Below are 106,373 nucleotides of genomic sequence, written 5' to 3'. Positions count from 1 at the left end.
CTTCTTTTCAATGGTTGTAACTTGTACTTGTACTTGTACCAAAAGAAGCCTTGAACTGAGGTCTACATGTGAAAAAAATACAACATTCTAACCACGAATTTTTTACGAGAAATAGAATGCTCGAAATATTCACAAAAAAAGGAAATTAATTTGTATTAATTTGATATTATTGAATTGTCTTATAAATCTAAGATATTTTTTTGTTTAGTTAATTTATTACATATAAAGATTATGTACCTAACTACATATAATAATATATTGAAATATCGACTATAACTAACGACTAAAACATAAACAAAAACTTGGTAATAGATAGATGATATATATAATTTTGTTTACTAGGGACAACCCTGACATTCTTTGAAAATCTATATCTCGTAATAACTTCGTGGCTAGAATGTGGTAGGTATTTTTGTCACATGTAGAACTCAGTTCAAGGTTTCTTTTGGTACTAAACAGAGCTTCTACTAACGCCTGCATATAATATAAAAAAATAAAAACGAAAATCAGTAAAAATTACAATACTTTCGCCTCTATCGACAATATCGAAAATTTCAAAAAAGGGATAATTTGCGCCTTTAATCACTTCATATATTAGCAACGTAATAAATTATCTAGTCTAGTGACTATTTTTTTATACGAATTTATTTGGCTCAGTGTAATTTTAAATTATCGTGCAAAGATTTTTATACATTCACTTTAGAAAATGAAGAGCTATTAAAAGCTGTTTCTTCCAAAAGCAAATATAAATGCCAAAAATAAATTTTCTCTATTTAACATTGCTGTTTTAATTATCTCCCGTAAAAAATAACTAAAACTCGTATTTTTGATGCTGTTAACCCTTAAATCAAATACTGGCAGCCCTAGGTGCGGTGCGGTCGTGTGGCGAGTCGATCGCACCGCACGAGTACGGTGGTCCGGTCGCACCAGTTCGAACGTCTGTTTATAATTTTACAGCTGTCCCTGTCAATATAGAGAACGCAAAGAGAACGAGAACAATAACACAGCTGTTAATTGTTAACCTTAAATAAAAGGTTTTAACCTTTTTAATTATATAAGAACCACATAAGAACCATTTAATAATAAAACAATGATATCAAAGCGACTTCTACATATAGCGCAATTAAGCGCAGTAGGATTAGCTGGTTATTTTGTGGGATATAAAGGAAAAAATAAAAACGATGAATCCCTAGATGTAAATGGAAAAACATTACGAAGTTTACCTGCATTACCAATATTTGGGACTGTATCTGCTGCAGTACCGTATACAGAAGGAGGTGGAGCGAAAGATAGGGTATGTTTAATTCATTATACAGTTTTAATCATTCCATTAACGTAACTTACTGCATGGTCCACCTAGTAACATCGAATTAATAATTACATTATATTATATTACTCAAACAAAACAGGAGTTCCGCTTTATGAAACATTATTCATGTCTCTATACCTTTCCATTTATATAATGGTAACATTCATAGATTAAAATCATCATTACTATACAAACAGTTAGGTATAGTCAATATTCACCTTTTCAGATATCAGAAATAATGAAATATGGGTTCCCGGGTCTGGACAATGTGCGCTCGTATGATGATTTTGTGTTGTCCTATGATCGTCGCACGAGGGTTCCTCATTGGGTGTTTGAGCACATAACCAAGGATCATGTGAGCAAGAATGATGCTGTGGATAGAAGCAAATGTGACTTTAAGCCAGATGAAAGCATTCATCCCTTCTTTAGGTACTTATTATATGTAGGTCTGCAAAAAATTTGGTGATGTATCATTTTAATTTAATACAGAAATAAATGATAAATACTATGTTAACAATGGTAGGTATAAAAGGGTAAAGACGGAAACAGTGTAGACTGCAAAAATACATAATAACAAGTCAATTAAAGAACAGAAAAAAAATAACTTATGTGTGGCCTGTATAAAAATTTTGGTTTTGAAACAGGAAGAAACATGTTTCATGTCATATTTCTATAAGCTTACATGTTTAAATTCCATATGCATTTGGCAAAAATTTTGTCAATTGTTATGTAATTTTTATGAATTATTCTTCAGGTCACAGAACAGTGACTACAAAGGTTCAGGGTTTGACCGTGGCCACATGGCTGCAGCTGGTAACCATCGTCTAGCACAGAGGCATGTTGACCAGACATTCTTCTTGACTAATATGGCCCCACAGGTATCTATGACTCTGTTACTACACGCTTTATATTAGCTTCACTTGTATGTTTGTTTTAACCGACTTCTTTGGGCGCGATTTTGACCCACTTCAAACGGCCAGATTTCGTTCAAACTTTGTAGATTTATTGAGGACCGATGACTAACACTAATTGGATAAAATTTTCTATTTTTTAGTTCGGTTTTCTATAAAAAGCGTGTTTTTTAGTTTTTTTTAACTATTATTATATTATTTTTTCTGAGACATTGCATTGTAAGTTTGTGGTGCGTCAATATAAAACCGATTCATCAGAAGATTTAATTCTTCTGAATTATTCTTCAAGATATTTGCTTGTAATTATGTATTTGTTTTCAACTGTACTAATCCATACTAATACATATTATAAATGTGAAAGTAACTCTGTCTGTCTGTTACTCAATCACGCCTAAACTACTGAACCAATTTGCATGAAATTTGGTATAGAAATATTTTGATATTCGAGAAAGGACATAGGCTACTTTTTACCCTGGGATAGGATAGGTTTTATCCCGGAAATCCCACGGGAACTATGCGGGTTTTTCTTTGACTGCGCGGGCGAAACCGCGGGTGGAAAGCTAGTATAGTTATATATTCTAAAATTTGCAACAAATTAAGAATGTAAAATGTTCTACTCAATAAGAATTGATTAAGTACATAAAAACTAAAGAAATGATATTTCATTTCAGGTGGGTCAAGGTTTCAATAGAGATTCATGGAATAGACTAGAAAAACATGTGAGGAAGCTGACAAAAGTGTATGATAATGTTTATTGCTGTACTGGTCCATTATACTTACCCAGGTAATATGATTTTTACACAATATATGTTTATTATTCATTGTTCCTGAATAACTTAAGGGCCCTTAGTAGGTGAAAACGGCAAAATGGACTGTTATCTATGAGCTATAATTGAAAATAAATAAGTTTTTTCGCACTGAAATTTCTAATACTATGTATTACAGAACGTATGTGTGATGGGATGACTGTTTCCAAAACACGATTGGAAAATTTTTATTTTATTGTACCGTATTTTACGATAATAATTCGTATAAAATCACAAATACTTTATAAGTTCTTTAACTTCTCGATTTCGTGACTGTTTTCGATTTAGAAAATACTAAATATTTTCATTCACTTTTTGATAAAAATGTGAATGGCGCTTACGATTTTTAGTTTCGAGCACGTTGATTCCATACTAAACGCGGACCCCCTCACCCCTCACCTAAGGCGCGAATAGCTGAATTTTCGCTGACCGCCTAACCGATCTTAATAATGTACTTCTTCTTTTACAATACAATAAATTTAGTAAAAACTTATGGTTTTATAAACATAAATACAACTTTTAATAATAATTGTTTAAAAGCACTTTTATGAGTCTTATCATTTACCATTTCTTATTTTATTATTAGTAACTTATCTTTGCCATTCAATCTATCTATAATTATATCTATAATTACATATAGGAAAGAAGCTGACGGCAAGTCATATGTAAAGTATCAAGTGATAGGTGCAAACACAGTAGCCGTTCCCACACATTTTTACAAAGTTGTAGTGTGTGAGGCTCCAGATGGCAGCTTGCATATGGAGTCCTATGTTATGCCTAATCAGAAGCTATCTGATGAAACTCCTGTGTCTTCTTATATGGTGAATATTATTATTTTTCTGTATGAATATTGTTAATTTCTGAAACTGAAGACTTAATTAATGTTTGACTTTGGTATATTTTAATGATGTTTTTTATTTAAATATCGCCATTATATTTCGATAAGTAAGAAAACAAAGGAAGTAATGTTTGAATTTAATAGTTGATCACAAGGCACAAACAATTCATAAGTCTTTGATTAGAATATCTTAAATTAAAGTTCTAAATTAAACCTTTTTTCTCTAAAAAATTAAAATGGCTCATTTTTCATTTATTTTACAGGTGCCACCAGAGACAATAGAAAAAGCTGCCGGACTTTTGTTCTTTGACAAAATACATAGAAGTAAATTGACGACGATTAACGGGAAAAAAGTTTAAAATTTAAGACATAGTGCAATTTTATTATTTTAACTAGTTTTAATAGTGTAAATAGATTTTATTATTGATTATTTGTATTGTGAATTATATGATGTTGAATTTTTTTTAAATACATATCAAATGAAAATGCCTGTTTTTTATTTAAAACACCTGTTAGATTTAATATCACCCACAATTACAAATCGATTGAAATAAATATAAAATGCTATCAAATCCAGTTCAAAAAAAATTTAAAGATTTATGAGAGGTTAGGTTATTCTTATAATTGTATTAGTACTCTATAAGTAAGTACTTGAATTTGAGGCAAATTTAAGAAAAGCATCATCGCTTTCGCTCTTTTTTACAATTAAAAACAAAGGCCTTTAAAAAAATGTAGTATAGGATGATACTTTTAATTTAATAAGGTCTACGTTCAAATTACCATTTATCTAAATTAAAAGTATCATCCTTATGTTCATCGTTTAGTTACCTACGTATAATTAAAGGTATTATTGATGATGGATTCGGTCAATTTGAGGTTCCAGGCGATGGAATGGACCCTTGCATCTGTGCTTGCATCAAATCATATAAAATACAATAAAAAAAATATCGAACTGAAACATCATTTGTAATTTGATTTAATTTAATTTTATTTTTTGTAATATAATTTATGTATTTTTTTATAATTAATGTAATTGGTGCAATACCGTTTTTAATTATAATAATAATAAATAAATAAATCATGATGTGGTAGGAAGATTATCGTGTTGGTTTTCAATATTTGAAAAATCAATAGAAAGTTACGCATGCCGTGCTAATTGAATCATCAAATAAACCTTTGAATATTGTCTACGCAAATTTTATTTTTAATTCAATTCAAATCAAATTTTATTCCTCAATTGCCTTGTATTCTATAGAGCTGAAATGACATTATTAAGAGTTGCAACTTCCATTAATTGTCACTAATCAGTTAATCACTTGTCAATTGTCAGTTTTGGAAGGCTCAACGTGAACAAAATAGTTTCATCAGATTTTACAAAGTTAAATTACTAAAAAACTACACACGAAAGTTTGTGAAGGTTTGTTTACTCAAAAGCAATCGATCGCTCCCATTATTCTGCATTCTAACAAATATCAATTTCATTCTAAAGAGGTTATAATTCCCCCAATTTTCAGATGCCTCTGTCGTGTAGGTTTTACCAGGAGAAATATCCTGAAGTGGAAGATGTAGTGATGGTAAATGTGCGTTCCATCGCCGAGATGGGCGCATACGTACATTTGCTCGAATACAATAATATCGAGGGCATGATATTGCTCTCTGAGTTGTCCAGACGTCGTATTCGTTCTATCAACAAATTGATTCGTGTTGGCAAGACTGAGCCGGTTGTGGTCATCAGAGTGGACAAAGAAAAGGGTAATTGATATAACTAACTATATTGTTACTAGTTTTTGATATGGTTCATAGTGTAAAATAAGTTCTATAAGATATAAGATTCTAGTTGTCTCATGGCATTTTTACGTTATATTTTTGAAAGACGTGTAAAGATAATAAGAAATCGAATATAATTGTGTTTTGATTAAAAGAAAATGAAGAAAAGTGAATTTCTGGCATGACTAAATTTTGATTCACAGTATAAAGGTAGAACTTGTGTCTTGTTCGACTAAAAATAAACTACAACGTAACAAACTATTAAATTGTTACGGCAAGTTTATTCCATAAGAAAGTACTATACCAATTAAATTTCCTTAACAATTCACAGAATATAAAATTGACCGAAAAGGAAATAATACTGTTCCACTATTCTTCATTCCAGGTTACATAGACTTGTCAAAACGTCGTGTTTCCGCGGAGGACATTGACAAGTGCACAGAGAGGTACGCCAAGGCGAAAGCAGTGAACTCGATCCTGCGGCACGTAGCGGAACTGCTGCATTACGAGAACTCAGATCAATTGGAAGAGCTGTACAAGAGAACGGCTTGGCATTTCGAAGAGAAGTATAAGAAGAAGGCGTCAGCATATGACTTCTTTAAACAGGCTGCTGTGTAAGTGAACAAATATAGCAAAAAATATACTTTCTAAAATGCTGTAAATGTTTTCATGGAAACAATTAATAAACATAAAAACTCAAACAGTTATTTATTCAACTTGACTTTGTTTAAAATAGAAATAGAAATAGAAAGCGTTTTATTTGCCACCATGTAACTCTTAGTAATTAATACACAAAACAGAAAAAAAAAGATAGTAATGGAGGCAAAAAGGACTCCCCGTCAGCAAAGCAGCAACCATTACTTAAAATGTATTGCTGCACTGATTTTCAGAGGAGACCATGTGACTGTACAGATGCAATGATTCAGTATTAAATGATACATATAATTATGAAAGTGTGTTTATGTAGCGTAGGTAGAGAAAAAATATAATGTGCTTGTAAAAGTACTTGTAAATCATCAAAATACAGAAATATGATAATTTACCACCGGTTCAGAAATCAGTTTCCATAAAGGAGAAACCAACTGCTTTATTAACTGCAGGGCGTAGATTTTAATTGATAATCTAACGAAAAACCTAAAATACTTATTTATAAGACAATAACTTTTATATCATCATTTTTACAGAGACCCCTCAGTATTGAACGAATGTGGTCTAGACGAGAAGACAAAAGAAGTGCTCTTAGCGAACATCAAGAGGAAACTCACATCGCAAGCTGTTAAGATTCGTGCGGACATTGAATGTGCGTGCTATGGATATGAGGGCATTGACGCAGTGAAGGCTGCATTGAAAGCTGGCCTTTCATTGTCGACACCAGAGATGCCTATCAAAATCAATCTCATTGCACCACCTTTGTATGGTAAGGTTATTTTAACTCTATTTAGTGTGTGATTTTGAATTTCATGATGCTTTTTTTACTGCTTGCCCATTTTTGTTTTTATTTATATAATTATTTATCTTATTTAAAAATATTATCTTAATTTAAGGTAATTTAAAATTCGAAATATGTCCAGTAGTGTCTTTAGATTTTTGTTCCCACTCGCAACATAAAAATTTACCTTTTTACCTCTTCCTCAAGGTGTTCTCAATTTATGCCATTAAAATTATTTATAATAATATGTTTTTTTATTTCAATTTGTGGCAGAAATGCTTTATTTACTATAAAATTCCAGTCATGACCACATCAACGCCCGAGAAAACGGACGGTCTCAAAGCGCTACAGGACGCGATCGACAAGATCAATGAAACAATCACAGAAGCTGGTGGCGTGTTTAATGTGCAAATGGCGGTAAGAATGCATTTATTTATGTCTACTAATTGAAAAACACAACTTTCATCAGCAAAGAGCAATAAAAATTAAAATATCATCCTTAGATTGTTCAAAAATTTTTTTGTTGTTTCGTTTAGAGAACGGAAGACAACAAACTTAAATTATATTGTTTCAATTTTCCAATCAACAATGTACCTTTAATTCATTCAACTAGACTTCTATAATGAACAATTTTTATTTTGAATTGTCAAAATTCATCTTAACATTTCCAACTTTTTCAAAACACAATCCATTACACAATAAATTAGAGTAATAATTTTTCAATCATTTTCAACTGACTTCAAACAAGGAGAAGTTTTCAAATTAACTGTATTTTTTGAAGTGAAAACTTCTTTAGCGGCGTTGGGTATAAAATCTCAAACTCGCGTCAGGACACGTGGCCTGATCGAAAAAGCGTAAGACGGTTTTTTTTTTAGCCCTTATATTCCATGCGTAAGACGGATACCATTCCAAAATATCAAACATGCTGAACGTTAATAATCAAGTTTTCACTTCTGCCGGCACTCCCGGAGTGCAACCCGTCTTTTTTTTTGATTGTGGGTTTGATGTTATGAAAATTCGGTGAACCGATTTTGATGATACTTTTTTTTTTCATATGACACATAAAATTTATAAATTTGCAGCCTAAAGTGGTCACAGCGACCGACGAGGCGGAACTCGCGCGGCAAATGGAGCGCGCGGAGGCGGAGAACGCGGAAGTCGCCGGAGACTCCGCGGAGGAGGACGAGGACCAAGGTGGGGGTTCAAATTCAAATTCAAATTAATTTATTTGCCAAAGAACATGGTATACATAGATGTTAACAATTGAGTTCCAGCATGTTCAGCTGTTATTTACAGCATGCAAATGTCACTTAATTATAAATCAAAATTTCATTTATTATTTTCATTATCATTACATCTATTGAGATGATTAACAACCATTTCAATTATATTGCATAGCTTCTATTGCGGGCCTTGAGCGCGGGGACCGAATCCAGAAATTCCGTAACGAAAAATACCTCACGCTCCCCACTCCGACGGGCACGGAGGTGTGGCTTGAAGGCATGCTATATCGCGGCAGACCACAAGTGCCACAGCCCACACGTCTTTTGAAGTGAAACTTCTTTATCGGGGTTGGACAAAAATTTAGTGTAACATTTTTGCGTTACGCCGTACGCGTGACATTTTTGCGTTACGCCGTACGCGTGACATTTTTGCGTTACGCCATACTCGTAACATTTTTAAGGTCATAAAGAAGTTTCACTTCTTACGTGTGTACTCTAGTACACGCATACATTTTTTTTTCTGTGATCCGCCGTCATTGTAGATATTTATTGAGAGAACGCGGAATTCGCTGAGCACACCTCGGGGGAGTGAGTGAAGGCTTTCTTGTCAGTGTCAAGTTTTTTTTTTTGTAGAGGTTATTTTTTTATATTGATTCTGTTGTGCCAGCCCAAGTTATAATTTAAAATGAGAGTTTTTTAAACATACATGTTGAGTATATTTTGCTGCTGAAATTGTAAGATTTTGGTTTAAGCAGTGACATGCGTGCTAATGATAGAAATGCAACCCAAAATAGAATATCATATTTTTAGTACTAAAAAATCTAAGCTTTCACGTCTATAGGCAATTCTTAGTTCGTACTACTGCTTGCTACTTGTTTAATGTTGTAGAACTAATATATCATCTTTTTATCCCCGATTTCGATGAAATTTAGTAAAGACGTAAGTATAATAAGTAAATGTGAGCAAAGCCCTGGGCACACCCCGGACACTCCATACAAAATTATCGTTTTGACAGTCACACTGTAGAGACTGCAAATGTGTGTGTTAATGCTTTATGGTTGGCACATTTGTGACTAGCGTAAAAAAAAAATTCGCGTTTTTCTGATGAAATACATTACAGCACAATATCTAACCATTTTCTACGAAAAACGATAAATCAACACACACAAATCCAAAATAATAAAATTACTAAGTCAATTTGATTAATGTTGTCAATCTTCGTTGCGTATCGTCCTTGCAGAAAAATGTGGCCCATTTTAATCATGATCGTGCGGGGTGAGGTAAGTGTTTAATTTTGGCGGGAGGCGGAGAGTGTCCGTTCTGTAGCGTTTAGCTACTATTATGTATTCTGTGCCCCGGGCCCAAAACTAGTATTAATATATTTATTTTATTAATTATTTTTATTATTTGTACTAGGTATGGGTGATGCTGGTGCTGACGATGAGCCACAACAAAATGGAGCGTCTGAAGAGGAAGAGGATTGAACTGTTTCAAATATACTGTATACATACATTGTAATACATATTAAATATACTACATTTTTTTAAAAGGCCTTTGTTTTTAATTGTAAAAAAGAGCGAAAGCGATGATGCTTTTCTTAAATTTGCCTCAAATTCAAGTACTTACTTATAGAGTACTAATAGGTACAATTATAAGAATAACCTAACCGCTCATAAATCTTTAAATTTTTTTTGGATGGCACATTTGATAGCATTTTATATTTATTTCAATCGATTTGTAATTGTGGGTGATATTAAATCTAACAGGTGTTTTAAATAAAAAACAGGCATTTTCATTTGATATGTATTTAAAAACAAATAATTTCAACATCATATAATATTCACAATAAAGATAATCCATACTTATATTATAAATGCGAAAGTAACTCTGTCTGTCTGTCTGTTACTCAATCACGCCCAAACTACTGAACCAATTTTCATGAAATTTGGTATGGAGATATTTTGATACCCGAGAAAGGACATAGGCTACTATTTATACCGGGAAAATGACGCAATCCCGGAAATCCCACGGGAACGGGAACTAACCGAAAGAACCGCGGGTTTTTCTTTGACTGTGCGGGCGAAGCCGCGGGCGGAAACCTAGTCAATTATAAAATCTATTTACACTATTATAACTAGTTAAAATAATAAAATTGCACTATGTCTTAAATTTTACACTTTTTTCCGTTAATCGTCGTCAATTTACTTCTGTGTATTTTGTCAAAGAATAAAAGTCCGGCAGCTTTTTCTATTGTCTCTGGTGGCACCTGTAAAATAAAAATAAAATATTAGCCATTTATTTTAAACAAGCTTTTATTGTATATAAAATCAAAACTGTTTCTATTATTCAATCATGAGACAGAAATGGCGATCGCGATCGCCTATTTAACTCAATATAAATCATACATTACTTCTCAAAGATACCTACAGTTGCAGTGTTCCGTCCACTTATTGCCAAAATTATAATTTCTTTATAATACTTACTTTAATACTTATCGAATTACTAGCGGTCCGCCCCGGCTTCGCCCGTAGCACCTACATGGTTAAACTATCCTATCGCTCAAGTTGGATCGAACTGCACATGGTGTGCGAATTTTATTATAATCGGTTAAGTGGTTTAGGAGTCCATTGAGGACAAACATTGTGACACGAGATTTAATATATTAAGATAATGACACAATTTAAAGTAAAAAACACATAGAAATCTAAATAACAAGACACGTAGAAGTGCTATAATGTCATAATTCGTATGAAAACCGCTGTCGCCAAAATCAACACATTTAAACCGATAGCTAAACAATACACACAAGTAAACTATGCCTTTTATTGGACAACTTGATTTTAGTGAAAACTAACTTAAATATTAAATTAAGCTTTTTAATATGTATCCTAACGCACGAATTTACGGTTTATTTTAGAATAATATCCCTAAGTATATGAGACGTTTTGTTTCTTTTTGCTCCAATAAGGTTGAAACTGTGTCATTCATTGTTATTTCGATTACTATGGTGACACTCGTAATACTTGTAAATATTCTATAATTTTAAGGAAAAACGGCATTATTTAAAAAAAAAAATATTTACCGATGAAATATTATTCCTTTATTAGTATAATTACAACTTGTGGAAGAATTTCCGCAATGGGAAATGCTGAAACATACCATGTTTACACACATACGTCTCCATAGCAACTGAACTGTGACGAACACACTGGTGATATGAAAGTCACCTGAGTGGCGACAAGGTCACGCGCGCTTACGACTTCTAGTGTCTTGTTATTTAGATTTCTATGAAAAAACATCATTAAAATAGGCCAAACTGAAACATTTATATGACAATAATATTTACCATATATGAAGACACAGGAGTTTCATCAGATAGCTTCTGATTAGGCATAACATAGGACCATAGAAATCTAAATAACAAGACACGTAGAAGTGCTATAATGTCATAATTCGTATGAAAACCGCTGTCGCCAAAATCAACACATTTAAACCGATAGCTAAACAATACACACAAGTAAACTATGCCTTTTATTGGACAACTTGATTTTAGTGAAAACTAACTTAAATATTAAATTAAGCTTTTTAATATGTATCCTAACGCACGAATTTACGGTTTATTTTAGAATAATATCCCTAAGTATATGAGACGTTTTGTTTCTTTTTGCTCCAATAAGGTTGAAACTGTGTCATTCATTGTTATTTCGATTACTATGGTGACACTCGTAATACTTGTAAATATTCTATAATTTTAAGGAAAAACGGCATTATTTAAAAAAAAAAATATTTACCGATGAAATATTATTCCTTTATTAGTATAATTACAACTTGTGGAAGAATTTCCGCAATGGGAAATGCTGAAACCGTAGACAGAGAAACCAATAGACAAATTGATATCTTATGTCGCATTCACACAAGAAAAAGAGCAACTTATGCCGGTGTTGTGTAAAGAAATGAGAGAGAACGATAAAATTTTTTGTTTCACCCAGCGTGCCACTTTTTTCAAGAAAAGAAACCTACTTTGCTAAACAAAGTTTGACAGCTAACTATCGTCTTCCCTAAAAATATAGTTTTTACATGTTATAAGTTAGAAGTAATTCATTGTGTTTGGTTTTGCATAATTTAAACTTACCGTTAATACCTTATAAAATAATACCATGGTGCGGTGTAGCGTTAAAGGGTGTAAAAGTGATAGTGGAACGAAAATGCCTGGATTGTCTTTTCACTCGTAAGTATACAACTCTTTATCATTTAATAGGCCTTCATGATACTTTAGCGTGTTAATATATTGTGTATCACGTGCTTTTGACTTGAATACATTGTTTAAAATCCACAAAAATAACAATTATAAATTTTAACCTAAAAAATTTTGTGTTGCCAACTTTTCTACAAATTGTTACCCACTACTATGGGAAATCTTAATATATATAAATCTCGTGTCACAATGTTTGTCCTGAATGGACTCCTAAACCACTTAACCGATTATAATAAAATTCGCACACCATGTGCAGTTCGATCCAACTTGAGAGATAGGATAGTTAAAAACATGTAGGTACCACGGGCGAAGCCGGGGCGGACCGCTAGTAATAATATATATTCTGCAGTGTGTATTTAATTAAATATCTGAAATATTCAATGGCTTTTTCCAGTTTTCCTGGACCGGATAATTTACGAAAAATTTGGATTGTAGCTACAGGACGAACAGCTTGGAAACCAAAACCGTCATCAAAAATTTGCAGCAACCATTTTGAGAAAAAATGTTGATCCAAAAGAAAAAACTTACAATGCTATATCCTTATGCTGTACCTATTCTGGTAAATATTTAGTGGCATATTAATCTTATCAATTAAAGTCTCAACTTTTATATTATGTTTTATGTTTTTAAAATTTAATCACCTGTAGAAAAACATTATTTTGTGCATTTTATTACTTTTATAGACATTTTATTATTATATTATTTTATTATATATATATTATTTTACATTTATAGACAAATGTTAACTAACGAAATTTTTTTGAACTTCCGTCCTTATTGCACATTAAAAAAAATGTTTAAATAATTGTCGGTAAAATATTTCACTTTTTGGAGCCCTTCATATAAATATACTTAACAAGATCGCGCCATAAAAGTTTAAAAAATGTTAATACTTTGTTTATAATATTTTTTTCAAGTTAAGTAACTTGAACAAAAAACTAGAAATTTCTAGTGTTTTGTTAACTTGAAAAAATTTTTTCTTAGAAATATCTAGTTTTTTGTTAACTTTTTGTTAGGTACATATAACACGCATTGATTATAGGAAGATGCATAAGGCCACCCAGTAAGGACTTGTACCCAGTAACGATTGCGACATCGCGCACACCTGCGGTTCCAGAAAGTATTACGGCAATCACCACCACCGCAACGCTGCCCCGCCGAAGTCAATGGACGCTCTTGGTTCCAACATTGAACCGGAGGGACGTAGTTAATTAAGTTAGAGATAATTTAAATGTAATTTTTTTATTACAATAAATTATTATTAAGTAAATTTCGTTTTTTTGCGCCTTCGCGGGTTGGTCAATATAATTAAAGTGTGTATCTGTTAATTTACGAAAATAAACATTATTTTATTTATTTTATTTTATAAAAAATAATAAACAATCGAGTTTTCATCTGCATTATCATTACATACACATTTTCATATGGGATTATGATAATGATATATGTACATATTATATAATACATAGGTATGTGTAAATACATAATATGTATTACCCATCTAAAAGTAATATGTTTATTATATACTAGCTGCGCTCCGCGGTTTCACCCGCGTGTCTCCACTCCTGTTGGTCTTAGTGTTACGGTACAATATAGCCTTCCTCGATCAATGGGCTATCTAACACTGAAAGAATTTTTCAAATCGGAATCAAAGTAGTTCCTGCGAATATCCCTTCCCTACTCACCTTCACCCCGTCCCGTACTACGCCTCCTCATTGAATTATACAGTATACCTACTATTTTCTGTAAATTGACACTTTTAAAAATTCGTTATATCTTTTGAATGGAATATCGCGGACTTTCTTGTAGATATTGATCCATTCTATAATACCGTAGAACATTTTTTTGTTCTATCTTCAATAGATTCCGCAGCGCACGCGATGACAGAATTTTTATTAAGGATACATTATTGCATTTTTGGTAAGGATCTCTAATTTTTTTGAAAATGCAATATAGCCTATGTTGCTCAGTGAAGATGCAGCTTTCTAATGGTGAAAGAGTTTTTGAAATCGGTCCAGTAGTTTATGCGTGAAAACCATACATACATACATAATTACAAACCTTTCCTCTTTATAATATTAAGTATAGAAATGTAAGTATGTATCTACATAATATCATTATGTGGATATCTCATTATTATCCACTTATGTGAATAATGATATTGAGAGATTTGTATCTTACAAATTGTGGGGTAAATTTTCCCTCATACGGTAACCCTAAATATTGTGACGTAATCTTTTCTATCCCTTTCTGCGACACGCATTGCCGGTGTCTATTGGATTCTCCGTCTACGGCTGAAACATACCATGTTTACACACATACGTCTCCATAGCAACTGAACTGTGACGAACACACTGGTGATATGAAAGTCACCTGAGTGGCGACAAGGTCACGCGCGCTTACGACTTCTAGTGTCTTGTTATTTAGATTTCTATGCATAGGACATATGCAAGCTGCCATCTGGAGCCTCACACACTACAACTTTGTAAAAATGTGTGGGAACGGCTACTGTATTTGCACCTATCACTTGATACTTTACATATATGACTTGCCGTCAGCTTCTTTCCTAAAATTTGAAATTACATTATTTTTTAATTTTGTAAATTATAAGTATTATTAATAATTTATTGTAAAAAAATTACATTATAAATTATTCCTAACTTAAACTACGTCCCTCCCGTTCGATGTTGGAACAAAGAGTGCTCGTCGTCCTCGGCGGAGCAGCTACAGCGTCGCGGTGGCGATGATTGCCGCAACACTCTCTGGAATCGCAGGTGTGCGCGATGTCGCAATTGCTAACAGGTGCAAGTCCTTCTTGGGTGGCCCCATGCATCCTCTAATAGTTAAGGCGTGTTATATGTAGATACATAACAAGAGAATATTTTATTTTATTTATTTAAAGGCAAAGAGAATAAATAATAATAAAGTAAGAAATAGTAAATTAAAAGAGTGTTAAAAGAATTTACTTTCAATTAATTTTTTTAAGTTATATTCATACTAAGACCAAGTAGATTTATTAAATCAATGATATTGTAATAGAAGTAAAATTATAATAGATTGTAAAAAAATATTACCTGGGTAAGTATAATGGACCAGTACAGCAATAAACATTATCATAAACTTTTGTCAGCTTCCTCACATGTTTTTCCAGTCTATTCCATGAATCCCTATTGAAACCTTGACCCACCTGAAATGAAATATCTTCTTTAGTTTTTATGTACTTAATCAATTCTTATTGAGTACAACATTTTACATTCTTAATTTGTTTCTAAATTTTAGAATATATAACTATATTAGTACAGTTGAAAACAAAAAATTACAAGCAAATATCTTGAAGAATAATTCAGAAGAATTAAATCTTCTGATGAATCGGTTTTATATTGACGCACCACAAACTTACAATGCAATGTCAATGACATTATCCACGGAAGATGATTCACTCGAATCTCGATAAGTTAGTTAGGAATTTCTGGGAATAAGAAGAACAATCCGCGCCTAGCAATAAATTACAGCAATTATCGAGCGAAGATACTGCTTGTGAGGAACATTTTATTCGCACAACACGTCGACTTTCCGATGGTCGTTTCTGTGTTTCAATTCCGTTGAAACAATCACCCGAGTTATTAGGTAATACACGCGCACAAGCTGAACGTCCTTTTTACGCGTTAAAGAAACGTCTTCAGCAAAATACTAATTATAAAAAGATGTATTCTGATTTTAAACAGGAATATATTAATTTAGGTCATATGAGTCTCGTCAATACGTATGGGAATCCGCACTATTTCCTACCGCATCATGGTGTGTTTAGGGAGCACGCCACCACAACTAAATTACGCGTAGTTTTTGATGCGAGTATGAAGTCTAGTTCCGGCGTATCATTAAACGACATACAAATGATTGGACCTGCTATTCAAGGTGACTTAATTTCGATTTTATTACGTTTTCGCGAGAATAGATATGTTGCATGCGCTGACATTGAAAAATTTTACAGGCAAATGAATATTGCTGAAGATCAGCGTGACCTGCAGCTGATCTTGTGGCGGGATGATCCCTCAGAGCCGCTGAGGGTGTACCGACTCAATACCGTGACGTACGGAACGGCATAAGCACCGTATCTAAGTAGGAATTAGCCAAAAACTCGAATATTCCGTATGTAGCCGATACTATCAATAATTGTTTTTACGTTGACGATCTCATAGTTTCATCGAATTCTATATCCAAATTAGAAAATATTTGTAAAGAAACTAGTCTTTTAGATTCAGCATGTATTAAATTACGAAAATGGATTTTTAGTCATAATTTAAATTTAATTACGCCTAGCGTTAATGAATCGCAAACGCACAATCTATGTTTACTTAATAAAACTTGTAACAATAAAACTTTAGGTATCGGATGGAATAGTCTCGATGATTACATTTATGCAAGGATAATCCAGTCGATTTAATCTCACGCGGGCAAGGTCTAGAAGCGCTCCTCATCTGTATGGTGGGAGGGTCCGTTATTTTTACATAATGTACATTTTGAATTGCCCGACTTAAAACATTCCAAATTAATTAATTCAGATTTACCGGAAATTAAATCTACAAATATTTGTTGTCACATATGTAATAATTTAAACGATAATTTAATTATTTTTTCTCGATTTTCAGAATATAATAGACTTAAACGCGCAGCTGCTTATAGACCGGGAGATACTGACACAAAATTTCGAGTCATTTGTAACAGGATGGCGGTTCTACAGGGTTCTTAGTACGCAATGATAATAATATATAATATATGAATCACAACCAAACAGTACGACCTCTCGAGTCATAATACCATTCCAAATAAAACACTTTAAATTCATTAATTACCGTCAAATTATTTACAATATATCTGCTGTAAAACACATATCTCTTAAACCTAAGGTGCTTAGTTGCTATATAAAAGCTATCACGAATTATCTAAAACAAAAACTGTATACTTCAACTGGTTATGGATAACTATTTACAAACAATAAATGACATCGACAAAACTAATATAACACTTTCGGTCAAATGCGATATGCATGAATTAGAAAATCATTTTCAAATTAATAAAAAGGACGTGACAATAATTTCACAAAATATTCGAAGTATTTATTCTAATTTCGACGATTTACTAGTTAACCTATCTAATCTCAATTTTAATGCTGATATTTTGGTATTGACTGAATGCCGCTTAAATATTCACAAGAACATTCCACAACTAAATCAGTACACCTGTTTCGAATCCACTAATCACCTTAATCAAAATGACGGAGTCGTGGTCTATGTTAAAGACAATCTTAAGCCTATCATCCAGGAAATTAAATTAATTCATGCATCATGTATCCAAATCAACATTTTAAATACTACTATTTTAGGTATATATCGATCACCCTCCAAAACAAATGCATCTGATTTCATAAACTCATTAGACTCTTACTTAGACACGATTACATCCGAGAATATAATTATAACTGGAGACATAAATATAAATTTGATATCCAAGCAAAATGAAATCTCATATGATACTAATAATAGAGAAAAATATTTGAATATGCTTGCAATGCATGGTATAGTACCTGGTCATAATCTCCCGACTAGAGAAAATAGTTGCTTGGATCACTTTATGATTAAGTTTAATAACAAGAAGTACACTGCTAACATTGCTATTTTTACAACTACTATAACCGACCACTGTTGTACATTTCTAGCACTACGTTCCCTAAAATCAAATAATTGTAATAATAAGTCTAATCGAGCAACTTTCGAGTTTACTGATTACGATACGGCATATACAAAATTATTAGAAAAAAATCTATCTGTACTTTTGTTAAGCGAAAATCCGGACAATATTATAGAAAAACTAACTACGCAGATAAGGCATTCACTGACTGAGAGTAAAATAATTAAACATGTACCAAGATCAAAGCGCTGCATCAAACCCTGGATAACACCTGGAATTCTGCGATGTATTAAGAACAGAAATAAATTGCAAGCTAAATCAAAATCGGCTCCTTATGATGAAATTTTAAAAATTTCGTATATTAGATATCGCAATTTCTGTAACAAGTTAATTAAAAAACTAAAACGTAAATATGACATAAAACAGCTGTCTCTGAACAAAAATAATCCTAAAGCACTTTGGAACACAATAAAAAATATAACTTACATTAAAAATAATAAATCTACTAACGATCACTTACTTAAAATTAAACCAACCGCAAATGAAGCAGTCGAATACATCAATGACTATTTTGCGACCATAGGGAAAAATCTAGCAAACAATATAATTAATAATGAGCCACAGATTATGCTACATAACAATAGCCCCGTTCAAAATCGTCACTCGTCTTCCTTTGTACTATTAGATACAAACCCAGCGGAAGTTGAGAGTATCATCTCGAGATTAAAGTCGGAGAGTGCGCCTGGTTGGGACAATATTCCAACAAAATTTCTAAAAATTTCCAAAAATATAATTTCACCTATAATTAGTCATCTTGCAAACCTTTGTTTTAAAACTGGCTCATTTCCCGACATGCTTAAAAGATCTTTAGTAACACCTATTTATAAGGGTGGTGCGAGAGACGATGTCAACAATTATAGGCCCATTTCTGTTTTATCTGCAATCTCAAAAGTAATTGAAAAATTAATAAACACTCGTCTAATAAATTATCTCACTAAATTCAAACTTTTATCACCTAGACAATTTGGTTTCAGGAAAGGGGTCTCAACCGAAAATGCCATTGATTCACTTACAACATTAGTCTCTAAACAACTTGATCATGGTAAAAAGTGTTTATCTGTCTTTTTAGACCTTAAAAAGGCATTTGATACCGTCTCTTTACCCACCCTTATAAACAAACTTGAAAATATAGGTATCAGAGGGACTCCACTTAAACTTTTTAAGAGCTACCTACTAGGCCGTAGCCAAAGTGTTAAAATTCAAAATCTAACAAGTAATTATTCAGACATAACATTTGGAGTTCCACAAGGAAGCGTATTGGGTCCAACGCTGTTTTTAATTTATATTGATAGTTTATTAAATCTAGATATTGAAGGAGGTCAAGTCTTCTCATATGCTGACGATACTGCCATAGTTTTTACAGGTTCATGTTGGGAGACAGTTTTTAATTCTGCTGAAAAAGGACTTTTGGTAGTAGCCAAATGGTTAAAAACAAATCTCTTGACATTGAATGTTAAAAAGACCAATTACGTATGTTTTTCATTAAATAAGAGATCTCAACCAAAAAGTAGCCTAACTTTAAAAATACACCAGGAATGTACAGGAAACTCAACGAGCTGCAAATGCGATATCCTTGAGCGATTACGTTCCGTTAAGTATCTGGGAGTCGTTATCGACGACAGGCTTTCGTGGCATGATCAAATTGATTTTGTTAACGGAAGGCTCCGCAAACTTATATGGGTTTTTAAATTACTGCGTGATGTGGCTACAGTAAAACTATTAAATCAAGTATATTTTGCTCTGGCTCAATCTATACTCACCTATTGTATTTCAATATGGGGTGGTGCCAATAAATCTAAAATAATATCTCTTGAGAGGGGCCAGCGATGCTTATTGAAGGTCATGTTCCATAAACCAACTAGATTTCCTACAGAAGATTTATATAAACATTGCGGTCTCTTGTCTGTTAGAAAATTGTATATTTTAAACTCTGTCTTAAAAACTCACAAAAAGGGGTTTGAAACTTTTTGTATGGACGCTGGCATATCGACCCGCCGCCATTTTGATTTTTTTTCAAAATCGCGGCGCACGATTAAAGTGATATGTATGGATAGAGGACACATAGACGAACAAAAAATGTCTAATAACATAGTATCCTAAAGCGTCACATTACCGAGATATTTGGAGGTAAATATTCACTTATGAGTACAACGACAAACATTAAAAATTGACTTATTACGTGTCTATATGCATAATATTATCTCCAAATAATCACTCCCAGGTAGATTATTATTATTAACAGTTTATTGGAAGAAAGTAGGTAGATTCATTACATAAAAACATACATACATTACATAAAAATGTAAGTAATGTAATGAATACCTACTTTCTTCCTGTAATAATAATAATCTACCTGGGAGTGATTATTTGGAGATAATATTATGCATATAGACACGTAATAAGTCAATTTTTAATGTTTGTCGTTGTACTCATAAGTGAATATTTACCTCCAAATATCTCGGTAATGTGACGCTTTAGGGTACTATGTTATTAGACATTTTTTGTTCGTCTATGTGTCCTCTATCCATACATACCACTTTAATCGTGCGCCGCGATTTTGAAAAAAAATCAAAATGGCGGCGGGTTTGATATGCCAGAAAGTTTCAATGCCCTTTGCTATTTAATCCTTCGCTAGATTTTGATAGAAGAAATGATATTATTAAAATTCCGCATACTAAAACATCCTTTGCTAAATCACAATTCGCTGCTCAATCTTCAAACTTGTACAATAAAATAAATAAAAAATTAAATGTAGGTAAATTGCTCAATAAAAAATGTAAAAAAGTATTAACGGAATGGTTGAAACCTTTAAGCTACTCAGATACCGAAGCTTTGCTCCAATATAAAAAATAAACGTGCTGTCACACACACACACACACACACACACACACACACACACACACACACACGTACACATACACACACACATACACATACATACACACACAGAGATTTTATTGAATTCTTTCTTTTCTTTTATGTTTTTGCATTGTATTCATTCATATTGTATTATTTCTGTTTCTGTAATCTAGTGTTAAGGAAGAGCGGAACCTCCTGACACAAGCACTTTATTTGCTTACTAGGAGTGTTCCAATCACAAATTTGTTTAAGACGAATGTAAAGGAAACGAAATAAATAATTTTGAATTTTTTTGAATTTTTGAATGACAAAAAGAAAAACGATGGTGTGAACGCTGGTACCGGCGGCTTAGTCGCGTGGGCGTTAGTCGAACTCGTCGGAAAAATAGCGAAAGTCAAACGATTTGTAACACAAAAATTTTAGAATTTACCGATAGCCCATAAAAAAGAAGTAGGCGGTAGTGTCATGCCATACTTTTCCGGTGTGACTTACAGCCCGCCATACCGACGCGAATGTGTTGATTTAAATAAAACAATTATTCAACCATTTGTATCAGGCTAACTTTTGCACAGGTAACCATCGTCGTGCAGCCATTTACGAAAATCGCCATGCCATACTTTTCGGACGATTCCAAATGGTCGCCATACCGCCGAAAATCTGCAAAAAAATTTTATTTCGCCAAACTTTTTGTACCAGTATTGCATTTGGATTTTTGGAGAGTATTTGATAAAATGTGACCATTATTATATTTGCCATACTTCTAGTAGGGGGAAAAAGTGCTGTCATACTTGAAAAATTAATTTAGTATTAATTTATATAAGTGAAGATTTCTAACACCTAGATCTTTGAATTTTTGTATTTATATTCGTTGATCCTCAAACTTACAGGAAAAATAAGTGCCATACTGTTACAAATCGTTTGACTTTCGCTATTTTCCGACGAGTTCGACTAACGCCCACGCGACTAAGCCGCCGGTACCAGCGTTCACACCATCATTTTTCTTTTTGTCATTGCGTACTAAGAACCCTGTAGAACCGCCATCCTGTTACAAATGACTCGAAATTTTGTGTCAATATCTCCCGGTCTATTATGTATTACGTTTTATTAATAACGCGCGAAATAAAACTAATAGGTAAGTGGACAGGTTTATTATCAGTCGAGGAATTAAATCGTGCTGAATTAACGTTAGCAAAGTTGAGTCAACAGAAATCGTTTCCCGATATTTATTCCACACTCTATTGTCGAATATACAGTACTAGCGACCCGCCCCGGCTTCGCACGGGTGCAATGCTGATACTAAATACACTACAGAAAAACTTTTAACGTTGTATATAAAAACATAGCGGCCCGGCCGAGGTACGTAAAGCTGGCGATGAAAAATTAGCGAAATTAAAAAAAAACAACACCAGAATTTGTTGCTTATTTGTTGCTAATTAGTTGCTATAATGACGATTTTGTTGCTCAACCCGTTTGCTGAAAATCAGCAACAGTTCTAGCTTAACGTTAAGGTAGCGTGAAGAAATCGGAAAAAGGGATGGATCGTTGCAAAAATGCAGGTGAATATGTTGCTAATTTGTTGCTGCATAAAAACAGTGAAAATTTTGAATTTTTTTCATTGGCGCCAAAAATAACACTGGCCACGTCAACTTAATTGTCGATTTTCGGTAGTGAAACATAAAAAAAAATTTGTTGCTCCTCACATCGTTCACTGGCACAGTGTACAAAGCCAGCAACAAAATAGAAACCGGAAGTAGAGTTAATTTTGAAACCGGTTTGCTAGAAATTCGTCCACGCCAGCTTAACTGTCGATTTTCGGTAGTGAAACATAAAAAAAAAATGTTGCTCCTCACATCGTTCACTGGCACAGTGTACAGAGCCAGCAACAAAATAGAAACCGGAAGTAGAGTTAATTTTGAAACCGGTTTGCTAGAAAATCGTCCACGCCAGCTTAACTGTCAATTTTCGGTAGTTAAACATAAAAAAAAATTTGTTGCTCCTCACATCGTTCACTGGCACAGTGTACAGAGCCAGCAACAAAATAGAAACCGGAAGTAGAGTTAATTTTGAAACCGGTTTGCTAGAAATTCGTTCACGCCAGCTTAACTGTCAATTTTTGGTAGTGAAACATAAAAAAAATTTGTTGCTCCTCACATCGTTCACTGGCACAGTGTACAGAGCCAGCAACAAAATAGAAACCGGAAGTAGAGTTAATTTTGAAACCGGTTTGCTAGAAAATCGTCCACGACGGCTTAACTGTCGATTTTCGGTAGTGAAACATAAAAAAAAATTTGTTGCTCCTCACATCGTTCACTGGCACAGTGTACAAAGCCAGCAACAAAATAAAAACCGGAATTAGAGTGAATAAATTGACGAATTTCTAGCAAACCGGTTTAAAAATTAACTCTACTTCCGGTTTCTATTTTGTTGCTGGCTCTGTACACTGTGCCAGTGAACGATGTGAGGAGCAACAAATTTTTTTTTTATGTTTCACTACCGAAAATCGACAGTTAAGCTGGCGTGGACGATTTTCTAGCAAACCGGTTTCAAAATTAACTCTACTTCCTTTTTCTATTTTGTTGCTGGCTCTGTACACTGTGCCAGTGAACGATGTGAGGAGCAACAAATTTTTTTTTTATGTTTCACTACCGAAAATCGACAGTTAAGCTGGCGTGGACGAATTTCTAGCAAACCGGTTTCAAAATTAACTCTACTTCCGGTTTCTATTTTGTTGCTGGCTCTGTACACTGTGCCAGTGAACGATGTGAGGAGCAACAAATTTTTTTTTATGTTTCACTACCGAAAATCGACAGTTAAGCTGGCGTGGACGAATTTCTAGCAAACCGGTTTCAAAATTAACTCTACTTCCGGTTTCTATTTTGTTGCTGGCTCTGTACACTGTGCCAGTGAACGATGTGAGGAGCAACATTTTTTTTTTTATGTTTCACTACCGAAAATCGACAGTTAAGCTGGCGTGGACGAATTTCTAGCAAACCGGTTTCAAAATTAACTCTACTTCCGGTTTCTATTTTGTTGCTGGCTTTGTACACTGTGCCAGTGAACGATGTGAGGAGCAACAAATTTTTTTTTATGTTTCACTACCGAAAATCGACAATTAAGTTGACGTGGCCAGTGTTATTTTTGGCGCCAATGAAAAAAATTCAAAATTTTCACTGTTTTTATGCAGCAACAAATTAGCAACAAATTCACCTGCATTTTTGCAACGATCCATCCCTTTTTCCGATTTCTTCACGCTACCTTAACGTTAAGCTAGAACTGTTGCTGATTTTCAGCGAACGGGTTGAGCAACAAAATCGTCATTATAGCAACTAATTAGCAACAAATAAGCAACAAATTCTGGTGTTGTTTTTTTTTAATTTCGCTAATTTTTCATCGTCAGCTTTACGTACCTGCCCGGCCGGCCGGTACCGCTGCAAACGGTACGTCCCGCAATTTTTAAATCTGTAATATCTTCGAAAATATTCACTTAAATCATACGGTGTAAAGGGCCATATAGATCTATATTAAATGAACAATGTATTCAAGGTATTTAATTGGTTATGGATTAATGCTGTATTGGTTTAAATCGCTTCGAAAATTAGCCATTATTTGACGTAAAAAGTAAATGACAAAAAAAAGTTATTGTGGGTTATCCATAAGAGATAGACATATGCCATCGCGGACTTTTCTGTAGACCTTTTCAATGTGTACAATACTTAGTACATTATTTTGATAAAACTCATAGGGTTCAGCCTGCGTTTGCAATGTAAGCGGAAAAAATGTAATTATTTACGACATCACATTAGAAACCTCAAAAATAACAGTACTTCTCCACTATTTAATGGATGTTATTATCAAGCGCGGATCCAGGGGGGGGGTCACGGGGTCATGACCCCCCCCTGGGCTAGGTCCACGACCTAAGTGGACCACTAATTTAATATTAACTTTTTTAAATGAACAAATTAATACTGTTCAATATGATGTTTTTATTGAATTTTGAGACATAAAAGTAATATAGAACAATGAAATCAATTACAAACGGTTACGGAAGACAATATAACAAAAATTATAGAAAAAGTTTATTAGGGTCGACCTATGGTCGTAATTTAAGGACAAATAACAGGTTTTTCGATTAAAAAAAAAACTATAACTGCGGTATAAAGTGTAATGGTAAAGTTGTATGTAATTAATTTTTTTTCTATAACTTTTGCTGTTACACTTTTCACACAAAACCTCAAATATCGAAATATCCTAGTTCGTGGATAAGACATAAAATAGCAATTTTTTTTTTCAAATGAACACTATAAAATACAGTCAAATAACAACAAAAAATCGGCCAAGTGCGCGTCGGACTTGCGCACCGAGGACTCCGAGCAAACATATTTTTTCATTATGTTGTATCTTACAATTTTGTTTAAAGGATTTTTTTCTTTATCTGTGCTTGTAAGTGCTTAAGTCGTTGCTTTTAACCAAATTTCGAGACTGTGTTCACGGGAAGTACCTTGTAGGTTTTGATTGATGATTCCCTTGCAAGTAGTTGCGAATTACAGAATATGCGGCTCTAATTGCTTTTTCTTCAGATTGCGTTGACATAGAATTTGAATTAAATAACAGATTTAAGTTATTATAGAACTGAGTTCTGATGTGAATATCAATTAAATACATGTAGACGTTCATGAGTAAAGGGATTGTAAGTTTAAAATTATTTAAAAATATATTTTTATTTAATTTAATTAAATAATTAGGGTTTTCGCAGTTGTTACTACATCTGTGCTATAACACGATACTTTTTACTCAATATCAAGACTGTGTTTACGAGACAGGGTTCTGCCAGCACACATGGAGGAAAAATTGCTAAAACATACATTTCATGCTTATCAACATTCGCAAGTGTTGCCAGGAATCAAAACCTACAGGGTACTTCCCGTGAACACAGAATCTTGATATTTAATCTTTATTTAATAGAAACTTACGTCTTATAGCACAGATAAAGGAAAAATTGCAAAAAGCATAAATTTAATATTAAAACATATAAAAATGTTGTGTGGTTTTATGAAACCACGGTAAAAGTGAAACTTTCCGAACAATGCTTTATACCTACTCGGTAGCCGACCGTCACGCGACATGCGCTACACAGACCAAAAAGTTTGAGACGATGTAATAAAAGTTTCACTTTAAAAATGTTTCAAGTACGGAACTCTTGGTTCGCCAATCCGACTCGCACTTGACCATTTTTTTTAAATCTACGTATCAATTAAATTACCAAAATATAGCTTTTGAAAATTGACCACGTGACACGTCTATGTGACCCCCCCCTGGCACTAAAGCTGGATCCGCCCTTGGTTATTATATATATAAACCTTCCTCTTGAATCACTCTATCTATTAAAAAAAACCGCATCAAAATCCGTTGTGTAGTTTCAAAGATTTAAGCGTACAAAGGGACATAGGGACATAGGGAAATAGGGACAGAGAATGCGACTTTGTTTTATACTATGTAGTGATGTTATATGATGGTTTTCTATGGAAGATTAAACGATAAAAATAAAATGTATGAGGATTCAGGATAAAGATTAAATATAAAACCAGATAATACATATACAAACATTTATTTCAAAATAAGGAACAGAATTACATGAATATCTATTAACTATAAACTTAAAAATTATTTAATTTTTAAATAATTTAATTAATATTACTAAACTTAAAAATACTTATGAGATATCCTTAAGAATAACATACGGAAATTATATACATGTATAAGTTATTTTTTTTCGTGTTTATGTTTGACTTAAAGTCAAAGAATTATGAATTTCTTTATACATTTAATGCAAATACAGTGCAACCTTAATATAACGTACCTCAATATAACGATTTCCTCGATTTAACAAATTCTTCGTAATCCCCTTGAATTGTCAATAAGAGTCAATGTAAAATATCCCTTTACTACACTGTAGTTGCTGGGTAGGTACTAGAAGTCTACTTTACTTCAATAAATACATAATAAGTTTACTTTGTAAAATGTAATATCACAGACAACAAATCTTACAAAATTGTAAATTAGATTTAAATTAAGTATGACAATTGAGATTGTGATGTTTTAAAATAGTTAGGAACATTAGCAGTGGTTTAACTGCTTTTTAGTTCGACCAACCGTTGAGTTTGTAACCATACCCTGTTATATTTAGCGATTTTCCCTAAATTGTAGAGTTTTGTACTAAAACTGTTAATAAAATTAAAATGGTCATCTCTCACAGCACCGTTTTGATTACGGCACTTTGTATCATAAAGTTACTTAGTTACATAGGTACATGATTATTATTATGCAGTCAATTTCAAGCAATGACGAGGTATTAGGTAACAATCCAAAAAATATACTTAAGAGATCATTAAGGGCTATAGGTACCTACGACCTTTAGGTGTTTAGCTTAAAAATATGATACTGGTTAAAATTAAACCATTCTAGTTTAACAAAGAAAAAAAATGTCAATTTAAATTATTATTCATGATTTTACTCACAAAAAAAAGAAATTATCACATCCAATTTAAATAATTTATACACCTAAAATACAATCTTCTTCAGAATCATTTTCACACGCCTCAAGCTCAGGTTGTTCATCTAATTCCTCATCCATCAACATATCATTTGGCATTTCTAATAAAGTCATATTTTCTTCAGATTGAGATTTTTCATTGTCATTTGCTTCATCGTTATTCGTGCTTGGAACACTGTAAGCTGCAATCTCAGATTGTCGTTTGGCTTTCTTTGCTAAAGGTTCTTCATCAGATTCATCGGAATAATCATCTGTATTTTTCAATTGCGTTTTTTCGTGACCTTCAGGCTTATTTTTTTCTAATTTTCCGTCCTCATCTGAATCTGATATTTCTAAACGGACGGGTTGATTTAATTGTTGCTTTCTTTGATTTCCGTTAACAATTTTCAATATCTTATTTGCATCCACTCTCTTTAAAATTCTACCGCTGCGGATACCCTTGAATGTTTTAAGAACAGAAAATCCTTTACTATCGTTTCTTAATATAGAAGGATGTATTGCTCGGAACAGTTTTACTGGTTTAGCTACACTTTCAGTTTCAATATTTAAAGTTTCTCCTTTCTCAGTATCTTCAATTTCGGTGTTGGAAGGTTGTCCATCATTTTCGGTATCCTCTGTTAAATCAACCACAATGTCAGAGTTTAAAAGGCCATGTTTAGTTTTTAACAACGGTTCACGCTTCTTAATACATACGTTCACCGAGGTCATCTCACCAGTTATAATATCTAATTTAAAGAAATTACTATTAATATCGAACGATGATTTCAGATCGTTGTATGTAGTCACTATTTTAAGATCCGGCCGAGCAGCTAACGCGGCAAGAGCTGGCGGTGATTGTATGAAATCAGTAACAACCAATTCTTGCTCTAGTGAAGTGGCAGGCAAAGGCGTTTGTACAGTTCCGTCCATTGGCAAAGGATTAATGGTCATTAAAAGATTTCGAGTAGGGGTCTCCGGCATTTTAGCGTCTTCCTCAGATATGCCAGACATTTCCATCAAGTCTGATAATATCGTTTTTCGGCTAGTCGTCGTTGCATCAGTGCTTGGGTTTCCTTCTAAAGATACTTCATCAGCAGCCTTTTCTTGTTTATCAGAATTTTGTTCATCTTCATTTTTACCGTCCAGTAAATTATTCGTTTGTGAATTGTTAACATTGTCTATTGGTAAATCAGATATAATTTGTGTTTGGTTTATATTAGGCAAATTACTTGCGTCGCTCTGTTGCAGATCATCAACTATATTCTCATTTTCATGCATAGCATTTTCATTAATTTCACTGTTTTCGTTATCTTCTTGATGATTATTGTCATCCGTTCCGCAGTCTGGCAGATTATTCGTCGTTGCGTTATTGAATAATGAAAATGTGTCAATATGTTTCTGAATATTATTTTTGATAGACTGCAATTCCTGTAGTTCATTTTGATCAAGTTCAACACCAGGTTCGATAGATACAGCCAGTTCTTTATTTGGCAACAACACAAAGTGAACGCCGTTTGGTAACAATATTTGAGGAGCTTCAAGAGGTAAGTCTGGGGGTCTATAATAAGGCCGACTAGATAGTAAAATTTTATTGACACCAATAAAAATTGGTGATGGTTTTGGTACCTCGTTTCCTTTAAGTTTTACTTGAACTTTTCCTTGATGTAATTTGTTGTAGCTATAAACAGTTTTAGGTATTTCTTGACCTTTTCTTCTATCAGTAGGTATAGTTGTTAACCTACCTCTGACGGTTGATGTTGAATGCTTGACTGAAAAGTTTGCAGAAGGCCGAGTTTCTGTTACCTCTGACTTAGCTTGTAATTGTGATGACTGAGGTTGTGGTATGGGTAAATTTGTGTCCGTCCTCGCGAAGTCAAATTGTGATTGGGTTATCGGAGGTTGTGGTAGGGATGACACTAATTTAGGTTGTTGAGATAAATCAGATATATTTGACATTTGTAATGTTTGGCTGTCTTCATGTTCCGATATATTTGAAATATCTTGAATATCCATCGAATTATCGATATTTACAGATTCAGGAACGAGGGAAGATATTTCCGGAGTATTCAATGTCGTGTTATCTTCCATTGAATTGGTATCTATATTACTTTTTACTACGTCACTATCATCATCAGATAAAACAATTGGCTCAACAAATTGCTTGTCCGTTTTGGGCTTCCAAACTCCCCGTTTCAAAATTTTAGCAAGAATATTACTACAACAACACACACAGTGAGTCTTGCATGCGTGAAAATCTTCATTAACTCCCTTTTGAGCAATTTTTTTACGAGCCCAACAACAATATTTAAATACGTTATTTACATCATCAGAATTTTGTTTTAATGGCATTAAAACTGGCTTTTTCCCTCTTTTTTTCCCTTTATACGTACGGACATCAAAATCAACATTTTGTTTATTGGCACTAGTTTGAGCTACTGGCGTTGAATTTGTTTGCAGGGACGCAACATCTAATGTTTCTTTTACTATTTCACTCGATGACGCACCAGTAGAAGATGATATCATTTTATGATTTGAATTAGATTTCTTTTTCCGATAACAAATTTCACCAGTGAAAAGCATCAACATTTTATCCACCGTATCAGACGCCAACAAAGCATCTTCACACAGGTAATTCGAAAAGGTCCTCGAAAGCCAAGGTATCTTAGGACGTTGCAATCGTGCAGTTTTATAAATGGGTTTTTCTACAAGTTTTGTAGTTTTATTCAATCTTGTATCAGGACAGATAGCTGATAGTCTACTTAAACGATTCATAAGTTTATCTTGCTTTGACTTTAATTTAACCGTTTTAGATGCATTTGAATTAATGTTGATGGAGGTCAGTTCGGCGTTATTTATATCAGGAATAGTGTGTGGGGTTTGTACAACATCTACGCCGAGATTACTTATTTCAACCTCATCTGTGATATCTCTGTTAACGATTTCCATGTCTTGACTGCCAGTTTTACCGGTTGAATTTTCAATGACTGTATCATTTTCTACCATTTCCACCTCCTTGTTAGAAGAATGTGGACTAGTGTTAAGTTTTACTGGCGGACTGTTGCTTTGAATGGGTGCAACTTCAGCACACAATAGATTTTGATTAATACGACGCACTTCATTAATATCTGGCAAATTGACCACTTTATTCCTTTGAGATGACACGGTTTGTAACATTGGAGTTGCCGTTTGGCTGCTAGTATCGGGAAGTTCATTTGGTCGATCAACATTAGATATCCTAGCTGCAGATAGCTCGGAACTAGATGTTCGTGGAGTTGGAGCTATCGGTCCTGGAATACTTATTGCCTGTGTATATTCGTCTTTCAAATAAAGTGTCTTATCTATAAGTTTTGATTCGAAAGTTTTATGCAGGTCGATGGTGACCGGTTGACATCTCTTTAAATACCGACGGTTTCGCTCGTAGCTTAGGAATCCAGAGGTCAAGCGTTTCAATCTTGTATTAAAATCAGGATTTTTACAAAGCTGTATCGGATTGTAGTTTTTAATGCGAGGTTTTTGCAAAAGCCAGCTTGATAATTTTATTCTATGTTTTTGAAAATCTACGGATTCCTCATCGCTAGAAGTGGCTAAGTCATTGTCAAAATTGTCTACATCGATTTCTTCTTCTGGTTCTTCTTTTGGTACTATTTTTGGTTCTTCTTTTACTTGTATATTTTGTTCTTGTCCTGGTTCTTCTTTTGGTTGTTTAAGTTCTTCCTTTGATTCTATTTTTTGTTCTTTTGGGTATTCTTCTGTTTTAACGGCTTTGTCATCAACTGGTTTGCTTTCGAAGATCGCGCAATCTATGATCCTTTTGTCGCGTATTTGATCGTATTCCAAAAATTTAAAAACATCCATATGATCTAATTTTTTTGTATAAACAGTTGGAAATAATAAAAGTTTTAAGTCAACATTGCCACTTTCATTTTCTCCATTTGTATCTGTTACTTGTGCGTCTTCAATTTTAATTTCAATTTTGTCTGAAAAATAAAATAAAAAATTAGCAAATAACTACTTAATTCGCTTTTGAAAAAATCCAAACAAATTCTTGAAATACATACCTTTAACATCGTCATCATCTTCATCATCAATCACAATACCATCATCAACAAACTGTATATCACTCGGCAGTACTTCAAAATTGTCTAAAAAATCTTTGTGCTGAAAGAACGCCAAACTGTTTGCTTTTTCCGCTTCACTTTGTTCAATAATAGCTTCAGGCTTTATGGATTTTGGCAAACTGTTTGCTTTCTCTGCTAAAATTTGATCATAAGAAACTTCGAGCTCGATAGATTTTGGCAAGCTGTTTGCTTTTTCTGCTAAAATTTGATCATAAGAAGCTTCGGGATTCATAGATTTTGGCAAGCTGTTTGCTTTATCTGCTAAAATTTGATCGTAAGAAGCTACGGGCTCGATAGATTTTGGCAAGCTGTTTGCTTTCTCTGCTAAAATTTGATCATAAGAAGCTTCGGGATTCATAGATGTTGGCAAGCTATTTACTTTTTCTGCTAAAATTTGGTCATAAGACGCCTCGGGCTTCATGGATGTTGGCAAACTGTTTGCTTTTTCTGCTAAAATTTGATCATAAGAAGCTTCGGGCTTCATATACGTTGGCAAGCTATTTGCTTTCTCTGCTAAAATTTGATCATCAATGGCTTCGAGCCTCGTCAATGTTGGCATAGCAACACTTGTGACACTTGTTATTTTAGGAAGCACGTCCTCCGTTGCTTCTTCTTCCATCTCTTCATCATCGTCTAATATATTTATGGCACTTTCCATTTCCTTGGTAATCACTGAATTATTTACGAATTCATTTGTTTCAGTACTATTATGCACCGGCAAATTCTTTGAATTAAATATTTCTGTGCTATCCGAATTTCCACTACCTTCATTAGAAGCATCTATTTCGGTTTTTGTTTTAACTATTGCGATGCCACTTTCATCGTCTTCAGTTATATCGTCGGTAACCTGGGACGGGCTTCCTTCTGAGCTTTTAGTGTTTTTGATTTCGAAATTTTCATTGTTGTCCTTTTCGTTTTCATTTTGATCAAAATCAGAATCATCATCATCACAGGGCCTTGGTTCATCCATATCATCGTCATCATCTGTTTCGTTTTCTACATCGTCTTTGGGAATATCATTCAGTGAAGTAGGAATTGTTTCGCTTGCACTATTTTCATCAGCGGGAAGAGAGTCATCATCAATTTGTCCAAAAGGTGTTTCGCATGGGATATTTATTGCCTCTAGTAATTTAAGACTGTCAGTTTCCTCAATGTCAATTGAGTCAATAGGTTCTTTTTTAATCTTAGCAGCAAATTTAGTCGTGTCACTATTTTCTTGATCTTTTTCACCCTCGCTATCAGAGTCAGAGTCACCTTCAAGACTTATAGTTTCCACATTTTGTTCCACAAGTTCAACTTCAGGTTGATCATCTGAAACGAGACACGTTTTAATATATTTTTTGTTTTTGATGATTCATTGGTATAATTTTCAGTATTTATAAGCAGCTTGTATTACCTTGTAGTTGTAGCGGATTCTTCCGAGATGCCGCTATCCTTTCATCCTAAAATTAATAATACGGTTAATGGTTTAGACATGTTTAACTTAAAACATCTGATAAACTTGCTCTTTTTTTTAAATAAGTCATTATATGTATGAAATTCATTAAATGAAAATGACAACTATTACGTTAATATTTATATATAAAAAAAGACGGGTTGCACTCCGGGAGTGCCGGCAGAAGTGAAAACTTGATTATTAACGTTGAGCATGTTTGATATCCATCCGTCTTACGCTTTTTCGATCAGGTCACGTGTCCTGACGCGAGTTTAAGATTTTATACCCAACGCCGCTAAAGAAGTTTTCACTTCGAAAACATATAAGTACTTACAAATTCCTGAGCTAATATGACCTTCCGTTCGGCTATCAATTCCTCCCAATCCGGGAATTTTTTTATAATTATTGTTCTGTATCTGAAAAAATACAAATTCTATTTAAAAAGTTAAAGTTTGAACATTATTAACTCTATCCCACACAGATGTAAATTAAATTGATAGCTATTATTATTTAGGCATATCACAGCAGCAGCATCATAATTTTTAAGTGACATAGATTATCTTTTAGTTAATAATAACCCGGGATAACCCGAAACTTGTCACTCGACGACACTAGCTAAAAATTGACGATTATAGTAGAGCCATTTTAATAGGCAACATTTGACAGTTCAACAAAATTCAACAACGTAACCTAGTAACGACGACATAGAATAACATGATATTTCGTTTTGTTAGAACTGCACATTTGCTTAACTTTTTTCAATTACGATTACATATTTATAATAATAATGACCGATGCAACTAATTTTATGATTTGATTTTACTGATAAACCATTCTAAACATAATAAACATTTTCTTATTTAAAGAACTGACGTCGCTACAATTTTGTGTCAATAAACCTTTTTTCTTTATAAATACCAGAGACGTTACTCTAAAAATCGAAATCTGACATCTAGAATCGAATGCATTGGTTACTTGGGAATAAAAATCATCATAAATTATTGACATGTGTTTCAAGTTCGATTGACAATTGTTTCAAGTCCGTATCGATTAATTCGCTTTAATCGATGTTTTTAAGCAGGTTACCACCCTATGAAGATAAAATTGATAGACGTCAAATGTTGCCCATTAAATTGGCTCAACTATAATATTTAAATTCTTTGTTTCTATATATGCAACATTCACAACCTAATTTTTCATAAATTTCATTAAAAAAAATATTAATGTTATTAATAGGTAAACTACTGACTACTGAACTATGGAGTTTCTTGCCGATTCTTCTCCATAGATACTGCTTTCCGAATCGGTGGTAAATGTTAAAAATACTTATGAACGAAAGTGCTACTAAATAGTAGTCTAATTGAATAAATGAATGTTTGAGTTTGAGTTTGACTTAACCTGACTTAGTTATAGAATGCTTACTTTCTAACTATATCCACTTGCAGGTTTGTCGGTTTATGCTCTTTTGCCCGCTCCAAATAATTAATATTGCCTCTGTAACTGCCCCAAAACTTGTAAAACCTTCCCCTAGCGCACTCTTTCATTTGGTACCACCGTCGTTGTAACATCATCGGCGAACATTTACGATCACTGTAAAAAAAAGGTTTTTTTACATTTAGAAATCTCAAGTACAATTAAGTTTTCATTTTACGTCATACAGAAATAGACTGGGGTACTTAGATCCCTTTAAAAATAATAAAAAGTGCAAAAAATCGCAGTCGGATGAAACCCATTAGAAAAGGAGCGGAATATGATGAAAATAAAAGGAAAAATAAATTACGGTCAATCCGAGTTCGGGAAGTGGGAGGGGGGAGCTTATAAGAGAAAAAAATGATTTCTCTCGATTTCCGACAAAACTACAAGTCCTACGGAAAAAAGTTCAATGGCAAAGTTGAAGGTAATAAAAAGATCTACAACTTTTGTATTGACAATTTTTTCACATAACCTCAAAATTTAGGTGAAAAATTCAAAAAACCAAGTTTTTGGTTTTTTATTTTTATCTACTTTCTAAATTTATTTTTTTTCTACGAAATTTGGTGGAAACTTGCTTTATTATGTCCCAAATACACTGTAATTTATTTGATTGAAAATATTTATTTTTTCCCGTCAAAATATCAGCTTTTTTCAAAAACTTGGGGAGCCTTTTATTCATTGAAATCTCTTCTTTCCAAGAAGCTTATATCTAGTACACTGGAGATTTCAGTATGAACATTAACTTGACACCTAAATTTTGAGGTTATGTGAAAAAATTGTCAATACAAAAGTTGTAGATCTTTTAATTACCTACAACATACGTAGTATATTATTATTAGTCTGTGCCTACAACTTTGCCATTGAACTTTTTTCCGTAGGACTTGTAGTTTTGTTGGAAATCGAGAGAAACCATTTTTTTCTCTTAAAAGCTCCCCCCTCCCACTTCCCGAACTCGGATTGACCGTAATTTATTTTTCCTTTTATTTTCATCATATTCCCCTCCTTTTCTAATGGGTTTCATCCGACTGCGATTTTTTTTGTTTCAAAAATTATCTACTCTAGTCTAAAAGTGATATAATTTAATCTATATCTATATAGCATTTAATTTTGAGTTACTTTACTACTTACTAGATGGCGCTGTACTTAATTCACACAAAAAATATTACAATCTGAAATTTCGTTGAAAGCATTCAAATGATTTTTAGTGAGAAACTTTTAAAGAATAGAAAATTAATCGAACTTGAGGCAGAACTCGATTTTTTTCTATTTAAAAATTTCTCAAATTTAGGAAAGAAATTCTCAAAAATAAGTACATACCCTTCATTATACTCCCGAGTAAGGCTCAGCCACGCATCTACAAGAGCTGTTCCACTCAATTTCTCCACCTCATACTCTTGGACGAGGAAAAACAACTCGTACAGCACTTCTGGCTCCTCGCCAGTTCTTTCCCATAGATCCTGAACATTTTTTAAGGATAAATATTATAAAGATGAAGAGTTTGTTTATTTGAACGCGCTAATATCAGGAACTACTGGACCGATTTGAAAAATTCTTTCGGAGGAGCGGTGCAATGCGGGTAAAACCGCGAGGCACAGCTAGTTAAGGATAAACTACTCTAAATATTTAACTAACGAATGTTATTTTTTATACATACCTATGTTTAAAATTAAGTTTCTCATGTAAGTGACTTATTGTCTTAATGGGAATAAATGTCTTTAAACCTTAAACGATTGAATGTACATTTAAGTAGTGTTACAACCGAGATTCGAAAGATATATATTTACATTGAACAATAAGATTGGTGTGTAAAATTGAGATATCACAAAAACTTTTTCACTCATATTCTTTTCACTTCACAATACGTGATAAAAAATGCTTTAATGCAAATTAAAATTAGGTTATTTTAGCTTATTATATGCATCACTCATCAGTTGAAAAATTGTCACAAGCAGATGGCACACACACAAAAAATATAAGTCAATTTTTTTTTACTTTTTTGTCTGCTCTATTATTGTTTAAGCTGTTATCAATTGTTTTTTTTCTGTAGTTTTCAATTTGTGTGGTGGAATAAACTAGTTTTCTTTCTTTCTTTCATACTAGATTTATCTACACAAAAGGTGTTACAACAAAACAGCATAAGTTTCCCTGAATTTGATATTTTTTGGAATAAAGAATAGAAACTCCGCCTCGGATTGGCGCGGGCATGAAGAACGCGGTTTCGAATCCCGTCTCGTCGAATCGACTTTTTCCATTATTTATAAATTTATAACGTTTCCCTGACTAAAGCTTACTTGTTCATCACTATAATCACGATAATTTTTATAGTTTTAAAAATAAAATAGTAAATTTTATTCAGTGACTGTGTTGTATTTTTGATGTATTTGATGTATTTGACATATATTTTATTTTATGTGTTTTATGTGTTTTTATTAATTTGTATTGTATTTCATGTGTTAATTGAATTGCCATGTTTTAATTGAATTTTATATATTTTTTTTATTTCATGGATGTTTAAAATTACAAAATTTTAATCATGTTATCATTGTAGTATTAATTTGATGTATTTTTGATAAATTTTTAATTAGGTGATGAATTTTATGTTTTATATTTATTTTTTTCGTCAATGGATGATAAATTTGATTATGTATTTTTAGACTTTTAAAACTGAAAAATTTTAAGACATTTTTTTTATAATTGTTGTATACGCCTGCTTTATGGCCAATTCAGTTTATGAAATAATTAATAATGTATTTCTGTAAATTGTATTAATTGAGTCATTATTGGTGTGTCTAATAAATAAATAAATAAATAAATAAATAAAGCTTGACACTAGCAAAAAGTTTTAACAAAACCTGCTTCTTTTCGGAAAAGCACCCACCTGCCCAATGACGTCAATCTTCTCGTGAACCAGCACCAGATCGAATAACAGCCAGTCGGTGGCGGAGAGCCGGGCTATGCTAGTGATCGTGTCGTTCCTGTCATCCGCAGGCAACAAGCGCTTGAGCTTTTTCAGGGTTAGGGTGCGCATTCTTTCCCTGGAGAATGGGGTCAAAGTAAAATATCTCGAAATAGAAAGAGTGGCCAGTCTACATGGATGCATTTAGTCGGGTGATATGATATGGTAATTGGTATGGTAGGAATGTTGTGAATACAATTGCATGATTCAGAAATGTATCACAACAATTCGATTTATTTTTGATCCCTTAGGACACATATTTAAACCACAAAACTGACGTAGAAACGGTCTATGCGAACAAATTAGCAGTTAAAGCCGTTCCGCGTTATCCACATAAACATTCTACGAATGAGATAATCTCAGGAACTAATTGTTCAAATTGAAAAGTCACATTTGTGTTGACCAGATTATTGATCGCAGAATATTTTATAGTATAAACTATACATATAAATCACCTTACGAGTTACGACCAATAGGAGTAAAGTTTGCGAACGAAGACGTTAGGATCAGCTAAATATATGTATTTAGCTGATATAGATTTTTTGTGAAACAAACTTACCATAACAATTTGCAGTCACACCTCGTCTCCTTCTTCATCACCTCCCACATTTTTTCCAGCTCCTCCTCATCATTGTGCTCCCTGATTTGTCTCGACACCGCGCGTACGATTCTCCTTTTGAACTTCTCTACTTCACTCGACTTCCTCTCCCTCATATCGTTAAATTTATTATCTTTCACGGTCGGCACTGGCTGAGTAACTTGCTGAACCACTGGCCTTGCCACTGGCTCAAATCCCGACTGTACCTCTGGTTGCTGAATTACAAGTACTTGCTCTATTTGCTGAGATTCCACTTCATCTAGAGCTTTCTCCGCGCCTGGTACCGTCAAGTTCTAAAAAAATAACTCTTATTTACTTTATTATGATTTATTGAAAGCTACATCTACATTTAGCGAAAAAGTAATTGGAAATACACATTAAAATAAAGTTGGTACAAAAGCAAAACGGCTGGACATTCCTGCTGGACCTTAGCTCTTGTTGGGACTTGGGCAGAAGATGGCGTTTTTTCGATTTATACATGCATTAAGATTCCAATTTCCGTGCAAAATCTAGCTACTAGACCGGGAGATACTGACACAAAATTTCGAGTCATTTGTAACAGGATGGCGGTTCTACAGGGTTCTTAGTACGCAATGACAAAAAGAAAAATGATGGTGTGAACGCTGGTACCGGCGGCATAAGTCGCGTGGGCGTTAGTCGAACTCATCGGAAAATAGCAAAAGTCAAACGATTTGTAACAGTATGGCACTTATTTTTCCTGTAAGTTTGAGGATCAACGAATATAAATACAAAATTTCAAAGATCTAGGTGTTGGAAATCTTCACTTATATAAATTAATAATAAATTTATTTTTCAAGTATGACAGCACTTTTTCCCCCTACTAGAAGTATGGCAAATATAATAATGGTCACATTTTATCAAATACTCTCCAAAAAGCCAAATGCAATACTGGTACAAAAAGATAGGCGAAATAAAAAAATTTTGCAGATTTTCGGCGGTATGGCGACCATTTGGAATCGTCCGAAAAGTATGGCATGGCGATTTTCGTAAATGGCTGCACGACGATGGTTACCTGTGCAAAAGTTAGCTTGGTACAAATGGTTGAATAATTGTTTTTTTTAAATCAACACATTCGCGTCGGTATGGCGGGCTGTAAGTCATACCGGAAAAGTATGGCATGACACTGGTAAATTCTAAAATTTTTGTGTTACAAATCGTTTGACTTTCGCTATTTTTCCGACGAGTTCGACTAACGCCCACGCGACTAACCCACCGGTACCAGCGTTCACACCATCATTTTTCTTTTTGTCATTGCGTACTAAGACCCCTGTAGAACCGCCATCCTGTTACAAATGACTCGAAATTTTGTGTCAGTATCTCCCGGTCTATACCTACTAGCTACTACTATAAATAATTGTAGAATGTAGAATTATAATATCGACAACGACATATAATCAACATAACTCCTTTGTGCGAAATCAAGTATGAGTTTGTTAGTTCAACATCAATAATCTACGACAAAAATACCTTAGTTGGAAATGCGTGTGGTTTTAATCGTACACGACCCTTCGGAGTGACATAAATGTCTGATTCTTCGAAATGTGTGCTGCATATTATGGAATTCTTAAATGGTTCCCATGAAGGTTGTTTTAAAATTTTCCTGAATAGTTGAATCCAAGCCTCTCGCCTTTTTTCGCCGTTCGGAAATCTAAAAAATATTCAGATGTAGGTACTAATACAGATGATGTATTTGACAAAGATGAATTTTAGAAACCAAAAAAAAAATGTGCTTGCCGATTTTTGCGGTCCTGAATTCATAGACAGTTTTATAAATACGTCGGTCGTCCTTTATTAAGGAATATAGTTCTGCAAAACTATTTTTACTTTTGCACAAAATGAAGAATATAATAATTGAATGAAGAATATACTCGTACCCGTAGAAAGATATTTTATTTGATTTCGATTGAAGAGTCCCGCGTCTATTGTCGCACCAACTCACGACGCAAGCCATGGAGTTATTTTATGTTCCGTGTCTGGAAAAAAACTGTTAAGTTTATTTATCTATACTTTTAATATTATAATGCTGAAGAGTTTGTTTGTTTGAAAGCACTAATCTCGGGAACTACTTGTCCGATTTGAAAAATTATTTCGGTGTTAGATAGCCCATTTGTCGAGGAAGGCTATAAAATAAAATCTCGCTAAGACCAACAGGAGCGGAGTACTGCGGGTAAAACCCTGCTATTATAACGATAATCCCTATAAACTTTCAAAGACTGAACATGTTATATAGTTACCTACAAAAACAAAAAAAAAGACTCAAATGATTTTGTAAACTTAGACGCTATGAAGAACCATGGAGAAGGAAAGAATACTTCATATAAAGAATAGGTGCAAATCGCAGATAATAATATAATAGGTACTATACTAGTAATAGTCTCAATTCATATTGCTCGCGAGAATAGCAAGAACAGTGCATGTTATCGAATCCATAAGAATGAAATGCCGTACCCGGTACCTATGCATGGTAAACATGTACCTACCTAATGACGTTTTAAAAGTGCTTCTAGAAGAAGTCTAATTGAATAAATAGGTAAATGGTTGATTTTGAAAAACATTTATAAGTAAATTTTGAGTGGAGTTGCTACTTGCTATCAACATGTTGCTGACAACATCTATTACAGCTACATGTGGGAAATTTTTGTCAGGAAAAACCCATTACCATCGAGAAGCCATCGAGCCTCAAAAGTTTTCACAAAACTACCGAAACTCATCTAATTTCGAGAAAAATAACTCTCATACAATAAGTAATAATAAATTATTCATTATACATAGTTATTTTCTGCATTATTTTGATTCGTAGAGGACTTTTGGATTTAATTGAATGGGATTTTAATTTACTTTGTATTACATTTATAAAATCGAAAATGTAGAGCCGATTAGGATTAAGCGCTACATTATTATGAGTAATTTTTTTTTCTCAAATGTAAATACATAATACCACAGACTAATAATAATATACTACGTATACAAATAATACTTAGTTATAACTATAAGTATATATATATATTCTTTTTTTATTATATTCCTTGAAGATTAGTACGAGGATGGTTCTTATGGAAAGAAAACATAAACATATGTACCACGGGCGAAGCCGGGACGGACCGCTAGTTGTTATTACGTACATTGTCATTTTTTTGTCTTTATTTTTTATCTCTAAGTAACTATCTATATTTTTGCTATTACTTACATATTTTTAATTAATTGGAAAAAATATTTTTATCCTTTAAAACAAATCTACATCTGCTCTTATTGTATCATTATACATTCAATTATAAAATTAACCTACTGTAATGATAAAATCGATGATAGGTATCTATATTCTACAAATAATAATAATTAAAAAAAACTAAAAAACACGCTTTTTATAGAAAACCGAACTAAAAAATAGAAAATTTTATCAAATTAGTGTATTGTCATCGGTCCTCAATAAATCTACAAAGTTTGAACGAAATCTGGCAGTTTAAAGTGGATCAAAATCGCGCCCAAAGAAGTCGGTTACAAACATATAGGTGAAGCTAATATAAAGCGTGTAATAAAATGGGCGTTATTACATAAGAACTAACGAATTTTTATTAGGTACGTTTTTGTTAAATCTGTGTGGTAAATGTACGCTATGTTTTGAATCTTCCCTGCTGTCTTTCTTTCAAACCACTTTTTTCGAGCGATCGAAACTGTACTATTTTTTGTAAGTAGGTATGGTCCGGGAGCCAGCAGCAGATTTTATGACCAAGTTCCTCTCAAGCGGTAATTAGTAAAATGCATCAAAGTATAGTATTATGAAGCCTCGTGAACGTCAGCTGGAGCTCGGTTGGGGGGAAGAGCGGTTGTAGCCTCCCGTATCAGCTGACGGTTTTTCCACCAAGATACAGCCAGCTGACATATATATTTATCCACAGTTACATATAAGCTATCATCAGGTAAATTTTTGTTTGAGAGGAAATAACGACGGAAAATAAATTTTTCTTTAAATTTAACTTTCATGTTCGAGACACCAGCTGACGTATAATACACCATGTTGTAACCAGCTGACTATTTTTTTTCGTTGAGATATTGGGTTAGCTACAATTTGACAAATTTTTAGCTGAGAGGAAATGAATGAATGAATGTATTTTTTTTCCTATGTGCGTGGGAGGCTACAACCGCTCACCCCCCCAACCGAGCGCCAGCTGACGTTCACGAGGCTTTATAATACTATACTCTCATGCGTCTGACGAATTATCTCTTGAGAGGAAATAGTTAACCAAATTTGCACCTGGCTCCCTAACCAGTAGGTACATGCAAAAAATAAAAATACACTGCCAAGTTATTATCAAAATTGGAGCTGATAATATTAGATAGGTATTTAATGATGTTAAATTCCATGTTTACAATAATCGCATTGTTGTAATTATCATTCTCTAATCTTCATAATATAAAAAATATCAAAAACTGGAAATCTTCTTTAAGCTTAAGTACCTACTTATATAAAAAAAAATATTAATGTCATGCCCATGGACGTATAAAAAAAGACGGACGGTATATCGCATAAACATGTAGTGAAGCCTAGTAATGGCGGCGACCACACCTCGGACACTCCATACAAAATTATCGTTTTGACAGTCACACTTGAAACTTGAAAATATACTCGCCATCTTTGAATGCTCCCCCCACTCCCCCATGCAACTATTTCACTGTACGAACTATTGAATCGTAAACAATGGACTATTGTTAATTATTTAAAATAATAATTTAAAAAATATATTCATGAGTTTTCAATCTATAGTGGTTTAAAGTTAACTCAAAAATGGACCATTTTCGTAAATTTTCTAAAAAATCTTAGAGAAAGTGTAGTGTAAGAAATGTTATAGTATGCTATATATTCGTGATCTACTCAATAAGCTCTTTCATTTGATACCCCACGCGGCATGTTTTGGAAATGTTTATTTTTTTCTTTGTATGCCATATTTAATTACCGGGGTGCGGGGAAGGGGACCACTAAACTGGTTGGCAACATCTGTCTATAGGATGTCTGGGATCTATACAATATATATCAGAAGTCAGATTTAGGTCCGCTATTTATGCAAACGAACATCTCCTTGGAGCCTGCTCTATATGTTCTAGAAAACTTTAATACACTCATTTGAATGCTGCCTCAAAAAATGCGGCTGACAGTATACTGGATTGCGTTCCGTTTTAAATCGTAACCAGTATAACTGGCTATAAAGGAACGGCTTCACAGTATACTGAATTGACGTCACACCTTACAGTGGTCGCTGAGGTGGTCGCAGTGCATAACGGAATACACCCTATGTATTCTGTGGCGGCGACAGTCGACACATCCAGGTTGATTGCCAGATGCAATAAAATTACCCCACACTTTAGTATATTTATTTTTCAATTTGTTATACTTTTTATGTGTACTCTAACTATTAGAACCTATGTATAAATACAATTACTATTTAGCTTTGACGAATCAACCACTGGACGCAAAACCAAAGGAAAATGTATGAAAACTTGTTCAACCAATATTGGGGGGAGGGGAGGTAATGTCTCCTTAATTATTATTTAAAATAAATAAAATGTCAGTTTATAACCAAACAAATAGGAAACATGCTTCATACGATTTCAGTATACTTGAAATTTTCAAATTAAATGTCTTTTATCAGATGTCATAGACAGTATTAATTATTGGCTGTGATATTTTTTTTTAAATATGGTTGTTATACATATAAGGATTAGCATATTATACATGTTTTTGTGAGAAGAAAATGCAAAAACAAATTGCACGCCTCATAAGCGAAGCGTTGAGGTGGGTACTACTGTCACTTCGCGCAAAACATCTGATTTTTCAAACTTAAAATGTCTTTATGTATCATACATTGCACTTGTAAGATAATACATACAGTGGCGTAGCTATCATAGGGCCAGGTGGTGCAGTGCACCAGGGCCCCGGAGCTCAGGGGCCCTCAAACCTCAGCTTTGAAAAAAAAATATTTTTTTTTAATTAAAAAAAAAATTTTTACGACACACTAAATTCATCAATGTTTCCAGTAAAAGTGTTCAACTGTCAAAATTAGATGACATCACTGATTTTCATACTGTACCTACGCAGCAGCAACGGTTACAGTGTTACTAATAATAAATAATTAAATAATGTCCTATAATATTTATTTTATTTATTTAGTATTGACTACCCTCTCAAACACCGAACGACCCGATCGGGCCGCGCTATGACGAATTACGCCATTCTGTTAAACATCGTGCGGCCCGATCGCGCCGCGCTTCCTCATTCGACTTTCGACGAAACAACGGATAAATTGAAAAAGTATAGAAATGACTTCAAGTCCTTCAAATCCAAGGCCACCGAAACCGCGAGAAAATACGATATCGATACTACCTTTCCAGAAAAGCGACGAAGAAAAACTAAAAAGCATTTCGATGAATTGGCTTCTGATCACCGATTCGAAAACCAGGAAGAAGTCTTTAGAGTAACTATTTTCAACAATGTACTCGACAATTCGACATAATAATCAATCAGTTAGATGCGCGTTTTATTGGTATGAGTGCAGTTTGTAAATCGTTCGACTTCCTGATGCCAAAAAACTTGCTTAGCTGGAATGAAACGATTTTACTCGAGAAATGTGATCAGTTTCAGAAGAAATATTGCGATATAATTGGACCCAATTTCTCGCTCCAATTTCTTAATGTATATCATCTGATTCTCCCTCAATTGATGGAGACGTGGTCTATTCGCCAGCTTTGCCAAGAAATTATAACAAAATTTGGCGTGCTCGAATGTGACCTTACGGAAGTGTATACAGCGATGCTACTGTTTCATACAATTCCTGTTACTTCCGCAGCAGCAGAAAGATCTTTCAGTAAACTGAAGATTATAAAAAAATATTTAAGAAACAGCATTCGACAAGATCGCCTCCGACATTTATCGTTAACTAGCTTTCCACCCGCAGCTTCGCCCGCGCAGGCAAAGAAAAACCCGCATAGTTCCCGTTCCCGTGGGATTTCCGGGATAAAACCTATCCTATTTCCCGGGATAAAAAGTAGCCTATGTACTTTCTCGGGTATCAAAATATCTCTATACCAAATTTCATGCAAATTGGTTCAGTAGTTAAGGCGTGATTGAGTAACAGACAGACAGACAGAGTTACTTTCGTATTTATAATATTAGTATGGATTGCAATAGAAAATGAGGCGGCATCAAACTTGGATTTGAGTGAAATTATAGACGAATTCGCAAAAATTAAAGCGCGCAAGAGATTGTGAATTGGGCGGGGAATTCTGTTAAAAATCGTTTTTTCCATTTAATTAATCTCATGTGTATAATAAATATTCTATATTGTCATGTGCGTCGTTGTTTATTTATTCCCTTTTTCTTCTATTAAACACATGGAGATTCTAATCGAGACGACGACGTATGGATTTAGCCTACTAGGGATAAGTTCACTTACTGTTTTCTATTCTTATTCTTATCAATAATTTTGAACGCAAATATAAGTTCAAACTACGCGGAAAGAGGGGAGGAGGAGGGCCCGATTCTTTCCCTATGCACCAGGGCCCTTGTCCCCCTAGCTACGCCACTGAATACATACACACACATATTAAGAAAAAACACTATTTTTAACGTTCATGATATTTTTGATGTCATTTTTGTTATTTAAACTAGTTAAAAAACAGTTTAAAAAAGTTCTGTCTTGGACGTCCGTGTGTCTGTATGTGCGGATCCTTTTTCTTGTTAACACGATAGCGACCGAAATACTTTACTAATCGAGTCTTTTTTTTTCTCTTACGCTTGAGTATGCTCAGGAATAGAACCCTTTCATTTTTCAGGGTCTGATTCGATGTGGTTTAATTGTTATTAAATAAACAAAAATAATAATTAATAAATATTTATTAAAAAAAAATTATGAGGCGTGCACTTTTGGATTTTCCAAATTATATATTTGAATTTTATCGTAATTTTAAAATTGATTAACTTTACATCAACTCCCCGACTTTCGGGTGAATGAAATTTTGAAATAATGGCAACACTATGGCAACAGCTGTCCTGATGACAATGGCGGCTGTATTTTTTTTTTCTAATTTTGCCGTAATAATTTTGTAATTAAAACATAAAAGAAATAACTTGCTTCCCTGTGGAATGTAATCCCTTGTGTTTTGTTATTTAAAATTGTACTGTTGCGAGTTGCGACACCATTTAACCACACAAGACGGCATTTTAAATATTTTTTGTGAAACAGTGACGCAGTTAATCAGTCGGTAGTTCACGACGTAATGGCGGCCGACTAGCTTACTATGGTGAGAACTGAGAGTGTGTGCGTGTTCATTGTCTTTATAAGATCGCTAGCTTAGGGGCTGTCCAGTGTCCATTAATCACGTGAGGCTTGAAAGGGGAGGGGGGGAGGGGTCCATAAAAAATCACGAAATATCATCAGGGGGAGGGAGGGTAAAGTCAAGTATCACGTGTACTTATTATTTCGGCAAGCGCGCGATACTCAACCGAAAAGCGGCGTTACATGTATGCGTTACTCAGTTTTTTTTAACCCAATAAAAATATAATTAATGTAAAACATAAGCTTGTGATACGTTTGTACTTCGCAATTCTACCCAGAATGAAAACAAATCAATACAAGGACGTACTTTTTGTAAGTGTTTATTACTTACTAGCAGTCCGCTCCGGCTTCGTCTGTGGGCCATGTGACAGTATGTTTACGTTTTCTCTCAATAAGAACCCTCCTCGTATCAAGGCATATTATAAAAAAAGAGTTAACAAAATCGTATTAGCCGTTCTCGAGTTTTGCGCTTAGCAACACATTTGGCGATTCATTTTTATTATTTAGAAGACTAGCAGTCCGCGCCGGCTTCGCCTGTGGTACCTACATGTTTACGTTTTCTCTCCATAAGAATAAAGAACCATCCTCGTACTTCAAGGAATAAAAAAAAAAAAATATCGAAATCGGTTAATTTGTTCTCGAATTTTGCGCTAATCAGCAGATTTGGCGATTCATTTTTATAATATAGAAGATTTTTTATACCTGAATATAAAAATAGCACAATATACCTTTATATTAAATTGTATTTTTAAAGTGAAACTTTTATTACATCGTCTCAAACTGTTTGGTCTGTGTAGCGCATGTCGCGTGTATCGCGGCTGCTGAGTAGGTATACCTACTCGGCAGCCGACCGTCACGCGACATGCGCTACACAAAGCAGTGTTCAGAACCGTTCGAACAGTTTCACTTTTACCGTGGTTTCATAAAACCACACATTACATTTTATTATACATACAACTAAGTAGGTACGCGAAATGGGATGAACAGAAATTGATGAAATTTGATACGTGGATAGATTATAAATATTTATCAGACGTTAATTTCTCAACCCATCCGTAGTAATATATTTTTGTGACGTAAGCGTCCGTCGTCGTACTTGTGTGATGACTTTGATTTTTATAAGGAATCTCATTCAAAAATCAAATTGATTAAGAATCTTATTCATAACTAGCTTTCCGCCCTCGGCTTCGCCCGCGCAGTCAAAGAAAAACCAGCATAGTTCCCGTTCCCGTGGGGTTTCCGGGATAAAACCTATCCTATGTCCCGGGGTAAAAAGTAGCCAATGCCCTTTCTCGGGTATCAAAATATCTCTATACCAAATTTCATGCAAATTGGTTCAGTAGTTAAGGCGTGATTGAGTAACAGACAGACAGACAGAGTTACTTTCGCATTTATAATATTAGTAGGTATGAATTCTCGATAAGAAACACGCGAACACCTACAAATAGGTATGTATAATCAAATGAAAAAAACATACATAATATTATACCGTATAACTGTAATACATATATACATACATATTATGTATTCTTCAGATATTTTTGGTATATTTCATGTTGACAATATTAAGTTTATAATTATTTAATAACATAATTTTATTACAATTTGTTTGAATAGGTTATGTATCTCGATGACTTTATTTCTAGACAGATTTCACAATATCACTGCAAAATACGAAACACGAAGAAAATTAACACTAATTTCATTTTCATTCCAGTGCTTTTTATAACTTATCTAATAGTAACATACCCATTAATTATTATGAATTATTGAATAACAACATAAATTACATAAAGTTACCTAGTATTTAATAAATTATTTCTTCATAATAATTAATATAACACCATATTCAGAAAATAATAATATAATGTATTAGATCATTAAATCCGTTAATGAAAAATTTACAAAAAATCAATAACAAATATGTAATAACAAAACTCTATTTTACCATGTAGGTAAAACGCAAAGTAAAACGGCACCAGCACAGAGCGATGTAGCATGTCGACCAAGGCGGACGCTTACGTCACAAAAATATAATTATTTAGAAACCCGTTGGCCGTTTCGTTGCCTAGTGCCTACGCTGCACGTACTTCATTATCATCACAGCAACGTTCGAGAACGCCTGTCTTTTGTATATAACCTCATTTCCGAAACATTGTCATCATAATATTTGATGATTTTAACACGCCGCACTCTGAATGTCCAGATGCCAATGCAGCTTGTTCAATTTACTATATTTACTTACTTACGAGACTTCGAGCCGATGAAATGTCGCTAACACGGTCACAATTATATACACAAATACTATAACATATGTAATTTAGCGTTACACTCTCTGATAAAGTCCAAATACATTTTTTTACCTACATTCACGCGGAGTCATGAACACGTCGAAGTTTGAAAACAAAATGGCGAAATTCCACCTTTCTAGTGTCGTGGGGGCATGCGCGAACGGCCGTCATGAGCAAGTGAGGGACAGATGCATGTTTCTGTACTCTTTTTACCTATAGATAAAATGGATAAAATTCAAGCGTTGAAGGGGCAGATTGAAGCCACTGTTTCATTCGATTTTACTTCATTTCAACAATAGCTTCCGAATGAATATGTACCATAAAATATAGTTTTCGTTATTATTTTCCGCGTCAGAATTTGATAACAGAAACATACAACTCTACATCTTTTCTTTTTTGCAGTTGAAATTAATAATATTATGATTGTTGAACTATTTCCTTAGTAATATTGAATAATAACGTCACCATATTTACCGTCCTAATTCTTCATCATGAACTCAATAAGGATCTTAATCAAATTATTTGAAGAATCTAGAGGAATAATTTATAATAGAACATTAAAACCAACGAGACTGCTCGTTATTTTTTTCGAAATAGGTATAATTTAAAGTCTTTCTTCAATGCGACTATTTTTAGCAGTGGAATTCATCTAAAAATATATTCCTATCATAGACGTACTTTGAGTGTATTTCAACTGCGAAACTTAGAATGATGTCTTATTTACTTAATAAGATAGCATTTTAATTTTTATAATTAATGCAATCATTTTTATCAGCGGAATTGGCATGTACAGCTTGGTGTTGTAGTCAGTTTTGTTGTAGTAGTTGTACAACTAGGTAGTTTACGTTTAGTTTGCAAGTCAAAACTTTTAAAAGAGGTTTTGTTAATTGTATTAGACAGTATTTCGATTTTAATTATCTAATAAATTATAAAGGTCGGCGGAATATTCAAGATTTTTATGTAATAGGCCGTAAAAGGTCAGGCAACAGTCTATTGGTTTTAGTCTTCAATTACATCAATTATACGTATCTAGTTACTCTAAATTTCAGAATGAAGCAATAATATACCATCAATAGGTGATATTCAATATTAAATGTAACTACCTACTTACTTATATTTTCTTTTATCTTAAATTAAAAACCATAGGTATCTAGTATCTACCTACCTATCGGTAACATAGGTTGGTACTTTAAAATATTACATATACCTACCTATAATTACATAACATCTATTCATATCTGCATTATCTTTGCTACGATTATTATAGTACCTATAGCGAATAAACCAATTTATTACGTTGTTCATATAACAACGGAATGTATAAATTAAAAACGAATTGGGTGTGGATTGAGGCGAACGACGACGACGAGCAAGCCGATATAAAAGTGGTTTGACCAATAAGCGTGCAAGTTATGTCTTACGTCATGAACTGTTTAGTGTTCGCGACGTTCCTACTATTATAAGGCTATTTATACGCAAAGCGTTAAGCGTAGTAGTAATAATACCTAATCAAATAAACATTCCACTGTAATTTCGTAACGAGATTGTTTTAAAATTAAAGAGAAATAGTTATAAATGTAGTAACAGTAGTTTTTGAAGTGAAACTTCTTTATCGGGGTTGGAAACAAATTTAGTGTAACATTTTTTCGTTACGCGTGACATTTTTCCGTTACGCGCCATCTTTTTCTTAACCCTACCACGCGTGATTGGACGTATTTCTGTAAAATTGCATATAGTAAATTATTATTGAAGTGAAAACTTCTTTAGCGGCGTTGGGTATAAAATCTTAAACTCGCGTCAGGACACGTGGCCTGATCGAAAAAGCGTAAGCCGGATTTTTTTTTAGCCCTTATATTCCATGCGTAAGACGGATACCATTCCAAAATATCAAACATGCTGAACGTTATTATATTAATAATCAAGTTTTCACTTCTGCCGGCACTCCCGGAGTGCAACCGTCTTTTTTTGACGTGACAACGTCTTAAATTAGGTTGCGACTGGGAGTCACTTATGAAAAAGTGTAACGCTCGGTAACGTTACGATGAGTCACCGAACGAGAGAGAGGCCCGCCGAATGCCTTGCGTCTCTCTCCCACTCAACTATGATCGAGAAAAAGACGTTGTCACGTAAAATCTTCGCCCGTAAAACCGACTTTACAGGCAACCATTTTTTTGAAAAATATGGTCATAAAGAAGTTTCACTTCTTACGTGTGTACACTAGTACACGCACACATTTTTTTTTTATTATCTAACACACATCCATTCGATTATAAAAATACCATTATGTTTCTGGTTTAGGGATCTACCGTTTTATGACCGACATTAAATATATTTGTCAAAGTCAACCTTTATAATAATTTCTAAAAGGAATAAGCTACCTGCAAAAATGTATATAAGTGTTCTTGAGAAATACAAAAAATAATAAAATATATAAACATTGCAAAACAATGAGAAATTTGAAATTTTTTAAGTTCAATAAGATAAAGTTACTTGTTAAGTTATATTTATACAGCAACGACCGTCGCCGCAGCCGACGCGCTATGTCCAGCTGCAATCGCGACGCTATTGACTCCTCGTTAGTAAGAAGCCTAACATTACAATCGTGCGGTATCACAAAATAACCTTCAAACCTTCGGCTACGTAGTATAATAACACAGTATGATATTATTTACTTTGCGTATTCGACGGAACCATGAGAACAAATTTCAATGTTAAATAATTTACAAATGTACGGTCTAGTTACTATTCCTATCATACATTTTAAATTTTGTTTTCTCGATAAATAGTAAATACCTATAACGTGAATGCTACGTCCTTATTATTTCTTAAATAATAATTATGGTCAAATTACTGTTATAAAATAAAGAACTCTGGGTTCAAGAGATATATAATGCCTAGGTACATCTAGAAAACTCGTTTGTCAAAAGAATCAAATCCCTTTACCATTCGTTTATTATAACAAGTCTATATAACTGCGTTAAAAACATTAAACAACCGACTTCCAACTTGCACTTGCAACATTTACAAATACAGTAGCACCTCTATAAGTCGAAAATCAAGGGAGAACCCAAAAAATTCGAGTTATAGAGTTTTCAACTTATGGAGGATTTCGACTTAGGCGGATTTTGATTCGACATACAGAGTTTGAGGTTTATTCTTATAAATTTTGAGTCAAAGAGGTAAAATAAATTAAAATTCAACTTGCAGAGGTGACAAACTTGTTCTTATTTATTACAAATCAACATTATTTCAAATAATTTTAAAATAAAAAATAAAAATAAAATAAAAAATGTTTTCTAAGAAACAATATTGTACTTGCACTGTCGGCAAGTTGTTAAAAACGGTAACTTATTTTTGTTCGAACAATAAAGGTAATAAATTCCAAATGATCAAGTTATAAAGGTTGTAAAATAAAACGTTGCTATGTTCGAGATACAGAGGTCAAATTTAATTTTTCGACTTATAGAGTGAAAATATGTACCATAATGGCTTGGAGGGACTCGGTGATAATTTTGACTAACAGAGGGTCAAGATTTCAAGTAACGGAGGTTTTCGGGTTTGAAGGGAAGGGAACAGAACATTTTTTCGAGATTTGGAGGTTTTTGACTTATCGAGGTTCGACTTAACGAGGTGCTACTGTACAGACAAAAATGCTCATAAAATAAAAACTACTGGGCCTATCCGAATAAAATTTTTATGGGACCAATTCGACACCATCCCGCATCGAACAAAAAAAGAATCACGTAAATCGGTTCAGAAACCTCGGAGTAATCGGTGTACATACATAAAAAAAAAACATACCGGCCGAATTGATAACCTCCTCCTTTTTTTGAAGTCGGTTAAAAATAAAATTTTTATTGCTTCTCAATTCTCATACCACATATGACAGAACATCAGATTACACAGTACCTACCTACATTACAGTTATATTTGGTTCAGATCACCTTACCAAAAAAAAAATAAAAGGCTGCATCTCAGTAATTACTTGTGGTCATTACTCATTACTGTCACAAACAGCACTGTTTTTCAGTTGCAATAATTCGTTGGAATTATTATATTTTATGCGATCTAGGTAGTACATATTATTAACTCAATGTATGCGATTTCCATAACTTAACTATGTTGAACATCACTGCCAACTATCATCAAAATCCGTTTAGCAGTTTTTGCTTGAAATACATAGTAACAAACAAGCATGCAAACAAGTATGTCGCAGACAAACTGAAACTACTTATTGAAGGTATATCAGACCAACATATAGGTACACCAGGGCAGGCATATACAACAGAAGAAAGCTAATACGTTTGATAGGAAAAATAAAACAACATAAAATGTGAGAATGTTTTTTATTGTTATTTCTGTACATTTCTTTATACACATATTTAAAAATTAAGCAAATATATTTGGAACTTAGCACAGCGCCTTTTGATATTTTTTCGCCAATCTATTATCAAATGTACAAACTTAGAACAGATGTATTGTAGACTTAGATCATTACTTAATGATCTAAGATTGTAGACTTATAATGAGATAAAAAACTCCATGCATCCGAAGAGAAAAACTACCTACCACTCTTCAATAATTAAAAGATATTTGAAAAATGAAAATGAAAAATTATTTATTTTTTGCTGAAATAATTTTTCATTTTCAGTTAAACCTTAGAAAAATAAAACAATATTTTAAAATTAATAAAATAAACAATTTTTTACTCAATATGAGTATTTTCATGTACCTACTACAAATTCTTGTTCATAGTAATTTTAACTTGTGTTCTAAATAAATGAGTTTGAGTTTGAGTTAAATAAAAATAGTATATTTTCTTAATGTTTTTTTTTTTTATTGTGTGATAGGGAAGCGCTTGACCACGATCTCGCCTGATGGTAAGCTGAGATGTGGCCTATGATGGAGCGCGCTTCCCTAGAAGGTACCCGTTCACTCTTCGCTTGAAGACCCCCATGTTGTACTCGTCGGGGAACACATACTCAGGAAGCATGTTCCAGTCCCTCGCGGTTCGGATGAAGAATGTCGATCCGAACCGCTTTGTCCGGGTACATGGAACATCCACCATATGGCGATGCCTAGAGTCTGTACGCCTCGACGATCGATGGAAAAAAGGGGATGGCGGAATTAAATCGTGCAATTCCGCAACGCACTCACCAAAGTGTATCCGATAAAATACCGATAAACTTGCCACTCTGCGACGGTGGGCGAGGCTCTGGAGTTTTTTGCCTACTAACTCATCGTCGTTTATTAGCCTCTTGGCACGCCTCTCTATCGCCTCAAGCGCCTCCAGCTGGTACTTGGCGGAACCATCCCAGAGGTGAGAGCAGTACTCCATGTATTCTGTAAGTAAAGAATGTTACTCATACAATAAAATAAAAATGTATGCCTATTAGACTAATGAATTAGTCAAAAGAAAGATATATTTTCGCGACATAAAAGTAGCCAATCAAAGCACATTATTCACTTGGTACTTATATTTTTTTTTATGTTTACATAAATTGAAACATTTTCATAGGGAATTTAAATAAACATACATTGTATATCCATGAAAATTTATAACAAATAATGAAAACTTAACAAACACTTATGTTATGAATTTGAATCTACTGATTTTCTCTTTACCCTTTTCTTCTATGTATAAGTTTCAATACTATTATTTTTACACGAAACGGAATCGGAATCTCTATTTTCATCACCATCATTTTCGTTTTCATTAGTGAATTTATTGCTTTAAACCTTTGATGAGTCATTTTCTAAATCCGAAACCGAGGGTCTCAAAATCCAAGAAAACGAGATTTCCTCCTCCAAATCTAATGGATTTGAATTATTTTTTCCTTTGTCAACTTTCCCTCCATCATCAGTTTGTGTAAATGAATCAGATTGTGATGTATTGGTTTCATTCAAAGAAAATACGTTACTGATCTTTGGTAGCATGTTGTCATCCTTCCTAAAGTCAAACTGTTGCTTGTAATATTGAAAATCTTCGGTGTAAGCATCACAATCATCATCATAATATGTTACAAATTAGTTATGCAACAATATACATAATGTATGTTATAGCTGTCAATCATAGATGCTTGTTTTAGTTATTTATTTATTTATTTATTTTTTACCTTACAGCTATTTGTATTACAATATTTATAATTAACTTTAACAAAACAATACGCCAATAAAAAGTTATAAAAATTATTGATTTTCATAGACAAAGAAATAAACTCATTATGCAAACAAATATATATAAAAATGAATGCCTAATTCCCATGGTCATGGCATGCTTGAAAAATTTACCGATTTCGGTAATTCTTTCTTTAATGTGTTCTTTATTGTCAGGCAAAGGATCTTAAGAAAATTTAACGAATTTTACACTTCACTAAAGTTAATGTTAATTGCGTCGACGCGCAAAAAAAAAAAAATTCACTTTGGATCAAAAAATTTACCCTTTTCTTTGTCCAGTTTCGTGCTGCAGGATCGAGTTCACTGCTTTCGCCTTGGCGTACCTCTCTGTGCACTTGTCAATGTCCTCCGCGGAAACACGACGTTTTGACAAGTCTATGTAACCTAGAATGAAGAATAGTGGAACAGTATTATTTCCTTTTCGGTCAATTTTATATTCCGTGAATTGTTTTACGTTTTGCAGGTCGTTGTTACTATTGCGATAGGAAAAAGAACCGCAAAACAAAGTATAGTTGTTTCAAATGTGGAAAACACATGTGTCTAGAACATGTGATTGTTATATGCCGAGAATGTTCATTTACAGTAGATATAATGGACACTAATGACAAATAGTTTATTATAGTTATTCTAAACAAAAATTAGTAGTTTTTAGGTATGTTTTCTTTATTTCATTTTATTATAATTTAGATTATTCTAGAACTTTACGTAAAATGATCTCAAAAATAGATGTCATTTTAGAGTTCCTATTACACAGTGCCAATTGATGATGAATGTGATTTATTTCTAAGATAATTGTAGTCAAGTTTATAAGTTGTTATGTAGTTGTAAAAAAGAAAATTCCATTTTGTTATGTTTAATGTTGATTTATAACGGTGATTTCCACCCAGAGTCAAAAATTTTGAGTTTTTATAGACCTTTGACTTAGAAGTAATGAGTAATTAAGTTGTTTTTATTTTATTTCACATGTTTAAGACCTCTTTTTAATCATGTGCTATACAATAAGTCGAAATATTCATTTGTTTTCCCAAACGAGACACCTAAATTTGCGGAATCACAGACCGCGCGACTGCTTGTGTTCGGCGCAAGGGTGCGACCGCTGGAAGGTTAAGAGCGTATACGCACTATACGGGTAGCCGTCCGGCTGACCGCAATCACAATTATGTACGTAATATTCATTTCTATGCGCACTGCGATGCGGCTACCGCAGACCGCACAGTGCGCATAGAAATGAATATTACGTACTAAATTGTGATTGCGGTCAGCCGGACGGCTACCCGCAATGCGGCTACCCGCATAGTGCGTCTACGCTCTAAGGAAATTTAATTGGTATAGTACTTTCTTATGGAATAAACTTATGCTGTAACAATTTAATAGTTTGTTACGTTGTAGTTTAAATTTAGTCGAACAAGACACAAGTTCTACCTTTATACTGTGAATCAAAATTTAGTCATGCCAGAAATTCACTTTTCTTTTAATCAAAACATAATTATATTCGATTTCTTATTATTATTTTTTTTTTTTTTATGATATAGGATAGCAAACGAGCAGACGCGTCGCCTGGTGTTAAGCGATACACGCCGCCCATAAGCATCCACTCCACTGGGAAGTGGATGTGTTGCTGTCCTCAAAGGGATTTGGAAGCAGTTAGGTAGAAGGGGCGAGGATGGGAGGGAATGAGGATAGGGAAGGAGAGGATGGGTAGGGGATGGGAAGGGATGTGGGCCTCCTATCTTTACACGTCTTTCAAAAACATATCGTAAAAATGCCATGAGACAAATTAATAGAATCTTATATCTTATAGAACTTATTTTACACTATGAACCATATCAAAACTAGTAACAATATTATAGTTAGTTATATCAATTACCCTTTTCTTTGTCCACTCTGATGACCACAACCGGCTCAGTCTTGCCAACACGAATGAGTTTGTTGATAGAACGAATACGACGTCTGGATAACTCAGAGAGCAATATCATGCCCTCGATATTATTTTATTCGAGCAAATGTACGTATGCGCCCATCTCAGCGATGGAACGCACATTTACCATCACTACATCTTCCACTTCAGGATATTTCTCCTGGTAAAACCTACACGACAGAGGCATCTGAAAATTGGGGAAATTATAACCTCTTTAGAATCAATTTCATATTAGTTTGTGAAGACCAAATTGAAGGTAGTAATTGTGTTTAAATAAAACAGACCTTTAAAAACATTCTTGTGTAGTTTTTTTAGTAATTTAACTTTGAAAAATCTGATGAAACTATTTTGTTCACGTTGAGCCTTGCAAAACTGACAACTGACAAGTGACAATTAATGGATAGTCTTATATCTTAATAATGTCATTTCAGCTCTATAGAATACAAGGCAATTGAGAAATAGAATAAGATTTGTATGGAATTACAAATAAATTTGCGTAGACATTATTATATTGAAAATAAAAATTAAAGGTTTATTCAATTCGGCATGTGTCACTTTCTATTTATTTTTAAAATATTGAAAATCGACACTATAACCTTCCTACAAGTCCGTCATGGTCCGTCACCGTCCGCGTCATGGTGTTTCAGTTAGGGCGTATTCAGAAAGAAAGCTTGAAACTTATAAGCGCTTATCGGCGCTTGTCATGTTCATATATTTTCCTGCGCGGGTTACCAGCACTGACAGGAAAATATATGAACATGACAAGCGCCGATAAGCGCTTATAAGTTTCAAGCTTTCTTTCTGAATACGCCCTTAGATTATATTTTGTATGATTTGATGAAAGGGTTGATTAAGGTTCTTGTTGGGTTCCATCGGTTCCATCGTCTGGAACCTCAAACTGACCGAATCCATCATCGATCATGCTTTTAATTAATTAACACCTACCTAATAAGTTGTTCTTTTGAAAAAGAAGATTAAAAAGCTATAATTTAAGTGCACTTAAGAAGATTGGTATCTACTTATGAAAATAAATCATGGATGAAAGTTAACAAAACTATGTTCTAAAAATATTACGATTCATTATTATTAGTCCAATCTTGATAGAGACATTGACCTAGGATCAATGAACAAATCCATTTATTAGGTAGTTAGATGTAAGGTCAAATTGTTCGCATACCGAGAATGTAATGTTAATTGATATTTATGCGTGTTATATTTTAATTGATTTCTTCGAAAACCGCGCACTTAAAAGTTTTGTAAGCGCTTTTGTACCAATACCTAATGAGGATGAAAATGTCATTTTTCCTCTTCCGGTTCCATATAGGAAAATAAAGACCATGATTACAATGAATTAACTAACTAGGTACCCTTACGCCATAACAATGAATTATCTAACTACCCACGCCATATGATATTATAACTAAACACCAATTGCATATGTGAGTGAAAAAGCGAAAACTGATATAAAATGTGGCTAATTAGCCACGTTTCAACGTGTCACTTCCGGAGTGCTAATACTACTCTTTTTACTTAGATATAAATTATTATATCTCCTTCCACTTAAAAGTAGTTTTGAAGATCATAACAGACTTTTGCTATAATGGTACATTTTGAAATAAGCTGAAATTTTCAATTGGATATTTTTCTAATTCGTTTAGTATTTGTTATTTCGCAAAGGGTTTTAGTTTGCAAAAATTATACATTTCTTCTTTAATCAGGATAATATTGCTGTATTAATTTGGATCACCCAAAACATGAAACAACTGGATACCAACAGGATCACTAACGTCAGGATTAATAGCCTAAAAGCCAGCAACAGAGCTATGCTCCTCAACCCTGACCCGCTTGCGGTTAGAACATATTATGACAATACGAAGAATTAATTGATGTATATTGTCGTATCGTTTAACAGAGAAATCACGTTTATTAGCCTTTCAGACAGAGTGTACTGCGAATCGTCTTGACGACAACAACGCATAATGATCGGCTCTTAGCTAGTGTGGATATAGTTATATAATTGTATCACAATATGGGTGTTTGGTAAGTTTTTGGATAATTTATTATATGGAATTGGAAATGTAGGTTGATTGCTAATTATTGTAAGTAAGTAGGGCAGCGTTTTATTATTTCCTGGATTTTCAATGTTGCGCTTTCTGGATCATTATTATATTTCTATTCGGAGACTTTTCGACGAAAGTAGTAGAAGAAATAAATTAAGTAGAAACAAATGATTAAACAAAGTATAACTTTAATTAAACATGTGTTACATTATTCAAACTCATTGTGTACAAATTGACTTACAGTAGTTTTAATAATTATGAACGTACGTAAAATGTTTTATTGTAAAGCTAAACTAAATGGTAATTCCTGAAAACGAAGTTTACTTTAAGCGAAGGTTAAATTTATTATACAGGGTGTAATCGTTAAGTGTGCACAGGCGATTATTCCGTAGGTAAGTATTTCAGATATCAAAAAACTATAAACTGATAAAGCCCTGTATCTAATGAGTAAAATGACGAAAATAACTTTAACGGGAAATATCCAAAAATTTTACATCAAACACGCCCATATATTTAATTTCCCATACATTTTGTATTCAAAGCAAATGTTCGAAGTGACATACTCGTTTTGTAATACCATTGTATTCCACGTCGAGCTCTATTTACAGTTTCTAAATGAATTTTCATTAAAATTTGCGAAGTAATTTGCACAAAACCAAAAAAAGAACCAAAACCATTCATATTACATGTTGGGGATAGTCATATCTCATGCAAAAGTTAAGGGCTTTCGATATCAGTTAAAAGTTTTTTGATATATGTATGTAATCAGTAATAGTTACGGAATAATCGCCTGTGCACACTTAACGATTACACCCGGTTATAACATGGATTTACACACAGCATAATTTTAATCTGGCTCTAGCTTGAATCGAGTTTTGTAACAAATGTTTTGTACGTTACAAAACTCGTTAAAACTTTATCAATAAAAGAACAATAGGTAAGCCATAACCAAAACAATCGCTAAATTAATTGAAGAATCGTAAATCATTTTGACAATTTTATGGTCTTATCATGAGTGTGAGTTATGATAGGATGAGTAACGACATGGTAACGACCTATGGTAACGACAGTGTCCCCGAATTTGAATGCGTTTATTGTTACTAGCTGCCCCCGCTCTCTGAAATTCTAAATTTTAACGCTTGTTTAATACTAAACAAAGCAGCGCTAAGTACCTACAACGACCAAAAAAAGTTTCCGTTTACTTAGCCCTTTTTGAGTTGTGAGTGGTGTAAAAACATGATTTTTAAAGTGAAACTTTTATTACATCGTCTCAAACTTTTTGGTCTGTGTAGCGCATGTCGCGTGTATCGCGGCTGCCGAGTAGGTATACCTACTCGGCAGCCGACCGTCACGCGACATGCGCTACACAAAGCAGTGTTCGGAACCGTTCGAACAGTTTCACTTTTACCGTGGTTTCATAAAACGACACAACATTTTTCTTTTAATTATTTAAGTAATTAAATTTTTAATTAAGTAATAGTAGTTATAACTTTGCCGTAGCACTGGGGCATGGCACCGACTGAGAACAGAGACATGGATCAGACGGAAGTTGGAAACGTCGCGAAATATCCTTCTTAATTATTATTTATTTGCTTTATGTATCTAAAAATAATTGCACAAAAGAATTCTTTGGAATCCTAGATCCCTGAATTTCATGTCACAGTTTTATATACAGTATGGAACATGGTTTTCCTTTCATTTGATTGACCAAGTTTGTTGGAAAGATAATATCATCCTTATTATTATTGACCCTCGATCGATTCAATAACTACTATAATAAAATACGGAAAGTAATTTAAAATTTTAACAGATTTTAGTGACAGTCAGTTCGATTCCCGGCTGTTGTAAGGGAAATCAGGAAATCTTTGAATGTAGTTTTCTAACATTTCAAAAGTAATGGCCTTTGAGTAAAATATTTCTATCTGCAGTATTTAAAGTACTTTCACTTCGGTGGCATTACCAAAAAACCACCCTCTATTAAAAAAAAAAAAAAAAATCTTTCATATAAGTAGTTTTCTTTTCGCCAATCTATACAATATCTTCAGGACCCATTATAGTTCATTGAAATGTTACATTTTTTAGGCCTAACCTCGCATTTTTTAGAGGACGCAATTTTGTTTTTTTGATATGTAGGGGCAGTGTGAAGCTAAAACCAAGTTTGTGGGGTCGCCACCCTTGTCCCACGGCCGCCATCTTGAAAATAGCGGTTGGAATGGTTTGAACTATAAATAAAAAAGTTATAAGCGAAAATGTTCAGAAATTAGAGATGTTTATATTTTTCAATAAAACTTTTTTTTATAATTTTACGAAGAAATGATATTAGACCATTTTTGTAGATTGTTTTTCGAGGAACAACTTTTATATACAACATTTTTTCATTACGTCAATAGCTAAGGTTTTACAGCGCTCAGAAGTGAGTACTATTTTTCAGTAGTAACTATACATAATATATTGGCTATTGGCTCTTTTCCCAGACTCCACAACAATGGAAGCACACTGCAGAACATTTCAGCCCAGCTTTACGACGTAAAAAAACGCGCTTCCAGACTTTAACTCCTGGGTGGTGGGGAAAAGATTCAATAATTAATTATTAATAATATTGCAAAATTAATTATTGAAAATATTATATGTAATAACAAAAAAAAAACAATTACTGATGACAAATTATTATTTACACACATAATATAAGTATACTGTATAGATCAGAGTACTGAAAATTAGTACTCACTTCGGAGCGCTGTAAAACCTTAGCTATTTACTTAATGACAAAATGTTGTATATAAAAGTTGTTCCTCGAAAAACAATCTACAAAAATGGTCTGATATCATTTCTTCGTAAAATTATAAAAAAAAGTTTTATTGAAAAATATAAATATCTCTAATTTCTGAACATTTTCAATTATAACTTTTTTATTTTTAGTTCTACGACAAAAAGTTACTGGACCAAAGTTGTAGAGAATTTAATTTGCAACAAATAATGTTACCCAATGTTTTTCATCAAATAAATAGTTTAAGAGATATATCGTAAAAACCATATCAACCGCTATTTTTAAGATGGCGGCCGTGGGACAAGGGTGGCGACCCCACAAACTTGGTGATAGCTTCATACTGACCCCCCCTACACATCAAAAAAATAAAATTGCGTCCTCTAAAAAATGCAACCCCAAATGTAACTTTTCAATGGAGTATTATTCTTATGCAAAAGACGTCAAAACCGCAATTCTATATTGTCTATTGAAGGTTGAAATAGATCAATTAGCTGTTGACCCGATCGAGATTCTATACGAAAGTGGGCCATGATCATTTTTATTGTTTTATTGGCTGGATTGATTTATTTTCGTCCAACGACACTAGCTTATTAGTGGCACATTATGATAAACGGTTCTCCGTGTATCCCTTTGTATGTATTTCAATTAGAAGTAGAAACTATTGGCAATAGATTTGTTTTAATAAAAATGTCTGCGTGTACTTACTAGTGTACACACTTATTAAAAAAAAAAATGTATGCGTGTACTAGAGTACACACGTAAGAAGTGAAACTTCTTTATGACCTTAAAAATGTCACGAGTATGGCGTAACGCAAAAATGTCACGCGTACGGCGTAACGCAAAAATGTCACGCGTACGGCGTAACGCAAAAATGTTACACTAAATTTTTGTCCAACCTCGATAAAGAAGTTTCACTTCAAAAAACAAAATAATTTACTATATATGCAACTTTACAGAAACACGTCGAATCACACGTGGTAGGGATAAGAACAAGATGGCGCGTAACGGAAAAATGTCACGCGTAACGAAAAAATGTTACACTAAATTTTTTCCAACCCTGATAAATAAGTTTCACTTCAATGATATTGGCAATAGAACAGCTAAATAAATGGGATGAATCTTGATGGAAGTATTTCTTTTGTTAAATGGGATAAACAATTTTTCTGACTCAGACAGACAGACAGAATCGCATACCTAGATAATTCAGTAATGTTCGCATTGTATGTGCTAATCCTCTTTCATTATATTTTTGACGGTATCCAACCCTACTGATAATTATTATACTATGTATAATTATGTATAAAATTAAAAATATATCGTTTCATTTTTTTTTCAGAGGTATTATCATGAATTATATTTTTATTTAAACCACATAGGTATTATTAAAACCACAATATTTTGTTCCAAATAAACACGATGCTCACAGTTAATTATTTGCGTGTATCATGTTTAATTGAGGTTTGGTTAATGAGCAATATTCAGAGCGAAGCTCTTTTATAACATACTAGCGGTCCGCCCCGGCTTCGCCCGTGGTACATATTTACGTTTTCTCTACATAAGAACCATCCTCGTACTTCAAGGAATATAATAAAAAAAGAATTATCAAAATCGGTCCACCCGTTCACGCGTGATGCCGTGACCAAGGAAAACGGGTTTCATTTTTATATATATAAGTAACATATTGTAATTTGACTTTTTATTTCAGGTTTATTTGCCTGAGCATTGTTCTAACAGCCCATTTGGCAGGATGTTTAGAAGACACTACGGATGGTACGATACATGATAAGAATATGATAATTTTTTAAAAGTCTTAAAGAACCAATGAAAAAATATTGTACATACTTATGCCTAGTACTTATATCTAAATTAAAATCGTATTAGGTATTAAATTATATATAAATAAAACCGTCTGCAACACATACCTTTGTCTACGGTTAAACACATACCTAAACAGACGCGATATGTCCTATTATATAATCAACTAGAGGTCCGCCCCGGCTTCGCCCGTGGTACATATTTCGCAATAAAAGGTAGCCTATGTCCTTTCTCTGGTACCAAATTTCATGCAAATTGGTTCAGTAGTTTAGGCGTGATTGAGTAACAGACAGACAGACAGAGTTACTTTCGCATTTATAATATTAGTGTGGATTGATATTAAAATCATCATATATAAATTCTTTTGCAGTTACAGACACTACCATACCACCACCAGACCCGTTTCTCTGTTCTGGCGTTCTGCCAGGCGACATAGACTTCCAGACCGTCGACCTCATCGCTGTGTACCGTCTGGACCGGCCAGAAACCACGGGGATAACACTGGTACAAGGGTCGCAGGATTTACAGAGAGCGTATAGAATTGGAGATGGAGCTAACCTTACACTGCCTATACGGTATGTTTTTTAACCAAATTTAGAGCTTTTTAAGGTAGTTAGAGCTTTTTGCCCGCGGCTTCACTTACGCTGTATGAAATTATATACTAAAACCTTCCTTGAGCACCAAGCTATGCCTTGGTGAAGAGATTATCTATACGAATATTATAAAGCTGAAGAGTTTGTTTGTTTGTTTGAACGCGCTAATCTCAGGAACTACTGGTCCGACTTGAAAAATTATTTCGGTGTTAGGTAGCCCATTTATCGAGGAAGGCTATAGGCTATAATATATCATCACGCGATCAACAGGAGCGGAGCAATGCGGGTGAAACCGCGGGGCACAGCTAGTATTTTATAATTTATAAGATAAGATACCTACTAATGTTCAGTTTATGATTCTGTTTTATAGTGACACGATTTCAATCATACTTTATGATATGATTGAACTACAGTTGATTCAAATCACAGAAAGTACAAATGTCCATTTTCATCAAGCGAAGTGACGTGTATGGTCACTTTAATTAGCTGTGTAATTAATAATTACCACCAGTTTACATTTATTTACATACGAGCTTTATTCAATATGATAGCTACAATTATAGTATATAAATCTAATGAAGGCATTTCATTAATAAAGATATTATTCGTAAAACGAGTTATTGGTAATTCTAAAATCAATATCGATATCAAATAACAGACTCAGCTTACCGACTTAAACCTTATTTTTTATCATTTTTGACCCCATGCAACAAGTGCCTCATTAAACTTACCTATAAATTTTTAAAGAATAGAAAAAAATAGATATTTCTATTCTTTAAAAATGAATATTTATAAAGCACTTGAAAACAGCCTAGTTTAGATTTTCACGTAATAATTAGCGTTTTCAAAAATTTATTACATTACAGGAAGGTCTTCCCAAACGGTCTACCAGAAAGGTTCAGTATAACAGCCACATTCAACGCGAGATACCAGCAAAGACCATGGAGTCTGATCAGAGTCAGAGCTCAGAGTCTGATCTTCTCTCTTACTGTGCTACCCCATGTGAAGAAGTTGGCGGTCTTCGCGCAACATAGTAGAGTCATCTTCTCTTGTCCTGAGGTTGGTAATTATACATTTGAGTAATGTTAATTGTACGATGAACATAGTATGTATGATAATGTACTTTTATAAAAAAAATTTTTGTAATTTTAAAGTACGTTAGTGAATTTTCATAGACGTGCAGTGCGATTTATAAATCTCTTATTGTGTTCTTTTTTTAATTCTAAATGAAATATAGGTACATAAAATAAATAGAAATGTGTGTGAATGTGACGCTAATATTCGTTTAAAATTGCGATATTATTTTTGTTATTTACAGTTAAAAATGTTGTATTTCAGTTATTTAGACCAGGCTGGCATAAAATTCACGTGGGAATAACCAATGATACTGTGTACGCTGCTGTTGATTGTGTGGAGGTAAAATGCTTTCATGGTTTTATTATGACATAAGATAAGTATTACATGTTGTATTACCACACCTAAGAAGTTTAAAAACACCTATATCTGTTATTATATCGGTCTCTTTTCATCCCGATCTTTCTTTATTAATTATCTAATAATATATTTTTAATCATATAAACACGAATGACTGAATGATTTTTGTTATTTATTCTTTAAAACTAAAACTAAGTACTTAGGTACTTATTAATTGAAAAAAAAAACAAATTGAAATTGTGAGAGCTGCTTGAATTTTTATTTTTAATACTTTTTATTCGCCTGTAAATTGTTAACGTTTGTTTAAGGGCTGATTTTTCAATCCTTGGTTATAACTTATTCGTCGAATAATGTATAAAACTACCATTTTAAAAACGTATTCTAATTGCCCGTATTTGACAGATTACGTTTATTAGACGGATAAGTTTTATCCAATATCTTCTCTTATTTACAGTTGGTACCAGAAGAGATAAATAAACACAACTTCAGTAACGCTACTAGCGTCAGTATCGTGTCCAATGATGACGGAACACCGGCTCCTGTAAGTTATGGTTTTTTTGTTGTTCCAATTATATCGATAAATAATTTCTGAACTAGTGTAGGTATACATTTTTTTACTAAGCTTTAGTTGTTTGACTCATTGTGAAATTAACTTAATGTGTTAGTTAGAAGTAGAAAATATTTTTAACAAGTTAATTTGTAATTTGATCAAACGACTCAAATCGTAAAGTCTGCCAAACTACGTAAACTTGTCTAGACTAACTCCCTGAATAAAAAAAAATGTGTGCGTGTACTAGTGTACACACGTAAGAAGTGAAACTTCTTCATGACCTTATTTTTCAAAAAATAATATATCTACTACATATATTATGCAATTTTACAGAAATACGTCGAAGATGGCGCGTAACGGAAAAATGTCACGCATAACGATAAAATGTTACACTAATTTTTTTTCCAACCCCGATAATTATTGATAATACTTCTTGTATTAGCAATAATTATCAAGGGACTATAAAATATGTATGATCAATATTATTACAAGCGATTATAAATACTATAAAATATATGACGTTAATTTTTAGGTAGATCTTCAATGGTTATCAATAAGCTGCAATGTGTTCAACCTAACTGAGGAGAGCTGTGAAGAAATTGTAAGTAAAACTTTTTTGATATGAGCCTTGGGGGTCATAAATGTAGTTTTTTAATACTGATTAAAGTTAAAAATATTTGATGAAAGAATATTTGAATTGAATCTCATCTCTTTGTGATAGAACCTTAGAACCTCCTAATTATTGCAAAAACCTGTGAAATGTTTCAAAGGTTTTTTGGTTTTTTGTATTTTATTTTTTATAAAGAGATGTACCTATCTCTTAATAAAAAATACGCGTTATAAAAATGTGTTGTGCTAATTTCTGGTAATTTTTTTTTACGAAATGTTAAAAACGGTAATGGTAAAATTGCCCTAAGATCTGCATTTTATGAAAATTTTTAGTATTTTTTTTATTCAAATAAATATCTTTAACGTTTAAAAAAATCCATCGTACCGAGTTGTAACTCGCCAGCAACTGATTGAACTGATTTTCTTTCAATTAAGTAATTTATTTTCCATCAGGTAGGTACAGGTATTTTTTTAATAATTTCACACAAAATGTGATAAATAATATTATTTTTTGTTTTACATAGGAAATAGCAGAACCATTAATAGACGCTCCTGAAATGGTAAATATTTTTAATCAGTTACAATATAGATGTAAGTAAAAAATAAATTAATGAAATTTATTACGAATTATTTTACCTGCTCAAAGAAACTAAATTAACAGTACTTAATACTGTTAATTTAGTTTCTTTGAGTATTGGAAGAATATATTTTAATGTTAATCCCTACTAATATTATAAATGCAGAAAGTAACTCTATCTGTCTGTCTGTCTGTTACGCTTTCCCGCTTAAACCTCTCAACCGATTTTGATGAAATTTGGCACAGACAATTTTAGACCCTAAGGGCGCTTGTGCACTACAAGGAATTTTACTGTCCGGCATTCCGATTTTTTACGGTCCGGTGTGGCATGAAAAAACCGATGAATTGCTTGTGCACCTGTCCGTCTTTACTCGGATCAGTGCGGTACAGTTCAAGGAAGTTTGGCGGTATAATGCTATCATAAATGATTGTTTTTGCATTTTACAAGAAACGAGTAAAAAATATAGAAGGTGAAATATTATATTACTTCGTTATAATAAAAAGTAAAGTTCCGTAAGAGATTTAAAATGCGTGTTTCACTTATGTATTTTAATCGGTGACGAGGAGCTAAAGCTATTCCCACTTGAACTTTAACTTACCAACACTTACTTAGATAATAATTATAGGTTAATGCTTGGTCAATGTATATAAAATAACAATACCGACTTCTCAAATCTCATTGCCAACTAAAAGAAATTAAAACAAGAGCTTCAAGTGGGTATTCGAAAACAATTATACCTACAGCGACTCGTAGACACAAAAAACCATCCGGAATAGGGAAAAGTAAAATGTCGGACAGTAAAATTACGTATAGTGCACAAGCTAGTATATAGATTAATGGCGTGCCATACCGGACCGTAAAAAATCGGAATGCCGGACCGTAAAATTCCTTGTAGTGGACAAACGCCCTAAGAAAGAACATAGGCTACCTTTTATCATAACACCACGCGGGCGAAGCCGCGGGCGGAAGCTAGTGAATAATAATCTGTTCTGATTAACGCATTATGTCCTGTTTATTCATTTTTCAGTGGTCTGGTTCACAAAATTCGTCGAGTAATCCATTTCTTCTACCCGTATGTAATGCTACGTGTCCACCGGTAAGTTCAACATTCACAATTATTATAAAAACCTATTTGTACTTACTAATAATTTAAACAAAACTTTATGATTCCACAATTATGAAGAATTTATATGTATTTATGTGTATAACAATAATATGCTATAGGGACCGCAAGGACTACCAGGTTTAAAAGGGGACCGGGGCCCGCCAGGTTATACAGGATTGCCTGTAAGTGTTGCTTAAGATTACTATACCTACTAATATTTTAGAAAATTCAATGAATTTGAAACTAAATCTTTTATTTTTCAAGTACATATAAATAAAATTATAACTAAACTTCATTCAACTCACTCCTCTTATTTATTCTTATTTTTGAAGTCTAATAAACCAACTAAATAATCTTAAGTAATGATAAATTCATTCTTATTTCAGGGTGTTCGAGGTCTGCAAGGCCCTCCGGGTATAATCGGCCCACCGGGACTTAAAGGAGCTAAAGGAGAGCAGGGATTACCAGGGCTAAGTAGCAATGTATGATTATTATAATTATGTTTTTTGGACGTTGTATAGAAATAGCGAGTACATTTTGATTTCTTTATTTATCTTGTCAGTGTATCGACCAATCATTTTTTATGTGAAATTAATGAATGATTGAATAAAGTCTCTAATAGTCTAAGTTAAATTTAAGATAAATATTTTTTACGTCACAGGTAGCCGTGGTGCCAGGGCCACCCGGTCTTCCGGGAGAACCGGGGCGTAGGGGTAGTAAAGGAGAAAGAGGAGAACCGGGTCAAAAGGGTACCTATATAAAAATTAAACCTCAGTTTAATATAATTAAAGATTCAATAAACATAAAAAAAAAATAAAAAAACACAAACCCAGGCATTATTAATAAATAATAACTGATAAATAGACTATAATAGCTATCATATGATTTGAGAGATTTATTCTATAATAATAATGATAAAAATCTTTATTTATCCATACCTTCAATTACACTGTGTATGTCACTCATTTTATATAAGCACAATACTTAAAACTATGGACATTATCGTCTAAACTAGGCCGAGCCTGTATCTTAGACGATAATATCTTCCCACTATGTAATATAAACTAATTATTCAAAAATTATACTCAAGCGTTCACAAAGTTACAAAAATAATCATATCATCTACAAAATCAATGCACAAAGCACGGTAATGTTCCGAGTATTCTATACATATAATAAATCTGTAGAAGGGTCAATTCTGTACATTGAAAATATTGAAAAAATAAATAGCAGGGGGTGTTACTGGATCGATACCAAACCCAAATATGTGATTAAAAAAATTTTTGTCTGTCTGTCTGTCTGTCTGTATGTTCAGGCATCACGTAAAAACTAACGGTTCGATTTCGATGAAACTTGGTATAATTATACCTTATTATCCTGGGCGTAAAATAGGATACTTTTTATCCTGGAAAAATACGTAAAAAAAAATTAATCTTAATTTTTCAGTTTTATCCATAGACGTTGTTCTGTAGAACCGCGAACACACGTTGCGTATTATTATAGGCCTAGCCGTATTTGGGTCCAATAGATAAGATAGATAAGATGTCATTAGATAAGATGTCATTGTCAGAGTTACTTAAAATGGAGAAATAAACCATCCACGCGAAGACCGACATCCGCGCGGACGGAGTCGCGGGCGGAAGCTAGTATCTACATAAAAGGACACGTGGGAGCCAAAAGAAATATTTTTAGACTATCCATTTGACCTTTTTTAATTTATTTAAGTTTTTGTTTATTCAGAACTTACCATTAGTCTCTTATAAAAAATGATATTCAATAATTTTAGGGGAACCAGGTGAAGCCGGTTTAGTGGGCTTGTCTGGTCTGCCTGGAGTTGATGGAAAGGATGTACGTAATATATTCCAACTATTTTCTAATAATATTAATCAATAATGTAATCAATTTATTTTCATAATATGAAATTATTTTCAACATTTCTTGATACTCTATCTCTTATGAGTTGGAGTAAGTCTTTTACGTGAAGCCATATTTTAAAACGAATTTTACTTGTTCTCTAATTGTTATTACTATGTCAGGGACAACCAGGTCCTCCAGGGCCAATAGGACCGCGTGGTGAAATCGGTCCTCCGGGCCCTCCCGGGTCAATTGCACATATGAATATGTCTGTGATTCACGGTAAGCGACAAAACGACAGTATTTCTATTGTAGTAATTCCACACAGTAACTAGAGTTATTTGTAAAAAAAGTTTGTAACAAGCACAGATGAATAAATTATTCAAAATGCAGTAATTTGTTTATAATTCTAACTTTTTACTAACTAAATGTAATTATTTTATTGTGTGTACGTTCATAATAAAATTTATGCATAGAATTAGAATTACATATTTCAGGTAGTAAAGGAGAGAAAGGTTTTTCGGGGAGACCGGGGCGGGATGGTGAGCCGGGGCCTCGGGGCATTCCTGGATTAATCGGGCCAATTGTACGTACTACATTCTCAATGTCATGTTTGAAGTTATTTTGAATTTATTTTTATATCCCATAATGAATTAAATCATTTTCTACATAAATAAAGGGTCTACCGGGTCCACAAGGTTTTCCTGGTATCGCAGGGCCTCAAGGCGAAAGGGGCTCACCGGGATTACCGGGCCCTGAAGGAAAAACAGGGCCTGAAGGACCACAGGTATGTTATTTTTATACGCAAATCTGAGTTAAGTTGTTACCATTACTATATGTAAGTAAAATAATATAGAGCATTTGTTATATTTTACATTGAACATTAAAATTTATTTGCTAGTAAGAATTAATAAGTATTTTATTAAATCCATAATTTTCTACTTTTTTGTTTGTAACTTATTAAGTGGACGATGTGATAACAGTAAGTTTATTTATATTAACTTAGTAGTTTATTAAAATTGTAGGAAGGTATTCAAATCGCACAGTATAGCTGTAAGATTTGTGTGTGTGTGTGTGTCATATTATGTAGAAGATTGCTTTGAAAATAATCAATTACTTTTTCTTCAATCGAGTAGTCGAATATTCTTATTAAGTTTAAAACGATTAATATTATATAGGGCCCAGAAGGTCGACCAGGACCGGCTGGTCCTCCAGGGCCTCCGGGCTTGTCTGTGCCACCGTTATCTACCACCAGTGTTCCAGGACCACCAGGACCGCCAGGAGAAAGAGGACAGGTAAATTTTATAGGAGTGTCAAGAATAGGAATAATTTTGACTCAATTTTATACTATTATCTTACGTTTACGCTACTCACGCTTATTATAAATATTGGAATTAATGTATAAAGCAAAAGGACACGTTATTGACATCCTATTTATCACAAATGATAATGAAATTAAGCGTTATTATATGTATAAAAAGTATTACAATTCTTCTTATTATTTTCGCATAGAAAGGTGAAGCAGGGCTTGCAGGTATACCAGGTAGAGATGGATTGGATGGTATACCAGGGGCACCAGGCCCGCGGGGGCCGCCGGGCCTTGCTGCTCCTAGAGATATTATTGTCGAGGTAAGATTTAAGATTTGCTTTTATATTTTATTTATATATTTTACTAGCGGTCCGCCCCGGCTTCGCCCGTGGTACATATGAAAAATAGATGTTGGCCGATTCTCAGACTTACCCGATATGCACAGAAAATTTCATGAGAATCGGTCCACCCGTTTCGGAGGAGTATGCAGACTAACATTGTGACACGAGAATTTTATATATATAAAGATTTATATATTTATACGAAAAAAAATTTCAATTTTCGTGCTACATCAATCATGCCAATAACAATGATGTGTTTTGTTTGACTAAATAGACATTATATTGATTACAGTAGAATTAAAAAAGAAAGAAGTAAAAGCTAATGCTTGATTTCACTTAGGAAGTTTCGTTACCGATGTTTAATTCAAATATTTTTTCAGCAATCTTCATTGACTGAAGCAGACGTGAGAAATATTTGTCAAGCTTTACTACAAGGTAAATAAACACTTTCAAAATATTTATTTCGATTTGTGTGTTCATTTCAGTTTTAAATTTAAGTTTATTATTTGATAAATAAAAACTTACAGAGGGATTAAAGGAACTAGCGAGTAGTTTGATGGCTGTGCCGGTTTCTGCGGGGAGACGAGGACCACCGGGAAGACCGGGTCCAGCAGGAGCGGCAGGTAAGATACAATTGAAACCACCGAATATAATAAAAATTGTTATAATTAATATGCATAATTTTTTTAATTATTTGGTGGTTACAATATAAGTTTGTCTTTGTTTGATGCGATATAGAATAATAATTGTGAATAGACTAGAGGAAGAATGAAAATATTATATTTCAAATTTTTGTTTGTAATAAAATAATCGGAATAACAATCAATCATTTTTAAGATTAAAATAAAGTTTCTTATGAAACCACGCTCAAATTTATTTCCATATCTCTGTACAATATAAAAGAAGGTATGTATATTCCTTTCCATTTATTTTCATTTTAATAATACAAAATCATACAATTATTTCAAGGTACACCAGGTGAGCCCGGTTCCCCCGGGCCCCGCGGTTACCCGGGTGAGACGGGTGAACCGGGGCGACCGGGCGCGCCGGGGCCCAGCGGGGACAAAGGGGATAAGGGGGAGCGGGGGCCAGAGGGCGTTGGGATCCCGGGGCCTCAGGGACTTGTTGGGTTGCCGGGTGAGTGATAGATTTATTTATTTATTATAGTAGACACCTGTTCTATACTTTAAAATAAAAATACTACTGATAGATAGATATAATATTGCGTAACTTTGTAGGTACAAACTGTAAAATAAAGCTTAAATGGTTAATAAGTGAAAAGTTTAATTAGATGTGAATTGTTTATTAATTTGTTTAATTTTGTTGTTTTTCTTTTTTCATCGTTTATAAACTTTTTGTGGTTTAAACGTTAACGTCGTTGTAATGTTAAGTAAAGTTAACTCAAATGAGACGTGAAATTACCTACTTCTACATATTATGTAATGAATTAATTTTCAATGCAATTTAATAATCTAAACATTTTGTTACTTGCGATTAAAAATAGCAAAAGTATTTTTCTAAGAATATAAAATCACACAATTTTTAAACCATTAATATTATCCATAAATATTTCATAAATTAAAAAGGGGAAAAATCGAAAAATACACAAAAATTACTGGATCAATCAATTTGGTCAATTAATTTTCTGTACTGTTATTTTAGGTCCCGTTGGTCCTCCGGGTCCAGAAGGAAGACACGGTGAGCGAGGTGATCCGGGTAGAGAAGGTCAGTTCATCGATTGCAGTTTCAATTATATTATTATATTTGATGATTGAATATTTGATATTAATAAATTAATTAAAAAAAATTACAGGTGCAATAGGTCCCAGAGGTGTTCCAGGTCCCAGAGGAACGTGCGAATGTCCCACAGTATCTTATTACGCGTATCCACAGATTATGGGAAATATTAAAGGGCCATAGATAAAATATAGATTTTCCATTTTCTAACGGTGCATTTACATCAAACGAACGCATGCTCATTCTAACCCCACTATGTCAAATTATTTTAGTGTAAACAGGCGTAGAGCGTTCGTTTTTCTTAGTGCGTTCCAAAAGATTCCATGTGTTCTAACTTCTGATATTGAACAACACTGAAAAAATGTTGTGTGGTTTTATGAAACCACGGTAAAAGTGAAACTGTTCGAACGGTTCCGAACACTGCTTTGTGTAGCGCATGTCGCGTGACGGTCGGCTGCCGAGTAGGTATACCTACTCGGCAGCCGCGATACACGCGACATGCGCTACACAGACCAAAAAGTTTGAGACGATGTAATAAAGTTTCACTTTAATAAAAGTTTTCGTTTACACTAAAAGATCACGAAAGAATGCTCTTGCTCTAGCTCTATGTTCGTTTGATGTTAATGCACCGTAAGAAAAAGCCGTTAATATTCTTTCAAATTTCGTAATATGGATAACGTATATATTTATAAATTTATATGGATAACGTATTTATATTTTGTATCTCAATTTTGTATACAAATATACTACAGTATTTTTTACACAACATTTTTTCAGCATTTTCATAATTTATATCCTAACATATTAAATTGAGCGTGGTTCGGATTTGATCTCTTGTTTTTGGGATCCTAGCTACGAACAATATATTTTGTAGACCTTTCGTAATATTTGAAATTGAAAATACTTAATACTTTTTAAACAATAAATCGAAGTCAATGTTATTTCGTTAAAACGGGTGTTTATTTTAAAACAAATTGTAATGGTAGTAAAAATACCGAATTATTTCGAAATTAATATATTATGCTAAGAGCAATGGTATACGTTCTTAACTTAAGATTTGGCACATAAGAAATAATTTGTGTTTGCAGTAAGGTAATGTTAACTATTGTATTTTAATAGAACAAATAAAACACTATATTCTTATGCGGATTGTTTTATTTAATCTCAATATTAACACAATATTAGGTAATCTAAAACATACATACAATGTATAAAAACAAGAAAAAATATAATGTGTTACGAAATTATAAATTAGTAACAATAAATGACAGAAAACTAATCTCCTTCATCTAATTCTATCACGAATTAAAGATACACATAAACATGCTTCAGCCATATTTTTATTTATTTTTCTTCATTTCTCTTCCACGCAACAATAATGTACCATTTAGAAGCATGGGTCAGGCTGGTAACAATATAAGTTGCTTACACGTTTAATAATAAGATCCTTGCCTCAATTATTGGCCGGTTCAATTTCTCTGACAGTGTCTATATCCGCCTTGCAGAAGAAACACTGTTTGCTGTTCAGCAGATGTTGCATAATACAAGCCCTGTAATGTAAGAGATATTTACATACAATTGTTTATTTAAGAAACGGGTCCGAAATGGAATATTTGCACATGAAAGTATTCGCTAAGCGTTGAATGCTTTCTCACGCCTTTATTGTTAAACGTTTTATTTTGGGAGCATTTTGGAATAGATGATAATACGGTATATGCCTGAATTTAAACGTAGTTTAGTCAGAAATAAAGTAAAGCTATATGTAATATATATTAAATATGGAATATCATGAATACCGTCAGACTAAAATTAATACCTACCATAAACAGCTAAATAGTAGCGGGAATAGATTCTACTAATAAGAATGAAGGAAATGCCATATTCTGTTATGACTTATGAGACAAAAAATATTTAAAAACACTAACAAACACGCTTTAATAAGATAAACTCATGAAACTATGTATTGTATTGTCACCGATCCTTGATAAGTGTACAAAATGAATTAAAATAGTCCATTAAAAGTGGGTCAAAGTCTTAATACAAGTGAAGCTAAGGGCGGCCTTACACGGACCGCTTCAAGCAGTTGAGACCGACGGCTTGAAGCCGCGACCGCGCGGTGAACTATGGACATTCATTCTCTGCCGTACACGGACTGCTCGAGACGTCGCGACCGCTTCAAGCCGTCAACTGCGTGGTTTGTAGCGACAGCTCGAGCAGTCAACGACCGACCGCTCGAGCAGTCCGTGTACGTCGCTCAGCCGTTAACTGTCATTGTTAATAATGTCAGTGTAATATCCACCAAATACATCAAATCATCCATACCTGCAGGAATGGTGACCACAAGGCATAAAAGCCGTATCGGCTGGTCTTGCATAACATATAGTGCAGAGAAGATCAGACTGAGTTCCACTAGAGCCAGGAGATTTGGACTTTATCAAATTATCTCTTGCTATTCGTAAGCGGTCTATTGCTGCATTTAATGCTTTGAGTTCTTCTGTTGTTACGTCATCAGGGTCTGGAAGAAGGGAAGTATCCTATGTAGAAATATACGGCTTATAGACAGAGGGGTACAAATTATGATGGAAGCTTGATTTATATTACAGTTTATTGAGAAAAATTGTACAGATTTTTATTTAATACTTTAAACTATATACCTAAACAGAACGCTTGTTATTTCTGAATCAAGTAAAGCAAATTTACGTCGTCAGGATTTTTTAAGAGGGCTGAAAAGGGTTTTATATACGAAATTGCATAGATTATAATATTGTCACAGATAATTTAAGTCTAAAAGTGTGGTAAAAGAGAAACCTTTTTATTAAACAACAAATAAAGATAACCGGTAACCATTTTATAAGAGATTGAACACGGACCTCGCTTAATTACTTAAAAAGTACGCAAAAGTTCTCGTTTATTTTGGTAAAATTGCGAAAACTCCCTGGTAGCTTATTTGAAAAGATATAAATTGTACTTACATTTATAAAAGGAGAAATGTTTATCATCCTTAGAGATCATGAATTCGAGACCGTCCAAGCGAAACAGCGGTTCCGACACAAGTGAGCTTGCTACTTTATGCAGATGCTGTAAAAGCAATTTTTTAAATGGGTCGATAGGGTAATATCCTTTCTTGAACATATACATGATATTCTAGAGTATGAGAATATAAAATTATGCAGCAGTAGAATCCTGACGAATAGTAGGTACCTACTACGTGGTACTACTTATATAACGAAATTCAGTCACTGTATAGTAGTCTTCTGTTATTGCAGATTTTAACCAAAGTTTCAAGAAAGTTTTAACCTCTACTATACCATATTGAATTTCAGCCAAATCGTTTCAGAGCTTTTTTGAAACAAATATCAAGTCAAGTTACAATTGTAAGCATTAATGAATTACCTCTTTTACGCATTTTATCGTATCCGTATGAAATTTCGCACAAGACTAAATTAGAAATATGTCGATGATTTTCTAATAACTACTGGCCTAAGACTGAGTATACCCAGTTTTTAAAGTCTTATACTCACATCAGCTGGCAGCTTGCTATCCAGCAACCTTACGATGCAGCCAGCGACTGGCGCTAGTGCCACGTAGTAGTGCACTCGATCTGTGTCCGGTAGTCCCCTGGCTACTAGCCTACTGAAGCCAGCGCTGCCACCGCCACGGATACATACTCTTGATATTACAGCCATTAGGATCTAGAAAGAGCAGATGTAGACTAGAGTAGATAATTTTTGAAACAAAAAAAAATCGCAGTCGGATGAAACCCATTAGAAAAGGAGGGGAATATGATAAAAATGTAAGGAAAAATAAATTACGGTCAATCCGAGTTCGGGAAGCGGGAGGGGGGAGCTTTAAAGAGAAAAAAATGGTTTCTCTCGATTTCCGACAAAACTACAAGTCCTATAGAAAAAAGTTCAATGGCAAAGTTGTAGGTAATTAAAAGTTCTACAACTTTTGTATTCACAATTTTTTCACATAACCTAAAAATTTAGGAGAAAAATTCAAAAAACCAAGTTTTTGGTCTTTTATTTCTATCTACTTCAAAATTTATTTTTTTTCTACGAAATTTGGTGGAAACTTACTTTATTATGTCCCAAATACACTGTAATTTATTTGATTGAAAATATTTATTTTTTCGCCTTATTTTGAATTAATACCAAAAAAACAACCTAATTTTCAATCGAAAAGTCACCCGTCAAAATATCAGCTTTTTTCAAAAACTTGGGGTGCCTTTTATTCATTGAAATCTCTACTTTCATATGGTGTAAAAAAAATAAACACCACCATAGTAAATGTTCTCAGGAAATGCATACAAACAGTCTGAAAATAAGCTTTTACTAAATCAGGCACACTTCTCGAACTACCTGAAATGTTTTTATCGACATCATTTTGCTTTTGAATATGCTGTAAAATATTAAACTTAGAACAGATAATTATTTTTCTTTTGAAATATTACCGAAAAGCCGATACAAGAGAAGATATAGAGTTCAAGAAGTGTGCCTGATTTAGTAAAAGCTAATTTTCAGACTGTTTGTATGCATTTCCTGAGAACATTTACTATGGTGGTGTTTATTTTTTTTACACCATATGAAAGTAGAGATTTCAATGAATAAAAGGCACCCCAAGTTTTTGAAAAAAGCTGATATTTTGACGGGTGACTTTTCGATTGAAAATTAGGTTGTTTTTTTGGTATTAATTCAAAATAAGGCGAAAAAATAAATATTTTCAATCAAATAAATTACAGTGTATTTGGGACATAATAAAGTAAGTTTCCACCAAATTTCGTAGAAAAAAAATAAATTTTGAAGTAGATAGAAATAAAAGGCCAAAAACTTGGTTTTTTGAATTTTTCTCCTAAATTTTTAGGTTATGTGAAAAAATTGTGAATACAAAAGTTGTAGAACTTTTAATTACCTACAACTTTGCCATTGAACTTTTTTCTATAGGACTTGTAGTTTTGTCGGAAATCGAGAGAAACCATTTTTTTCTCTTTAAAGCTCCCCCCTCCCGCTTCCCGAACTCGGATTGACCGTAATTTATTTTTCCTTACATTTTTATCATATTCCCCTCCTTTTCTAATGGGTTTCATCCGACTGCGATTTTTTTTATCTTTTCATTATTTTCAAAGGCTTCTACCCCAGTCTAATGTAACTAGAGGTGTAGGGAGAAATATGTTCTTAAAATAATGTTCAAAAAGGATACTAGTAAATTTTATGATTTTAATGCAATTTCACTGATATGTAAGAACGGTTTCCGTGTTGTTTATTCCATCCAAATCGGTTCACATAAAATATAATCAGATTAATGCACTTAAAAATGGAAAAACATCACAAGAACGAGGCAAAATCAACACTTGGTAAATAATTAATTAATTTAGTACATTTATTAAAATCTTTTAATAACATAACAATGATTTCGTTTCAACGGTAACACTAAAAGATTTGAAAACTTAAATTCTCCTCACACCAGCACACAAACATCTGACCAAGTTGTCGCGCTGCCAAATAAAACTAAAATATAATGTAAGCGAGCTTGATCAAATATTTATCGTGTCAAGCTCAGCGGGTTCTCTATTTCTGTGTGGATTTGAAATATTTACGCTAGTCGCTAGCGCCAGTAGAAATTGTAAGTGCACAATTTTCTGAGAAAACTTTCTTTAAATTGTTATATCTTTTGATGAGAACGTAAATAAGTTTAAAAGCATTAATGTATATAATATAATCCATACTAATATTATAAATGCGAAAGTAACTCTGTCTGTCTGTCTGTTACTCAATCACGCCTTAACTACTGAACCAATTTGCATGAAATTTGGTATGGAGATATTTTGATACCCGAGAAAGGACATAGGATAGGTTTTATCCCGGAAATCCTACGGGAACGGGTTTTTCTTTGAAAACGCGGGCGAAGCCGCGGGCGGAAAGCATTATAATGTATTCATTATTCGCGTGAATATTTAAATGTAACACATGTCGTTCCTTGTTATTTGCTAAAACGCGTGAGATCTGTAGCAGTTGTTATGACGCGTTAATGGATATTAGATGTAATAGCTACTTTATTTAAATATTTATAATGTACTGTTTACATAATTTTAAATGAAAAGATTCGTCTTTTAGAAATTTGTTATGTAATTTGTAATACAAGATCTTACAAAGACGTAAAGAGCGATCTCTGCGGTCTAAAATTGTATTACCAAAGATTGCAATTAATTTCCTTGTAGGCTGAAATATTTTAAATGAAATTAGTGTTTCCTAGGAAATTTATAAACTTGCGGATTTTGTTATATTCCGGTGACATAGACATTATTCAGCATAATATACCTACAAGGAAATTAAATACAATGTTCAGTATAAACTCTCGTTTAGAACCAAATACGCATGTTTATAAATTTCCTAGGCAATCAACTTGCGGCTTTGTTATCTCGTTATCTTCGCCTCTCGTACCTAATCTTCTCGTCATCTGTAATCAAAATTAAAAAATCTTATTCTTCCTATTTCCTACAAATTACTATATTGTCTATCCCACCTGACATGTCCTGCCAAGCAACAGCTCATTTTGGTTATCACTAGCCTCCGCTTTAGTCACCAAAGTCGGCGCTAGACATATCGTCATCTCCAACGCTCGAGCCAAACCGTGGTACAAATCGAAGCAAGTCGCGCACAGCTTTATTTGCCGAGGTTCTAGATGTGAGTCTATTTGGACTCGGTCCATCTGTGAAATTGTGAAATACTCGAAATCTGGCTATATTCAGGCATAGATTAAACAAAGGTTATGCAAATATTCATCAAAGTTCTCTGCGTAGATATAGACCTTCAAGATTACTTGCAAAAGAAAATGAACGTGAAAATTGTTATTTTCAAACCTAGCTATGTTGTGATATAAAGTTCTCTTATATTAACACTCGCAAAGTATTATTACTTTTATTAAATATTATAATATGGTTAATGTTTTTGCTTCTGTTGAGCATCAAATTTTGCATGTAAACAGCTAATATGTATTGTGTAAAAATGAAAAAATAAATAAAAAAGACGTGTGGCACTCGGGGACTGCCGCGGTAAAGCTATTGCATAGCATGCCTTCAAACCACACCTCCGTGTCCGTCGGAGTGAGGAGCGTCAGGTTTTTTCGTTACGGAATTTCTCGATTCGGTCCCCACGCTCAAGGCCCGCGATATAAGCTATGCAATAGCTTAATAAATAAATAAGAATAAGTCGATACATTTTAAATGATGTAGCAACAATAAGCTATTGATAAGATTACAAATTTTCTTAACAATACCATATTGTTGTATCTTACCTCTTGCATCATAGTAAAGAATTCCGAAAAGGCCCAATTTAATTGGCTGAGAAGGGAATTGAGGAATAGGGCTGCTTCTTTAGGGTGTGATGTTAGATAGTCTCCTATTCGTCTTTGTATCACTTCTGATGGACAAGGTCCTGTTTAATATGCATTAAAATTATTTTAGCTAAGAAATAACAAAATAAACAATATTTTGTTATAGGAACCATGCGTGTTTTTCTCTTTAAAAGTAGCTATGTAATGTAATATTTATTGATTTCCTATCAGAAAGTAGATTTTGCATGATAAATAATAAAAAAATGCTTTAAAAGAAATAGTAATATAAGAAATAGTAAGAAATATTACCAAAACATTGGCTCATAAGTCCAGCATCAACTTTCGCGCCCAAATTGTTAACAGTGGGCTCTCTATCACCATACCTTAAACATTTATCAATAATAATTTAAATAAATCTGATTATTTCAAGGTTCATATTCTATATTATCATGTTTATTTTATACAATTTATAAATAATTCGACTTCGCTGGAAAGTTTTTCTTTACAAACTATGTGTTTAACAAAGAACAATACAGTTAATTTGGCAGTAATATCCCTTACTTCATTTAGTAGTTTCTCTCTAACGAACATAATTAGAACAATAGCCAAGTTACATTGATTACCTTGCAGCCAAATGCGGCCATTGTCTGTGCCGAAAGCCGAAGCCGGACCCGTGCCAGAATCTAACGAGCACCCAATTCGATTGCGCCCAAGCCCGATTTTGGTACGGCCGAATTAATTCCTCGATCATAATCATTTGCCTGTTCAAAAGAATTAAAAAAATACATAAAAAATTGTTCAAGTGCGAGTCAGATTTGTGGCACTTAGGGTTCCACACAAATAAGCTAAAAAGCAACTAAAAATAAATACCTCACCCAACGAATTTCTAACCGTAGCAACCGTTGCTTTACATTATTTTTTATTATTTGTTGTTATACATTATCTTTGAAAATGTCAACTGTCTTACTATTACGGTTCATGAGATACAGCCTGGTGACGAATAGAAATATAACGAAGTCTCAGTTTAATAGGCTTCCGTTTTACCTTTGAATACGGAACCCTAATAAATACGCGCACATGAATATTCCCGTAACACAAATTGTTATTGTTTTCCCGCGCTTTATCAATTTAAAATCGGAACGTGGCGTTCTATTTACACTCATTTGTATGCTGAATTTATTACGTCAATTCAGGCAGCGATTCGAGGTACTCATTTTGTTTACAATCAATATTTACCTTATCTATTATAAAACAAGCGAAGGTTGATACAGTTTTTATTGGAATGTGTAAAAATGCTTTCAACTAAATGGACAATAAAGTACGCTGAAATATTTCGTTATCTATTCATAGAGGCACATGTACAAACCATTTTAATTTTGCGTTGTTGGAGTTGAATTCTCGCTTTTAATATTTTATAATTGTGTATTTAATTTTACAAATGGCCACTTGGGTACCGAAAAGGTCGAGTTAAACCTTAGTTAAACATATCATTAGGACGATTATGTCATAGTATGTTGGTATAGGATGAATCGATGTAGAGTTTATTCAAAGATATCAGTGTAATCTTTGAAATATAAAGACCAAGAACCGCTTTCATCGCTTTCTGATAATATCCCTGATAAGTGTGACCTATTTACACCTATTGACGTAAAATCGCATACACTATTCGTCATATTAACGAACAAATAAGTTTAACATAACACTTCAGCAAAGAAAATATAACATCAGGGAGCTTCTAAAACATAGGGCTGTTTTAGAAGCTCCTTGCTTTTCAAAATAGGCCATATAGTTGTGTAAGTAATACATTTCAAACCATCCTAAGTAATATAATAATTTTGTCGCGAACGAGGCCAGTGCTTGTACCAGCGACTCGCGCTAGCACTATGCGGAGGTAAGTAGATAATATAATACCATAAAATTTTAGGGCTTCAAAACTCCCCTTTTATTTTCAAAATATATCATAAACATGTGAAATAGATTTTAAATCATCTTATGCAATATACGAACTGTTTCAGCGGCACTCTCTCAATCGCCCGCATGGTGGCCGGCTGCGTCGCGAACGAGGCGAGTGTTTGCACCAGCGACTCGCGCGTGCTGGCCAGCACTATGCGGGGGTCAGCGAACTCGGAGCAGAGGAACGCTGCACATGACACCACTAGATCTTCCCATTCTGTTAATTTTGTTTAAATACATTGTTTTGTATTACACGTAAAAGAATAAGCCATTTTTTCTGATGATTAATTTTATTTCATTGCATTACGTGTTGTGATTTGTCTCAATATAATTACCTATTACCTATTTTATTAGTTAAGTACTTAAAGGTGGTAAAGAGCATCAGTCACATGAAAAGAGTTTTATAACTTCTTATTTTTAGCATTTCTTATTTCGTGGTTTTTATTATAATTTTAATAATTACCAGGCACTTGTATAACCGGTACAGTGGGATGCATATACAATCTTAACGTATTGCACAATTCCAACATGGCGTCCACGTGATATTCTGGTATAAATGCGAATAGAGATTCCGCGAACTCCTGAGTTCCTCCTCCTGGTAATGAAACAAACTCAAATTCACCTAGAAGCACTTTTGAATCGTCAAAATACTAATCGAGTCATCATGATGAAAATTATAAAAAAATTAAGTGTTTTAAATCGATGATATTCTTATTTTTTTAACGAATTTAACGTGCCAATACCAAGAAAAGAAATATGGTTAATTATCTGGTAGGTTTCTTTGAATTGTAATACGATTATGTTTTTGACGACCAATAACACATCTAAGCTACACAAAATTTGGGTTTATAGGCGATACTAATAAATTTTTATCAGGCGATTACTTTACTTGATTGGCTATTCTTCTAGATAAATAAGATACAAACCTGCCCTCGTTTCTATGTTTATTAATGTATCTCTTATACCACGAATTTGAACAAACAAACAAAAACATAATTCATTTTCTTCTAGCCCATACTACACTATTGTTTTCCCGTTATTTCCCGTGTGTCGTTTATAAAAACATAGGAAACAAAAGGTCGGCAATTTTGAAGCGAGTCACATTACTTCAATATATTTTCGTTTTCATACAAGTCAAGAGAATCTAAAAACTAGACCATTCACTGTATGTTTGAATATCGTGCATATTCTCCATTGTCATGAAATTGAAAAGTTTTTTAAATTCTTTGTGTACTTTTTGCCGACGCATTTTTGTAGATAAATAAAAAAAATTATTAAACTCTTATGAAAGATATTGAATATTGAAAAAGTAATAGCATGTGATATTGCTGTATATTCGAATGTCATTATAATGATCTTATTCTAATACTCGTATAATTTAAATATTATTTTCTATATCATTCAGGTTTCTATATTATTAGGTTATATGATTTATCTCATATTATAGATTACTAGCTTCCGCCCACGACTTTGTACGTGCATTCCCGTTTTTCCCCGTTCCCGCAAGAATTTCGGGAAATCCTTTATTAGCGGATGCCTACGTCCTAACATCTACCTGCATGCCAAATTTCAGCCCGATACGTCCAGTGGTTTGGGCTGTGCGTTGATAGATCACTATATCAGTCACCTTTGAGTTTTATATAGATATATAGAATATATATTGTAGATAAATAACAAAAAGATGATGATGTTAGTACAATATAAACATACTGCTGACAGTTTCCACATGCGAAGCAGAGTCAGCTCTCGGTGTGGTTGTCCTGGAAGTTGGGCTTTGTGGACTAAAAAATAATTTTTTTTAATATGTATAACAAGAAGATATGACCTATATATTATATAAAATATAAACAAAGAGGTCTATTCAACCGACATTCCCAAAATAAGACTAATTAACCCCTTACCGCATACAAAGCCATATATGGACGACGAAGTTCATGAATTTTTTATAGGCTAACTATAAACAATATCTAAAAAAACTACCTTACATCTTAAACAGCATTTCATCGAGAATTGGAATATAATTAATTTATACAGTGTAAATATTATCCATCAGATATATTATAGATTTAGTCTAGCGCGTGCGACGGTTTGGGTGCGCGGAAAAAACCGTGCTTTTCAAATTAAGATTTCAATATCAAAAAGGTGAGTAAAGCCATGAAAAAAAATATTACTTCATACTTTAGTCTTTCTAAAATAAGGTAAAACATTTGGTTTGATTGTTTTTTTGCTTTAATCGTGTTTTTTTTGTACTTTTCCAAATCTGTCATATTTGGCTTCGTATGCATTCCGTCCAAAATATATTATGTCATATGTGGCTTGGTATGCATTCAAGGATACTTTCACTGATTGTTCCAGTATCGATCCTGAACACTTTTATCTCACTGCTAAGCATGTAAATATCATGTCATCATCAATAAATACAGACTCATGCTATATGCCACTGTATGATTTTTAATTAGCCGTTTCAGAGCAAATGCGAGAGTCAGGGAAAGCTCTTATTACGAAAAGACGTGGTCGTCTATCAAAAACTTAGGAACATCGGCATCTCTGGAGTCTCCTCAGTATTCCTGACTCGCCAATTGCCGCAAAAAAAGCTACGAAAATCTCTTGCAAGACATCTAGATTTTCACTTTGATTCTGTACGATCTGATAGGATTAGTCATTACCCAATTTGGAAGAAGAACACCCGTCAGTTATGCCTATATTGTTCCAATTTCGTTCCTTCACGTTATGTGAAAAATATAACGTGTTTTTGTGTTATAATGACAAACGTAATTGTTTTAAGCAATTTCACGAAGTATAAGTTGGCAGTGATTCTGGGTGTTATTTAGGTATCCATATAAAGTACTAACATTTCACCCGCGGCCTAGCCCGCTTTTTCAAAGAAAACCCCGCATAGTTCCAGTTCCCGTGGGATTTCCGGGATAAAACCTATCCTATGTGTTAGTCCAAGTTACCCTCTATATTATGTGTGCTAAATTTCATTGAAGTCGGTTCAGTAGAATTTGCGTGAAAGAGTAACAAACAAACACATACACATACATCCACCCTCACAAACTATCGCATTTATAATATTAGAGTAGAAAAGGATTTATGTAAAATATATGTAGTATATCAGTTGACTTAGCATTCAGGATACAAGCCTAAGCTTAGTTTGGGGCTTAGCAACCATGTGTGTGAAATTAGTCCAGTATATATTTTTATTTTATTAATTAGCTACTTTTTTCTAATTGCATACGAAGCCATATATGACAGAAAAAATACAACAAACACTGCATACGAGTCCATATATGGCGCCGTTTCATATTTTCTATAATATAAGTAAATAATTTTTTTTCTCAATTTGATCTCATAATGTAAGGTCTAATAAACACTTTTTTGCAAAAAAATAATTTTTATTTCATCTCCTTAATAATTCATGCAATAAGGGGTTAAATGTTATTATCATATTATTCAATATTCGTTTTCCCTATAAACAAATTATTTATTTCATTGCAAAAGAGACAGCGTGGATATCAATATCAATACACAGAATCTTATTAACTAGATATTAAAATAGTGATTTATTATTTTGTCTCAATTTTGTCTCTTCTTTTATCAATCTACCTTTGATCAGAACTCGAAGTATACTCAAGTTGTAGAGATGCGTAGCTCCCTCTACCTAAGATTGAACTCTTTCCCGGTAGAATTTCTTTGCTTGCCACCTTTAAAAAAGGAAAACTATATTATTATTGCTCTCTCCATAATACACGGGTACCACCAGAAGGAAGATACCCGGTCCTTTGGGAGGCTTACGTGGGGACACAGGTCCAACACGCAGAGGCCCTTTAGAGAATTTAATGTGTTGTGGGACACCAGCCGCAGCCTGCCCATGACTGCACATATTATTACCTGGTAAAAATATTTGCATGATTTAAGTTATGTTTAAAATAGGAGGGTTACCATGATGTAAGAATACTACTAATAATACTGCTTATGACATCAGGTTACGAGTCTTCGTAATTTATGTCCATTCACTATATAGATATTAAACGTAATTTTATTTATTCAATTCTAAATTAAATTCCTAATAAAACCTGTATATGAGCAGCATAATCCGGGTCAGAAGCGAGTCGTAGCGAATGCAGTGTCCCAGCAAAATGTTTAGCTAATTCTTGTTGCCTCTGCTTCGTCCAAATAGCACCTATCACCCACGCCATTTGTAACGCACTTGCTTCTAATTTTTCCTGAATATAGAGCAGACATATAAGGGCGGCCGTACACGGACCGCTTCAAGCAGTTGAGACCGACGGTTTGAAGCCGTGACCGCGCGGTGAACTATGGACATTCATTCACTGCCATACACGGACTGCTCGAGCCGTCACGACTGCATCAAGCCGTCAACTGCGCGGTTTGTAACGACAGCTCGAGCAGTAATGACCGACCGCTCGAGCAGTAACGACCGACCGCTCGAGCTGCCCGTGTACAAGTTTATTGACAGAATCATAATTCTTCTTCATATTTTAAGGAAAACATGGAAATTATTATTTTTGGTGCAATCACATTCAAATTTCAATGTACATAAGTACCTATATTGATAGGTGTATTACCTCATAAACACATTTCGATCTTTCTAATTCTTTTAAAATCTTTTCCATTAACATCTTTCTTATCTTTTCTTGTTCACTTAATTCTCCGTTTGCACCTACAAATAGGAAATTATTATAGCGATGTTAGTTTTTTAGTACAAAATAAGATAAAAGTAAACAAACTTAATTACTACTAATTTGAAGATATTATTTGTCAAGTAGTTTAAAGTAAATGATTAATTCTTATTACATTAAATATTTATTTTCAAAATCTCATAGACGATTGAAATAAGATAACCTTTGATATCCTACTATCCTATCCTACTAGTCCTCCTTATATTATAAATGCGAAAGTTTGTGAGGACAGATGTGTATGTGTATGTTTGTTACTCTTTCACGCAAATACTACTGAACCGATTACAATGAAATTTAGTACACATATAGAGGGTAATTTGGATTAACACAATGGGTAGGTTTTATCCCGGAAATCCCATGGGAACGGGAACTATGTGGGTTATTCTATGAAAACGCGGGCGAAGCCGCGGGCGGAAAGCTAGTTGATAATAAATTCAAATATTTTTAAGCTTTATTACAAACCTCCAACATGTTGAAGTTCAGAGGAAACTGCGGTTATTCTCTGCTCAATGTCGTGTAAACAATCCGCCATGTCTATTTGATTGTCACGTAGTTCACACAACTGTAAAAATTCATTTATATTTTAAAGTGGTTTTAAAACAGATATTACATTATAGATATAGTTAAAATTCATAATTTAAAATTCATAATTAAATACGCTTTTTACCCTTTCAGCATGTTTTATAGCAGCTCCGTGGTACAAAGCTAATAGGCCGTCTAACAGCCTGAGGTACGCTGACCTCACGTCAATAGAACCAGCCCCGGGCATCATGGATCGGGTGCCCTTTAGCGCTAGTGCCGTTTCCCCTGTTGTCCTGGTGGAAATATTTTATTAGGAGAAGTTATAGGAATGCGGGATGTGATAGATAAATAAGTAGTATAATAGTAACACGGAAGTAAATACTCTGATTCACAGTATGCTAATTCAAGTTAGTCAATAAATATATATTGTATATATTATCTTATATATAAAATTCTCGTGTCACAATGTTAGTTTGCATACTCCTCCGAAACGGGTGGACCGATTCTCATGAAATTTTCTGTGCATATCGGGTAAGTCTGAGAATCGGCCAACATCTATTTTTCATATGTACCACGGGCGAAGCCGGGGCGGACCGCTAGTAATGTATAAATATTAAATATAGGGTATAACTAAGTGTACATTGTAGTATAGGGTATTTAGAAATAGTTTATATTATGCATGTATTCTCTGTTCAAATAAACGTGTTTCAAGCATACTGAAGTTTATTATATTCCACGCCTTACACCTATAATAATGAGTCATCTAACAAAAATTATCATAATATAGTGAAATAAACCTGTTAGGAATCGGTGGCATAGCTGTGTGCATGAATCGAGCCATTGACGATATAACTTGAGGTAACGTCGCTAGACCGGGGGACCCAGCCGTCATATCACTTACTCCTAATATTAAATAGTCAAAGTGTAAAATAATTAATAATTAATGTTAATGAATATGTCATTAAAAAGAAAATAAATTCAATACCTATTAGATCAGCCTTTTCTACAAATTTTGTCACTTACTCGACTACGTACTATCTAATAATTTATACAAGCCCAAAATGTTTGTTAATACCAATGCTTATTAGTTAAATACAAGAAATGAAAACATAACTGAATCTTACTAAAGCTAATTCGATCTAATAATGTAGCTGATAAACTGATAAAGTTCCTACACAAGCGAGCGAGCGTAGTAGCTGCGTAGCACACACGTAGAACATGCGTAGCACGCTCTACGAACATAAACAATACACAAGCCGCCATTCTTAAAACTATCAGCTAATTATTATTACATCTAATCATATGCTTTATGATAAAACTTCTATAATTTACTCTCCTTTTCACATATTTACATACTTAATAGTAAAATAAGCCATAGCATGATGATTAACAGGAGTAATTGTAGCTATTACATCTATTGATAATAGTCTTCATAATACTTAGGATTATGTTGTAGATTATTTTCATTATGTATCAATGAGCTGTATTTTCAATTTGAGCTTGTATGATAACAAACTTACTCCAACAATAATAACAATTTACCTACACCTTTAGAAATTAAAGATTTTTTAACGCGATATGTTTATTATATTATTTTCCCGACGTTTCGAACACTTTGCAGCGAGCGTGGTCACGGGGAGACTGAAGGTAGAGAGAAATGAATCGCGTTTAAAATCCGTTAAAAAAAACTTTAATTTCTAATACTATATATAATATCTAATAATGTATAATACTCGCATAAAATCAAACACTAGAAAACAATTTATACTACAATACTTTAAATTGAACTAAATACACAGTACCCGTATCGATTCCGCCAGCTCGATTGTAATTCGGCTCAAAGCTTTGTACAAACGGATTGTCCTCGCCCAAAATGTTAACGAGATCTTGCCTTGGCGAGAAAACATTACAATTCGCTATTTATATTCATTTGACACATAAATAGGATAAATAGGCTTTTAATATTAAGTGAGGATTCGTGGAAAGAACTTTATTTAACAAATTAACTACAACGAATTATTTTATACACACATGGCTTTGCCCTTCAATTAATTAATCGGTAAAGACTTTCTAAAGGATAAATAATATTTGAAATCGATTGAACAGTTTTTGAGTTTATATCTTTCGTTATAGAACTGATGTGCATCTAGTAGCTATAATTTATAACAATTATTGTTATAAAACATGAATTGCTATAAAATATATTAGGTATTTGTATGCTATATTTAAATGCTTCCAAAAGTAGCGTAGTAATAATTGATACAAAACATTCGAAACATTTTAAAGGTCTTAAAGCTTACATATCTATCATATATTTTTAATTTAAATTAATATAAGTATTATATAAACAAAAATAAAACTCACCGTAAAGTCCTCACTAAAAATGGCAAAACGCCACCCAGTCGGTCCACATTATAGAAATCCAATTCACCATCGATAAATGTCCTTGGTGGTATATGAGGGGCTATGTTACTGCAATTGTAAGTATATTTATAACTAGCTGTGCCTCGCGATTTCACCCGCATTGCTACGCTCCTGTTGGTCTTAAAGTGATGATATTTAGCCTATAGCTTTCCTCGATAAATGGGCTATCCAACACCGAAATAATTTTTCAAATAGGACCAGTAGTTCTTGAGATTAGCGCATTCAAACAAACAAACAAACAAACTCTACAGCTATAAAATTAGTATAGATTTAAAAATGAATTTCCGAATGTGTTGGTAAGCGCATAACTCAAGAACGGCTGAACCAATTTCGTTAATTATTTTTTTATAATATTCCTTGAAGTATGAGGATGGTTCTTATGGAGAGAAAACGTAAACATGTACCACGGGCGAAGCCGGGGCAGACCGCTAGTTTCCAATAATTATTGAATGCAAACTCATTCTAGCTCAAAATTTTTACTTTTTATTATGTAAACTTTTACAAGTATTTATGAATATTTTTTTAAAACTAACATCGATTCGGAATGACGCTTCTACCGAGAAGAATCGGTAAGAAAATCGACAGTTACTCTTTTGTACTCGCTTGTTTATATTAAATAGGTATGTTAAAATTAAGATAGATATACATTCAAATTGAAATAAGGTTTTTATAGAGAAATCTTGATACTTTTTAGATTTAGTATAAAATAGAATCGAATTCTAAACCGAAATTATTTTCCAATCATTCAATAGTCCCCTACTTGTATTATCATATTTAAGTTAAATATTATCAAAGTTAAAACCACAGAAAACAAGCTAAATATATTAACATTTATATATTTAGGTTTGCTGTGAATTGTGATAAACACACATGAATAAATGGAGATAACACTGTTGTGATGCAAAGCTTAAATGCGGGACCATTCTTTAATACTTTTAGTTAGATAAATCAAATATTCGAAACAATGACGATGTGTATAATGTAAGTTTTTAATGAATTCTTATTTAAAAAAATACAGTGTAGAAAAAACTATGACTATGAAAAACATTATAAACTACTAGGTGTAGCTTATAATGTTTTTCATATATGCTTATAACTTAACTTGACTCACAAACACCCTCAAAACTGTCCAAAGCAAAACTCTACCTACGCACGTCTATTAGGTAGAGTTTTTTTAATGAGCGTTTGACTTTGATCATTACCTGCGACTTGCCTTTGATTAATATGCGAGTGTGACTCTAGTTGTTTACAGTAAGCACAATGTACAAATAGAAATATTGTAGAATAAAATATAATCTATACTATAATATTATAAAGCTGAAGAGTTTGTTTGTTTGTTTGTTTGTTTGTTTGAACGCGCTAATTTCAGGAACTACTGGTCCGATTTGAAAAATTATTTCGGTGTTAGCCCATTTATCGAGGAATTCTTTAATATATCATCACGCTTAGACAAACAGGAGCGGAGCAATGCGGGTGAAACCGCGGAATACAGCTAGTAAGATATAATAAGAGATAATAACTAATAATACATACGAGTTTCCAAGTGGATTTTCATGCCACAACTGTAACACCGCTGTGAGCAGTCGAGCGTGGCAACACCACGAAATGGCGGGCGAATTCCGGGACACGTTGAACAAACGCTGAAATAAATGTTCCTGGACGCTTTTTATTCAGAAATTCCAGTAATCTATTCGGCTAATTTCTTTATGTTTATGAAAATAGGTTAATTTTGACATTATAAATTCTCAAGGAAATTAACTTTATTTATTCGTAAAAGGAAAAACGACGAAGCTTGCGCTTTCAGAATATTTTTGGTATTAAAGCAAGAGTGAATAGGTTTGAATAAGTTTATTGCATAAAAGTAATACCATATCCAATATGCAGTTATCCATGATGTATCTTCTGAACTTTTCCAAGAAGATCTTTCTAGTTGATGGAACCATGTTCGTGCCATCTGTGTTGTCCAGAAGCATTAACAGAAACTCCAACTGTAGAAAAAAAAAAATTTTTTTCTAAGACCACAGTAAAGTGTATAACAAAACGCAGTACTATAAATTATTTGTTCCATTCAATGAAACATTATTTATTTTGTAATCATATTTATAAGAATTAAAAAAGTTAACAAAATCAATTCGTCTTGTTGAGTATCAGGTTATTTCATGTTTCATGACGCGAAATTTTAACCCTACAAACTTTAAAACTTTGTAAGCTCTATTTGAAATGGTTTTTTTTTCTATTACAGACCATAATAAGCGCCACCTAAATACATAATATGTTTTATCATAGTCTTTGTTATAGTCCTTTCCTGATGGTAAGTGTTACCACCGCCCATCATGAACATTCGCAGAGGCGAAAAATCGTATCTAGACTTTATTCTAATTATTTCAACATTCCTTCCACTACATGTTTAAACCCTACATTATACATGGTACGTCACGTTTTATCTCTCAGCGGTTCAATTTACAAAATTAAAGTTTTATTGTGCGTAACAATAATTTCGCAGCTCACGCGTGAAACTGACATTCCACAGAATTGAGCAGCTCCCGAGAATTTGTGAATTTATACTTGTAATATTATAAAGCTGAAGAGTTTGTTTGTTTGTTTGGACGCGCTAATCTCGGGAACTTCTGGTCCGATTTGAAAAATTCTTCGAGTGTTAGAAAGCCCATTCATCGAAGAAGGCTATAATATATCATTCCGCTAAGACTAACAAGAGCGAATCACTGCGGGTAAAACCGCGGAGCACAGCTAGTTTAGATATATTACTTTTACATGTCACAGTAGTCACTGATTACATTAGCTATGTATTGTTTTATCTATAGGTATATATACCTAGATGTTTAGGTTATTTAAATAAGCAGAAATATGTAGAGCCGCTTCCCTTTATGATGCCAGTTAAAAAAGTCCATATCATTTAGAACATTTATTACATTAGATAGAAAATAAGAGCTAACCTATATGATTGACCTGTTTGGTTTTAGATTAGATTAGAAATAAAACCAGTTTAAAATCGTTCAAAACTGCTGAATTTGTATTTCTTATACTATATTATATTCCTATGAGTCTGATAAAAAACAACTTGTTTATTCAGATTGGAATATGAAATGATAATGTGGAATTCCTTAATATGAATGTACCTGTACACGTTCGAGAGGAGCAATTGCTTGTGTAATTTTATCACAATCTTCTCTATATTGGGCCTCTAGTTGAGAATCATCCTTTGTTTGTTTTTTATATTTATCTAAAAACAAAAACATATACATCATAAACAAACATACATAAAAAAATTTGGAGTGATCTGTTAGGATGCCACTTTATTTATTTATTTATATTTATTATACAGAAGTATTCAAAATTGTTAAAAACCTTATGAAGTTTAGTCATTGACCATTCAACAGATAGTAAAAGATGAATCACAAAATATATTACCTGACATGCTCGTACCACCTAACATGCCCTTTTCTGTCATTTCTGCGAAACATAATTACGAAGCAATCAATATCAACCTAATAATATTTATTGTATTGAGTTAAAAGATCAGATTAAATTAGATTAGATTTTAATTCCGTCTTCCCCCTTACCCTATTCTGGTAGGCAACAACCATAACCTCTGTCATGGTCTATGGGCGACGCAACCTGCTTACCACCAGGCAGTGCGTCCGCTCGTTTGCCTCCTCATAACATAAAAAAAAGATTATGCTGTCATATAATAATTAAATAGTTACAGCAATCGTCATCGTCAAATTAATAATCGTTTAGATATAGGTGTTTGAACTTTAAAAAGCCATGGAAGTTCTACTTCAAAAATAACAGAATCTACGTTTTATTGAACATTTTCGTGTCATTGAAGATTGAAGATGTTTAAAATAAAATATATTAACCAGCTATCCTAGGATCAGTCTCTCCTTGAACCGGCGTCGGTCTCTGCCACCAAGGTTTCCGAACGACCGTCTTTAGGACACTATCATCCGGGCATTTCACATTCATGAAGTTATCGAATCTAATAACAATATAGATTTAATGAATAAAATAGCAAATAAGTACTACTACATAGTATAAAACAAAGTCACTTTCTCTGACTCTATGTATGCTTAAATCTTTAAAATTACGCAACGGATTTTCGTTTTTTTAATAGATAGAGTGTTTCAAGACGAACATTTTAGTATATAATTTATTAGGTTTTAGACAAAGCGGGCGAGGCCGCGGGCGGAAAGTTAGTAAATGTATAATTTAGGCCAAGATGGATAGAGTAAAAAATGTATCGTATTATCTTTAGAGAAATAAGTAAAACTGTTGTAGACAATTTGTATTCTTTGTTATAAGAATAAATAACGAGGACACTCACTTTAATATCATCATATTTAAACGTATAAGAACGTTAAGAACGTTACCATTAAGACGATACACAAAAAAAAATCTACTGCTTGGCGGGCGGAGTCTAATAGCTCGCTATCGCGAACGCGGGTGTGCGCGAAGTCATTCTTGCAAACTCGCCGCGCTGCCGCTGGCCGACTCGGGACAAACATGTATGGAGTCGTCATACAGTTATAATATTCTTATACATATATTTAATTGTTGATTTATTGGTTTTATTTTCTTGCTTATAAACAAATAATCTTCTTTTTAACAACTACTTAGACATTATTAATACTTAATTATTATTATTTCGTAATGTTTACTTTATTACAAAATAATACAGGTTATAAATAATCTTTAAAATAACAAAAAATATTGTTACTCTGAAAAAATGAAATGGTACTCAATAACGCGGACTACTGAATGGATTTAGATAGAATTTGATGCTGACGTAGATATTACATCATGCCCAGAAATGAAAGGTAATATTTCTGAAAGAAGTTATAAACCCTAATTCTTCTCAGTCAAAGTCAAGAGTGGAAGATATCACTAATACAGTAAAACTGATGCGAAACTTTGGATGTTATTTTGTATATTTTTTTGTTAGTTGTTACTTAATCACATCAAGACTACATTACCAATTTTGATAAAATATAGCTAATTGCCTGGATTTACACATAGGATACTTTTTATCCGAACTGAACACTTCTGTGGGATAAGACAGGATTCACGATATAATCTAATTCCACGCGGGCAAAGCCGCGGTCGGAATAATATTTTTTTAAATAAAAAAATTGTTTAAAAAAAACACAAAATATATTGACGCATGTATTTATTTTTTGCACTCTATTATAATTGTAATTATTCATTACAAATAATCAAAATAAAATAGCCAGAACAAAGTTAGGCCCTGGTAGGGTAGGTAGGCAGGTACAGCAATGTGAGACGAACACTGGCTTATTTATACCAATAATAATGTATTATAAACATTAAATTAAGTTTACTTTCTAACAACAAAAATACATAATATTAGCTAATGTGAAAGCGAATCAACCAATCATCACACAAAAATGAAATGTGCACACAAATATTCATCCAAATCGGTTCATGTCATTAGGAGGAGTGACTGCAGCGCCATCTTCCGGGCCCAATTGTGTTTCCAGATCACCCAGGAACTTAATTTAATATACTTACACAAAATTTTTCGAAATGAAAACTCACATTACTATGTAAATATGAATATAAACCTGTTTTATTACTAAGCAATTTCCCGCACAGGTGTAGTAAGTATAAATGAAATAAATATCAACATCAAATTCTTTATACAACATACTTATCTACCACCTTCTAAGAAATGTAATTCTTGAAATTATTTCGTATTTTTTTTAAATATAATACTACTCCAATGAGCTCCTGTTCCATATTATGTCCGCCATACTTCCACTAAGTTCACCATGATTTTTTATTTCTTTGCACTTTGTTGCTTTTTGCTAAAAATGGAATCATGCGATAAAACCAGTAGAGCTTTGATAACATACATTTTTGACTGAATAAAGGTACTTACGAAGGAGTGGATTCAAATTGTGAACAATCAGTGGGTTTATTTTCCTTCTGGATTCCGGATTTCTGAACAGATTATTTATGCTATAAATGAAAAAATCTTACACATTCGTTATGTACTTAAAACAGGGGTACATATCAAACATCGTCTATAATACAATTATCATCAAATTTAAAATAAAACCAACTTACTTCATTAATTTGTTCCAATTGTAAGCATTCTTTTTCCTCCAACCTTTATGTTTCTTCTTCTTATTTTCTTTATTGTCCCCATTTGTCTCATTTTGTCTTATCGTGTTGTCACCCTTTTTTACGATTGCGCGAGCGATACAAGTTCCCCGTGTGACGGCCGTAGCGGGAATGACTCGTGCAGCGATCGGGGTAGGAAGGTACAGGGCGGCTCTCGCTATATTGGCTGGTCGCGCGCTAATTTCAAGTATTTCTTGTTTATTTCAAAACCATCGCATATTTCAAAATTCTAACACGGTAGACGTATAGGTTTTATATTTTATAGTTAATATCCAAAAAGTCGTAACTTTACGTTTGTTATTTTGAAGATGCCAGAGATTAAAAAAAAATAACAATGATAACTTTGTATTTTTTTTCTATCGAGAAAATATCATGGAATCATGTTTCTAAAACGGTAGACGTATTGTGTTACTATTGAACTTTCTTGTCAAGAATTTTCATCACGACAACTTTAATAATATAAAAATTACGAAGGTTTGAAAAGGGCCGTAAATGTTAGAAAAATTAATTCATCACCTTAAGACTAATTCATTGTATGTATTATTGATTTTTTTTCGCTTCTGCCTAGATCTTCTAAAAGTCGAATAACCAGACAGAAATTAGTTATTACTCTTTGACAAACTTTAAAAAACCCATTTCATACAATCCTTTAAGATCCTACATTTAAAAAAGAGTAGAAAAGATACTTATTAGTATTCCAGAAGCATACTAACGTTATTTTATTGAAAAATACATATTTGACGAGATGATGCCGCGTCTCTCTGTGTTGCATTAGTCCGCAGAGCACGTAGATACCTTCAATTTGTTTGCTAAAGTTCATATCCTGAAATATGATTTACATATAAATTGGGGCACGCCACGTGCGATTCTGTAGCTCTAAAATCTTATACTAATATTATAAAGCTGAAGAGTTTGTTTATTTGTTTGTTTGAACGCGCTAATCTCAGGAACTACTGGTCCGATTTGAAAAATTATTTTGGTGTTAGATAGCTCATTTATCGAGGAAGGTTATAGGCTATATATCATCACGCTACGACCAACAGGAGCGGAGCAACGGGGGTGAAACCGCGGAGTGCAGCTAGTCTAGAATATAAATAGAAAATCTCGATTACCTAAACCCTTTGAAATTGATTATGTGCCTTTTTTCATTGAAAACATAATATTTTTATTAGTTATCAATATTACAATTTAACGTAGGTACAATGGGTATACGCAATTTATTAGGTATATCAAGACAGTACCACAGTTTACTTGAGTTTATATAAGCCGCATGTATAATATTATATTTAGCAGTTTGATAATAGTTAAAATATATACTTACAGCAAACATAACTGTCAGTGTTTCATAAAAAAAATCTACGTTTAAAGAATTATATAATTTATTTATTTTTTAACAGAAGCAGTTTCTTCTTATTCTTCTATACATAGTAACTATTAGTAGTAGGTAATCTGTGGCTACACTTTAAACACAATACGCACGCACCGGCGACACCAGATCGAACATCAAACATTCGCGAACCACGCAGTGTTCCAAAATATCACACAACGCTGCTTCATCCAGAAATGTCCATAACAATTCGAGCAGACCACACAGTCTGGGTTGTGGCTGGGCAAGGAACTTTTCCGATAGACCAGACTGAAATTTAACAGATTATAAGTATGATTAATCTTTGGTTGGTCTGTTTTAAGGAATATATTAGCACAGAAGGCTAGCAATATTAAGTAGGGTAATATTAAGAATTTATACTTTGTATTGTTACTTCTTGATTGAACTGCATTTCTTCTTTATTTAGAAATCTAGAAGTGGATCTAGTGAATTGTGTGTTTCTTTACTATAATATTAAGAATATTCGGTCTCATGATTATCACACATCTAGAAATATTTAATCTTTAATAGAATAATAATTGTGCTGAAGGCATATTTCCCCTCAATTAATCGAAGATGTCGCGATGAATTTCTTAAACTGCATTTTTCTGTATATAGCAAACTAACAAAATAAATGGAAGTTACTAACATTTTTACTACTTGTAAGGACATAAGTTATTCTTTAGGCACTTTGAAAGTAAAATTTCAAGGTCGCATCATGGCAATACCGTTACGTCATGGAGTAAGGCGACGATTTTGGTATCTTTATTTTAAAACTTGTTTAAGTTTTCCTTGTTCATATTAAAAACTTACAAAATTTTGTTCCTTTGCTTTCGTATAAAACTCAATAGCGTGTTGTTCCGCTATCAACCCTTTAGAAGGCAGCCCCAACGCGACTCGAAACCTGGGCAGTAATTCTGACACCACCACATATGATAATTTGAGAACTCCACCAAGTTCTATGATGACGAGACGAGCTAAAGACATGAGGAAGGCCTGAAAAGATGCTCTTGTAAATCTTATATATAAAATTCTCGTGTCACAATGTTAGTCTGCATACTCCTCCGAAACGGGTGGACCGATTCTCATGAAATTTTCTGTGCATATCGGGTAAGTCTGAGAATCGGCCAACATCTATTTTTCATATGTACCACGGGCGAAGCCGGGGCGGACCGCTAGTATTATAATACAAATTGATATAGGTTTTGTTATTTTTGCTTTCGACTTCTTTACAAAAACAATGAAGTTTAAAAATGAACGCAGAACAAAATAAGGGGAATAATACTATGATTAAATTATGCAATTTCGATTTATTTGAGATAGTTTAAAGAGCGTTGTCGCATCAATCGGGAGACTTGTTGAATGTAATGTTATTATTTACAGGCATGTGTCCGCGAGACTATCTAATTTTCTATTATATTTACATGCTAATTATTAAGTTTGCAAACAAACATATATATTAAATTAATAAAGTAGCAGGTACTTTAGTCAAATTAGATAAGCAATAGCTTCCAACATTATCTAATTTAAATGACTCGCATTCGACCTTAAAAAGTTTTATTTTACTGAACTAATTTTATTGCACGCCTCATAAGCGAAGCGTTGAGGTGGGTACTACTGTCACTTCGCGCAAAACATCTGATTTTTCAAACTTAAAATGTCGTAGTATCATACATTGCACTTGTAAGATAATACATACACACACATATTAAGAAAAAACACTATTTTTAACGTTCATGATATTTTTGATGTCATTTTTGTTATTTAAACTAGTTAAAAAACAGTTTAAAAAAGTTCTGTCTTGGACGTCCGTGTGTCTGTATGTGCGGATCCTTTTTCTTGTTAACACGATAGCGACCGAAATATTTTACTAATCGAGTCTTTTTTTTTCTCTTACGCTTGAGTATGCTCAGGAATAGAACCCTTTCATTTTTCAGGGTCTGATTCGATGTGGTTTAATTGTTATTAAATAAACAAAAATAATAATTAATAAATATTTATTAAAAAAAAATTATGAGGCGTGCACTTTTGGATTTTCCAAATTTTTTATTCTCTTAGATTACATTGGACTCTATACTTTCATTGTTATGACTATAATAATTACTTTTCTAGACATTTTCTTCATATCCTGCGCCTGTGCGTCTTGCATATTATGTGGAGATGCGCGTGGAGAGTAGACCGAGTCTGTGCTGTGAATACGAAGGGCTACTTCGATTTTAGAGGATTCTGATTTCACCTAAAAATGGTAATTATCTATTCAAATTACTTATACAGGGTGTCCCACTGTTGGTATACTAAGCTCAAAGGAGGTTATAGTTTTGCATACGCTGATTACGTAAAAAATACTTATAAAATTCCAGACGCATTTTTTTTCAAATAGATGTATTTTTAAAACTCTATGTTGTACACCCATAACAAGCAACCTGCCCAACTTTGCCACCAGCACGTGACCTATCGTTTAAGATTATGTTTTCATAGACAAAATGCTCACATTAGAGAAACGGTATATGCCGGCTGCGCTAAGCTAGAGAAGAAAACATGAATTTTCAGGAAAAATTTAGCAAAATTTTTTTGACGTTATTTTGTTGTTTAAGTATTTTTTACGTGATCAGTGTATGCAAAACTATAAGTCCTTTCGCGCTTAGTATACCAATAGTGGGACACCCTGTATATAAATGCGACATTATACATTTTTACCTGAAATTATGAATAAGTACGAAAATTATATTTTTGTTTGTTTGTCTTTTCACGCCGCAACTGAGTGATTTGATGGTACGATTTTTATCCCTGGTGATAGTAAAGGCAATTTTAACCTCGGTCAAAAACTCACTGCCATGTATTTCCTTTGACCACGCGTCCGAAGTCGCGCGTAACAACTAGTACATTCTAATATATCTTATACCTAAAGACAAACTCATAACTTTAGTTTCTCAAGATTGAGTGCAATCGAAAGCCAGGTGCAAAAGATGGATTCCTAACTTGCCAGTAGAGAAAATTGAACCGTGAAATATTGGTGACGTTTCATTTTGCAGATAGACGAAAGCTTCCATTATTAATATTTTGAAGGTAATAACTAAAATTAATGCAATAATTTTTATACTGATAACAATTATTGTATTAACTGCATTTAGTACATGGTAAAAGCTACGATGTATTGTTTTCATCAAAAAATGAAGAATAACTTAATTCTTGACTTGTTTAGCTAAAAACTCATCTATCATTTAACCAAACATATACGTCGCTATTAAATATAAATTTATTTCAAACCAAATAATAAAGAATTGCCTTAGTTTTAGAAATACCATTTTTCTTCATTTGGTCAAACAAATGATCGTTGATGTTTGTCGCAATTACGACGAAGATGACTATGAGAATCATCTACAATGACGGCCCATCATAGACATTTAGTGCCTCTATACTATCGTGATTGCCTCTACTCGCCCAACGCTGCCAATTGTGAAGATTGGCCCATGAAATAAGGAAGAAAATGCGTGCAGTGTTTATTTTGTTTCAGAGGCTGGTTAAAAATAAAATGCGCTCAATACCTTGCTACTCTTCGCAATAACCGGCGGCGACAGATCCGATAATCTCGTTAATTCATCCAAAATGGCGTCCACAGATTTGAATAGAAGCGATGCTCGTACACAGTCGCGGGTTGGAGCGGCTTGGAGAGGCGCGTAGCCGTCTATTGGAAATCTGTTTGGAAAACAGATAAGCTTTACGAATATTATAAATATATTTGATGTACAGACGTTCATTACTCTATAAAGAACATTTTTGGCAGTATGTACTAAAATAAAATACCTACATAAGCTTTAAAAATATAAGCTTTTGCCCGTGGTCTTATTTGAAGTCTATGTACATATGAAATACGAGCCTTAGGATGCGTTTTTGTAAGTTCGTACAAGCTTGAGCGGAACTATTTGATGAAATTGATGAACTCGACTAAACAATCGAATTAATTATTTATTTATTACCAAAGTAATAATTTACAAAAATAATAATTGTAATGATGTTTATTTTTTTCTTATGAACTACATACAGATATAATTTAAGATTGTTTGCCACAATCATACTAATTATTATTATCTTACCTACTACATATGTTATGTACTTACACAAACGGCACATGCCCAAAGTTGGCATATAAATGTTCTTGCATAGCTAGAGAAACAGCGGGAAAGTATGCGAGTCCAGAGCCGTGAGTCACTTTGTCAAATGCGACGCCTAGTGACACTCCATTCCTGAAATTATATGATAAAAACATAGCAGAGCCTATAATTTCTTAATTACTATATTTAAATAATTCTTCTTTTTTATTAAGCTATTGCATAGCTTCTATCGCGGGCCTTGAGCGCAAGGACCGAATCGAGAAATTCCGTAACGAAAAAACCTCACGTTCCCCACTCCGACGGGCACGGAGGTGTGGCTTGAAGGCATAGCATGCAATAGCTTTACCGCGGCAGTCCCCGAGTGCCACACCTCTTTTTATAATATTGGCAGTGGTATGAAATATTTTTAACTGGGGGAATTTAATCAGCTAATATATTATCACTGATTTTTCAATCTCTCTTTCTTTCATTGTATTGTGTTATAGTGAGCTTTTTTCAATATATACAAAACATTCAAGTATGTTAACATCTGGAGAAATCAATCTTAAAATAATAAATAGATACCTGCTTACAAAACGAAATATTATGACTCTTTATAAAAAGACGTGTGGCACTCGGGGACTGCCGTGGTAAAGCTATTGCATGGTATGCCTTCAAGCCACACCTCCGTGTCCGTCGGAGTGGGGAGCGTGAGGTTTTTTCTTTACGGAATTTCTGGAATCGGTCCCCGCGCTCAAGGCCCGCGATAGAAGCTATGCAATAGCTTAAAAACAACACCTAAATTGTTAACCACCTATTTTTAATTTTTTAATACTAATGCTACCTGAAATACTCCAAAGTCCCTTTATCCATATCTATACAGGACGCAATGACGTCACCAGGCAGCCAAGCTTGCCCATACGGCGATGTGGCCACATTCCACTTCCTGACCCTGCCTCCATCGAAGCCGTACGAATTTGCCGTATCCCCCACTCCTGTGTCCATGGAAAACGTGCAGGCTGCTGTGCACCAACCGATCTACAATACGACGATAGGAATTTAAAACGTTTATAATAAAACTAGCTTTCAACAAGAAAAACCCGCATAGTTCCCGTTCCCGTGGGATTTCCGGGATAAAACCTATCTTATGTCCTTTCTCAGGTCTTAAGCTATCCCTGTACAAAAATCAAGTTTCATCACATTCTGTGGATATGGCGTAAAGAAGAGACAGACAGAATTTGAATTTGAACCTTGAGCGCTAATAGAGATAACGGATGTAGGATTCGCTTAATATGGGTCGTAGTTTTAAGTTATTTTAAGATCTTTTAACTGTAACTACATTGTTGTCTGAAGTAAAATAATTTCCCTGCATTGTTATCAGAATCTCAAAATAAGTTCTATCTTCTAGTTTCTCACTTGCATAATTCCCTTCGTTCCCAACTGAACTTCATACATCCATTTGCCAGCGAAGACGCATGCTGTTGCCTTAATTGTCGCAAAACTGGACAAGCCCTGAACGCTGACCCTTTCGTCTCCAACAAGGACCAGTCTACCAGTTCCTTAAGTTGAATAAAGAGTTGATTTAACTACAGACTTACTATTAAATTTAAGATTTTTAGTTTAAATGCAGTGTCTATGTTTTATCTATTAAAAAACAAGCTTATAATTTAAGTCTCTTACTCCGGAATATAGGTTTAGAACGACTCAACATAATTTTTTAAGTTATTATTAGCTAGCCCGTTTATATTTTGATACCCATATTAAATATTTAATGACCTTATTTTTTTGTCTGTCTGATACTTTTGTTGCTCGAGTTAATTGAACAAAAAGTAACGATTTAAACTATTTGATGACTTTGTGCTTCATATCAAGTAGGCACTAAACTCAAGTTATGTGTCTAGTAAGAATCATTTAATTGAGTAGGTAATTACTTAAGAAAGTATAAGTACTAAAAATTGAAATTTAGCTTACCTGTCGATGCGTCAAACACGACTATTTTTGGACCAATGCGACCATGTCTATCGTCAGTTGATTCAGCGTTCTGAAAAATTTCTTTCGAAATCAATTCTATTTTTTAAAGTTAGCATGTATACTTTTATTAGTAACATGTTTTTATTCTTTATAAGTTTATATGCCTGATTTACTATATCCATGTAATTTCAAAAATCAGATAAAACGAAACTATTATTAAGAAAAATATGATAGGTATTATAATGAGTACCTCTGATATTGTTTGGGGAACTTTTTTCAATGATTTCGATTTAGGGCTTAATATTTTGGCGTCCAGCATTTTTGGGAGATTTTCACGAATGTGGCTCACGTATTTCGATCGCCTGCAACCAAATTCAGATATAATCTTACCTTGAAACTATAGTATTTGAAATAAGCTTCATGCCACGTCTTTTCTTTACGAAATATCCAATAAAGTTTATAGTTTGCTATCGAACAATCTATCAATTATCAATCAAACACCGATCTTGCCGATCCTTTCTAGTTCGTAGATATTGTTTATTAAATACAGCATTTGTATTCAGAATCATTAGCTTCAAACTTCAGCGGTATCGGCTGTTCGATACCGTACTCGGTTCGGTACGCGATTAGAGACTCTATAACTACGTAAGAGATTTAATCGCGTGCCCATCGGGATACCGCTACCCATGGCGGTAGAGGATACCGCTGTAGTTTGAATAGGTCTTTACTCGTTACCATCGAAAATAATTATAAGGATACTTAGTAATTAGAAGGAATTAGTCAGTCTTACTGATTATTCCTATCTGTATTATCTTTCATGACAAGTTCACTTCCGAAGATCTTCTTGATCATGTCATGGACTTCCCCCTTCTCAGCGGAACTGCTACAAACCCCAAACATCGACCGGAGAACGTTCATCATCACTGATTAGTCTGGGAACAATAAAGGGTGCCAGAGAAAACAGATTTTTTTTAGGTAATAGACAGATATATTTGCTATATAATCCATACTATCCATACTATATTAATATTATAAATGCGAAAGTAACTCTGTCTGTCTGTCTGTTACTCAATCACGCCTAAACTACTGAACCAATTTGCATGAAATTTGGTATGGAGATATTTTGATACCCGAGAAAGGACATAGGCTACCTTTTATTGCGAAATATGTACCACGGGCGAAGCCGGGGCGGACCACTAGTGTAAAATAAAATCGATTCTCGCTTTCTGACCCTCTGTAAGCTTACATCAAAGCTTAGATATTTAAAACTAAGTAGTGAATTTTGAAGTGGGCTGTTTTATTAGATAGAGATTCAAGAGTAATGTATTTAATATGCTTAATAACACCCGTGCAAAGACGATGTAAATTTAAAATTGAGTATAATAAACTATTTTTAAGGCTATATTCATATATTTATCAGTTAAATCTTTAAGGAGAAGATATATTATAAATGAGATATTTTTAATCCTTATATGAATTTACTTGTATATATTTTTGTATATAATATTAGTCTATTACATACATGATTATCTGCATATAATTTACCTCTTCCTAATTACGGCCAATTGATATAAATCTCAAGAAAAAAACAATATTACAAAATGTTTTCAAAATAGCGCTTATCAAAATAAATAAGTCCGTCATTATAATGTCATGATTGTGTGTCATTTATTGACAGTACTCCTCAATAGAAGGCTAGGTTTCATTATTATTTTTGGTTATACATGTTAATGTTAACACATAACACAGCATGATAATCAAACGAGAGAATGCTCATTTTAACCCCACTATGGCAAATTCTTTTACTGTAAATGACCGCCTCCTTAGTACAGTGGTTGACGCGTGAGCGTAGAACCGAGGGGTCCTGGGTTCGATTCCCGGTGGAGACGAAGAAAAAAAAATGTCTCGGTCTGGCAGGACACAGAAGGCTGATCACCTACTTGTCCCTAAAAGAAAATCGATCAGTGAAACAGATGTATGAATAATGCATCTGGCCCTTACCCCACTACGGGACACGGGACTTCACTACTTTTTTATGTCAAATTCTTTTACTGTAAATAGGCGTAGAGCATTCTTAGTGCGTTCGAAAAGATTCTGCATTCTATA

The 106,373-nt window shown here is 33.5% G+C and overlaps 6 protein-coding genes across 13 annotated transcripts; 3 read left to right on the top strand and 3 right to left on the bottom strand.

Annotated features, from left to right (window-relative positions):
- Positions 1-981: 981 nt before the first annotated feature.
- On the top strand, positions 982-4,350 carry EndoG (endonuclease G, mitochondrial). The gene is made up of 6 exons (XM_090116196.1): positions 982-1,294; positions 1,536-1,738; positions 2,064-2,187; positions 2,892-3,004; positions 3,667-3,847; positions 4,128-4,350. Exons 1-6 carry the CDS (start codon positions 1,091-1,093, stop codon positions 4,221-4,223), a joined length of 921 nt encoding a protein of 306 aa, XP_089972322.1. The 5' UTR covers positions 982-1,090; the 3' UTR covers positions 4,224-4,350.
- An 828-nt stretch (positions 4,351-5,178) lies between these two features.
- Positions 5,179-9,835, top strand: eIF2alpha (eukaryotic translation initiation factor 2 subunit alpha). Its single transcript, XM_090116326.1, has 7 exons — positions 5,179-5,281; positions 5,379-5,616; positions 6,017-6,245; positions 6,816-7,048; positions 7,362-7,477; positions 8,143-8,254; positions 9,700-9,835. Exons 2-7 carry the CDS (start codon positions 5,379-5,381, stop codon positions 9,765-9,767), a joined length of 996 nt encoding a protein of 331 aa, XP_089972452.1. The 5' UTR covers positions 5,179-5,281; the 3' UTR covers positions 9,768-9,835.
- A 16,922-nt stretch (positions 9,836-26,757) lies between these two features.
- On the bottom strand, positions 26,758-48,992 carry LOC149897699 (uncharacterized). Of its 6 annotated transcripts, none has more exons than XM_090116552.1 (11): positions 48,848-48,992; positions 40,150-40,259; positions 39,743-39,923; positions 38,216-38,547; positions 37,579-37,735; positions 36,018-36,157; positions 34,650-34,817; positions 33,562-33,643; positions 33,189-33,234; positions 31,733-33,103; positions 26,758-31,651 (listed from the first exon to the last, which is right to left on the bottom strand). In XM_090116552.1, exons 2-11 carry the CDS (start codon positions 40,224-40,226, stop codon positions 27,696-27,698), a joined length of 6,510 nt encoding a protein of 2,169 aa, XP_089972678.1. In that variant the 5' UTR covers positions 40,227-40,259; positions 48,848-48,992; the 3' UTR covers positions 26,758-27,695. The 6 variants fall into 6 exon arrangements, with proteins under 6 accessions (XP_089972678.1, XP_089972677.1, XP_089972680.1 ...); XM_090116551.1 differs by having other exon boundaries at positions 40,150-40,248; XM_090116554.1 differs by having other exon boundaries at positions 48,852-48,992.
- A 4,231-nt stretch (positions 48,993-53,223) lies between these two features.
- LOC149897698 (eukaryotic translation initiation factor 2 subunit 1-like) lies at positions 53,224-57,376 on the bottom strand. Of its 2 annotated transcripts, none has more exons than XM_090116405.1 (4): positions 57,273-57,376; positions 56,938-57,175; positions 55,334-55,454; positions 53,224-54,236 (listed from the first exon to the last, which is right to left on the bottom strand). In XM_090116405.1, the coding sequence occupies exons 2-4, from the start codon at positions 57,044-57,046 to the stop codon at positions 54,173-54,175; spliced, it is 294 nt and encodes a 97-aa protein (XP_089972531.1). In that variant the 5' UTR covers positions 57,047-57,175; positions 57,273-57,376; the 3' UTR covers positions 53,224-54,172. The 2 variants fall into 2 exon arrangements, with proteins under 2 accessions (XP_089972531.1, XP_089972532.1); XM_090116406.1 differs by having other exon boundaries at positions 56,938-57,158; positions 57,273-57,372.
- A 1,532-nt stretch (positions 57,377-58,908) lies between these two features.
- LOC149897697 (uncharacterized) lies at positions 58,909-74,414 on the top strand. The gene is made up of 23 exons (XM_090116177.1): positions 58,909-59,028; positions 63,521-63,585; positions 64,001-64,205; positions 65,090-65,282; positions 65,562-65,639; positions 66,112-66,198; positions 66,740-66,808; positions 67,341-67,376; positions 68,422-68,490; positions 68,619-68,681; positions 68,886-68,981; positions 69,161-69,248; positions 70,286-70,347; positions 70,536-70,635; positions 70,851-70,939; positions 71,033-71,140; positions 71,532-71,648; positions 71,866-71,982; positions 72,384-72,438; positions 72,531-72,626; positions 72,973-73,140; positions 73,666-73,728; positions 73,817-74,414. The coding sequence occupies exons 1-23, from the start codon at positions 59,018-59,020 to the stop codon at positions 73,921-73,923; spliced, it is 2,142 nt and encodes a 713-aa protein (XP_089972303.1). The 5' UTR covers positions 58,909-59,017; the 3' UTR covers positions 73,924-74,414.
- Positions 74,415-75,193: 779 nt separating this feature from the next.
- LOC149897696 (E3 ubiquitin-protein ligase RNF123-like) lies at positions 75,194-105,188 on the bottom strand. 2 transcript variants are annotated; one of them, XM_090116485.1, is made up of 35 exons: positions 105,058-105,188; positions 104,518-104,629; positions 104,268-104,337; positions 103,713-103,855; positions 103,141-103,334; positions 102,324-102,449; positions 101,751-101,901; positions 100,310-100,441; positions 99,019-99,201; positions 98,323-98,475; positions 97,553-97,662; positions 94,556-94,674; positions 94,092-94,145; positions 93,812-93,915; positions 92,543-92,662; positions 92,208-92,329; positions 90,615-90,722; positions 90,053-90,141; positions 89,048-89,153; positions 88,396-88,543; positions 88,191-88,290; positions 87,615-87,709; positions 87,102-87,251; positions 86,632-86,729; positions 84,736-84,806; positions 83,489-83,617; positions 83,080-83,242; positions 81,696-81,833; positions 81,382-81,455; positions 81,034-81,173; positions 80,263-80,448; positions 77,262-77,432; positions 76,713-76,818; positions 76,063-76,255; positions 75,194-75,290 (listed from the first exon to the last, which is right to left on the bottom strand). In XM_090116485.1, exons 1-35 carry the CDS (start codon positions 105,186-105,188, stop codon positions 75,194-75,196), a joined length of 4,386 nt encoding a protein of 1,461 aa, XP_089972611.1. The 2 variants fall into 2 exon arrangements, with proteins under 2 accessions (XP_089972611.1, XP_089972612.1); XM_090116486.1 differs by having other exon boundaries at positions 83,489-83,614; positions 84,739-84,806; positions 92,208-92,314; positions 94,104-94,145.
- Positions 105,189-106,373: the final 1,185 nt, after the last annotated feature.

The sequence above is a fragment of the Colias eurytheme genome, chromosome 25 (assembly GCF_061535395.1).
Source record: "Colias eurytheme isolate Ceu_HAF_F1 chromosome 25, ilColEury1 Martin Lab GWU primary, whole genome shotgun sequence".
NCBI lineage: Eukaryota > Metazoa > Arthropoda > Insecta > Lepidoptera > Pieridae > Colias > Colias eurytheme.
This window is presented reverse-complemented; position numbering and strand designations above follow the sequence as displayed.

Coding starts and splice junctions, on each gene's coding strand:
- EndoG (XM_090116196.1), top strand. CDS start 1,091: ATGATATCAAAGCGACTTCTACATATAGCGCAATTAAGCGCAGTAGGA. Junction 1,295..1,535: donor GAGGTGGAGCGAAAGATAGG/GTATGTTTAATT, acceptor TCACCTTTTCAG/ATATCAGAAATAATGAAATA. Junction 1,739..2,063: donor AGCATTCATCCCTTCTTTAG/GTACTTATTATA, acceptor ATTATTCTTCAG/GTCACAGAACAGTGACTACA.
- eIF2alpha (XM_090116326.1), top strand. CDS start 5,379: ATGCCTCTGTCGTGTAGGTTTTACCAGGAGAAATATCCTGAAGTGGAA. Junction 5,617..6,016: donor CAGAGTGGACAAAGAAAAGG/GTAATTGATATA, acceptor TCTTCATTCCAG/GTTACATAGACTTGTCAAAA. Junction 8,255..9,699: donor GGAGGAGGACGAGGACCAAG/GTGGGGGTTCAA, acceptor TATTTGTACTAG/GTATGGGTGATGCTGGTGCT.
- LOC149897699 (XM_090116552.1), bottom strand. CDS start 40,226: ATGGCTTGCGTCGTGAGTTGGTGCGACAATAGACGCGGGACTCTTCAA. Junction 34,818..36,017: donor ACTCGGGAGTATAATGAAGG/GTATGTACTTAT, acceptor TTTTTTTTACAG/TGATCGTAAATGTTCGCCGA. Junction 33,104..33,188: donor GAATCCGCTACAACTACAAG/GTAATACAAGCT, acceptor GTCTCGTTTCAG/ATGATCAACCTGAAGTTGAA.
- LOC149897698 (XM_090116405.1), bottom strand. CDS start 57,046: ATGATATTGCTCTCTGAGTTATCCAGACGTCGTATTCGTTCTATCAAC. Junction 55,455..56,937: donor CAGAGTGGACAAAGAAAAGG/GTAATTGATATA, acceptor TCTTCATTCTAG/GTTACATAGACTTGTCAAAA. Junction 54,237..55,333: donor GAAACTGGACAAAGAAAAGG/GTAAATTTTTTG, acceptor CTTTACTTACAG/AATACATGGAGTACTGCTCT.
- LOC149897697 (XM_090116177.1), top strand. Junction 70,940..71,032: donor CTGGATTAATCGGGCCAATT/GTACGTACTACA, acceptor ACATAAATAAAG/GGTCTACCGGGTCCACAAGG. Junction 71,649..71,865: donor CGCCAGGAGAAAGAGGACAG/GTAAATTTTATA, acceptor ATTTTCGCATAG/AAAGGTGAAGCAGGGCTTGC.
- LOC149897696 (XM_090116485.1), bottom strand. CDS start 105,188: ATGATGAACGTTCTCCGGTCGATGTTTGGGGTTTGTAGCAGTTCCGCT. Junction 103,856..104,267: donor CGTGTTTGACGCATCGACAG/GTAAGCTAAATT, acceptor ATTCAACTTAAG/GAACTGGTAGACTGGTCCTT. Junction 94,675..97,552: donor GTATTTTTCAATAAAATAAC/GTTAGTATGCTT, acceptor TATTGTTATTAG/ATTCGATAACTTCATGAATG.